The sequence below is a fragment of the Ornithodoros turicata genome, unplaced genomic scaffold (assembly GCF_037126465.1).
Source record: "Ornithodoros turicata isolate Travis unplaced genomic scaffold, ASM3712646v1 Chromosome23, whole genome shotgun sequence".
In the NCBI taxonomy this organism is placed as follows: Eukaryota; Metazoa; Arthropoda; class Arachnida; order Ixodida; family Argasidae; genus Ornithodoros; species Ornithodoros turicata.
In genome coordinates this window covers 2385716-2526922 of record NW_026999342.1, presented here as the reverse complement: position 1 = coordinate 2526922, position 141207 = coordinate 2385716, and the positions used below count along the sequence as shown (strand labels likewise).

Sequence of the window (141207 nt, the reverse complement as noted above, 5' to 3'; positions counted from 1 at the left end):
CTGACAACTCTGTTGGTGAACCATAAGCCTGTTCAGTTCAAGATAGACTCAGGTGCTGCGTGCTCCTTGATCAGTGAAGAAACGTACAACAAAACATGGCCAAGAGGATCCACCTCCTCTAGAGCCTGGTACGGTACTGCCTGAGAACGTGGTCTGGAGAAGGATTAGATATATTCTTGGGTCAGCAACTGTTACGGTCCAAACCAAGGCAAAGAAGTGCATACTGACGCTATAGGGAGCTTTCACCTACGTCACATTGTGACGTGGCAGTGACGTGGCATGCTCGTAAGCTCCTCCCACTGATGGTCACTTTTCGTGCTAGCGGCATTGAAAGATGACAAACTGCGCTATTTTTCGATGCGACAACCATAGTTTTCATAACAGAAAATGCAAGAACGACAATTACAAAGAGTCTTTGGGATAAAAGAAGGTTACGGACGCGTCCGGATTTCAAAACACCATTCAAGGCTTCGTTTTCGAGCAAATGCTAGATAAGCCCGGCAGCTGCGCCGAAAAAGTGACCACCACCATGGAGGCCACACGGGTTCGCTTCCCAAGTAAGCAATGGCCCATGGCCGAAGGTTGGCAAAAGGTCGGATGACAGTTGGCCAACGACTCTTTCGGCCGTCCAACGTTGGCGCAACGTTGCATAATGATAGGCAGAGTGAGGATTGGAAAGCCGTCGGCCAGGGTACAGATCCGTATTAAGAAACGAGCTCGTTGGCCAAGCACTTGCGAAAGCTTTGATCAATCTCGCCTGGGGGAGAGGGAAACGTAGAATGGTCTAGCGCTGCATAAGTTCGACTTTCGATGGACCAAGGGAATTTCTCAAAACTAAAGCAGTAAGAAACAGAAGCATTACCCCTTCATGGCGAGTTAATACGACAAGCAATTCATCATTTTCGTGTTTCCTTACCGTCTTCTCGCTATGTTACAGCTGCTGTTCTATTCACACGTGCATGGAAGCGTCCTGAATGTTTCTTCTGGCCCCGATTCACCGCCGTCGGTTCAACAATGCCTCGAGTGCAAGGGCCCTGTCTCTGGAAATGGAGATAGCCAAGGCACCTTGCCACACGATCCGGTTGTCTGCATCGACTCGTCCTCCAACCAGCTACCGAAGAACATCAAAACAACGACGACGTCAACGCAACCGTTTTCTACTAAAGACTGTCTCCACACCTTCTTCGCCAGTGGGAACGGTGTCAGCAGCCATACCATGTTTCCTTACCGTCTTCTCGCTATGTTACAGGTGAGCACATGCGTTACCTGCTACCGCAGTAATGATGTATGTCTTGTGCTGCTGCCCTTCCCACACCGTGTATATTTTTCAAAGTGCTTAGAATGTATAGCCTACCTAGCACGTTTACTCATGCAGTGTGGTGACGTGGAACTAAACCCAGGCCCTATGACCAAATCGCAGGAAGAACAACTGTCACGTACACTTGACATGTTAACAAATCTTAGCAAAAACGTAGATACACTTATGACCGACATAAGTCCTTGCAGTCCAATCAAAGAAACACCGATAAAGCTATCTCCGTACTTTCCAGTAAACTGACAACCGTTGAAAGCGAGATCGCAGCCATGACAACCACCCAGTCAACTCTTGTTGACACCATCCAAGCCGATCTTTCTGACATTCGTTCCTCCTGCTCGAATACTGTTGCCCGTGTTGAGTGACTCACTGCCCGCATTAACGACCTGGAAGATAGATCTCGCCGGTCGAATGCTGTATTTTATGGCATACCCGACACCCCCAACGAGTCATGGGCAGAAAGTGAGTCAAAGGTGATCGAAACCTGTCGTGATAAACTCGGCATCACGTGCAACCCTGCAGACTTCGAGCGTGTTCATCGCCTAGGAAAATTCAACAACACTAGCCCCCGCCCTATTATTGCAAAGTTCTGCACTTTAAAACTAAAAGATCAAGTCGTCACTTCTGCCTCCAAGCTCAAAGGCTCGTCAATAAAAATCGCAAATGACTTTTCGGCAGCCACTCGCTTAGCTCGCCGCCGCCTTGTTGAATATGGAAAGTCGCAATCATGCCCATTTAAACTGCGTCATGATAGGTTACTGATTGGGAGCAGGACATTTGTGTTCGAGCCTCTGTCTAACACTGTAAAAGAACTCCTATAACTAGCCTCGCAAAGTTCACCTGCAACCGCTCTCTCACCGCCCCATCCAATTTTACCGTCCCCACCAGGTCCACCTCGTCCTTCCATATCAGTGCTCTACACTAACATAAGAAGTATTGTGCCAAAGCTTGACCACCTACAAGCCCTTGTTCACACCACGTCTTGTGACGTATTATCATTAACCGAAACCTGGTTGTCCTTTGCTATCTCCGACAATGAGCTATCCAGACCACTCCAGGGGTACCGCTTATTTCGCAGAGATAGGGCGTATCAGCGAGGGGGAGGTGTCATGGTATGTGCCAAAGAGAACCTTTTCCCATCACTCGTTGACATTTCTTCCTCGTTGGAAGCCATATCCCAAGCAGCACAATGTACTGAAAGTCGAGTGCAATAGGGGTGGACGGTATGTGTCTTATCAATGTTATTTAGTTTCATGAGTCTCTTCAAGGCCTTCCACCTACCCGCCCACCCCTATTGCACTCGACTTGACTTTCAGTACATTTTGCAGCTTGGGTATGGATCACGCTAGATAACGTTTTCCCGCCAGTTCTTATCGGTACTTGCTATAGGCCTCCAGATTCTGAACCGAAAAGCTTTCCTGTCGCCTTACAGTCAATGTTGACTGAAGTCAGGGCTAGGCTTCGGTCACACCGCATTTTCTTAAATGGAGACTTCAACTACCCTTCCATTGACTGGACCCGCCTTACTTGTAACGGTCATTACCTCATCAGCGACTCACGAGACTTCGTTGAAGTATGTCAAACCTTTAATCTGTCACAAATGGTCGAGGACCCCACCTGAGTTGCATCAAACACTGAATCCCTCTTGGACCTTGTGCTCACAACACACCCTGATGATACATCTCAGTTATCAGTATTCGATGGCCTTAGCGACCACAAAGCAATTTTATTTAATATATCTTCTTATCGCCCTTTGTCACGTAAACACAGCACTAAACTAATTAGTGCCTATAACAGAGCCAACTTTTCCGCTATAAACAGCGGCCTGACTTCTCTGTACAACACATATTTTCTTAATCAGTACACATCTCGCTCAGTTGAGGAAAACTGGGCTTTGTTCAGGGATACGCTTCGTCACCTCGAGGAGTTATACGTGCCTAAAGTCCGCATTAAGTGTTTCTCTCATGCGCCTTGGTTCACAAAACGTCTCGGCAAACTGCTAAACAAGAAAAAACGCCTGTTTAGAACGGCTAGACAAAGTAAAACTACTCAAGCTTGGTCTAAGTACTCGGAAGCCAACCGTGAATATACATCAGAATTAAAGTTTGCAAAGCATAAATACTTCAACATTGATTTGCCTTCCTTACTAGTAAACAACCCCAGGAAATTTTGGAATTGTTTGAAACCTCCCAAAGAAAGTTCAATTAGCCTTAAAAACGAATCAGGTGCTTTCATTCCACCCGAGCATTGTGCCTCCGCTTTTGCTAACTTCTTCTCGTCAGTTTTCTCCACATGTTGCTCAGCTATCCATCCCAGCATGTCGCCAAAGAACTATGCTCCTATGACCAGCATAACCATCACGCCCAACGGAATTACTAAGGTCATTGACTCTTTAAAACTCTCCACGAGCGGTGGGGCAGACTCCATTAATGCTAAAATCCTCTCTGGTACAAAGAACATCTCGAGCATCATTTTGTCCTGCATATTTACTCAATCATTAAACGAAGGGACCCTGCCTGCGGACTGGAAGCTAGCAAAGGTCATTCCTATCCACAAGTCCGGTGACCGGTCATCCCCAAGTAACTATCGTCCTATATCCTTAACTAGCATTCCATGTAAGATCCTCGAGCACATACTTTACTCACACATATGGCGAATTCGGGTGGTCATTTCGGAGCAACCTTTTTTGCCAGATCTCGAGCAGTCATGTTCGCTTGGTCAAAATGAAGCAAATCTCGCATGTTCGCGTGGCGCTTTCCGAGCGCTCGGAATTTGCTAGCTAGCACTTTTTTTGCCCGGTCTCAAAACGATCGAGCAGCAGATTGCTCAACTGTATCCGCTGTCGTCACATCCGCACTGCAACGGTGGCGAGTGCCCTCATTGGCCCGCATGTTGAAATCACGTGGTTTAGCAGACGACAGAACTCGAAGACTTGCGACCGCGACGTCCCTAGCGTGATCCAAGTACCTAAAACCGCTAGATTCCTAGCAATTATGTTCGGGTGGCAACGGTCACGTGATCCAGCTCGGTCGCCGACCTAGCAATTTCCGAGCGCTCGGCCGTTTTGCTACGAAATGACCACCCGAATTCGCTAATAGTTAACTTCCTTGAGAGCAACAACTTCTTCTTCCCCTATCAGCACGGCTTTCGCAAGCATTTGTCTTGTGAAACCCAACTAGCAGGCTTCATACATGACATAACATTTAACTCAGACAGTGGATATCGTACTGACGCGCTTTTTCTTGATTTTTACAAAGCCTTCGATAGGGTACCACACGACACACTCCTTCTTAAGCTTTCTGCTCCATAGCTGGGCGTCCTCACTCATGAGGACTCTCATGAAGACGCCTCACCCTTACCTCACGAGGTGAGGGTGAGTGAGGCTAGACCACGCTGAATGTTCCTCACGAGGACAGTCGTGAGGCATTGCCCTCATGAGGCCCAAGGTGAGGGCCCACATGAGGCCAGTCGTCGTGAGGCCATCAATACGTGAGGGTACAACGTATTCCGTGAGGAGCCTCACGGATGAGGCTTTGAGGCCTCTCGTGAGGAACCACACGGATGATGCTGTGAGGCCTTTCGTCAGGGACCTCGCGGATGAGGCCATGAAGCCTTTCGTGAGGGACCTCACGAATGAGGCAATGAGACCTTTCGTGAGGGTCCTCACGGATGAGGTGATGGGTTCGGTCTCCTCTTTGCTGATGCCAAACACTAACGTTAAACCTCACAGTGACAGTAACAACTGTTACCAAATTTATCCAAGCACAGCACGAAACCCTATAAACAGTTTAATGCCGCGCAGTATCATTAGTACCAACTACCGACACAGTAGTTCAACGCCGACGTGTCATGTGAACATGACAGAAAGTTCTTTTGAGGCTCATGTGCCTCCTAGTGACTTGAAGACACGTCAGGCCATGAGGGTATTCACGGGGCGAGGGCTCATGAGGATGAGGGGTCGTGAGGCCATGAGGGCCCTCATGAGTTGAGGACACGTGAGGATGAGGACCCTCATGAGGTGAAGGCATGTGAGGATGAGGATGGTGAGGCCTCTCGGGATCCCGATGCCCTGAGGTGAGGTTTGTGAGGGCAAAATTTAAAATGGAATGTGAGGGTGAGGGCGACTGAGGTTTAGTTACTGGTGAGGAAACTTTGGTGAGGGTGAGTGAGGCCAATAAAATCTGTGCTTCGCGATGTGAGGATGAGTGAGGCCGCAGGAAAATGCCCACCTATGCCCTCCGCAGGGTGCTGAAAAACTGTTCCACGGTACATGTTGTAGCAGGCAAACACCATGAAAGAAAGGTGTGCTGTCCCAATACGAGCTGCCCCCAGATGGACATTGTTCATCGTCGTTAAATGTGTTGGGGAATAAGGGATAAAATGCTTTGTTAGCAAGGTGCTGACCCGTGTTTACGCTGTCTGGCGAATTAGATATCGACGTTCCCACGACAGAATTTATCTGGTGTATCTTTGGAGGCCAGAATCGTCATAACAATCCGAGCCGGACATAGCGTCTGAAGAGACAACAGACAAGGAGGCTAAACCTTGTACTAATTGGATAGGAATACTGGATAATAGTTACTCAGGAAAATAAATATCCTCAGTCAGCATAATGTACAGCAGGCCATGCCAGTCACCTGTAACTGCTTACATGAAAAGAGTGTCATATTAAAGAGGAACAGAAAGTTCGTTACGCACTGCACCAAGCTAACCACGTAAAAAAGATAAGAAAGGAAACGTGATTGTGTTCAAACGACCATGTTAGATGGGCCAGGAAGCCTAGGGCCGGGGGGGGGGGGCAACTGCCCCCTTGCTTCCCCCCTGACGCCCTCCCAACCAGAGTTGTACCTAACTCGTTACCCAATAACCATTTACTTTTTTCAGTAACGAAGTGACGACCTGGTTACTTTTCTAAAAATTCTAACTAATAACGTGTTTAGTTATAAAAATCGGTAACTCGTTATTCACGTTACTCGTTCCTTTCCTTCGTTCGCGCTCGGGTTTAACATGGACGACATGGTCAGTTAGTATGTGGAAATTCCCGAGATCTCGTACGCTTCTAACACGAGGTGACCTGACCTGGATGTTCAGCTTACTGGGAGCCTCTGGTCGGCAGCCATTCTTTTGTTGAGTCCTAAGGTGACCGGCATAACGAATGCCGCAACACTTCCCGGTCGTGTCATTGACCATGAAAGCATTCTTGGAAAAATATCCTGGATTTGTTTGTGGATGTGGGTGTTATCTCCCAGCAGTTGCCAATGAAAGCTCGGATTCTGGGATGGCATTGTCATGCTCTGCTGATTCGCCGTGTTGTTGTAAAGTGGATCCACCCGACGTGAACCACGAAATCCCTCGTTTATTATATGCAGCTCGCCCGTGTCATTGGCCTAGCCGCGTATCCCGGGAAGAAACCTTAGTCCCTGTATTTTCGCTCCCACCTCCAGACTTGTGGGCTCCAGTGAGGATCACTCCTTGGATTATACGATGGCACAGATGATAATCACGTGAGTGTGGCTTGGGTTGGACGAGACGTTCAGGGTGAAGGCGGCAAAAGGTGACGGGAATGTAGTATTTTAGAGTCTTCTTTGCCTTCCCAAACTAAAATGACCGAGTGCATCCCACTCGTCGCATTCGAATTTGAAGAAGCGTGCTCAGGTAAGCGTCTTCAATATTCTAGTTAGCTGTAGCAGTTACCGTATCGAGGATTATACGTTAAAGGCACTGCTTTTCATGAATGAATCGAATACCTCGTGGAGCCAATGTCGTGTTGTGAGGAGGTAGCCTAAGAACCTTGGCTGCTTTGATGGTTTACAACGGGGGGTTGGGGGTGGGCGGTTATGTTTAGTAAAAGGAAGGAAAGGTTAGCCATGCAAAGAGCCAGTTTATACAACGGCTTGTAGACGTTGGTGTAGCATTTATCATTTTACGTAAACGCACAATATCGCGCTGACGTCGTGTAGCCTCCTAACAGTGGTGCCAAAATAAGGGAATAAAACCAGCTGTTGACCTTGAATTCACAGAACAAAAAGAAAAAGAACGAAGGAAAGTCGGCCTTGCTACTAATTAGGCGCATCCAACACGTGCATCAAACAAAGGTGGCTGTATTTGATGCAACCCTGCCTTTCCACAGCAATTTTTCAGTCTTGCCACAGGGGCTCTCCCGAGCAAACGCACCAAAAATGACCGATGCCCATTTCGAGCACCAACTATTCTTCAAAGCGAATTCCATGGAATTGTCGGACCAAATGAAGCACGTGCCAATTTAGACATGGTCGCGGCTCTGTAATAGCGTGGTAGCGTAAAAGTAACTCGTTACTATCGAGTAGCGGGTACGCGTTCCTTTTGTTACTTTGGTAACGGGTAACGTATTTAGTTCCTTTTTTCATGGTAACGAGTAACGGTATTTAGTTCCTTTTTTTCGGTAACGTGTACAGGTCTGCTCCCAACCTCCCTCAAAGGTCGATTACTGGGAAAACTACTACGGCGCGCGTAATGCACAGCGTATGAGATGCAAACGTTATGCCCGCTAGGTTGTGCTTTTGCTCTTGCACGGCTCCGAAGGTCCTGTGGGAGCACATGAAAATATGCTTTGCGACTTTGGGGCTTCTGCACTCAAAGCTATGCCGAGGGTCACGCTTGCGCATACACATCCTAGCCTGTGTGATAAAATGTGGGTTTACCTAGCCGTTCAGATCCGAAGCGACCTTAACGCCCTCGCGCTGTACAAGCCTCGCATCCTCCGAAGCAAGAGTTCGTCAAGCTCATGCTCACCATTACCGAACCGTTTCCTTTCGTACGCTTTGAGATGTACTGCATGGGACACATTTCATTACCCAATAGTTTGACATCTCGCGTTGGTTGACATCTCGCGTCATCCACCAATATGCTCTACCAAAACTGTGTTCGAAACAGGCAACAATATGCCTCATGATGACTTTTTATTTGGGATACGCACCTTTGCCTCAGCTGCAAATGCAAGACCGCCCACCACAGTACACATCGATACTAACTCACTTAATTGATTCGCCGCATAATTTTTTATGTGTAAAAAGCCGTGCAGCAGTCTAAAGTTTCTATTTGTGTGCTTCACCAGTCGTGCAAATGATGTCCGCACATTACCGTTTCTGTTTATGTTGCATGTATGTATGCACATGTCGAAGGAAACACGATTTGTCTTTGAGAGTGCATTTGTTGCAGCTGCCGAGACCGACAGCACGTGCGTATAAGACAGCTATGAGCACGCGCACGCTTCGCTTTTATTTATTTTGTATTTTCGGTAGATTTCATCTATTTTTCTCATGCGCTGCACTCCGGAGCGCGCTCAGATGCTGTTCACATACCCTATCACGTGAGGGAGAGGGCGCCCGAAACGACAGCGCAAGCAGCCCGTGGTAGCCACCTGTCAGCAGGCCCGTCGTCCCGACACGACTTCATCCTTCGCTCAGCACACCATTCATTCTAGCCCGCCATATTTCGCCCTCCTGTGTTTCCCTCTAGGCCAGAAATATAAGAGTTTCGTTTTTGCACGTGGTTTTTGGAAGACGCTTTAGGACAAACGTTTCCATTCAGGATTGTCGCTTTTCAGATGACGTAAAAAATAACGTAGCTGATGCTGTCACATTTTACTTTCTTCATTCCCTACACGACTGCGGGGGCGCCACAAGAGACTCACTTTTCGACACATTTCGCCCTCCTGTGTTTCCCTCTAGGCCAGAAATATAAGAGTTTCGTTTTTGCACGTGGTGTTTGGAAGACGCTTTAGGACAAACGTTTCCATTCAGGATTGTCGCTTTTCAGATGACGTAAAAAATAACGTAGCTGATGCTGTCACATTTTACTTTCTTCATTCCGTACGCGACTGCGGGGGCGCCACAAGAGACCCACTTTTCGACACATTTCGCCCTCCTGTGTTTCCCTCTAGGCCAGAAATATAAGAGTTTCGTTTTTGCACGTGGTTTTTGGAAGACGTTTTAGGACAAACGTTTCCATGCAGGATTGTCGCTTTTCGGCTGACGTAAAAAATAACGTAGCTGATGCTGTCACATTTTACTTTCTTCATTCCGTACACGACTGCGGGGGCGCCACAAGAGACCCACTTTTCGACACATTTCGCCCTCCTGTGTTTCCCTCTAGGCCAGAAATATAAGAGTTTCGTTTTTGCACGTGGTTTTTGGAAGACGCTTTAGGACAAACGTTTCCATTCAGGATTGTCGCTTTTCGGCTGACGTAAAAAATAACGTAGCTGATGCTGTCACATTTTACTTTCTTCATTCCGTACACGACTGCGGGGGCGCCACAAGAGACCCACTTTTCGACACATTTCGCCCTCCTGTGTTTCCCTCTAGGCCAGGAGTATAAGAGTTTGGTTTTTGCACGTGGTTTTTGGACGACGCTTTAGGACAAACGTTTCCATTCAGGATTGTCGCTTTTCAGATGACGTAAAAAATAACGTAGCTGATGCTGTCACATTTTACTTCCTTCATTCCGTACACGACTGCGGGGGCGCCACAAGAGACCCACTTTTCGACACATTTCGCCCTCCTGTGTTTCCCTCTAGGCCAGAAATATAAGAGTTTCGTTTTTGCACGTGGTTTTTGGAAGACGCTTTAGGACAAACGTTTCCATTCAGGATTGTCGCTTTTCAGATGACGTAAAAAATAACGTAGCTGATGCTGTCACATTTTACTTTCTTCATTCCGTACACGACTGCGGGGGCGCCACAAGAGACCCACTTTTCGACACATTTCGCCCTCCTGTGTTTCCCTCTAGGCCAGAAATATAAGAGTTTCGTTTTTGCACGTGGTTTTTGGAAGACGCTTTAGGACAAACGTTTCCATTCAGGATTGTCGCTTTTCAGATGATGTAAAAAATAGCGTAGCTGATGCTGTCACATTTTAGTTTCTTCATTCCGTACGCGACTGCGGGGGCGCCGCAAGCGACCCACTTTTCGACACATTTCGCCCTCCTGTGTTTCCCTCTAGGCCAGAAGTATAAGAGTTTCGTTTTTGCACGTGGTTTTTGGAAGACGCTTTAGGACAAACGTTTCCATTCAGGATTGTCGCTTTTCAGATGACGTAAGAAATAGCGTAGCTGATGCTGTCACATTTTAGTTTCTTCATTCCGTACGCGACTGCGGGGGCGCCACAAGCGACCCACTTTTCGACACATTTCGCCCTCCTGTGTTTCCCTCTAGGCCAGAAATATAAGAGTTTCGTTTTTGCACGCGGTTTTTGCAAGACGTTTTAGCACAAACGTTTCCATTCAGGATTGTCGCTTTTCAGATGACGTAAAAAATAGCGTAGCTGATGTTGTCACATTTTACTTTCTTCATTCCGTACGCGACTGCGGGGGCGCCACAAGAGACCCACTTTTCGACACATTTCGCCCTGCTGTGTTTCCCTCTAGGCCAGAAATATAAGAGTTTCGTTTTTGCACGTGGTTTTTGGAAGACGTTTTAGGACAAACGTTTCCATTCAGAATTGTCGCTTTTCAGATGACGTAAAAAATAACGTAGCTGATGCTGTCACATTTTACTTTCTTCATTCCGTACACGACTGCGGGGGCGCCACAAGAGACCCACTTTTCGACACATTTCGCCCTCCTGTGTTTCCCTCTAGGCCAGAAATATAAGAGTTTCGTTTTTGCACGTGGTTTTTGGAAGGCGTTTTAGGACAAACGTTTCCATGCAGGATTGTCGCTTTTCGGCTGGCGTAAAAAATAACGTAGCTGATGCTGTCACATTTTACTTTCTTCATTCCGTACACGACTGCGGGGGCGCCACAAGAGACCCACTTTTCGACACATTTCGCCCTCCTGTGTTTCCCTCTAGGCCAGAAATATAAGAGTTTCGTTTTTGCACGTGGTTTTTGGAAGACGTTTTAGGACAAACGTTTCCATGCAGGATTGTCGCTTTTCGGCTGACGTAAAAAATAACGTAGCTGATGCTGTCACATTTTACTCTCTTCATTCCGTACACGACTGCGGGGGCGCCACAAGAGACCCACTTTTCGACACATTTCGCCCTCCTGTGTTTCCCTCTAGGCCAGAAATATAAGAGTTTCGTTTTTGCACGTGGTTTTTGGAAGGCGTTTTAGGACAAACGTTTCCATGCAGGATTGTCGCTTTTCGGCTGGCGTAAAAAATAACGTAGCTGATGCTGTCACATTTTACTTTCTTCATTCCGTACACGACTGCGGGGGCGCCACAAGAGACCCACTTTTCGACACATTTCGCCCTCCTGTGTTTCCCTCTAGGCCAGAAATATAAGAGTTTCGTTTTTGCACGTGGTTTTTGGAAGACGTTTTAGGACAAACGTTTCCATGCAGGATTGTCGCTTTTCGGCTGACGTAAAAAATAACGTAGCTGATGCTGTCACATTTTACTCTCTTCATTCCGTACACGACTGCGGGGGCGCCACAAGAGACCCACTTTTCGACACATTTCGCCCTCCTGTGTTTCCCTCTAGGCCAGAAATATAAGAGTTTCGTTTTTGCACGTGGTTTTTGGAAGACGCTTTAGGACAAACGTTTCCATTCAGGATTGTCGCTTTTCAGATGACGTAAAAAATAGCATAGCTGATGCTGTCACATTTTACTTTCTTCATTCCGTACGCGACTGCGGGGGCGCCACAAGAGACCCACTTTTCGACACATTTCGCCCTCCTGTGTTTCCCTCTAGGCCAGAAATATAAGAGTTTCGTTTTTGCACGTGGTTTTTGGAAGGCGTTTTAGGACAAACGTTTCCATGCAGGATTGTCGCTTTTCGGCTGGCGTAAAAAATAACGTAGCTGATGCTGTCACATTTTACTTTCTTCATTCCGTACACGACTGCGGGGGCGCCACAAGAGACCCACTTTTCGACACATTTCGCCCTCCTGTGTTTCCCTCTAGGCCAGAAATATAAGAGTTTCGTTTTTGCACGTGGTTTTTGGAAGACGTTTTAGGACAAACGTTTCCATGCAGGATTGTCGCTTTTCGGCTGACGTAAAAAATAACGTAGCTGATGCTGTCACATTTTACTCTCTTCATTCCGTACACGACTGCGGGGGCGCCACAAGAGACCCACTTTTCGACACATTTCGCCCTCCTGTGTTTCCCTCTAGGCCAGAAATATAAGAGTTTCGTTTTTGCACGTGGTTTTTGGAAGGCGTTTTAGGACAAACGTTTCCATGCAGGATTGTCGCTTTTCGGCTGGCGTAAAAAATAACGTAGCTGATGCTGTCACATTTTACTTTCTTCATTCCGTACACGACTGCGGGGGCGCCACAAGAGACCCACTTTTCGACACATTTCGCCCTCCTGTGTTTCCCTCTAGGCCAGAAATATAAGAGTTTCGTTTTTGCACGTGGTTTTTGGAAGACGTTTTAGGACAAACGTTTCCATGCAGGATTGTCGCTTTTCGGCTGACGTAAAAAATAACGTAGCTGATGCTGTCACATTTTACTCTCTTCATTCCGTACACGACTGCGGGGGCGCCACAAGAGACCCACTTTTCGACACATTTCGCCCTCCTGTGTTTCCCTCTAGGCCAGAAATATAAGAGTTTCGTTTTTGCACGTGGTTTTTGGAAGACGCTTTAGGACAAACGTTTCCATTCAGGATTGTCGCTTTTCAGATGACGTAAAAAATAGCATAGCTGATGCTGTCACATTTTACTTTCTTCATTCCGTACGCGACTGCGGGGGCGCCACAAGAGACCCACTTTTCGACACATTTCGCCCTCCTGTGTTTTCCTCTAGGCCAGAAATATAAGAGTTTCGTTTTTGCACGTGGTTTTTGGAAGACGTTTTAGGACAAACGTTTCCATGCAGGATTGCCGCTTTTCGGCTGACGTAAAGAATAACGTAGCTGATGCTGTCACATGTTACTTTCTTCTTTCCGTACACGACTGCCGCGGCGCCACAAGGGAACCACTTTTCGACACATTTCGCCCTCCTGTGTTTCCCTCTAGGCCAGAAATATAAGAGTTTCGTTTTTGCACTTGGTTTTTGGAAGACGCTTTAGGACAAACGTTTCCATTCAGGATTGTCGCTTTTCAGATTACGTAAAAAATAGCATAGCTGATGCTGTCACATTTTACTTTCTTCATTCCGTACGCGACTGCGGGGGCGCCACAAGAGACCCACTTTTCGACACATTTCGCCCTCCTGTGTTTCCCTCTAGGCCAGAAATATAAGAGTTTCGTTTTTGCACGTGGTTTTTGGAAGACGTTTTAGGACAAACGTTTCCATGCAGGATTGCCGCTTTTCGGCTGACGTAAAAAATAACGTAGCTGATGCTGTCACATTTTACTTTCTTCATTCCGTACACGACTGCCGCGGCGCCACAGGGACCCACTTTTCGACACATTTCGCCCTCCTGTGTTTCCCTCTAGGCCAGAAATATAAGAGTTTCGTTTTTGCACGTGGTTTTTGGAAGACGCTTTAGGACAAACGTTTCCATTCAGGATTGTCGCTTTTCAGATGACGTAAAAAATAGCGTAGCTGATGCTGTCACATTTTACTTTCTTCATTCCGTACGCGACTGCGGGGGCGCCACAAGAGACCCACTTTTCGACACATTTCGCCCTCCTGTGTTTCCCTCTAGGCCAGAAATATAAGAGTTTCGTTTTTGCACGTGGTTTTTGGAAGACGTTTTAGGACAAACGTTTCCATTCAGGATTGTCGCTTTTCAGATGACGTAAAAAATAGCGTAGCTGATGCTGTCACATTTTACTTTCTTCATTCCGTACGCGACTGCGGGGGCGCCACAAGAGACCCACTTTTCGACACATTTCGCCCTCCTGTGTTTCCCTCTAGGCCAGAAATATAAGAGTTTCGTTTTTGCACGTGGTTTTTGGAAGACGTTTTAGGACAAACGTTTCCATTCAGGATTGTCGCTTTTCAGATGACGTAAAAAATAGCGTAGCTGATGCTGTCACATTTTACTTTCTTCATTCCGTACGCGACTGCGGGGGCGCCACAAGAGACCCACTTTTCGACACATTTCGCCCTCCTGTGTTTCCCTCTAGGCCAGAAATATAAGAGTTTCGTTTTTGCACGTGGTTTTTGGAAGACGCTTTAGGACAAACGTTTCCATGCTGGATTGTCGCTTTTCGGCTGACGTAAAAAATAATGTAGCTGATGCTGTCACATTTTACTTTCTTCATTCCGTACACGACTGCGGGGGCGCCACAAGAGACCCACTTTTCGACACATTTCGCCCTCCTGTGTTTCCCTCTAGGCCAGAAATATAAGAGTTTCGTTTTTGCACGTGGTTTTTGGAAGACGCTTTAGGACAAACGTTTCCATTCAGGATTGTCGCTTTTCAGATGACGTAAAAAATAGCGTAGCTGATGCTGTCACATTTTACTTTCTTCATTCCGTACACGACTGCGGGGGCGCCACAAGAGACCCACTTTTCGACACATTTCGCCCTCCTGTGTTTCCCTCTAGGCCAGAAATATAAGAGTTTCGTTTTTGCACGTGGTTTTTGGAAGACGTTTTAGGACAAACGTTTCCATTCAGGATTGTCGCTTTTCAGATGACGTAAAAAATAGCGTAGCTGATGCTGTCACATTTTACTTTCTTCATTCCGTACGCGACTGCGGGGGCGCCACAAGAGACCCACTTTTCGACACATTTCGCCCTCCTGTGTTTCCCTCTAGGCCAGAAATATAAGAGTTTCGTTTTTGCACGTGGTTTTTGGAAGACGCTTTAGGACAAACGTTTCCATGCTGGATTGTCGCTTTTCGGCTGACGTAAAAAATAATGTAGCTGATGCTGTCACATTTTACTTTCTTCATTCCGTACACGACTGCGGGGGCGCCACAAGAGACCCACTTTTCGACACATTTCGCCCTCCTGTGTTTCCCTCTAGGCCAGAAATATAAGAGTTTCGTTTTTGCACGTGGTTTTTGGAAGACGCTTTAGGACAAACGTTTCCATTCAGGATTGTCGCTTTTCAGATGACGTAAAAAATAGCGTAGCTGATGCTGTCACATTTTACTTTCTTCATTCCGTACACGACTGCGGGGGCGCCACAAGAGACCCACTTTTCGACACATTTCGCCCTCCTGTGTTTCCCTCTAGGCCAGAAATATAAGAGTTTCGTTTTTGCACGTGGTTTTTGGAAGACGCTTTAGGACAAACGTTTCCATTCAGGATTGTCGCTTTTTGGCTGACGTAAAAAATAACGTAGCTGATGCTGTCATATTTTACTTTCTTCATTCCGTACACGACTGCGGGGGCGCCACAAGAGACCCACTTTTCGACACATTTCGCCCTCCTGTGTTTCCCTCTAGGCCAGAAATATAAGAGTTTCGTTTTTGCACGTGGTTTTTCGAACACGTTTTAGGACAAACGTTTCCATGCATGATTGCCGCTTTTCGGCTGACGTAAAAAATAGCGTAGCTGATGCTGTCACATTTTACTTTCTACATTCCGTACACGACTGCGGGGGCGCCACAAGAGACCCACTTTTCGACACATTTCGCCCTCCTGTGTTTCCCGCTAGGCCAGAAATATAAGAGTTTCGTTTTTGCACGTGGTTTTTGGAAGACGCTTTAGGACAAACGTTTGCATTCAGGATTGTCGCTTTTCAGATGACGTAAAAAATAGCGTAGCTGATGCTGTCACATTTTACTTTCTTCATTCCGTACGCGACTGCGGGGGCGCCACAAGAGACCCACTTTTCGACACATTTCGCCCTCCTGTGTTTCCCTCTAGGCCAGAAATATAAGAGTTTCGTTTTTGCACGTGGTTTTTGGAAGACGTTTTAGGACAAACGTTTCCATGCAGGATTGTCGCTTTTCGGCTGACGTAAAAAATAACGTAGCTGATGCTGTCACATTTTACTTTCTTCATTCCGTACACGACTGTGGGGGCGCCACAAGAGACCCACTTTTCGACACATTTCGCCCTCCTGTGTTTCCCTCTAGGCCAGAAATATAAGAGTTTCGTTTTTGCACTTGGTTTTTGGAAGACGCTTTAGGACAAACGTTTCCATTCAGGATTGTCGCTTTTCAGATGACGTAAAAAATAGCGTAGCTGATGCTGTCACATTTTACTTTCTTCATTCCGTACGCGACTGCGGGGGCGCCACAAGAGACCCACTTTTCGACACATTTCGCCCTCCTGTGTTTCCCTCTAGGCCAGAAATATAAGAGTTTCGTTTTTGCACGTGGTTTTTGGAAGACGCTTTAGGACAAACGTTTCCATTCAGGATTGTCGCTTTTCGCATGACGTAAAAAATAGCGTAGCTGATGCTGTCACATTTTACTTTCTTCATTCCGTACGCGACTACGGGGGCGCCACAAGAGACCCACTTTTCGACACATTTCGCCCTCCTGTGTTTCCCTCTAGGCCAGAAATATAAGAGTTTCGTTTTTGCACGTGGTTTTTGGAAGACGCTTTAGGACAAACGTTTCCATGCAGGATTGTCGCTTTTCGGCTGACGTAAAAAATAACGTAGCTGATGCTGTCACATTTTACTTTCTTCATTCCGTACACGACTGCGGGGGCGCCACAAGAGACCCACTTTTCGACACATTTCGCCCTCCTGTGTTTCCCTCTAGGCCAGAAATATAAGAGTTTCGTTTTTGCACGTGGTTTTTGGAAGACGCTTTAGGACAAACGTTTCCATTCAGGATTGTCGCTATTCCAATGACGTAAAAAATAGCGTAGCTGATGCTGTCACATTTTACTTTCTTCATTCCGTACGCGACTGCGGGGGCGCCACAAGAGACCCACTTTTCGACACATTTCGCCCTCCTGTGTTTCCCTCTAGGCCAGAAATATAAGAGTTTCGTTTTTGCACGTGGTTTTTGGAAGACGTTTTAGGACAAACGTTTCCATGCAGGATTGTCGCTTTTCAGATGACGTAAAAAATAGCGTAGCTGATGCTGTCACATTTTACTTTCTTCATTCCGTACACGACTGCGGGGGCGCCACAAGAGACCCACTTTTCGACACATTTCGCCCTCCTGTGTTTCCCTCTAGGCCAGAAATATAAGAGTTTCGTTTTTGCACGTGGTTTTTGGAAGACGCTTTAGGACAAACGTTTCCATTCAGGATTGTCGCTTTTCAGATGACGTAAAAAATAGCATAGCTGATGCTGTCACAGTTTACTTTCTTCATTCCGTACGCGACTGCGGGGGCGCCACAAGAGACCCACTTTTCGACACATTTCGCCCTCCTGTGTTTCCCTCTAGGCCAGAAATATAAGAGTTTCGTTTTTGCACGTGGTTTTTGGAAGACGTTTTAGGACAAACGTTTCCATGCAGGATTGCCGCTTTTCGGCTGACGTAAAAAATAACGTAGCTGATGCTGTCACATTTTACTTTCTTCATTCCGTACACGACTGCCGCGGCGCCACAAGGGACCCACTTTTCGACACATTTCGCCCTCCTGTGTTTCCCTCTAGGCCAGAAATATAAGAGTTTCGTTTTTGCACGTGGTTTTTGGAAGACGCTTTAGGACAAACGTTTCCATTCAGGATTGTCGCTTTTCAGATGACGTAAAAAATAGCGTAGCTGATGCTGTCACATTTTACTTTCTTCATTTCGTACGCGACTGCGGGGGCGCCACAAGAGACCCACTTTTCGACACATTTCGCCCTCCTGTGTTTCCCTCTAGGCCAGAAATATAAGAGTTTCGTTTTTGCACGTGGTTTTTGGAAGACGTTTTAGGACAAACGTTTCCATTCAGGATTGTCGCTTTTCAGATGACGTAAAAAATAGCGTAGCTGATGCTGTCACATTTTACTTTCTTCATTCCGTACGCGACTGCGGGGGCGCCACAAGAGACCCACTTTTCGACACATTTCGCCCTCCTGTGTTTCCCCCTAGGCCAGAAATATCAGAGTTTCGTTTTTGCACGTGGTTTTTGGAAGACGCTTTAGGACAAACGTTTCCATGCTGGATTGTCGCTTTTCGGCTGACGTAAAAAATAACGTAGCTGATGCTGTCACATTTTACTTTCTTCATTCCGTACGCGACTGCGGGGGCGCCACAAGAGACCCACTTTTCGACACATTTCGCCCTCCTGTGTTTCCCTCTAGGCCAGAAATATAAGAGTTTCGTTTTTGCACGTGGTTTTTGGAAGACGTTTTAGGACAAACGTTTCCATTCAGGATTGTCGCTTTTCAGATGACGTAAAAAATAGCGTAGCTGATGCTGTCACATTTTACTTTCTTCATTCCGTACGCGACTGCGGGGGCGCCACAAGAGACCCACTTTTCGACACATTTCGCCCTCCTGTGTTTCCCTCTAGGCCAGAAATATAAGAGTTTCGTTTTTGCACGTGGTTTTTGGAAGACGCTTTAGGACAAACGTTTCCATGCTGGATTGTCGCTTTTCGGCTGACGTAAAAAATAATGTAGCTGATGCTGTCACATTTTACTTTCTTCATTCCGTACACGACTGCGGGGGCGCCACAAGAGACCCACTTTTCGACACATTTCGCCCTCCTGTGTTTCCCTCTAGGCCAGAAATATAAGAGTTTCGTTTTTGCACGTGGTTTTTGGAAGACGCTTTAGGACAAACGTTTCCATTCAGGATTGTCGCTTTTCAGATGACGTAAAAAATAGCGTAGCTGATGCTGTCACATTTTACTTTCTTCATTCCGTACACGACTGCGGGGGCGCCACAAGAGACCCACTTTTCGACACATTTCGCCCTCCTGTGTTTCCCTCTAGGCCAGAAATATAAGAGTTTCGTTTTTGCACGTGGTTTTTGGAAGACGTTTTAGGACAAACGTTTCCATTCAGGATTGTCGCTTTTCAGATGACGTAAAAAATAGCGTAGCTGATGCTGTCACATTTTACTTTCTTCATTCCGTACGCGACTGCGGGGGCGCCACAAGAGACCCACTTTTCGACACATTTCGCCCTCCTGTGTTTCCCTCTAGGCCAGAAATATAAGAGTTTCGTTTTTGCACGTGGTTTTTGGAAGACGCTTTAGGACAAACGTTTCCATTCAGGATTGTCGCTTTTCGCATGACGTAAAAAATAGCGTAGCTGATGCTGTCACATTTTACTTTCTTCATTCCGTACGCGACTACGGGGGCGCCACAAGAGACCCACTTTTCGACACATTTCGCCCTCCTGTGTTTCCCTCTAGGCCAGAAATATAAGAGTTTCGTTTTTGCACGTGGTTTTTGGAAGACGCTTTAGGACAAACGTTTCCATGCAGGATTGTCGCTTTTCGGCTGACGTAAAAAATAACGTAGCTGATGCTGTCACATTTTACTTTCTTCATTCCGTACACGACTGCGGGGGCGCCACAAGAGACCCACTTTTCGACACATTTCGCCCTCCTGTGTTTCCCTCTAGGCCAGAAATATAAGAGTTTCGTTTTTGCACGTGGTTTTTGGAAGACGCTTTAGGACAAACGTTTCCATTCAGGATTGTCGCTATTCCAATGACGTAAAAAATAGCGTAGCTGATGCTGTCACATTTTACTTTCTTCATTCCGTACGCGACTGCGGGGGCGCCACAAGAGACCCACTTTTCGACACATTTCGCCCTCCTGTGTTTCCCTCTAGGCCAGAAATATAAGAGTTTCGTTTTTGCACGTGGTTTTTGGAAGACGTTTTAGGACAAACGTTTCCATGCAGGATTGTCGCTTTTCAGATGACGTAAAAAATAGCGTAGCTGATGCTGTCACATTTTACTTTCTTCATTCCGTACACGACTGCGGGGGCGCCACAAGAGACCCACTTTTCGACACATTTCGCCCTCCTGTGTTTCCCTCTAGGCCAGAAATATAAGAGTTTCGTTTTTGCACGTGGTTTTTGGAAGACGCTTTAGGACAAACGTTTCCATTCAGGATTGTCGCTTTTCAGATGACGTAAAAAATAGCATAGCTGATGCTGTCACATTTTACTTTCTTCATTCCGTACGCGACTGCGGGGGCGCCACAAGAGACCCACTTTTCGACACATTTCGCCCTCCTGTGTTTCCCTCTAGGCCAGAAATATAAGAGTTTCGTTTTTGCACGTGGTTTTTGGAAGACGTTTTAGGACAAACGTTTCCATGCAGGATTGCCGCTTTTCGGCTGACGTAAAAAATAACGTAGCTGATGCTGTCACATTTTACTTTCTTCATTCCGTACACGACTGCCGCGGCGCCACAAGGGACCCACTTTTCGACACATTTCGCCCTCCTGTGTTTCCCTCTAGGCCAGAAATATAAGAGTTTCGTTTTTGCACGTGGTTTTTGGAAGACGCTTTAGGACAAACGTTTCCATTCAGGATTGTCGCTTTTCAGATGACGTAAAAAATAGCGTAGCTGATGCTGTCACATTTTACTTTCTTCATTTCGTACGCGACTGCGGGGGCGCCACAAGAGACCCACTTTTCGACACATTTCGCCCTCCTGTGTTTCCCTCTAGGCCAGAAATATAAGAGTTTCGTTTTTGCACGTGGTTTTTGGAAGACGTTTTAGGACAAACGTTTCCATTCAGGATTGTCGCTTTTCAGATGACGTAAAAAATAGCGTAGCTGATGCTGTCACATTTTACTTTCTTCATTCCGTACGCGACTGCGGGGGCGCCACAAGAGACCCACTTTTCGACACATTTCGCCCTCCTGTGTTTCCCCCTAGGCCAGAAATATCAGAGTTTCGTTTTTGCACGTGGTTTTTGGAAGACGCTTTAGGACAAACGTTTCCATGCTGGATTGTCGCTTTTCGGCTGACGTAAAAAATAACGTAGCTGATGCTGTCACATTTTACTTTCTTCATTCCGTACGCGACTGCGGGGGCGCCACAAGAGACCCACTTTTCGACACATTTCGCCCTCCTGTGTTTCCCTCTAGGCCAGAAATATAAGAGTTTCGTTTTTGCACGTGGTTTTTGGAAGACGTTTTAGGACAAACGTTTCCATTCAGGATTGTCGCTTTTCAGATGACGTAAAAAATAGCGTAGCTGATGCTGTCACATTTTACTTTCTTCATTCCGTACGCGACTGCGGGGGCGCCACAAGAGACCCACTTTTCGACACATTTCGCCCTCCTGTGTTTCCCTCTAGGCCAGAAATATAAGAGTTTCGTTTTTGCACGTGGTTTTTGGAAGACGCTTTAGGACAAACGTTTCCATGCTGGATTGTCGCTTTTCGGCTGACGTAAAAAATAATGTAGCTGATGCTGTCACATTTTACTTTCTTCATTCCGTACACGACTGCGGGGGCGCCACAAGAGACCCACTTTTCGACACATTTCGCCCTCCTGTGTTTCCCTCTAGGCCAGAAATATAAGAGTTTCGTTTTTGCACGTGGTTTTTGGAAGACGCTTTAGGACAAACGTTTCCATTCAGGATTGTCGCTTTTCAGATGACGTAAAAAATAGCGTAGCTGATGCTGTCACATTTTACTTTCTTCATTCCGTACACGACTGCGGGGGCGCCACAAGAGACCCACTTTTCGACACATTTCGCCCTCCTGTGTTTCCCTCTAGGCCAGAAATATAAGAGTTTCGTTTTTGCACGTGGTTTTTGGAAGACGTTTTAGGACAAACGTTTCCATTCAGGATTGTCGCTTTTCAGATGACGTAAAAAATAGCGTAGCTGATGCTGTCACATTTTACTTTCTTCATTCCGTACGCGACTGCGGGGGCGCCACAAGAGACCCACTTTTCGACACATTTCGCCCTCCTGTGTTTCCCTCTAGGCCAGAAATATAAGAGTTTCGTTTTTGCACGTGGTTTTTGGAAGACGCTTTAGGACAAACGTTTCCATGCTGGATTGTCGCTTTTCGGCTGACGTAAAAAATAATGTAGCTGATGCTGTCACATTTTACTTTCTTCATTCCGTACACGACTGCGGGGGCGCCACAAGAGACCCACTTTTCGACACATTTCGCCCTCCTGTGTTTCCCTCTAGGCCAGAAATATAAGAGTTTCGTTTTTGCACGTGGTTTTTGGAAGACGCTTTAGGACAAACGTTTCCATTCAGGATTGTCGCTTTTCAGATGACGTAAAAAATAGCGTAGCTGATGCTGTCACATTTTACTTTCTTCATTCCGTACACGACTGCGGGGGCGCCACAAGAGACCCACTTTTCGACACATTTCGCCCTCCTGTGTTTCCCTCTAGGCCAGAAATATAAGAGTTTTGTTTTTGCACGTGGTTTTTGGAAGACGCTTTAGGACAAACGTTTCCATTCAGGATTGTCGCTTTTCGGCTGACGTAAAAAATAACGTAGCTGATGCTGTCATATTTTACTTTCTTCATTCCGTACACGACTGCGGGGGCGCCACAAGAGACCCACTTTTCGACACATTTCGCCCTCCTGTGTTTCCCTCTAGGCCAGAAATATAAGAGTTTCGTTTTTGCACGTGGTTTTTCGAAGACGTTTTAGGACAAACGTTTCCATGCATGATTGCCGCTTTTCGGCTGACGTAAAAAATAGCGTAGCTGATGCTGTCACATTTTACTTTCTACATTCCGTACACGACTGCGGGGGCGCCACAAGAGACCCACTTTTCGACACATTTCGCCCTCCTGTGTTTCCCGCTAGGCCAGAAATATAAGAGTTTCGTTTTTGCACGTGGTTTTTGGAAGACGCTTTAGGACAAACGTTTGCATTCAGGATTGTCGCTTTTCAGATGACGTAAAAAATAGCGTAGCTGATGCTGTCACATTTTACTTTCTTCATTCCGTACGCGACTGCGGGGGCGCCACAAGAGACCCACTTTTCGACACATTTCGCCCTCCTGTGTTTCCCTCTAGGCCAGAAATATAAGAGTTTCGTTTTTGCACGTGGTTTTTGGAAGACGTTTTAGGACAAACGTTTCCATGCAGGATTGTCGCTTTTCGGCTGACGTAAAAAATAACGTAGCTGATGCTGTCACATTTTACTTTCTTCATTCCGTACACGACTGTGGGGGCGTCACAAGAGACCCACTTTTCGACACATTTCGCCCTCCTGTGTTTCCCTCTAGGCCAGAAATATAAGAGTTTCGTTTTTGCACTTGGTTTTTGGAAGACGCTTTAGGACAAACGTTTCCATTCAGGATTGTCGCTTTTCAGATGACGTAAAAAATAGCGTAGCTGATGCTGTCACATTTTACTTTCTTCATTCCGTACGCGACTGCGGGGGCGCCACAAGAGACCCACTTTTCGACACATTTCGCCCTCCTGTGTTTCCCTCTAGGCCAGAAATATAAGAGTTTCGTTTTTGCACGTGGTTTTTGGAAGACGCTTTAGGACAAACGTTTCCATTCAGGATTGTCGCTTTTCGCATGACGTAAAAAATAGCGTAGCTGATGCTGTCACATTTTACTTTCTTCATTCCGTACGCGACTACGGGGGCGCCACAAGAGACCCACTTTTCGACACATTTCGCCCTCCTGTGTTTCCCTCTAGGCCAGAAATATAAGAGTTTCGTTTTTGCACGTGGTTTTTGGAAGACGCTTTAGGACAAACGTTTCCATGCAGGATTGTCGCTTTTCGGCTGACGTAAAAAATAACGTAGCTGATGCTGTCACATTTTACTTTCTTCATTCCGTACACGACTGCGGGGGCGCCACAAGAGACCCACTTTTCGACACATTTCGCCCTCCTGTGTTTCCCTCTAGGCCAGAAATATAAGAGTTTCGTTTTTGCACGTGGTTTTTGGAAGACGCTTTAGGACAAACGTTTCCATTCAGGATTGTCGCTTTTCAGATGACGTAAAAAATAGCATAGCTGATGCTGTCACATTTTACTTTCTTCATTCCGTACGCGACTGCGGGGGCGCCACAAGAGACCCACTTTTCGACACATTTCGCCCTCCTGTGTTTCCCTCTAGGCCAGAAATATAAGAGTTTCGTTTTTGCACGTGGTTTTTGGAAGACGTTTTAGGACAAACGTTTCCATGCAGGATTGCCGCTTTTCGGCTGACGTAAAAAATAACGTAGCTGATGCTGTCACATTTTACTTTCTTCATTCCGTACACGACTGCCGCGGCGCCACAAGGGACCCACTTTTCGACACATTTCGCCCTCCTGTGTTTCCCTCTAGGCCAGAAATATAAGAGTTTCGTTTTTGCACGTGGTTTTTGGAAGACGCTTTAGGACAAACGTTTCCATTCAGGATTGTCGCTTTTCAGATGACGTAAAAAATAGCGTAGCTGATGCTGTCACATTTTACTTTCTTCATTTCGTACGCGACTGCGGGGGCGCCACAAGAGACCCACTTTTCGACACATTTCGCCCTCCTGTGTTTCCCTCTAGGCCAGAAATATAAGAGTTTCGTTTTTGCACGTGGTTTTTGGAAGACGTTTTAGGACAAACGTTTCCATTCAGGATTGTCGCTTTTCAGATGACGTAAAAAATAGCGTAGCTGATGCTGTCACATTTTACTTTCTTCATTCCGTACGCGACTGCGGGGGCGCCACAAGAGACCCACTTTTCGACACATTTCGCCCTCCTGTGTTTCCCCCTAGGCCAGAAATATCAGAGTTTCGTTTTTGCACGTGGTTTTTGGAAGACGCTTTAGGACAAACGTTTCCATGCTGGATTGTCGCTTTTCGGCTGACGTAAAAAATAACGTAGCTGATGCTGTCACATTTTACTTTCTTCATTCCGTACACGACTGCGGGGGCGCCACAAGAGACCCACTTTTCGACACATTTCGCCCTCCTGTGTTTCCCTCTAGGCCAGAAATATAAGAGTTTCGTTTTTGCACGTGGTTTTTGGAAGACGCTTTAGGACAAACGTTTCCATTCAGGATTGTCGCTTTTCAGATGACGTAAAAAATAGCGTAGCTGATGCTGTCACATTTTACTTTCTTCATTCCGTACACGACTGCGGGGGCGCCACAAGAGACCCACTTTTCGACACATTTCGCCCTCCTGTGTTTCCCTCTAGGCCAGAAATATAAGAGTTTCGTTTTTGCACGTGGTTTTTGGAAGACGCTTTAGGACAAACGTTTCCATTCAGGATTGTCGCTTTTCGGCTGACGTAAAAAATAACGTAGCTGATGCTGTCATATTTTACTTTCTTCATTCCGTACACGACTGCGGGGGACCCACTTTTCGACACATTTCGCCCTCCTGTGTTTCCCTCTAGGCCAGAAATATAAGAGTTTCGTTTTTGCACGTGGTTTTTGGAAGACGTTTTAGGACAAACGTTTCCATGCAGGACTGCCGCTTTTCGGCTGACGTAAAAAATAGCGTAGCTGATGCTGTCACATTTTACTTTCTACATTCCGTACACGACTGCGGGGGCGCCACAAGAGACCCACTTTACGACACATTTCGCCCTCCTGTGTTTCCCGCTAGGCCAGAAATATGAGAGTTTCGTTTTTGCACGTGGTTTTTGGAAGACGCTTTAGGACAAACGTTTCCATTCACGATTGTCGCTTTTCGGCTGACGTAAAAAATAACGTAGCTGATGCTGTCATATTTTACTTTCTTCATTCCGTACACGACTGCGGGGGCGCCACAAGAGACCCACTTTTCGACACATTTCGCCCTCCTGTGTTTCCCTCTAGGCCAGAAATATAAGAGTTTCGTTTTTGCACGTGGTTTTTGGAAGACGCTTTAGGACAAACGTTTCCATTCAGGATTGTCGCTTTTCAGATGACGTAAAAAATAGCGTAGCTGATGCTGTCACATTTTACTTTCTTCATTCCGTACGCGACTGCGGGGGCGCCACAAGAGACCCACTTTTCGACACATTTCGCCCTCCTGTGTTTCCCTCTAGGCCAGAAATATAAGAGTTTCGTTTTTGCACATGGTTTTTGGAAGACGTTTTAGGACAAACGTTTCCATGCAGGATTGCCGCTTTTCGGCTGACGTAAAAAATAACGTAGCTGATGCTGTCACATTTTACTTTCTTCATTCCGTACACGACTGCGGGGGCGCCACAAGAGACCCACTTTTCGACACATTTCGCCCTCCTGTGTTTCCCTCTAGGCCAGAAATATAAGAGTTTCGTTTTTGCACGTGGTTTTTGGAAGACGCTTTAGGACAAACGTTTCCATTCAGGATTGTCGCTTTTCAGATGACGTAAAAAATAGCGTAGCTGATGCTGTCACATTTTACTTTCTTCATTCCGTACGCGACTGCGGGGGCGCCACAAGAGACCCACTTTTCGACACATTTCGCCCTCCTGTGTTTCCCTCTAGGCCAGAAATATAAGAGTTTCGTTTTTGCACGTGGTTTTTGGAAGACGTTTTAGGACAAACGTTTCCATTCAGGATTGTCGCTTTTCAGATGACGTAAAAAATAGCGTAGCTGATGCTGTCACATTTTACTTTCTTCATTCCGTACGCGACAGCGGGGGCGCCACAAGAGACCCACTTTTCGACACATTCCGCCCTCCTGTGTTTCCCTCTAGGCCAGAAATATAAGAGTTTCGTTTTTGCACGTGGTTTTTGGAAGACGTTTTAGGACAAACGTTTCCATGCAGGATTGTCGCTTTTCGGCTGACGTAAAAAATAACGTAGCTGATGCTGTCACATTTTACTTTCTTCATTCCGTACACGACTGCCGCGGCGCCACAAGGGACCCACTTTTCGACACATTTCGCCTATGGCGGTGCCAAGCGCCTAATCTAATGCATGGGGAGCGCGTGGTCACGGCCGTGGACAAGATGGCGGCGAATTGCACGAGCTTTTGCGCTGTCGCTTGCAGCGCGCCACGCGGAAAGGCACATTTTTGTGGGGCTCACATACGCTCTTCTGTTGCGAGCCGACCACGTGCTGTTTGTGCAGCACAGATTCGCGCCGGCTGAAAAGTTGTACAGCCTATCTGCGCCAAAAGTCGCGAGCGCTCGCGCAAGGTCGTCTCTCTGGTTGTTTATTTAGTTTGCATGTGCAAATAAAGTTCGTCCGGTTCGTTGAACGATTGCTGCGTAAGGCATTCTGTGAGTTGACAATACAAAAAGGCATTCTGTGAGATGAGACAATACCAGCGGCATGGCCGAGTGGGCTAAGACGACCGCTCGTTGGTGGTAACCAAGGTCGTGCTGTAGACTGGGAGGTGGTGGGTTCGAATCCTACCACCGGCTGTGCTGTCTGTGGTTTTCCCTGGGTTTTCGAAGACTTTCCAGACTAATGTCGGCACAGTTCCCCTTGAAGTCGGCAGAGGATGCATACTAATCCCCCTGTCCCCCACTCCTTCCTACTGTCCTCTCTCCGTCTGTCCACGTCTGTACGCCGCTCATAGGCACAGTTGCTTCGCGGCGCTGACACGGAATAAAAAAAAAGATGGGACACACTAAAGCAAATATTCCCTTGCCGCAGTAACAACACTGTGAAACGTAAAATTTTTGGGAATGCATAATATGGGTCGGCTAGCTACCAATGCATACACCCATAGACATTGATTAATAAACATCCCCTGGCATGGGCGCCGCTAGGTTTTCTCCAGGGGGGGGGGGGGGGGCAAACCAATGCCGACCGAGGTGGGGTGTGGTCGTAATGGGTGCCGCGAGTGCAGGGCGGGTGTGAAGGCGTTCGGGCTGGTGCTCAAGGTACGTGATATTCCTCTAGTTATGGGTGTCGAATGCGCCCGCAACTATATTGTTTTGGCTCAGTAACCCTATGCTACGGAATTTTTACATGACGGAAAGTTCTTTTGAGGCTCATGTGCCTCCTAGTGACTTGAAGACACGTCAGGCCATGAGGGTATTCACGAGGCGGAGGCGAGGGCTCGTGAGGATGAGGGGTCGTGAGGCCATGAGGGCCCTCATGAGATGAGTGCACGTGAGGATGAGGACTCGTGAGGCCATGAGGGCCCTCATGAGATGAGGACTCGTGAGGCCATGTGGGTCCTTATTAAACGAAAGTACGTGAAGCGCCGTGAGGACATGAGGACCCTCATGAGGTGAGGACACGTGCGGATGAGGACCCTCACGAGGTGAAGGCATGTGAGGATGAGGATGGTGAGGCCTATCGGGATCCCGATGCCCTGAGGTGAGGTTTGTGAGGGCAAAATTTAAAATGGAATGTGAGGGTGAGGGCGACTGAGGTTTAGTTACTGGTGAGGAAACTTTTGTGAGGGTGAGTGAGGCCAATAAAGTCTGTGCTTCGTGAGGTGAGGATGAGTGAGGCCGCAGGAAAATGCCCACCTATGTTCTGCTCTGAATCTCGACAGCAATGTAATTCACTGGCTACGTGATTTTCTCTCTCAACATCTTCTCTTCGTCAGTTGCAATGGTCACGATTCATCATCCACACCCGTTAGCTCTGGCATACCCCAAGGATCTGTACTAGGCCCCATTCTGTTTTCCGTATACATCAATGATCTTCCCGATAACATATGTTCGCAAATCCGCCTCTTCGCCGATGACTGTGTGCTATACCGTAAAATTTGTTCCTCCGATGATGAAATAACATTACAGAACGACTTATCCTCAATCCAATCCTGGTGCGACACTTGGCAGATGCCACTGAACCTAAGCAAATGCTCACTTATAAGTTTCCAACGCCGTAAAACCTCGTATCACTTCCAGTATACCCTTAACAACACCCCCATAACGCCCTCTAGTACTTACAAGTACCTCGGCGTAAATCTTTCAGCGGATTTAACATGGAATAACCACATTGATAAAATAATCTCAAATGCTAATCACACCCTAGCCTTCATCCGACGTAATCTTAAATCGGCCCCACCTAACTTAAAACGACTCACGTACCTAACATTAGTTCGTCTTAAACTAGAATATGCATCGTCAATATGGTATCCTCACCAGAGGTACTGAATATGTATCATAGAATCCATTCAAAACAGAGCAGCACGATTCATCTGTAACGATTTTTCTCCTAATACATCAGTCACTGCTTTGAAACACGAACTTAACCTGTCGTCGTTAGAACAGCGCCGTCTTATCTCACGTCTATCTCTCTTTCATAAATTCTTGCATAACATTCCCTCACAACAGTGTCCGATTCGCCGATCCACTGCCATATTTCCCCGCCTTGATCACCCAAATAAAGTCGACCGCTTTTTATGTCATTCTAATGCTTTTTCAAAATCATTCTTTTGTCACACCGTCCTAGAATGGAATGACCTTCCGAGCAACATCGCTACAATAACACAAACTCAGGAATTTCGTAATGCCATCTCTGTTCTGTTCTCATAGTTATTATTCGGTTACCTTTCTACGTGTTTTGCTTGCGTACAGTACCTCTTAACATACTATTAACGTATATCACATGATCCATTTTTTGCAGCTTATGATGTTGTTGTTTCTTCATGCATAAACTTCGTTGTATATCATATTATTATCTCACATTACCGCGGCGTTGTATTTTTACTATTTTTCTGTACTAAATGTGATTTACATATACTCGTGATGCTGTTTATTATTGTAACCCACTCCCCCATGTAATGTCCCCAAGGGACCTTTGAGGTATTCTGAAATAAATAAATAAATAAATAAATAAATTTCAGTGTCGTTTGTGTACGCGCCAAATTAAACTTAGACACGCCTCACCCTTCATTTTGACACACACGCGAACATGTCTCTCGAATTTGCGGAAGCTCGCGAGACAAGTTATGTATAGTATATGTTTTTTCTCAGGAAACGTTGTGGGAATTACGAGCAACAAACAAATAATGGTATATCGTTACCTTACGCCGCGAGACAATTGAGTCTGAAAATGAGGGACGCCGCAGGAATGCTTTGGAATCTTGGCACAACGTAGGCTAGCCAATGCTTGGCAAATGCTTGGCAAATCGTTGGCCAAGGTACAGATCCGAATCAAGAAACAAGCTTGTTTGCCGATGATGTACCAAGCAAGGCCAGGTAGGCCAGCCTAACTATAGCCTAGCTTGGCCCAACCTTTGTTTGTTGCTTGGGAATTGATGTCATGTGAAAACACCCTATTGGTGATGAAAGGATCAGGGGCAAGTCTGTTAGGCGGGAACTGGTTTCAGCCACTGCAGATCGAACTGAGTGGAATTAACCACATACACACAGGACCCCTGCAGCAGATCCAAGAAGACCACAAGTCCGTCTTTGGCAATGACATCCAAGGACATAAAGGAGAACTGGTTGATATCGCTACGGCTTGTGATATATATCGGCTACTAGCGCCACCCTCTACGCAAAAGAAACTGTCTTTATGTTCAGAGAGTGCGATATGGCGCCCGTTTTGTATGCACGATGGGGGAATAAAGATTCCTAGTAATCTCAAGACATCCGCGTTGCGATCGATTCCGGCCAACACCAACCCACACTTATGGTCAAGATCTAACAGATATGTTATCCTTGTTTGCGTTACGACACTTGTCCCAACGTACTCGTCACTGTGACAAATGGACAATACCCAGGTTTAGGACTAACTACGGCCATCAGTCCCTGTCTTATACCCTTCCGTACGGTTTGAACAGTTTTCATACCCAGAAGGTATATATCAATGACCTCTCCTTTTCTTCCTTAATATCGTTGTTTATTTACCTGGATATTTCGGGATAGCAGCTCAATTTCTTGTTATTTTATACAAAATGCCACTGTAGTATTCTGTCATGGTTGTGTTACTTTTAAAGGTATATTCTTATGTCAAATAGTGTTCCATATTTCGCACTACATTGATGATTTCGTTCATTTACTGCATGCCATCGCGACGATCATGTTAAAGGGGTAATGCCTTGTCAAGCAGCCTCGTGCTGCTTTTTGGCTTCCCCCTGATTGTGTTTTTTCTGTGGAAGTTGCAATAAAGCATCGTTTATCGTTATCGTAATGCGGCGCCCATAAAGCAGCATCCCCATCGTTGCTCTCCCTACGAACGGGAAGTAATCAGGGCTCAGGTGGATGAAATGCTGGCGGACGGTGTCATCCGGGAATCGAACAGCCCGTGGGCTTCTCCGGTGGTCCTAGTGCGAAAACCAAACGGGACGTGGCGTTTCTGCGTCGACTTTCGGAAAGTCAATGCAGTTACGAAGAGGGACGTACACCCGTGCCGCGTATAGATGACATCGTCGACGTTCTACAAGGCGCCAAGTACTTTACAACCCGAGACTTGATGTCCGGCTATTGGCAGGTCGGTATCCGAGAAGAAGACAAGGAAAAGACAGCTTTCGCTTGTAATACATGACTCTTCGAATTTAATGTGGTCTCATTCGGTCTGTGCAACGCGCCGGCCACTTTTCAGAGGATGATTAACAAGGCACTTGGTGGTCTCCTTTGGGGAGAGTGCTTGTGTACCTGGACGACACTGTCATCTTCTCCAAGACGATGGAAGCCCATTTGACGGATCTCGGAACAGGTGTTCCGGGCCCTGGATACTGCGCCTAAAATTGGACAAGTGCAAATTCGCGGAGGAGGAGATCAGATACCTCGGACACGTGCTCGACGGGGAACATATTAGACCGGATCCGACCAAGATTGCAGCTATCCAGGAGATACCACCGCCAAAAAACAAGAAACAGGTCCAAAGCTTCCTAGGGATCGGCAACAACTATCGGCGATTCATCACAGACTTTGCACGTATTGCCCGACCCTTGACCAACCTCACGAAGAAGGGTGTGCCATTTGCGTGGACAGCCGAGTGCGAAACAGCTATGGCGACGCTTAAGCAACGCCTTGTCTCTCAACCGGTGCTGTGCCACTTCAACCCAGCAAAGACGACAGAAATTCGCACGGACGCCTGCGACTATGGTATTGGCGCTGTCCTAGTGCAGAGGGACGGTACCGAACGTGTGATAGCCTACGCCAGCAGTCACCTTAATCGCCCTGAGAGCAACTACAGCACTACGCAAAAGCAGTGCCTTGATGTTGTGTATGCCTGCCGCCAATTTCGACCATACATATTCGGCAGTTCGTTTACAGTTGTGACCAACCAGTGCCTCACCTGGCTGATGAACGTGAGGAATTCCAACGGACGACTCATCCGTTGGTCCATGCTCCTTCAAGAATTCAATATCACGCTACGCCACCGAGCAGGTCGAAAGAATAACAACGCCGATACCTTATCACACCTTCCTTATGATCCAGCACCGGAAAGTGATGAATCTGTCCTACCGCTTCAGATCATGGATCAAGGGAACATCACGGAGCAGTAGAGAGGAGATCCATTCTTGGCCAGAATAATTCGACATTTGGAAAACCCGGATAACCCGGTTGAACGGAAGGTAAAAAGAACAACCAGGGCATTCCGGATGGTGTACTCTACAGCAGAGCCAAGAATGAAGAAGAAACGAGGTTCGTGCTCGCTGTTCCCCAGGGTGCCTACGTCCCGAAATACTTCGAGCTTGCCATGATGATATAACGGCAGTGCATTTGGGTATCAAGCGCACCTGAGAAAATGTACAAAGCAGATTTTTCTGGCCGAAGATGTTTTCCGACGTTACGAAGTACGTCATGGCCGGGATGCAAGGACTGCAAGACACGCAAGGCTCCTCCTCTCAACTTCTCAAGCCAGCGTGGTTCTTACAACCCATTTATCCTGTTTAACGCCCCTTTCAGCAGGTTGGAATGGATTTCCTGGGCCCCTATGAAGTCTAGGAACGGTAACCGTTACATCCTTGTGATGACGGATTACCACTCTAAGTTTGCGGAAGCCGTTGCTACGCCGGCAGCCACTGCATCTGAGGCAGCAAAAGGGTTCATCGAGAACATCCTGCTGAGACATGGTGCCCCGGATAAATTAATCACGGACCGTGGGCAGCACTTCGTGGCTACGATTATGAAAGGAATACTCGCGCTACTGAAGACAAATCACGCGACCACGATGGCCTACCATCCGCAAACAAAACGGACTCTGTGAAAGATTCAACAAGACGCTTGTCGATATGATAAGCACGTATTTGTCGTCCAACCATCAGGACTGGGATGAGTTTCTTCTCTATGTGTTGTTCGCCTATAACTCGTCGAAGCATGAGACGACAGGGCACACGCCATTCTTCCTCCTGCACGGATACGAGACTGCATTACTATATAACTGTTTGCCAATATTATTGCCTAACTCTTTGCTCAACTTTCGCCTTTCCCGCAAATGACTTTCTCCTCCTTTCCTAACTGTAACTCTAACACCCTCCGGCACGCACTCACTCCCCAAGTGTTTGTTTTGTATATATTTAAATATAAAGTGTAGCCTCCGCAGTGGTACTGGAGCATGCTCTGGACCTATATAAGCAGCGTCCTGGGCCACTGCCGGGGGTCGTTGGTTGGATCTCTGGAAACTGTCTCGGCCTCTTGTCACTCCGCCTCTCCAGCACCGCTTCCCGCCTTGTGTGAGGACCTGTATCTTCCCTCGGCTGCGGAAGTCGCGAAAGAGGTAGACTCCCCTTCCGGCTGTGGAGGCTAAGTTATTCCCGCCTGTGTTGTGTGGAGCTTCGCCTCCCCTTCCGGCTGTGGATGCTTAGGATTTCCCGCCTGTGTCATGTGGAGCCAGTAGGGTTCGGGGCAGACCAGTTCCCGATAGAGCATTCTTAACCACGACACTGGTCTCCTGTTACAGTGTCAGATCTCTCCTAAAGGTGTCTTACATGCAGTTCAGCACCTGGCCAGCTTTTACGCATCACAGTAGGGGACACAGCATGCACACCTTTTCATGGCACTATCAGATACCTACATGGTTCTATTTGGTGATGTGTGGCATCACTTGTCATTTACACGAGTTCATAAGAGTAGAGGAGCAGTCTCCCTTGTCTTCTTTTGTATGCATGTTAACATGCATACAAAAGAAGACAAGGGAGACTGTTCCTCTGCTCTGCAGTTACTCAAATTCTCATTGCAAATTCAAGGTTTCTTTTTAATTCATTTTATTAATTGAAAGTACAGTATGATTAACAAATGCTAAAGTAAGTGCTATGGCACCTTTTGGATGGGACTTTGAAAATGCAAGAAATATATGAAGGGATGGACCTCTCCAAGTCTTCAGGTTCATGCTGGAATGGAAAATGACCAGATTAAAAGTGAAGTCCTGATAGAGGACTATTAAGACTTTGCTTTTTCCCATTCCAGCACTGAACAAGCCAGCCTTAGAGAGGTCCATCCCTTCATATCCTTCTTGCATTTTCAAAGTCCCATCCAAAAGGTGCCATAGCACTTACTTTAGCATTTGTTAATCATACCATACTTTCAACGAATAAAATGAACTAAAAAGAAACCTTGAATTTGCAATGAGAATTTGAGTAACTGTAGCAAGAAAACAGAGAACGGTAGAGATTCCTCCAGCGACACAGTAAGGCAGATGACTGGAAGTGCCACAGGACGAGAGCCGCCGATATTTAGAGCAGAGACAGTTCTTCTTCTCGACACCATCCTCGTCACAGGCATGTTATTTAAAGGGTTAGGGATGACTAGTTAAAGGTTCATGCGAATTGTGGGTGGATGGCCCGGGGGAAGAAAAGGTACATTCAGTGTCTTTTACGTTTACATTGCGTCCTATTGTTCGTGCACTTCATTGCGAACATCGCATTTTTGCAACCGGTCTGGTGCAGTGATGCCTTCATTCACATAATCCTCTCCACACTCTAACAAAACAGCCCGACCTCGGTTGTAATGGACCTGTTCTGCCCGGGGCTGTTGACCCACAATTTGCATGAACCTTTAACACATCATCCCTAACCTTCTAAAAACCAAGCCAATGATGACGACGGTGCCCAGAAGAGGAACAGCCCTCGTTCGAAATATTGGAGGCTCTCGTCCTGAGGCACTTCCCTTTATGTAGCTAAACAAAGTCTTCCTGCAATATTCCTGAAAATCAGCTGAGCTCTAATCAGAAACTAGCCATAAAGTGATACTGAATCACAAGTAGCAGTGTTGAAAGAAGGTGCTCAAAACAAAAAGTTTACTATCAGTATGAATGTGATACCACTTCAGAGTTACCAATAAAATTGTTGTCATGCAGCAGTAGATAAAACAGTTGCAATAGTTTATTAATAAAAAGCAAAAATAACATTAGCATGCAAGTACAGTATTTACAGTGTTACACTAAGCCATGCCTATGACAACTCGGGCACATAGTTGGGGTGCACAACAAGTATTGGATCTTCTTCCTCTGTGCTGCTTGCACCCTTGAGTCCAGACTGTGTAAGTGCAATGATGACGTGGTCCTGCACAAGTAATGTGAAATCAGAAAAAAAGTTACTGAAAGCAACATTGTAAACATTGACAAAATAAGAACAACTGCACTTGTTGCTTTTCAACAATGTGTCTGTGCTCTTGTGTTCAAGCAAAACCTCACCCTTTAACATGCCTTATAATTAGGATTAGATTTTTCCGTGTTTTATTTTTCAGCAAAATCTAGGTCTAAATATTGGGTTATGTTTTGCTTCAATAATTCAGGTGTAATCGGGTCAAACTGATCCTGATTCAACCCATTTCTTGTTGAATTGGATAGAATCAGGCATAAGTCTTCGGTTTATTCGGCAAAATACACGCAACAATTCAGTAGACACGCATGTCCAGTAGACATGCGTGTCCATGCATGTAAGAGGCAGCAGGGCCTCTGCTTTAAGAGGCCATACCAGTCGGGGAGCAACTCCGATTCACGATTTTCCCGATTCTAGATGGCGCCATGCTCGCTGTCCTTATCACGTTGCGTTGTTTGTCGAGTGGTAAAGTGTCGGACTTTGCCACGAAAGGTCCGCAGTGGGATTCGAGACATTCACGTCTTTTTGCTTGTCTCCTATTGTTACATGAGTACTTTATTTTTATTTTTTTTTGTTCTTATATATTTATGCTACAATTATTGTTTTCACAAGTCACTACCGCCTGTACTGACTGCTTATGGAATGTTTAGTTGCTCTTCGTATTGTTTTACTAGTGCATACTTACTGTATGACGAGTTGCCGACGTACAAGTGTGATCGGATAGTACGGATACCGGTATCTCGGAGGCTCAGTTGGATCTACCAGCGGCTAAATTAGGCTATAAACATTGCCTACACACAGCGCTTACAATGCCAGTCTGGAGAATCCAGTGCTCGAAACGACATTTTTTTTTTTTTTTTTTTGCACTCGCTTACATAATAATAATAATTTTACTCAAGAAAGCAAACTACAAATATAATAAAACAGGCCCGACTAAGCCAAAAGGCTTGTGGCACTCGCTCTGAAGCAGCCAGCGGCATACAGTTTGACAGTATGAACATATAAAGGCACTACATCCTATGATAAAGTTGCCGTAGCACTTTTTTTAGTTTGTACTTCGATTCCAAAGAAAAACTGTCGAAGGGGAGCTCATTAAAGTTACGAGGTAGATAACGTTGCCTGCGACAAAGTCCATATTTTGTGTGTGAGAAATGCACAGCAAAGTTAATCCGCCTGCGTCTAGAAGAGCAGCATTCACTAACCGGGGTCCTATATGAGGGGTCCCAAAAATGTTTTTACAACATGCAATTTACCTTGATAATAACTCTATTATTCATGCAAAAATGACATTTTGATATGTATATTTCTGGTAACTAGGCATTATCAAATATCTGAATTCATTTAAAAGGCATTGGTGCAAAAGACTTTTCAAAATTTCCGTCGTAGAACAGACTTCTTATTATTACCCGAAAACTTCAGTAACATATTTGAAAGGCTCCTTTCCTCCATGTTCTCCCTTCTTTTTCTTTTACCTTACACCCGCTCAGAAAAATGATGTCAGTCGACAACTCCAGTGACAGGGGACCCCTTTTCTTCTGGTGTACCAGGTTGCAAAACCGTACAAAGGAGGTGAAGGGCGATAAAGGCTTCGGGTCGACACACGGAAACCAACCAAAAAAGATATGGGAAGGTCGAGCGGCAAGGCCTCGCAGCGGGAGTCGCGATATTCCCTACACGGTCTTTTTTTTTTCTGAACGCCAAGAGGAACGATTCGACAAAAATAAAAGGACACATTGCAGAAAAATAATAACTATGGTCACCTGACAACATAACAGGTTCTTGTTTGAGTGTGGCAAAAAAGTACAGTTCGGCTTCCTTATTATGTGGGACAGGATAATATATGCATTCCTTTCTTTTTTTTAGAAGAATTTCTGAAGCGTAAATTTTTACTCCAGATTTCGTTGTGTTGAATGCTGAGGTCTCAGTTAATTCAATCTAAACTTGAAAACGTGAAATTCGGTTGTGGAAAAGCTGAAAAACTGGACACCATATGAGCCAAATTTATGCGTATTTTAGGAAAATCACTATTCTTGAAGGGCAACACAGATGCAATTACAAAATTGGGGTTTCCAGAGATGAATATGAGCGCTAGTTGCCAAATGAAGGAATGATCACGGAGAAGTCGTTTCATATAATCAAAGCTCGCCCGAGATGCCAGATTTTCTTCCCCGGAAAAAAATGTCCCCAGGCAGAACCGTCTCCAGGGGAAAATGTCCCCCGGAGAAATCGTCTCCGCAAGAACGAAAGCCGTTTGATCGAACACCGTTTGATCGAAACGGCAGCGGTCGTTTGATTTATTTTTTTGTTGCTTCATTTGGAGCAGATGCATACTCTAAACAAGATTGAACTAAAGTTTTATAGGGCTGTTAATACAATATCTGTATTTTATACTATGGCGAAATTTCCTTCTTAGCATTCAGACTTCGAGTGCCTTTTGTGCACATATCACTCTCCCATTTCGGATCCTAGCAATGAAAAGGGTGCCCAGAAGAAGCACAGACTATTGGCTGCTCCCAACTTGAAGACATTTTCTTCGGTATGTGTCATATAGCTATGCGGGATGCTTCCGCATTGTTCTATTCAATTCAGTTTTATTCAATTTTATTTCCTTTTGGATGGGAGAGAGTAAAAAGCCAGAAGGCTGTGCTGTTCGTGAATGACCAAGAAAACCTTTCTGCAAATGACCAGTGGTCTCCCCTCTTTAGCTGAAAAAAAAAGCAAGAAACAAACAAAAAAGGAGAGGACACTGATTGCCTCATGATCCATTTGTTCGAATTTAAAGTTACAGAAAAAGAGGTGCTAAGGAAACGCTGCGAGCTTCGAACTCCCTTCGAAAAAACGTCTTTCGAACAAACGGAGTCGATCAACCGGCTTTCGATCGAACGGCTTGCGACCAAGCGGTCTTCGATCAAACGCCTTCTCCAACCAGCTTAAGATTTCTGAATAACTCCTTGAACTCCATCTTTATGTATAAATGGACAAGATAAAATGAAAGGAACTTGACGCGCGACGAGGTCTCGGAGCACGATTTCCGTCTCATAACGCTCTGATTATTACCCGGAAACTTCAGAACTATATTTTTAGACACTCCTTGGTTTTCACAGGGTACTTCACATTACACCAGACCTTTCGTTCAGCGTAGACACTAGTTCAGCGGAGAATCCCCAGTGACCCGGAGCTTTCCCTTATCTTCCTCAGAAGGCCTCCCTTTGTTCGCCGTCCAAAGACAGACGGGTACAGGTTTTGGGTCATCCAACGTGCAACTAGCAAGGATTGTCGAAAGATGGAAAATCCAGGGAACCGGTCTCGAAAAATTGGCCGTATCTCAAAATAACGTGATCGAAGTCCCCGTTGAAAAATAAACTACTGTAAATAAATGTTATCTCACTGTTTCTGCGCGGAAAATGCCAAAGCCCACTTAGACTAACCTGAACATGAAAATGCAAACACCGAACTTTTACTAGCCTTATAATCAACAAACTAACGTGCTGTTCCGTCGCGTTCGTTTCATTTATCTCCTAGTTCTTAATTTTATTTATTTATTTTTGCATTTCCGGAATAGCAAGCCGACGTCCCGTTTGGCTGACCTTTAGCCTGTTTTTTTTTTGTTTTTTCCTTTCAGTCTAATAAATATATCCCCCCTCCCCTGTCGCTGTCGTTGGTTGCCGTTGGTTTTCCTTGCTTCGCGAACGTGAATTTGGGTTCCGGAAAAGACTGTTGCTCATTGCGTGGGCAGAAATAATTGTGCAGCGGCCGCTTGATCGATTTTTCTTATTGGTTCACGTGGAGCGTTCATGAAAAAAAAATAAAAAAATAATAAAGATAAAAATAAAAATAAATCGATCAATAAAAGAAAGAAAGAGAAACAACAAATAAAGCTGCAGTTCTAAGTACCGTTATCCTAAGAAACATTTATCTGTGTCTAATCCGCTTGTTGGCTGTTTCAACATTACGAACATTACAGGGCAGTCCTGTTGAACATTACTGGAATGTTTGTGAAGTCGGCCTTCCACTAACCGTAAATACGAGAGATTCTCGTCAGCCTTATGAGACAGTTGACTGAGTAAGCACAAACCCGAAACGGCAAAATCCAGCAAATTGACGTTTCATGTCAAGCTAATAAACTCATCTCATTTCTCTATAAGCGCACCAAAAAAAGAAGAGGTTTATTGGTCTCAGTGGTCTCTTACACAGGCCGCGATAATGCTGGCTGACGATAATCCCTTTACGAGCAGCTAAGTAAGCTTTTCTTCTGGTCTCCAAAGCCATGCCATAAGTCCGCTGTCCATGAAAGTAAAGAGGAGAGAGGGAGCACTACAGTGCGCGTGTGTGCCGCATGGTCGGCGGATGGATACGGTCAAAATGTTCTGCGCGGTTTTTCCTGTGCTACGGCTAGAGGGCGACACAGAATGATGCGGTTTACGGGGCTTTGAGATGGTATTTATCCGTACTCACGTTTCATGCTTTTTTTTATGAAAACGGAAAGTGGTAGACATATAAATTTGATGTCTATGGATTCCTGAAATATTTCCAGAGAAAGTAAATGGAAATTTTTTTTCGAAATGTCTATAGAAGTTTAATAAAACCTGTTCAAAGAGGGAGGAGAAAAATTGTGTATTTTTTGCGCATTCGTGACGTCGCCGTAAAATACATACGACATGTATGAGAAATCTGGTAGCGTAATGCTCTTTATCTCGTCTTCCTCTTTATCATGAAACCACCCGCGTCAAAATCTGTGCGGCGGTTACCGAGAAAAAGCACAAAAACTGTTCCATAGGAAATACATTGGGACGGAGAGCTGGTATGCCCTCTTAACAGTTTGTATAAGCATATTTATGCATTTACAACACGTTGTCAAAATTCTGTACTAGCTGTGATGACTTCGGATCTCCCTGGTCCAGCTGTTTTCGGGGAAGTATCGGGGGGACGCGGCTTTCAACTCGCGAAAAATGACCAAAAAATCGATTTTTGGAAAATGCTTTTTCTGGCCTCCATAATCTATATTCTTTGCGATCGCAAAGTATTTTTGCTCAAAACGAACTCTAAATGCCCCCAAAAAGATGTTTCTGAGCCAAGGCAGCGCAATGCGCGTCAAGATTATCGAAAAAAATGACGATTTTTGAAAAAGCGTATCTCCCGAACGGAGCTGCAGAGCGCAACCATCTTGGTATCGTTCGAACGAGCATTCTTCCGTGTTCAAAGTTGGCGCATCAGCTGTCTCCACCAATGAGAGGGGGAGCGGCAATTTGCAAAAGTTTGAAGCAGAAAGGGTAGTGGCTCTCCGCGACACGTGGTCCCTACGCGTTCGGGGATTGGCTTGCTCCAACGTTGCCCCTGGCAACGAGCTCCTTTGCCGCTGAGACTTCTCTGTTCGCGTCCCGCGCAGTTTGGAAGTTTCAACTGCACCTTTTGTCTGAGATTTGCAAGTTACTTCATCAAGTATGGACAAGCAGCAATCCTTCAAGAAGAAGCGCAAAACAAGGACTGCCTTCGGAGCACGCAAGCGGAAATCGCCGATGACTATGAAGGAGTGTCGTTCGGCCAGAAACCGAAAGTACTTCCCTTGTTACTGCGCAGCTTGAGACGGACGCTGCGGTAGCTTCACCTGAGAGTCCTGCTAGTGATGACAGCTCTGATGAAAGTGAGCCAGTGCCTTCTACCAGCACGGGTCATACAATTCAAGCGCATCTTGAGCCAACTTTTGTGTCTGAAGGTGCCGTACGCGATATGTCGTCATTGGTGCAAGCCTCGCTCGGTGCCATGTCGGCAACGGAGCGTAAGCTAAACCTGGCGCGCGGAAGTGAACAACCTGAAACCATGCTAGGCACTGAGGAATTTGTGATGCGCCAACTAGCAGCACTGAATGAGCTGCTGAAGGAAACACCGTGCCACAAGTGTTCACGAACTGGCTTGACAGTTGCCCCTGGAACAGGGCATGGGCTGGCCGTGAAGCATGCTTTGACCTGCGGTACCGTCGGAAACCAGTTGTCGTCCGCAAGAACAGAAAGCAGCAGGACTTTTGAGGTGAACCTCAGGGCCATACAGGCTATCAAAAGTGTTTGGAAAGGATCGACGGCGCTGACGGACTTCTGGTCCATCATTAACGTATCACATCGCGGGCTGCATCACAAGACATTCCAAAAGCACCTCAAAAGTACTTTTCGAGAGGCTGCTTCTGAAGCAGCAAAGAGTGTCTTCACAGATGCCGTAGCTGCGGTGCGCGACGTCTACAAGGAGATGGACCCGTCGTTCAACAAAAATGTGACTGTGGTGTACGGCGGGACTTGGATGACCCGCGGACATACATCCCACATTGGAGTAGGCACAATCATCGAGTTTTACACTGGGCTAGTCATTGATTCTGTTGTGCTGTCAAATTACTGCCACGGATGTACTCTTAGGCCCAAGGAGGGGTACGATGAGTACAATGAGTGGATGGTGGGACATGTTTGCCAAAAGAATACTGATGCCAACTCTACAAGAATGGAAGTGGAAGCGGCCTTGTTGATGGTGACATGCGCTACACGATCATCGTCTGTGATGACGACAGCCATACCTACCTCGCCCTTTGCGAAGATCAGACCTATGCGTTTATCCCGCTTACCAAAGAGGATTGTATAAACCACGTGCAAAAGAGTATGGGGTCTGCCCTGAGATCCCTTGTTGCCAAAAGCAAAAAGGATCAGCCGCTAGGAGGAAGAGGGGGGTTGACACAAGACCTGATAAAGAAGCTCACATACTACTATGGTATGGCGCTGAGAAATCATGTTGAAGTGGAAGACATGCAAAGAGCTGTAATGGCAACGTTTTATCACATAACGTCCACCGATGAGGAGCCGCATCACGAGCTCTGTCCGCCGGGCCCTTCAAGTTGGTGCCGGCATAGAGCTGAGGGGAATACTCAACCACCTCATAAGTACCAGCTCTCCAAGCACGTTGCCACAGCCCTGCTGCCTGTTTATCAGCGCCTCTCAGATGCAAAGCTGCTGGACAGATGCAGAGGAAAGAAGACACAGAATGCAGCAGAAAGCCCGCATTCGGTGATCTGGACAGTGCTTTCCAAGGACGAGCATGTGTCACTCATCACTGTGGAGACAGCAGTGAGCGAGGCAGTATGCCGTTTTAACTCCGGAAACCTCCGTGCGTACAGGGAATTCTGTCGTGCAATTGGTATACAAGCTGGTGCACACGCACTACAGCGAGCAGCAGAGAAGGACAAACTTCGGAAAAGGAAGGCGGGAAAAGCTCACGAGGCGAAGGGGCAAAGAGCAAAGAAGGCCCACCAACCACAGGACACGAAAGATTATAACCCTGGGGCGTTCTAGTGTATGAAATGCTACATAAAACTTCGTTTGGTGTTTTCTCAAAACATGTTTTTTGCCTACTTGTTCTGCTCGTGGAGCAGATACCGCAACAACCGCTGCACCGATTTTTGTTCTGTTTTTTTTTTAGTAGAGTCACAAAATATAAACGCAGGGCATGACATTGCTATTTTGCCAGGTTTGCGAGCGTAGAATTTGGAATTTTGTAAGTCATGCACATGTAAGTTGTGCAACTTACGCATAGGTTGCGAAAAGCGAGAACAAAGGACAGCAAAACTGGAAATAAAAACATAGAAAAATGTCATGCCCTCCAGCATACATGTGGGCATACCCGAGAAGTTGAAGCACTCTCTAGCATAATTTTTAGCTGCTCCAGGCGCTCCACGAGATTCGACAAATATAGAAGATGAAAAAATTCATTAAAAAAACTACACAAAATATCAGCTTGAAATTTGAATATAGTGCTCAGGGATGCACCTTGTGCATCTCCACCAATTTTCATGAAGATCCTCCCAAAAATAAAAAAGTTGTTCTTTAAGGCCACGTCCCCCCTTAAACTCTATTTTTGTTGATTTGAATGGGGGGGGGGGATATCGGGCATATTCGGGTATAGCCCTAAAAAGTTAGGCCCTTCTGATAATACAACTGTTCATATTGGTTAGAGAGAGCCCATAAATAGTACAGCACTCGGTGCAGTGCAGTTCACTGCAGCCTTGCAAATATTGGCTTGCATGTTCATGCTACCAGCTCAGTGGCTGCATGCGTGATGCAATTGTAACAATGGTTGCCCCCCTGGACACCTTGTCGTTACACATTACCAGCTGTTTTTTCACTGCTGTTCCTGACTTCATGAAATCACCTTGAGGATGAAGAATGAAGATTAGATCACTGCGCCCACTTCAAGTATGCTGAAAGACTGCCAAACAGTCTCCAATATTTTTCCCAAAGCATTGGTTTCCTCACCAGATATCACAGCCAACCCAAACATGGCTTACTTTCTCAGCTACCAATGATTAGCAGCAATTGGATTGCACTTCGCTACCTTTCGATAACTACCAATCTATTTTGAGCCACCAAAAAATATCAGTATTAAGCGTGAACCACATGGCCTGAAAAGCGTCCGAATTCTTTCTGAACCGAATTCGGGACCGAACTTTTTTCGGAGAACAGAATTCCGTGCCGAATTCGGCCCGATCTGGCCAAGCCAGATTTCTCCTCCGAAATGGGATGTGACGCCAACCGAAAAAGTAGAAGCAACCAATGGCTATCCAGCCGGAAGCAGAACCATAGCAACGATGACGTAGCAATGGGGTTGACTGTTGCCGTGTGTGTGACTTCTACCCCTATGAATACAGGGATTATCTCATTGACCTGGATGGTTGAAAGGCGATGTTCCCCAAGGCCAGACGTCTTCGGCCGAAATTTGGGGGTGCATTTCGGTAGCATCCGGTGATGCACAGAAAAATGTTCGGTCCCGATTTCGGTTCGGCCAGTTTTTCGTGCCATGCGGTTCGCCCTTTAGGGATCTCGCTTTGGTCCCCAAATTCCAATACGGATGAACAAGTTGCACAGAAGAGAAGCTGCAGTTGGCAGTCAAACGAAATTACAACAGAAGGAAGTATCAAATGCATGACTGAATACTTGAAATTACTTGCTATGGCTCATGGATATTAGATATGCAGTCCAAATATTGTGGTCATGTATCTAAGATGCGATCCAAGTAGTATGCTGTCAAATACTTCCAGTACATATATTAGAACTATCAATCATCTGTTATGATGCATGCATACTGTGCAGATCTAGATTCCACACCTTGATATATCATACCATAAAAATTTACACAAGAACAGGAGCAACATAGTTATTACAGACCAGGATGGTGTGTCCAGAAATCATAACTAACTGAAAGACTCCAATTGACACACCAAGAAAAATAAGCCACCATTCAACTTGGGTACTGAAAATATGAAAAATGATTCAAGAAAAATACGTAGTCCCTCACAAAGGATTATGAGAATGTTCAGGAGGGCTCAAAACAATTTCCTATTTGCACACTGTATTGTTGCCTTTGCTCGCAGTTTCAAGTTGGAAAAATATAAATGAAAAAAAAAAAAATCAGATAGGAACAGTTACCTGACATCATTGACAATTGATTATTGACTCGGGTTTACTACTTTAATACGACTCCCGAAAAATTAAGATACGATGGCCTTTGTACAAAACTGTTCACTTGTTTCTAATGTGTCGCTATTTGACCTAGTGTGGGAGTTAGGTGAACCCCCTTAATCCTGGCATTACCTATAGCTATGGTGCTAGTTCACCAAACAGCACGCGAATACCAGGTTGCCATGTCCATAACTTTGTGAGGTTCATGAACTACGAGGAGTGCTCACATGCTTCGTATTCTGCCCAACATGGACAGGGGGCAGCAGTACGCTAGAGCTTTCACACAGAAAAAGATATTTATTCCTCGGTCGTGCTGCCGCACTCTTCGTCACTGCTGTAGGAGACATCATCATCCAAACAGAGTCCACACTTCTTGAACGCGCGCATCACAAGGTCTAGGGGTAAGGCTGTCCACGCCGATGCCACCCACTTGCACACTTCCTCTTGACGCCCTCGTGACGCCCTCTTGCTCCTCCCGGCTGGAGTAAGCACGTGATCGTCGCGCGCCAACCATTCATTGTACATCCGCCGCACGTGGTTCTTAAACGGCTTATTGACGCTCACGTCGAGCGGCTGCAGTTGACTAGTGAGTCCCCCGGAAATCACAAGCATGTCCGTACCTGCGTCATGGAGCACCTTCTTCACCTTTTCGGTGATGTGTCCGCGAAAGGAGTCAAGAACGAGCAGGTTCTTCGGTCGCAAGAGTGCTCCAGGTCGCAGGCACCAGACAAGACGAATCCATTCCACAACCATGTCTTCCTTCATGAAACCTTTTCGTTCGCCCGAACGATGACTTCTTTCGGAAATTGTTCACCTTTTGACAGCATCTTCCGTTTGAATACGATGTACGGCCTGAGCTTTGTGCCGTCGGCAAGGCACGACAGCATAACCGTAAGACGCAACTTCTCGTTTCCCGATGAGAGGAGGCTCACTTCTCGGCTGCCTTTCGTTGCCACCGTAGTGTTGCTCGTCATGTCAAAAAACACTATCATCTGGTCAGCATTGCCGATTTGCCCGATCATGTAGTTTTATTGGTCCCGGAGCTTCAGGAAATAGCGGTGGAACGCCAACACCTTCTCCTCATACGCCTCAGGGAGCTTTTGGGCGATCGTGGTCCGTCGACGAAGGGCCAGCCCGTTCCGTCGCATGAAGTCCGTGACCCAGTGTCGACTTGCCTTGAACTGTGAGCCCGGAATGTTTTCTTCGTTGGCAAGGCGTCTTGCTTCAATCTGGATCATCTCGCAGCTCACCAAAAGTTTCCTGTCTCGCGTTTCTTCAACGAATGTTTTCAACTTTGCTTCAAGTGCCCGGTAACGTCCTGTCCTTGGCCCTCTGAACCCACGGCGTGTTGCGCTGCAGTCGAAGATTGCACCCCGTTGTTTTCGCCACTGACGCACAACTCGTTCGGAGACACCGAACTCCCGTTCGGCAGCACAGCTGTTCGTCTCTTCGGCATAGAGGACTACACGCTGCTTGAAAGATGCAGGAAATGAACGCCGAACCTGTCCCATGATGTGCACGGTAGCGTCGCTTAGCGTCTTGTGTTCAGTTTCGCTTCGCAGTTCTCCTTCTCCGCTCAAATGACGCATGCCACGTAATTAGGGCCCTCAGTTTTCAGGTTTTATTTTTTGTGAAAATCGGGGGGTAAATACTATCGGGTTGAAAATCAGGACCTGCCAGACAGGGTAAAATCGGGTGATATACTGAGAAATGATGTATTTTCGGGTGAAAAAAAACTTTTATGTGTTGAAATTAATTAATTAATAATTGGGGGTATACGTCGCGAGACAACTGAGATCATGAGCGATGCCACAGCGGTCGGTCTGTGGAGTGTTGAAATTAAGTGAAAGAATATTTATTAAGAGACTGGTAGATAATTCACTGTATAACCACTGCATCCATCACTGTATCCATCGATAAGCATTGAGAGCATGCTCGCGCTCGCGTTGGTATGCCTCGTATATCGTTGGCTGTTGCTGCATCCTCTTTACTACTCCGCGTACTTTGCTGATACAAGATACTCCCTACAAGATTTGAAAGTTGGCTTCACCTAACACTTCCGTGTACCGCGGGCAAACCCACTTCAAGGAACGCCGAGCTTTGCTTAACTCCGTTTCTTCGCTGTGTAGCGTGATTTTTCCTGATTCCTTTACTATTTTTGGTAACAGCACAATCGTATACGAAGAGGGGAGTCAAGTCCTGTAGATCACATAAACAAAATACAGAAACCGACACCGAAGATCTTCAGTGTCGGTTTCTGTATTTTGTTTATGGTAACAGCACAAGAAAGTGTGTCGTCGACGTCCACGGAAAGCACTAACAGTACAAAAATCCAACACTGAAGTTTTCAACTTACTTATTGACACAAGCTTTCATGTAGCAGACTGCATTTTTTCGGGTGTGAAAAACACAGGGCATTTTTGGTACGAAACCAGGGCATTACTTTGGTTGGCGTTGCCAATCTGCAAGGCGGCTTCGCCTCATTATTGAAACGGATTTTGAGGGACAAGGGACGCTGTCATGGCCCCATTAATCTAACTTATCACTAAACTAACCAAGTTGATGATGTCTTAGGTTAGTTTAGTGAAGTTAGATTAGATTAATAGGACCATGGCCGCTTCGTTAATGAAGTTTCGGAGTGCGAGGCAAGCTGCCACAGCCGCACTAATCTAACCTAATATATCACTAAACAAAGTGTATGATGTCATGGGTTAAAGATGGCTTTCCCGTAACACAAATAAATGAATCAAAAAGTTCCGCTAAATCTACAAACGTACACTTAAAGCAACACTAAGCATTTGCTGAACTGGGCTTGACCGCAATACACGGAAGTGTTAGGTGAAGCCAACTTTCAAATAGTGACACCTACCAAAGGAACATTTTTCACGCTAGAAATCGGACCTGCATGCAAGCGTCTACAAACCCGACCTGTTTTGTATACTTGACCAGCAAGACATGGCGCGGTCGGGAGCAAGTCGGGAGCCGTCGCGCGATTGCCGTAGTTCGCGCGTATGCGGATCAAGTCCTTGATTTGCACTTTCGGAAGCCCGGTTTAGGGGTTTTATCGGGTTAAACCCGAACTATTTTGATGTAAATCGGGGGGTAAAAACGGGCTTTATCGGGTTTTACCCGAAAACCGAGGGCCCTACACGTAATCCGGAACATGGACCCTGCATTCTCCCGGGTTTTCCCTCAAGTGCTCCGGAATTAGGGCACCGCGGGAGCGTTGACCGGATTGTAAGTCGACCCCCTACTTTTTAGTAGCTGATTTGGGAAAAAGGGGTCGACCTACATTCGGGCAAATACGGTAGTTTGCATAATACGTCAGAACCATCAGTCACAGTTGTACATCGCTGTGGTCAGTTCAGTGCGTTCGGCATGTGTATCATGAGCACTTCTGCGCGGTTTCCTATTTCATCGACAATAGCAGTCGACTTAGTTCAAAGCACAATCCTCCTTCGAGTTTCCAACTCCCAACGCTGCAAGGAGGTACACTTTGCATCGTTGGTGGTTGGGAACACGGAAGACGAGGGCCAGCGCGGATAACATCGTAGACCTTGTCTTGCTTTCAGAAAGGCTGACCTAGCTAGCACTGTTTGTCTTGGCATTTAAGGTGGTTCTTGTGCTTCCTCGATGTAACATGGGTAACAATGTCGGTCCACCCCTCAACCGGACTGCTGATGTCGCAACCGTAAACTGTGCAGAACACATGGTGCCCTTCCTGGACGCGATCACGCGTCCCAATTCTTCTGCGTATTGCTTCAGGAGCACGTGTAGATAGTACTTGTTTCGCTTACACTGAGCCATGAAGTGCAATATGAGAGGCAGAAACAGTGCAAAAGCACCTTTGTCGCCCGAAAACATGAAGGAAATGCCCGGAATCTAGAAGTGCTAGAGCTCGAACCATGACCAGAACCCTTGAACTCCGTAACGTACAGGCTTTGGAAAGAGGCAGCGATGGCGATGGCAATCGGGCTGGTATTGGATTGACGTTTATGTCAATCCAATCCAATCACGTGTATCCAATCCAATCACGTGTAGCCAGAGAAAAAGCAGGCGTTTGAGATATAGAGGGAGATACTGCATTTTCCGGGAGATTTGCTTCTTGGTTGTACAATCCTACAATCTGGTTGAATCCGGGAGTCTCCCGGATGAACTGGGAGAGTTGGCAGGTGTGTTAATGACACTCTGATATAACAATCAGATTTCACGTTCCCATCAATATTGATATAAATGGGCTCGACTGTAGTCGGAAATAACTCTAGCAACTTTTAGTTAACACTTTTTTGCTTCGTACGAGTTGAAGGGATCATATTTTATCACCTTTTCCCCCCTCCCACGCCAGGAGTTCAATATCTGCTCATGGAAAAGGTGGCAACCAGGAAGGATGGGTTCAAACTCACGTGTTGGACAAGCCTCTCAATGACCTTCTCTACGATGGTCTTCTTTAGAATGAGATCTTCCTCGGTTTCTATCTCACTCTCCACTTCCTTAAGATACCAGTTAATGAGATCCATTCTTCGGGTGCCGTCGCTTCTTTCTTCTGCAAGGACGCACATTGCCATTGTTACACAATAATAATTGGGTGTTTACGTCGCGAGACAACCCAGATCATGAGCGACGCCACAGCAGTCGGTCTGTGGATTGCTTTTGCCCACCTGAGGGTTCTTTAACGTGCGATGAAAGCTCATCACACGGCACCATTGTTACACAAAATCATAAATTTTACGATCCGATACCAGTAGACAACAGAAACAATAAGTGCTGCAAAGTTTTAAAATGGACACAGCGAGACCCGATAAGCTTTGAGGAATGACATAATCAAAATGCAAAATTAATAGCAATGCTGCATTCCACTCTGTAAGATTAAGAAAGTAAGCTAGTAGGTAATTAAGAGACCACGGGCACGTTGTCTGCAAAGTGCTGCTTCTTGTCTTACTCAGCCATCGTCACCGGCCCTCCCGTGAGTGCTCCCTAAAGAGTGCTTCAATTCGCAGTGTGAATTCGGGGAAGAATCGGGTTCAACCCTAAAACTTGAGGCACTGAATATATGTTGATCAGCATGAGCACACATGCTTGACATGATGGAATGCACAGAAGGCAGACATGCAAAGTTTTAACCAACCTGCTCTACACCTTGTAGAGCACACATGCTGTATGTTGAGGGATCACACATGCTTTGTTTCTTGCTCTTTTTACATCTGAGTTCTCAGGTAAGCTAGAAATATTTTTCGCTTGCTGTGCCATGTCCTGCTTGAACTCTTTCACCACAAAAACGACTATTTTTGGTTAGTTGGACAAATAAGAGTTTTATGTTTTGAACCATGCGTTATGCGATGGAGAGAAACAGATCAACATATTATATACAGCCTGAAGTTTTCGGGAAATATTTTTTTCTAACTTCGGGGGTAAAAATCGGGTAAATAAACATGTGCACTAAATTCATGCCAATTCGGATGAAAAAAAAAACTTGCAGTATGCTAAATTCGGGGTGAAATCTGGCCCAGTTACTCAAACTAACTGTAGTAGTTTGGTACAAACAGTGATATAACTGCATTTGCTGCCAAACAACTAAGTTAAAACTTCATGCTCTAATGCTCTAATTATGAGTAGCACACTAGCTCCTGCTTACCTTCTGCTTTGCTCTCCTCCTGGAGCAGATGAAGAACAAGAAGATTGGAGATCTTCTTGTATTCTTCAAAGGGTAAAACAAGCTCCTTCTGTACTCCTTTGTGCTTTGGTTTCCTTGGCACACTTTTGTCGCCATCAGTGATGTCCCCTTCCTGAATTCCATCCAGAAATATTACAGCAAACATTGTGCCAATGCTTTCTACATTAGTTTGTCTATTACATTACAGTAGAACCTCTTTATAATGAAACTGGTCAGACTCCCAAAAACTTGATTATATCAGCAGTTCATAGTTGGGGTTTCAAAACATAGGACCACAGGTTTACTTCGCTACACTCATATATTTAATAGAATAATATACAGAATCGCTCTATAGAGGTTCCACTGTACATCCAGAAAGAGCCTCTAATAAAAAACTCATATGGTATGACATGTGCACGCACAAATTGTGGAAGTAATGCACCAACATCCATGGCAAACCCATTAAACTGAATGAGGCCCCTCAGTAAGTCGTCGGAGCATAGATGGCATATCACAATTGGTTAGCACACTCGACCGGCAATCGAGAGATGCGTGGTTCGGTACCCACCACTCTCAGACTTTTTCAATGACTGCCATACTTCAACTATTAATTTATTTCTGAATTTGCATTATGAAACAGGTGAGACAAGCTACTTCTACGTATTCAATTGTAGAAATGTGGCACAGTGCACTTTTAGATACGCAAAAGTTTACCACTGACATGATTTTCTAAGCAGTCTGTGCTATGATTGGAAACAGAACAACCGTAACAAAGACTCTGTGTGCCCTCACCACTTTTGTAGACCTAACTTCTCCAGAATATACCAGTGTAACCGTACGCAGGTGTTTTCCTCTGCAGATTTCATAGCACAGAAATTTTCATTTATACCCTCAAGCTGGTCATTGTTTTGATTCTGCAGTTTCCTCTGACACTCTGTCGATAATGACGAATGGCTCGAGGGACCTTGGTGCCCTTGACAACCAACTGAGTGACAGGCGGACGGGCGAGGGATACGAGGGGACAGTGCCTGCTGGTAGCGGAGTGTGTGTGATCGGCTTGTGGAATGTTGCTTCGGGTCAGCGTTGGACATGTTCGTACAGCCAGAAGCATAACACTGCATTCCACGCAAAATGGTCCCATCAGAACTCAGACTGGTAAGTGAAAGTTGGCATATTTACAGAGGACTTTTCACTTAGTATATTGCGATGCGAATGCCAAGCGGACACCCTCGGAGACAAACGCCTAGCTACACTCCCATTCATGCGTCTGGCTTACGTCATCATAGTGTTAGCTGCAGAGTGAGTAGGAATATTTAAAATTTTTTCATTTAATACGTAAGCAGTTTTCAGAAGAGAAAATTGGCCAAGTTGACTATGAAGAGGTGATTAGCATTACCGTATCAGTGTCATAGATATGTTCCCGGATGCGATAGCCCTTTAAATGATCAAGCATTGGTTGACGACGTGTGACGTTACATTCCTATCATTCACGCCTTCTTTTTATGGCAACCAATGACAGCCTGCACCAGACAGTAATGCAGTGCATCACTTTGACGAGAGTAGGACATACTCAACGACGTGTGATACCTTAACGGAAAGGAGTCCCACTGGATGAACATGTAGTGCAGCTTTAAAGGCCATCCATCGTAGAATAATTTCAGCCGTGCCGCATTCGAACTACCATATTTTCCAGTGGATAATGTGTGCATTATAGATTGGAAAAAGTGTCGCAAAAGGGCACTGTATGTTATCTACCGATGCACGTTACACATAAGGCCCCCGGTTTTCTGAGATTCCGAGAAGTCTCGCAGAATCCTTCATTCGGCACAGATTTCCGCGGAATCCCATATTTTGCTCGAAGTTTCACGAAATTATTGGTTTTTGAACGAAAGTTCGCAAAAATCTGATCGGGTTGAAAGACGCGACTGGTGCGATGTGGACGGTTACTACGACATGCGCTGTCTCGGGAGAAGTATTGCACGCTCATGTAAAAGACCATCAGGTAAACGCGTGTACTGCGCACGCTCCCAACTGCTCCAAGGCACATGTGACCCCGGAGAACTGACAGAACTTATGTTGACAACAGTGCTGCGCACATAACCCAGTCTCGCACGGACAGCCCGTGTATCTTGTGCCGCATGTTCACAATACATATTGCCACACTTCTTGTTCGATAATGACGGTAACACGGGGCCGACATCAAGGTAAAGGACAATTAGTGCTTCATGAACTTTTGTGAGCAATCTGCCTATGGTGTGAGCCATCTACGTTGCGCACGCTAGGACTGACATCCAAACCTTGACAATGCGCGCAGTCCATTCTCGATTATTTCCTGCCAGGCAGGGGTGGATCCAGATCCTCGGTTTGTCGGGTATAAAATGGTTGTAAGCCCCAAGCCAAAGAGTCAAGTGTGCTCCTGCGCTCATCGCAGCAAGAGTTCAAGTATTCTACACGTTGCATAGCGGTATTCGGCAAGAAGGGTGCGAGTCTACTGATGGCAGCTGAGGGTCAGCAAGTTGCTTCCCAAAAGGTGTTCAATGCAATGTTTGCATTATGGGGCTATCTGAAAGCTGCATCGTTGGAGAATAATGTTGCTCTAATGAGGCAGGAAGGGGTAGAAAAGGAAGAAGCTATCCACGTGGGAGAAAAGCTAAAAACAGGCACACAGCCCAGAAAGCACAAGAGATCCTTGAAAACAGTGAGAGCTGGCAGTTCTTCCAAAGCACGAGAGCCTTCAGTCTCTGTCACATGAACTCACCAAGTTCAAGAACTTTCCAGTCATAGAAACGGAAGGATCAAACCTCCTGGCAGAATGGCCACTTTATCTGCAGATAGCCAAGGACCTGAAGTCTGTCGACTGTGACTTGGCTCCATCAGTGTCTAAGGAGATCAGCACACCTCCTCGAGCCTTTGATATAACTGGGTTTTGGAATGGAATGAAGGTGCTTGCTCCGAATTTAAGGTCTATTGCAATCAAGTATTTGTCAATTCTGATAACCTCTGTAAATGCTGAAAGATCTTTCAGTAGGTATAAAATGATTGTAGGCAACAGACGGCATTCTCTGTCACAGGAGAACACGAAATATCATGTAATATCAAGCCACAACGATGCTTTGGATCTGTAATTTGATAAAATATTTTTTGTTCCACATTATCCAAGAAAACCATGTGTTTCCCATTTCAAGCAGCCGTTGACTCCTTGCTGTAGAAAATCACAACATTTACAAGTTGGTGCTGCGGAATTTTGAATTCGCCGTAGCAGAAAACTAGGGGCCTTAGTTACACATAAGGAATTTTTTCTGGAAGATGCAGAGCAACCCGTGAACTCAATAAGCGTGCCTCATGATTGAGGGCGACATGGCACACATGAGCAGGCTATAGGGTGTTTTCACATGACGTCAAACGAGTGTGTTTGACCGCCATTGTGGTGGTCACTTTTTCGGCGCAGCTGCTGAGATTATTGAGCCTTTGCTCGAAAACGAAGCCTTGAATAGCGCAGTTTGTAATCTTTCAATGCCGCTAGCACGAAAAGTGACCACCAGAGGGAGGAGCTTACGAGCATGCCACGTCATTGCCACATCACAATGTGACCTAGGTCAAAAATACCTATTGTGAGAGACAGGTCCCATTACACTTAAGACACAATAAACGACCCATACTCGACACACACATTTTGGATAGTGTGTTCATTCAATCTAAAACTGAGTTCCTGCTCAACAGTGCAGCATTGGATGTAGTGCACATTATACCGGAAGATACAGTACAAAGACCACGACATACCATTCCATCTCCATGTAGTTGCTGTGGAGTAGGCAAATCATCCATGCCATCTGTGTCCATGGGTTCCTCTGCTTCTTCCTCTTCTTCTTCGCAGAGATTGATGTCTGGCTGCTCAACACGGAGGATGGATTTGTTGAGCAGTCGATAAGCTTCCTTCACATGTTTTGGTAGAACCTGAACACAAAGAAGAATCGTTGTGCTATTAAATACATATACTTTTAGGCTTTTTAATTGTGTAACACAACATGTGTTACAGAAAAATGAATGGTCTTCTGTAGAATTTATACTGAGGCATACACTGATACCAAACAACATTGTGACTCGCTCAAATAACCTTGCATGTAAAACATTCACTGGTTTAGCATACTGAGGAACTTCACATTACTTCACAAAGCACATGAGGATTATATGTAGGGCCTGACTTTTTAGGGTTAAACCCGTATCCGCCCGATATTTACCCCCCGAATGAAATCTGTAAAATTCGGGTTTAACCCGAATCTACCCGAAAACATCCGGGTCGCGTGGCACACTCATAAGCGTGCATTAAAATAAAGTTTGATAACATTGCTAAACATTAGTTCCATGACAAGACAAATTTTTATTAAACAAAAAAAATCACCCGAATGCACCCGAATTCCTGACGACAGAATATGCCGTAACGGGATTTAACCCGAATACACCCGAATTTTCAAATGAAAAATATCACCCGATATTTACCCCCCGAATTTGGCCAAAAATAAAACCCGAAAAAGTCAGGCCCTAATTATATGAAGAGCAGTAAAACTCGGCAGAAACAGGTGATATCCGGGGGGTGGGGGGAGATGATTTTCCAGTGAAGGCACTTCTTGAATTTCAGAAGGACACAAGTGCCTCTGCTGAATCCACGCGGATTAGTCTGCTCCAGAGGCTGGATTAGTGGCTGGATTTGCACTCTGTCAATTTTGTATTCAAGCTTTTTCAGACTTCACTGCAAGTGACGATGACGCAGGTCGGAGGTAAAAACAGGTCTTATATGGTTTAAACCTGAGCCACACTATACTGTGAGACTGTGAGACCTGTGAGACCACTCTATAATGGAAACCTTCTTATCACTTGTGGGGTCTGCTTCATGTGGTCCAGCCTAGGTACATATTGTGAACGCAACTACAACCTGTCATGCAGAAAAGCTAGTTTTAGTAGCAGGCATATTACCGTATTTTCACGCGTATTAGCCGCACCGCAGATAAGCTGCAGGACTCGTTTTTAGATACATTTTGAAAATGTTTTTGCAGATAAGCCGCAGGTAATACGATGCGACTGCTTTGTGCGGTAAACCAGTGATGCACAAACAAAATCAATAGAGACTCTCAACGCTCGTCGACGCCGTACTCCCTGCCAGCTGCCCTGTTCCCGTACTGGTCCGCGACGTCGACGACTTTTAGTTTGAAGCCGCTGTCGTAGCTGTGCCTCCGCGTTGGAGCCATGCCTTACCTCTAACTGCCGTGTCCGTGTCCACGAATGCTGCTGCTCAGGTGAAATGAGAACTGACGCTTAGCTGGCTACGTTTTATCCCGATGTCAGGTGTATTGAACCCTTCCTGTGGGTCTGCCGACAAAGGACCGTAGGGAAGGCCATAAACCTTGTGGTCCACATTCCGGTGTCAGCATGATGTATAACAAAGGAGGTCAGTTCTAGTGTTCTACTAAGATCGGATTGTGCCCTTGTTGCATGTTTTTTGTGGATTGACGAGTTAGTGGTGTTCCAGGAGAGATTAATCACTGTCACCCCTTTTGTTAAAGCTGCGTGGGGGAATGTATTCGGAAGGTCGGTTCACTGGAATGTGGACCCGCCCCTGTTCGGTATTGTTCGTGCACTGGCAGGGCAGTCCTGATACGAAAAACATGAGGCACTGTCGGCCCTTTCGTTTAATCCGGGGTATAGAGAAAATATCAGGGAAAAATAGCCATCAGATAAGCCGCACCCGTGGATAAGCCGCAGAGGGTCCGTGAAAAAAAAATTGCGCATCAGCCGCGGCTAATACACGTGAAAATACGGTAATCTGAAAAAAGGCAGTTCTTGAAGGTAGAGTGCAATTTGGGGACAGTTTCAGACATAACTTCACGAAATCTGTGATCTTTCGTGACAGTGACCAATTGGGGGTAGATAGAGATAATCACTCTTGCAGTCCCCAGAGGTTTATTTTGCGAGAGAATCAATCTTTGCATTTTACAGTTCCAGTTATTTCCGGTGGAATTCTTCGCATTGGACGTAGCCCATTCAATGCTTGTACACCCTTTATCAACATCATAATAGAAGGAGTGGAGGAAATGACTTCCCAGTGTCACACAGTCAGTACAATTCAGTTTGTACTGACTACCCACTTCACACTGGTCCCAATGTCTGAATCATGATGATGATGATGACGTATAGTGAGTAGAATACATTTTGGGTCATCATAAAATGCAATGTGTATTTAAGAGTGTATGTGTATTCAACAGTAAAGTTGTCGTGAGTTGCAGTTCGTCCTGTTTTGTGTATGTCTTATACCGTAGAATCTCGATGATACGAATCTCTCAGGGCGACGGAAGATATTCATGTCCCCTGAATTCGTATCAAAAGAAATAAACAAAATATAAAAATTGAGGCAAGAACATAGACTGTGACTGTTCATTTTCCATTAGTACTCTCAGTGAAAGTAGTCGGTCGCTTTTGAGTCTTCATTGTTGCCAATGTTTGGCAAATTGGCCAGATGATTCAAACGGCTGAGCACATGCTTTATTGTATTTTTTAATTTCGTGTTACCGCCGCGAAGCAACTATAGGTATGAGCAGTGCACAGATGTGGACAGGAGGAGAGAGGACAGCAGGAAGGAGTGAGGGCCAGGGGGTGGGGTTTAGTAGGCAACCTGGACCAACTTCAGGGGGAACTGCGTTGACAATCGTCTGGAAAGTATTCGGGAAAACCCAGGGAAAACCTCAGACAGCACAGCCAGTGGTAGGATACAAATCTATCACCTCCCTATGCATGTGCTTTCCACTCTGAAGTTGCAACAGAGGTTTGCAATTCGACTGATCGCCACCACAACTTAGCAACAAGCCTCTTATGTTGCCAGAAGTTGTCCTGATATGTTCCCTCAACGCGTTCTGGATTCTCCTTGAGCAACAGAGCTTTGTGTCTGTGAGACATTTTCACAGACCAGTGTGACCAGTCACCTTTGATCAGTAATTGCATTGGAATTAGGCAGTGCACGTGTGCATGTTTACGTATGATGCATCAGGCTCCTCCCTCAAAACCAATTAGATAAGTTTCTGGTAAGGGTCTCCCTCACTTCTCATAAGTAGCAGGAGGAGAATGACTGGCATGTGTCACAGGGGAAGGACGTGCAGTAGAGTTGCTCTAAAGTTTCTCCAAACTACATCCGACTTTTCAACTGATTGTAATGCTTTTGAAATACAAGAGAAAATAAGAAGCGTGTTGCGGAGAAACTGTCGGGATGAGTTGTGGGATGAGCCAATCGATGAAAACCACAGCTGCTGGCTCTAGTGTTTGTAAGGTCTGTCTGCTGCGGCAACCTGGTCCAGTGATCCTGATGTCAATTAAAATGCCAACGATAAAATGTCGAGCACGGTCTGATAACGTGGCTGCCCGAGAGCAACCTTTGGTACGCGGTCAAATAACGCTTGCGGGTGCTGAACAGAATTCTGTTCGCGGAACCTCAGGACAACACTCGCGAAACCGCAGGGTTCCACGGAACCCTGCTTGAGAAACACTGGCTTAATCGAATGTGAAGCAACACTTACAGAATAATGCATTAGGAATAAATACGCTCCCTCGTTACGGGTACAAATATGGGACCGGTAGGTACGGCACCAGTGATGGTAGAGGTGCTCACCATTTCGGGTAAAAGATTAGCTTCCAATAACGGACAACAGTTCTACTAGCCATGCTTAATGCCCGTGTATTGATATTACATTATCAAAGTAATGGCATTTGCAATGCATTACTAATCGCAAAAACGTACGTAATGTACTGCACCACTTCTAATGAGTAATGGTAATGCATTACAAAATGAAATTAATTTCCCCACTGTGACAGTTACTCACCTCATCACAGCAGTGCATTCGTGAAATGCCCTCAGCCAAGCGAACGAGACTCTCCAGTTGACGGACAGTAATTCTCCAGGAAGACTTGGAGATGCCACCTGTGTCCCTTTGCCTCAGATGTTTGTACTGTTCCACTAAGTACTCCTTGGCATCTGCACTGATCTGGAGGGAGGGGAAAAAAACTCAATTATCTTATGCAACCTAGCAATTCATTCTAACTATGAAACTTGCCGAGATCTATAACGGATTAATGCTAGGTAAGTCAAATATACAGGGCTTTTTTTTTTTCTACAACTCTTTAATCAAGGGAATTTCAGAGGGCCACGTGCTTTGGAGTGATGAAGATGACTGGAGTAGGTGCTGCCAGATCAACCGTTTTTTAGTCCTAATAAGCCTCCGTCAGCAAAGGTCGTGTGCTCTTGAGTGGGGTGGTTTTACTTGCGGCTCATTTGCACAGAGAAATTTGGTGATGAATATGTAACGGTGCACGCTCATTTTAGGAATTGATAAAAGATAGAATAGCTAAGAATGAGGATTGTCTCTCATTCTGCTATCTCGTTTTTGCTCAAATGTTAGTTAATTAGTCGTCTTGTAGTTACATACTCTCTTCAAGAGGATGCCCGCTTTACTGTGTAGCTCAACTGCAGAAACAGCATCTATGCTGCTGTAATAGTCCTTCTTTACTAAAGAAATGTGAAAAGGATAAACAGTATCTGTATGTGAACTGTGTGAAGGGATTGAGCACAACAGTCATCTGTAGAAAGTTATATCGTACACGACAATAACTCTGTTGTGACATCACAACACATCTTATTGCACAACCTGTCTGTTTCTTCCAGAAAAGAAGAACAAATAGGAATGACTAATGGATGCTCAAGCTTCAGGTCAGAGTCATTATTTTGAATGCAATACAGTGTGTTCAGAGTCACTAGCAAAATTATGGCGAATTCGGGTGGTCATTTCGTGGCAACTTTTTCTGCCAGATCCTGAGCAGTCATGTTCGCTTGGTCAAAGCAATCTTGCATGTTCGCGTGGCTCTTTCAGAGTGCCAGAAATTTGCCAGATAGCACTTTTTTCGCCCGGTCTCGAAACGCTCGAGTAGTGGGTTGCCCAACTATACCTGGTGTCACCACATCTGCACTGCAACAGTGGTGTGTGCTCTGATTGGCCTGCACGTCAATGTTCACGTGATTTAGCAGACGACAGAACCCGATGACGGGCGTCCGTGGTGCTCCTAGTGTGATCCAAGCGACTAAAACCACTAGATTCCTGGCACTCATGTTCGGGTGGCAACGGCCACGTGATCCAGCTCGGTCACCGACCTAGCAATTTCTGAGCAGTAGCAGAGCTGCCATGAAATGACCACCCAAATTCGCCATAAATGTTGTCGGGGTGAAAGAACAACTACTTTTATAGCGATGAGAACAAGAAAAACCTGTTTCATCCAATAGTACTACGTTGGCGATAATTTGAGCCTTGTACACATTCGCAATTAAAGTATGCTAGTATTAGGGATGACACACCCCAGCTTTCGAAGTACCACTAGCGCCACGGCTCAGCACTAGCGGGCGTAGCCGTCCTGTAAGAGCGGCACTTTGCCTTCGCTTGACTCCATGTCGGAGGGATAGAGAACATCAGCCGAAGGTCATGCTAGACTACCAAAGGAATATATTCCTGCATGTTCGGGTGCGCAAATAACGAATGAGGTACCTGCAACACTGTTCTACGTATGCATTTCGCCTGAGGTCGCGCGAAACAGATAAAAAGCAAGGCTAGATAGTCGACGAAATACAATAGGAACTACCATGTAGCTCAGGGCTCAGGGCTCAGGTATGAATCCATGTGGAAGGCCCAATACCGTGCACCAAGATACTTAACACGCAGGGTACTCGAATACACGTGGCATTCCTAGTATCTCCGGTTGATATCTTTCATGTGTGCTGCGTACTCACGAATCTTCATAGACCAATACCTCACCAAGAGGAAGGAGCAAAACATGCCTATCATTCTTGCCAATCAATGATGAAAACAGGCCCAATATGAAATGAAATCATTAACCCTGGTAAATTTTGACAATTGTGTGCGAAGCCATAGATGCTTAAACATCCGGGTTCTACGTATCACGAATATAGTGCAGACCATGATGGTAGATGATTCCAAGCTTTTATTCTATTCAGGTACTGGATTAAGCTGTGTTGTTAATGTTAACCCCAAGGTGATGTGGCACCGTAGCATCCAATCGGCAACATATTGCAAGAAACATTGGAAGATCATAATGCAGACTGATTAGGTAACTTGAAATCAGTACAATGTTGCAATTATCCAATGCAGAGATCTGGCTACGAAATTGACTCACTATTTAAGAATCTAGAACATATATACAATTTGCAACGTATAATATCGATCTTGTAGAATGACACTGGGATTTAACGCGTTAAAGGCTCGTCAAGGAATGGATCCGCGAGGAACGCGGGTGAAGATGAAGGTGACGATACACATGAGGGCTATTTCCTCCGCACAACATGATAATGTCATTATGGAGCTAAATGGAACGAGACCATCTAAGATTTGTGTCATCCATATTTGTTGGCCTGCCTCGACTATTTCTCGTTACTTATATCAATACGTGTTGTTCAATTTAGATTAGCCTATCCAAATGAACTTTCATAGCTTGTGCACAAGTTCAGGGAGGATGTGTTCATCCGTTTATAGCACAATGTCCACCTGCTGCTTAGCTGAGTAGGCATAAAAACGGTAATATAATAGCTACGTCAGATCCCAAGATTTGATCTTTTACATTATAAACGTGCCTGGATACCAGTAATTCCTTCGCTTTTCGACATCGCTGCTTGAAAAATTGCAACAATTTAACTAGGAATACTACAGTGGGCCTGGCAATGCTCAATCATATGCGAACGATACCAACCAAACAGCATGCTACAGGAAATGTTTGCACATATTCCCCATAAGAGGTGTTGAATGTAAAGGAGCGGTAGCGCCAACTGTGAACTGCGTTGTCCCTACAGGGATGGTGCAACTAACTATGAGCATTTGAATAGACAGTTGTGACCATTTATAACCATTTGATGGAAATGAAGTCTAATCGCTGTATAAGAGTGCTATTATGGATATAGTATTAACTTCTGTGAAATTGCCGGCCGTGATCATGTCAACAAAGCAAAACAGTACAAGTAGAATGCCACTGAACATGTCTGTTTGGTGCAAACACAAAAACATTTTATCGATCTCTAGACTGAACCAGATTCATAACACATTCTATGAAACCTTTTCTAATACCACTTGAGGATCTGCATCTCATGAGACTTCATTACTGCAACGTTACAATGTTGTTGTCACGTATGCAGGGGTGGAAGTGGTGTCAGGACTTTTGGAGCTACAATTGGAGCAGCAAAAATCTGCTTCTGGAGCAGATATGGAGCAGGAAAAATGACATTTTGGAGCACATATTCCGGAATTTGGAGCAGAAACGTCTGGTACGCAGATTGGTTCCTTGAAGATTGAAGATCCGCACATTGTCATATACTGCCAGATACACCATGAACCATGAGAAGCTAACCATTTCCTTAATGTAAACATAAAAATATCAGTGTACAAAATGTTATAGACTAGCTAGCATGACTAGTTAAAACGTACACAGTCGTGAAAACTAACACATATTTCGTTGACTAGTCTGCATGACTATTTAAAACGTACACACACACTGGTGAAAACTAGTACATATTTTTTTGACCAGCTGGCTTGATTAGTTGACACCTGGTGGAAACTAGTACAGAATGAAACTTTCAGCACTGCCTGAATGCAGTCACAATACACAATCAGACGAACGTTGTACTTTCAGTGTTGCCTGAGGAGTGCCATGTGCAGTGCTTACGTTGGTACAGTTATCCATAGTTTGATGTTCCTCGTGCAGCCCTGAGAGTATAACGTTCGTCTGATCCCCTCCTTTTCTTGTTCCGCGGGTTACTCTCAATCTCTTGAATGCGCTGGAGAAACTCTGGAAATTTTGCGTTTGTGTCCTTCAGAAGAACGCTTGTGCTCTCTACCTTCACCATGTCCTTTGACTTGCCACCTTGGCTGACCAGTGACTGGACATTGAATGGACATTTTGGGCAGCCTCAGCAGTCCGCGTCCTCCGTTCTGTTTCTTCTCGTTACAGGCGCTCTTTCTATGATTTGTAGTAGTTTGGGAAACAACGTACGAAAGTTTCTTCCTTCCGCACTGAATGGGGGAAACATGGTCGGGAAAATCTCCGTTGCGACGTCTCCCCATGTGTAAGGGGCGGAGTTCGCAATCACCTAAAGTACGAAAATAGTGACTTTCCTGTACGTTAGCTCTGGCCTCAAAAGTGTTTAAATCCTTGCTTCGGCACTTGAAGAACGCCACTCTCTGTGTCTGTGATTCTTTGCTTTGTCCGCGTGTTTCTCTGGTGCTGCATGACGCGTGACAGGCGAACCACCAGCGTGCACGATATGCCCACGCTGCATAAAGTGCAGTAAGCATCGGTTTATTTTACACTAGGCTAGCAGCACAACGAAGTGAGGTCACCATTTTAGTCTATCATTTTGAAGATATCATCGTTGAATTTCGTGTTTTTTTTCTGAAATGTACATGGGCCCTCGTAACGTGATTCTGACAAAAAACAAGAAGAAAAAACAAGTCAGGAGTGACTTTTGCCTATCGTTACTTTTGCTCAGCGTTGCACAGTGTGCCGGCACCACATAAAAGACGACAAAGGCAACAAGAACCGCAAAAGGGGAAGTGCCGCTGCCGCGCACCCCATCAGAGATAAGCCTAACGAGCCTGACCGGCGGCCTAACCGACATGAAAATAAACTAAATTGTCTCGGATTGGCTGACTTTGGATTTTGTTGGATATGAAGAGAGCTTTGTGGACGGGTTGATCGTGGGGCGGATTTGGATATGGATGCTCGTGGCTCCCTTTTGGCAGTGTTACTAGAGTGGTACGGACCTCGGGGGTAGTTTGGCGCAGCTTTGATGTTGCGGCTCAAGTTTGCGCATGAAAAGCAGCGGGGCGCAGAATGGCGCAAATGGCGCAGCACTTCCACCCCTGCGTATGCCATTAGAACACGCCTGATTCACAGGAAATTCATTCACACGTGTCTGAGCGGAGACATGCAATTGCCTGCCAACTTCTGTTTTGCCAAAATTTTTTCCTTTGTGTCATCTTTTCGTGTGCTCCTCATCCTCAAGGAAACGTTAGCGAAATTTTCTAATACTGAATCGAATAGTTTTATATTTGAATTGATTATTCAGAAATATTGAATATTTTTTTTAATATCGCGTTCAAATAAGGTACCGTATGTGCTCGTATCTTGGACGCACTCACGTAATGAATGCAGCCCTGTGTTGACCACCAAAATGCTGGTGCGAACAGTCTTGCATGTGTGCAGCTCGTATAGCGTACTCCAGAGCCGTTTATCAATGAGAAGGATCGCGTGGCGCCAGAGTGATGAACGACAAATGGGATGGACACCGACGAGCATTTAGACCATAAAAAATATGTGTTTTATACGCAAGTAAGTACAGTATCAGTCTTTCTTCTGTCGGACCGCCCTGCCGTCTTCTAATGCACAGCTGAATGTGACTTGGAATAACCACTGCAACCCCAACTAAACAGCCCTCTCACATAATGTTAAACCCCGAGACTAGGGAATCCACTCCGCTTCTGTCGTCTCCATACTATGCCATTTAGTGAAGACGTAGATAATCCTGTTCTGTGTCTCAAGGTCATGCGCATAGGCCATTGTAAAAAAGGTCCATTCCTTTCAGTGTGCATTGTGAGCCACAAGAAAGTGAGTCAGACTCTGCAGATGATCGCACTGACTGTCCACAACTGTCCACAACCATCGACCACACACACTGTGAACATGTTGTCGCCATTGTCAAATATGTGTGACAAACCTGTGACAGCAGCGCAAATGAAAACAGATATCATGACACGCGGGCACTAGATGCGGCAGGGCACAATTATAAACTTCTTTGGTGCAGTTGTGGTGAAATAATGAATTCAGTAGTCATCGGGTTTTTCGGACTGGTGTATTATTTGGACGTTTTTCTGGTCACCGTCAAGTCCTGAAAATCAGCCGGCTACTGTCTATGTATCCCAGGAACCTTACAAAACCGCTATTAAAAATATAGTACCTCAAAGTACAAGGTGTGCACTTCTCACCTTAGGCTTGAACATGCGTGCAAACTGAATGTAGCGCTGAATGTCTTCTAGGCTGTACACTTTCTCCATACTGTCCTCGTTGTGGCAATGAAGGTCAATAATCCTTCTAGCAATAGCATAATCAGTCACCTGAAACATAAAATATCACGTTGCTCACTATTCGCGGACCTGGGGGTGTAGCAGGGGTCACTGCAACTAAACAAATGCTACATGCTGTGTATTTATGCAGACAATATTACTACAGAGGATTAATATTGCTTCTGCTTATGCAGTGCTCTGATGATGCAAGATGCTCCAGTGATACAATCTGCTGCGGACCAGAGCAGTCACATAGTTTGTGGTTGGCTTATAACTGGATGTTTCTGATCAAGTGAAGTACATTACTCTGGCTGTCATACAACTGAGCTGAAAGCATTTTCAAGATTGCACACATGTTTATGTGCTTATACATAGAGCCCGAAGTTTTTGGGAAATATTTTCTTCTAAATTAAAAAAATCGGGTAATTGAATATCTGCTCTAAATTCGTGCGAATTCGGGTGAAAAACTTCCAGCATGCTACATTCGAAGAGAAATCGGGCTCAGTTACTCGAACTAATTGTACTGGTTTGGTACAAATGGTGATGTAACTGCATTTGCTGCCAAACAAGTTATTGTGCATTCCTACAGATGTCTCAGCGAGGGCAATTTGCCGGGTAAAAATCGGGTTTCACCCTAAAGAGGCAACCTCCAATTCGGGGTGCAAATTCGGGGAAGAATTGGGTTAAACCCTAAAACTTCAGGCTCTACTTATACAGTAAATAGACATGTTTAGTGGAGGGCAAGCCATAATCTATAGAATACACAGAAGGTACATGAGCTTTAGTGAAGTGCAGCTACCACTGTGACACCACATTTTGGGCATATGATGTGAGCAAGCACATGATAGCACCTTGCTTTTAAGGGATTATTTTCTGTATGTTGAGAACCTTGCATTACATGTGGGTGAATATGGCACAGTCGAGCCTCTACATAGTGAGCGCAGATTTAGTGATGTCCTCTCTTTAATGTATCACGTGGGGTGTATATCGAAACTACTCATTCGCGCTTGAAAACCATCGCGTTTCTACCCACTCACAAAACTCCCCTTGCCTTGCACTCGGTGCAAAACTACCCAGAACAACCCTTTTGCGAACTTTTTTGCCGCGATCGTGTCTTCACCATTTTAGCATTACTAACCTCGAAAAACTAATGAGTAATTTAATGCATTAGTTTTTCATAAAAGCAATGAGTAATGGTAATGCATTACAAACCAAAAGTAATTTCCCCACCTCTGAAGAGGGTGTAATGATACCTGGTTAACAGGATCTCCTCGAATCCTATCCTTTCTCTTCCTGACTTAACCTAGTCTTTTAAATTGAAGACAGATGCCTCCCACTTTGGCACGGGGGCGGTGCTCTATCAGCGCAGATCGGAAAACCCAAGAGGTCATCAACTTGTATCGTCATAGGGTATCATTCCCACACATTCTCTCAACCGAAAACAAACTACGTACATGACCACTGAAATGGAAGCTCTGGCGGCTGCTTTGGCACTCAAGTATTTCCGCCCCTATTTGGAGGGCCGGACATTTGAGCTTTTGATGGACAATCAAGCATTATCGTACCTCCTCAAGTAAGCTGTGCCTGAAGGAAGAACTGTCCGTTGAATCTTTGAAATACAACACTTTCCACTGTATTCTCGCTCAGCCCTGAGGGATCCCTGCGCTTCGAGAGGCCCTTCCATTAGCTTTGGCGATGTATTGGGCGCACGCTTGCTGCGCGTGCTAATGCATTGCCAAAGCTACGGGAAGGATCCCTCAGGGCTGAGCGACAATACAGCAGTTAGACTTCAAAGCCTCCCATAGTAGCACTTCCATCATCACAGATGCTGATGCGCTGTCACGCCTAGTCATTCACCTACGATGCGACTAACGCAGATAAGAAGTTACTAGAGATGGGACGAATCCATAATTTTCCGAATCCGAATCTAAGGAAGGTTCTGTAAATCCACGAATCTTACGAATCTCGAATCTTTCGAATCCCTCCTTAAAGAGTTTGAAGAGCCATTGAAAAAAACACTTATACTGAAAAGCGTTTTGAAGCAGAATATGATATATCTGTTTAATGAAAAAAAAATCAATAATAGTTCATTTTCATGACAAAATATACCAGGCCGGTTTCACATCAGTTCAGGCAGGGAGGTCCCATCGACCTCGTGCATTTTCATTATTTTTTTATATTTAGAAGCTCATCGTACATGATGACCAACAGCGGTAAAATGAATAATTTCTACGGAATAGTTTTCGCGCAAAAAAATCCAGGAAATCCGGCCCTGAATTCGAGTGTTTCAGTTTTGCCGTGTTTGCATGCGTATATCTCCCGTGTCTTAAAAGATACTGGAGTGAAATTTTTTTATGCTTTAGTATGCCTACAGGCCAGCAGCCCGAGCGCAAATATCGGCGCGCAGGAGCAACACTCTGTGATATAAAAAATTGCGAACGTGCTCTCTCGTGCGGTTTTGTTCCAACTTCGACGCGTGATTTCTCTGACTGTAGATATTCCTCATTACCCTATTTGGTATCACTTCACTCAGCTTTTAATGCTCTTTCATCTGGTATATATATCATGCGTATACCCCCTACAGGTATCTGCTGAAACAGGCAAATGTTAAGGTATATTTCGAAAAAACAAGGATTTTGAGCGTCCGTTTCTCGAAAAGGCCCCTTTTTATTTCATTTATATTTTGCCAGGACACGGCCCGATGTTAGACCTTTCATCTTACGTAAAAAAATTCTGCTTCAAAATATGTACACTGGCGGTTAGACCGTTAAAACGCGGCCCTAGTCTGCGTGCGTACTTGTCGGAGCCCGGCTGCCGGTACCGCGGGATGGCGGGCCTCCTGTGGATGTCGTACAAGAAAGGGACACCTTTGTGTAATCCAAAGTGGTAGTTTATGTCGATATATTTACAAGACTGTGAAAAGCAGTATTTTGCAATAACAGCGACGAATGATTTCACTCACTTTCTATGAAAATGTCACTCTTCTGCACTCACTGTCCACGGTACTAGCTATAAATGTTTCTCGGCCTAGACCTTCCGGTGTCTTGCTGTGCCACGCATGCGAACCCTGTATGCCACTTTGATGCGGTATACGTTTATCCATTGCTTTTTCTTTTGCATTCTAAAAGAAGCCACGTCCTCAGCCCGTACATGGAGTAAATGGACGCGCGTTAGGTGTTTTGGCAAGCATATCTTGTGACTCTAAGATGACGTCTTGCTCGAGTGAACGCAAGTTAAGTGTCGTGGCATGGTGCTTGATTCCTGTCACACCGATCCTGTCGCACGCACTTTTGTCATGGCCTGTTCCTGAACAGCCATGTCGCGCTCTCAAAAGTACATTTGGAGAGCTCATAGAGCCTATGCCGACTTTTAAAATGGCTCACCGCTCCATCGACACGTAAATCATTAGCTGCAAGAGGAACATTCTCGTCAAGACGTTCTTCAATAGCTATGAAAGCTAACAGTGACTGTGCTGAATCGTGGCAGGACAGAAGTCTTCGCTCACCACACCAAAACTGTGCGTTTCCGTGCCAGCTGTTACCACACATGTGAATATGGAAATCTGTTTTCCGCACTGGCACGCTTGTATTTCGTTAGGCATGGCTACTGTCCAGTTTTGAGCGTAATCGAAGTGCATTACGTGCGTCTCCCGTATGGCTCTGCTCTGAACGTATCAAATGTAACTATGACAAATACGAGAACCCGCCCACTTCCCTAGCTCTGAGAAGAAATGTACTGCTGCCAGTTCAGCACAAAACATGCATTTTGTGCTAAAAGCCCTCTGCATAACTTAAAAATATCGTAAAATAAAGTTAAGCAAGCTTCGCAGGAAGTTGCGGGAACCCTGGAAAAAGCAATTCCTAACTTGATATTTATTTGTACAGTATTGGTATCACCGTGTACGGAGCTTGCAAGAGTGAGGTTTTACCTTCGCTGACCATTACGTTTGACCTAGCCTTTGAAATACATTTACACGGCTTTACGGCAACGTAGGATTTCATTCTGATGCTTTGTTGGAAATCACTAACTCCCAGAAGTGAATTATCTCTTCAGCAGGACGTCAAAAGGTTGCCGATGAATAGCTCAGGTAAGGCTAAGGCCAGAAAACCTTGCTCAAACAAAGGGATCATCGATACGAGGCCCGCCATCCCGCGGTACAGGAAGCCGGGCTCCAACACTTATGCACGCAGACTAGGGCCACGTTTTAACGCGCTAATCGCCAGTGTACGCCTTTTGAAGCTGAATTTTTTTATGTAAGGTGAAAGATCTAAGATCGGGCCATGTCCTGGCAAAATATAAAAAAAAAATAAAAAGGGGCCTTTTTGAGAAACGGACGCTCAAAATCCTTGTTTTTTTTAAATATACCTTAACATTTGCCTGATTCAGCAGATACCTGCAGGGGCATACGCACGATATATATACCAGATGAAAGAGCATTAAAAGGTGAGTGAAGTGATACAAAATAAAGTAGTGAGGAATATCTACAGTCAGAAATCACGCGTCGAAGTTGGAACAAAACCGCACGAGAGAGCATGTTCGCCATTTTTTATGTCACAGAGAGTGGCTCCTGTGCGCCAAAATTTGCGCTCGGACTGCTGGCCTGTAGGCATACTAAAGCTTAAAAAAATTTCACTGCGGTAGCTTTTAAGACTCGGGAGATATACGCGTGCAAACACGGCAAAACTGAAACAGTCGAATTCAGGGCCGGATTTTGTGGATTTTTTTGCGCGAAAACTATTCCGTAGAAATTATTCATTTCACCACTGTTGGTCATCATGTACGATGAGCTTCTAAATATAAAAAAATAATGAAAATCCACGAGGTCGATGGGACCTCCCTGCCTGAACTGACGTGAAACCGGCCACCATATACTTCTGCCGGATTAAAAGCGCTAAAAACAGACGAGGACGACACACACGGAAGGCGCCTTCCGTGTGTGTCGTCCTCGTCTGTTTTTAGCGCTTTTAATCCGGCATGTAGTACCAACAGGCCCAATTCCACATTTTGAGCATATACTTCTGGTTAAGTGTAATTTATTTAACGTCCTGTTCACCGACTGCAGGAAATACATAATTCTCGAGTCTGAATTGTTTTCACATAGAAACCACAAATGAAAAGCAAAACATGTTACTTTTAAAAATTTGAACGTAACAGTTCCTGCCTGAACTCTTTCAGTCCAGAACAACAACAACAACAGATAAATTAATGATGATGAATGGGGAACTTCGCCACATGTGAACGATGTAAACAATCAAACAAGAAAAACACGCCGAACAACCAGGCTTTCGGCGGACTCCGGAGGCGCCAATTTTAAAAAGAAACAAACAAACGTGGCTGGTGGATTCGAAAGATTTGATTCTCCATTTTGGACACTGGGATTTGGATTCCCAAATCTCGAATCGCCGCCTAGGATTCGAGGATTCGGTTGGCACATCCCTAGAAGTTACCCAATGCCCTGAGGCTATGGGAGGGCTATCAGCAACTCCAGTTCAAGGAAGAAAATGGGAAGTTTTTTTGTTCTAGACAGGTTGTTTCACAAGATCCGCAAATTGTATCATGACAGTCTATCAGTCAGGCTCTATTCTCGTCAAAAGTAGTCAAGCTCGATTACTTCACGTCACGAACTGTTGGGCAGAGTTATCAGAACACACTCCGCACATAGGGTACGTCCTCATTTATGCCTAGCCAGTATCCATAACAGCCATTGTCCACCGCTGTCTCTAGCGCATGAACAGTAGGAAGGTCGCGCTTTCCTATGACATGAGGGCACTATGCGCTATACCGAAATAAACGACAGGGGGAAAAACGTGGCGTATAGGTGTAAACGTGTCTTACAATCAATGTGATGTGATGATATTCCGTTTACTGTGGAATAACCTTCATGTGCATGAACTGCGAAACATTGCGCATTTCGCCATGTTGGGAGTTGGCACCCTGTGGCACCTGTTTTGGTTCTGCTGTTCGCCGCTGCCGATGCGCCGATTGTTGGCGAGGACGCCAATACTGCTACATGCTACGTTCATGTGCCGATGCACCTGGAGGATGTTGCTTTTCTTACCGAAAAGAAAATGCAGTGTCGTGACGGTTTTATTATGTCATTTTTGTCATTCCATGTTTGCGATGATATCAGACATCCTCTGCTGTGATCACAAGACATAAATATAGTTCTCTAACTTATTTGCCCACCGATTTAATCCCAGCAGCCACTCGAGAAGTTACTTGTATCGTGGTTGTGTATTGCGGCTGCCCATCTCTGTTAATGTGTTGAACATACTGTGGAATATGGCTTCTCCCACGACTTATTTCCTGAGGATGTTGCATTTCCACGTGTGGAGGTGCGAAGTGACAAAGCAGAGATATTTGCGAAGTAAATCTTTCATATTTGCATAAACAGATGAAAAGACGGCTCACTCGCAGTTGCAATTCTGCTCAGCCAAGAACGCCCCCGAACAAGAAATATATTATTCCAATACTAACAACCTTCTGTCTATGGAATGTTGTGGGGTAAAATGCTGCCACTTACTCGTGGTTGGCAGAGCAAGTAAGCCTCACCCTTTTGAGGGAATCATGCTCATCAATTACACTATTTAGCTAAGTAAAGTGTGATCATTTATAATCATGTTACATACAGGTTCAGCAGTATCCTCTTATTCAATTCAAGCTGATTTCAAATGGAGTTCAAACTACTCATGAGTGTGAATGTTTGATAGCTTGGAGGTCATGTTCAGCATTTTTGTACTTCTCAACAACAGATTACACAGATTTTCAAAAAAAAAAAAAAAGATATGTTGTATGTGTAGGGATTGCACCTCTATCTGGTGCCAAGAAAGATAAAAAAAACGAGAGATGTACAATAACACATGAAAATACTGACCTCATTGCATTCATCAACCAAGATGAAGAAAAGGTCAAAGCGTGACATGATTGGAGGGGAAAGGGAGATGTTCTGCTTCAGCGACTTTGCTCGGTCATAGCGCCCACCAATAGGATTCGCAGCTGCCAAGATGGACGTCCTAGCATTGAGAGTTGCCTAGAAGTCAGAGAAGGAAAAAAACAAAGATCATGTTCACATGTCAAGTTTGCAAGTTAAGCAGGGTGCAAATCCTCTCTAGGTCATAAATGAAGCTGCAGTCAGCTAGTACTGGATACAGTTGCCGACAGATTTTCCGAAGTTGGCGGTGACAGCAGTCTGAAAAATTTGACTATCACTAAATTTATTTCACTTGAACTGCACTAAAGAAGTCTCCAACTGTGCCCTGCCACATGTGGTGTCTGCGTGTGATAATATCCGCTTGCATTTGTGCGAGGGTCATATGTTTGTTGTACACATTTGACAATAGCGACATTTGACATTTCAAAAGCTGGTGAACAGCGACAGCGTGCCCAAACAGAAACTCGACTGGAGTCTTGACTCCCAAAAGTGCCGGAGCCGAGGGCTGTGGCTTCACCTTATAGCGTAGGGAGGCAAGGGACTGCTGAGAGGCACGAAAGCCAGATTAAGAATGATTTATTGCTCACGAACAGTGAGCGAGCTCAGCTCGGTTCACGATGATGTCGATGCTGCTACAACCTAATGACACCGTTCGGAGGTTTTGGAGCAGTCTCGCCTAGAATTCCAATTACCAATCCAATCAAGCGCACAATACAAAATGGTGGTTTCGAAGTTGCCGTGGTTGGCGCCAGAGTGCCAAAAATCGTCGTATTGGTGCTTGTCCAAAACTGTTTTAGTCCTGCAAATGGACTTGGATCCTACTGGAGAAATTGTAGTAAAAATGTAATACAGTCAAACCCCGTTACAACGAAACGCGATATAACGAAATTCGCGATAGAGCGAAATAATTTGGATTCCCCGGCAGAGGGCCATAGAGATCAATGTATTTTAACTCCCGCTACAACGAAACACTTTTTACCCACCGCCTCGATACACCGAAAGAACAAGATAAGGTTTATGACCCCAAAGCCGACTTTAGGGTCATGAAAACAAAGAGCGCAAGCAGCGTCCTGTCCCCACGGCGAAAGATGGCACGCGCGATTAGGGTCGGGAGGAATCTGGTGCCTACAAAAGGAAGTCTGAGTCATTGGAAGGTTAGGGATTTTCTTCCGAGGCTTCTCCTCTTCGCGCTTGTTTTGAACTGTCCGGTTGCAGCCAAGTAAAAAGAGCACGAGACGCAAGGCGCCATCGCGCGCGTGGGAAACGCTTCGTTCGCGTGGCGGCGTAAGTGACGAAATCAGCCTAGATGATTTTCTTGACGGGGACAAACATGCCGTAGCAACGGAGAGCCTTACGGAAAATGCACTGTCATAGATTTAGAAGGTTTGCGGGAGATCGCAACACGACATGGAGAAAGCTGCGGAGGCTTCGGCGGCGTACGAACAATGCGTGACACCGCGTCTTCTAGGCACGACGCAGACGCGTATAACCGGCTATTTCACGCAAGAATAAAATACCGTAGGTGCACTTTGGCGCTGTATTTGTAGTTGTTGTCATTTTTCACGAAAAACTTTTCCGCGTCGTAGGGGAGTTAGCGACGCTTATGTACAGCGCGCGCCCTCGCAAAGGTCGCGATCCGTGACCTTCAATTCGGTACAACGAAATGTTCGATACAACGAAAGAAATTGCAGTCCCCGTGGGTTTCGTTATATCGAGGTTCGACTAACCCTATGGCGAAGGTAACGGTTCCCCGTAGAAGTCTGAAGTATCGAACAAGTCGAAATAATTGGCGTCCGAAAAATCAGTCTGCTACTGTATATGCCACAAGGCAAGCATGATCATGAGTAATGCCACAGCAGTCAGTCTAGGATTACTTCTTTCATATGCACACATATCTCAGCACACAACACACCATACTGAATGTCTATTTTTTTTGTGTGGTTCTAATAGTGCCTTTTCAATGCACGAGCACGAATTGGGTGCTGGGGAACCTCCTGTATCTATTTGATAGTGCCAATAAATTCTTATTCCTCTTTCATGGTTCTCATGGTTTAATGGTTTTCAGTTTGCCTCACGAGAACAGCACATTGTTCCACTGTAAAAATAATTTTACTGTACATGTGCATATAAGCATCTATACCCCATGCTAAGCCAATACATTAATACATATTCCGTATTAGCACTTGGGACATTTTTCTAAGCATAACACGACTGTGACGATGCTTGTTTTCTGGGCTTAATTAACTTAATTAACTCTTAACTTAAATAACCCTTAACTTAATTAACTCACAGAAGCCTTTATCCTATGATATTCGATTCGATGTTCGAAGGACAATTTTGCAGACATTCGTATTTGATTCATATTAGAAAATTTCAATATTCGCACACCTCTAAAAACAGGTCATTTGTTGAGTACTGGTGAGGATGTCTTACTTTTCTGCCCCTGAGTTGTCGTATTGGCTAATTGCTGCTCACAGCAACGTTGTAGTGGCTTGGCCACTCAACCACTGATCGGCACTCGCGATTTGCTACACATCATCGTAGCACATGTCCGCAATTTTGCCCGACGTCATCCGCTTTTTGACAAATTCGCCGACAATGCCTGAATTTTTTTTTAGTCTCATCAAAATTCCCCGATAATTCCCAGTTTCCAGGTTAGCAGACATCCTGAATATCTTTCGTAGAGAGCCTCTTTTTCACATACACTCGGGTGAACACCAACACCTTTTGCAGCCATTAATACTATCAAGTAAATCTTGCGAAGCACTCACTTTGACACCGGCTTTGGTAATGGAAATAGTCTGCTGCTCCATGGCCTCATGAATGGCCACCTGGTCCTTGGGGTCCATCTTATCAAACTCATCAATGCAGCAAACACCCTGCAGATGTGAAATACGTTATTAGTCTTTGCCAGTAGATCACACTGCAGAAGAAATGCTTCCTCTTTTTAAAGTAGCACAGAAGTTATTTTTAACACCCAGTTTTCTTCCTATAAAACTGTTAAGTACGCCAGTAAGATGCACCATGCGAAGTAATTTACACCACAGAGTCATAATTATCATAGAAATTGAATTTAAAATACGCCGCAAAAAGCGACCGTGTGCAATGGTGGTGAAGAGCAGTACCAGCCTGTGATCTGCCTGGAACCTCGCGCTGACGCTATAAGGAGAACGCTCGCTGCATGGCCTAGAGAAATGTTGTCTGCTACTCCGCTGTCGTCCGCTACTCGGCTGTTCGGGGTTCTGATAAAGCCTTTCTCCTTGCTCGGTAATGCTTCGGCCCTTCCCCCATCCCCAATTCTCCGGGAGAACTGGCAAAACAGGTTTACGGCGGCAAAGGGACAAGGCGCTGACCCCCACTGACCGGCGAACCAGAACAAGTCTCCTTATACTGCCATCAGTGACGTGGCATCATTCCTCCTCACCCTCGTTATAGCTGGAGTGGCGAGGTAAGGGTGAATGCGCGGAGCTATGTTTATGTTAGTTTTTTTCTGGGAAACAAATTGCACACATCAAAACCTTTGGTGCTATTCGGTATAATGACACACACACTTTCATCAGATGTCTTAATCTGAAATTTTTTTGGATGGCCCTCTGTACTCCTTTAAGCGCAGTCTACTTGCCGTGATGCTCATATCAGGAGCTATCAGTCATGTCTATGTTACACAACTGATATTACACAACATGAGAGATCTCACCACACCACGTTACTAAGAAAAACAGACAATTCTAAGTATGTTTTAAGTGCTCAAATGTCACCTTACTTACATATGCACAAACACACTTACAAACATGTTATACATGCAGCCAAAGAGCTCTGGCAAATTTTTTTTCTTATACAATTCTAAGGGTTTTCCAAGCCATTTGGGTCCCTGCTAACAGGAACAAGGTATCTCTTCATAACAAAGGACACAAGTGACCACCAACAAAAATGAAAGTAAAGCAGCATTTGGAACTCATTCGATACAATTAATAAGAGGGAAGATAATCATAATGCAGTAGACTTCCGTTAATATGACTTCCGATAACTTTTTTTTCTTTTAGTTCAATCAAGTTCGAAGGTCCCATCAAATACCCACATGTTTCTACTGATAAAAAAAGTCTGTCATTTTGAACGTGAAAGCAGTCCATCTCGCATAATTCGACCACACCAAGCACCAACATTGCACCGCAAATACCAACAGAAAAGTTACCCCAAAGATCTGGCAGCTCTGGTGACAGGTGGCGACTGAACAGTACTGATAGTATCCATTTGGTGGAGGTAACAGAGTTTTTAGATTGACAACCACATGCTGGCATTGCATGAGTACAGCCAATGGCAAGCACACGACATCATATCGGACGAGGAGAGAACTTCTTTCTCGTTTTTCTCTGTTTTTTGTTTCACATTTGACCGGGTTTTCGTGCGGAATCCGTTGGTGCTTTCGGTTTTGTGGACAGTGGAAGCAACTCTAGCTAGCTAAGGCAACACGTGGCAGATACAAGAGACTGTTGACCAGCATCGAGTGAGCCATTCTCGAAGGTGTTGTGAAAGGACATCTCAGGTTCTATGACATTCATAGAAGTGAACAGCAACACTGAAGTGTGTGCGCCATTTAGGGACGCTCCTTTTTGTGAAGAACATGTCCTGCCGCACGGAAGATGGCACATAAGCGAAACTGAAGACGACTTTGCCGAGGGTGTGCAGTGTGAGCGACCAAGTGTGGCTGACATTGAAGGCGGACTCAACACCCTGGAACTCTATTTGACGTATGAAGATAACGCAAAAAGCGTATTCCATCACATCAACGCTCTAAGTGGCATGTTTTCAGATGTACGTTTCAAGTGCAAGCAACAGCAGGCGATCAGACTATTTTTGCTAATAAGTGATTTTTACCTTATTCATTTTTTCGCCAATTCTTTAATTCGACCTTCGGATAATTCTATCAAGTTTTTCACGTTCCTGTCAGAATCGAATGAATGGAAGTTCACTGCACAGGCACACAATGTCTACGCAGATTTGGTATACTTTGCAGCAACATGGTCTTCGTATTGACCTTAAGTTTTTCACTGGATTTAATTTGTACGTAGGGTTTTCCAAGGATGATATAAGATTTTGTTTAGCTTTCCACCAGAATGTACATGTCCAGTCCTTCAACTTGCACAAATTGCACGGGGCAACCTAATTCAGCTACCTCTGAAACAATAAAAGCAAATAAATCTTTACTAACATTGTCCGCCAGCATTAGGGCTCCAGCCTCAATGACAAACTCATGGGACTCTTCATCTCTAACAACAGCAGCCGTCAGACCAGCAGCACTGGATGCCTTCCCACTTGTGTACACAGCACGAGGTGAAAACTCTGACACCTGCCTGAAACCACATTTGGAATATTAATGTTGTTTCCATGGCACATCAAAAAGTGTGTAGCCTCTACTTGACATCCTTGTTCACATACAATGTCATAGACATCAGCAATGTGGAATCAGTTGTACTGAAGCTACCACATAAGTAACTATCAACACAAGCAACACAGGAGCAACTAAAAGTACAACTGCAACAAGGCATGGTACAGTGGATCTCAAAATCTTGCCCACTGTTCTACCAAACACAATGCATGCACTGTGTAGACATGGCGCTGCACTAACTACAGGTTTTCCCTCTCATTTTAACGCATTGGTCACTCAATCTAATCTAGTGGTCAACCAAATTAATACAAACACAAACCAATTTAATCCAAATGCTACCCAATTTAATCGAAGCAACACATGTAAAGGTATTCGGTGTTATTCAGTCATGGAAATTGTCATGAGGCTTTAATGATTATGCCAATGTATCATGGTTTTCGCAGTGCCATGCAGTCTATGACTGCTTTTTGTCATTATCACATTTCATGACTATTTTCATGATATGTGCCATGAATTGCTTTTATGGAACTACTCTGCTTCAAACAGTATCATACAGCATTTTGTGACTACAGGTAGTCCTTATTACATTCCATGACGATTTCATGATATGTCCCACCGCAGCGCCATCCTTCCCGCATCTCGACTGGTCGCTCTCGCTAGCAAATGATTCTCGGTGGTCAATAAAAAAAGGTTCTGCCTCCTCACGTCACGAGATGCGAGGAGCTGCTGGGTGAAGCCGTTGCCGCTGCGTGGTTTCTTGCAAAGCAATTTTCTTAGTAAATTTGCACTTCTCAAATAAAATATTTTGCGTGACTGTTCCTGAAGGTAGAATGCTTATGACGCAGTAAAAAGTTAAGTGTTCTAAGTGCCTTCCATGCTCCTTTAACCCGCTCGGCCATGTCACTGGTCAAATGTGTTACCGCTAGCATCATTACGGACAAACAATGAAGTATTTTCTCTACAGTATTCAGACAGGAAGATGTAGAGAGTTCTGGCACAGTCCTTACGAAAATCAGCTCTTTTTTATTCAGACACCACAATCAAAGGGCATTCTTGTGCATTGAATGGACCTGGAATGCATTCTCATATGCATCCTGTCCTAGCTGCTCTACAGCGAACCACCCCGTGTGCGCGCCAAAGCAAACACCCGTGGGTGGCACAAGGACCAAACCTAGGGTCGGATTCACCAACGCGATCGTAAGTTACGCTAAGGTGCGCTAAGACGTCGTAGCCTGTGACGCGCGTACGACGGCGTCATAAGCGCGATTCACAAAGCTATCGTAGTGGAGAGGGTATTCCCTTTGACAAGGAAGAGGAAGTTGCTCACTTCCTGTCACGTGCAGCTCGAAGAGAAACAGCCAAAGGGTGCGAGACTATGTTTTCGCTATGGTAACGATGACGAAAATTTGTAATCCACCAAGTCGGTGTTAAGAGTCGTCCCGTTAGAAGAAGACGAAGTTGTTCGTCCCCAAATGTTTTGTTACTGCACGTGCTCTCAGTATTTCGGTACCCATAATGGATGCCATGCAATCACAGGCGAAACACATTCTATGACACAGCAAATATATTCCCAGTATGTTCGTCTCGGGGAGGGGGTGGGTGAGGGTGTTTTGTAAAAATGGGTGTTGTGTTCGTTTGAAAAATCCCTGCGACCCGATTTTACGGAGCACAAAGTTGAAGCATTTGTTGAAATACCAGAAGCTACTAAGCACCTGATTTTGAAGTTACCAAGCAAAAAAGTGCCTCAATGTCACTTCGGGGATGGTCTCGAAGGTTCCGTGGCAAAGTGCAATGCGCTGGCGCGTATTACGGAGTCTTTGTTTGCCGTCTCCAATCCACCGCTGCCAAATAACGTCGCCATCTTTCCTCGTAAGACTGCTCGGGAACTCTCGCAGGATTCCACCTTAAGCTTTTGAAGATTTTGCGACGCGCACCCTTCGTGAATCTACACTTCGTCGTAACTTTCCCGTACGACGGAGTTACGACAGATTCCGTCGCACGAGCTCTTTGTGAATCCGACCTCTGGTCCAGAGTGGGACCGACGAGCTTACGCCGTTGGTCCGGTTTCCCCACTGGTTTCACACTTCTAAACAGTTGTCTGTCTTGGGCTAGTTGGAAATCCATAGATCAAAATAATTCCAAGTGCTGTAATAACTTGGACTGGACAGAGAGGAGACGCAAGACATACAGACACAAACAAACAGAAACACGCTTGTCCTGTGCGTTTGTCTTGCATCTCCTCTTTTTCCCGTCCAAGTAACAGTTATTACAGTGCTTCAAATTATTTTGATCCCCCTTCTGTCGCCCCCATCCAGCGCCATCTATAGAACATGGGGATAACCTTGTCCGGCGCACTCAAGGCCATACGCATAAGCATTGTGAAAAAGGTCCACTGTAAATGTGCTGCAGTACGCAGATGTTTTTTTTTTAACCAATCAATCTTTTTTGCAGAGCTATATGGGCAAGCGGACGTCCTCTCAAAGAATGTATGCAACTATAAGACGACTAATTAGTAATTACTAAATATTCATTAATTAGCCCTTTCAGTAGGGGATTTGGAGCACAAGCGAGACAGCAGAAAAGGAGGCAATCCTTGTTGAAAGTCATTCCATGTTTGAAAAATCCTGAAATGGACAAGTTTTAAAATATCCAAAGCCGAATTTTGAAAACGCAGTGACTGGGAGTGCTGGGAGCACTGCGCTCATTCTACATGTGGTCACATGCTTTGGCATGATGGAGATGATTTGAGTAGCTGCTGATCTGCTAGCCAGATTAACTTCTTTAGGGTCCAGATAAGCCTTCATCGACGATGGTGAGGCACGCTGTTTTGGTTGTGGCTCATTTGCATATGAAATTCAGCTATGGATATTTCACGACATGCGCTCATTTCAACAATAAATTGTAATTTGGTTGCAGCCCAGTGCGTTCTTTCCTCTCGTGTTCCCCGGCACTATGATGCAAATACCTGTTTAAATGCAGTTTTTGAGGTCTGGAGCACCACTAAAAAACTGAAAGAGCTCTGGGTGGCTCCTTAAGCGCAATTTTGTTGCATGTGTGTTCCACGGTGCAAGAGCTCCACTCGAAAGAAAAAGCACTCAGAGGGAAGAACTGCTTCGGATGCCAAAAGCATCAATGTGCGTCACGGAGCACCCATGTGTGATATGTCCGAACATTGCTTTTTGTGAAACACCATAACTGATGAAGATTACGTCTGGTGAACCATGAAACAACAATGTTTAGACAAAGTAGGGCGAGGTAAACTAGCTGGTGTACATGTAAAAAAGACATCATTTCGGAGGTAGGGATAGCTTTGAAGGGCGGCCCTATTATACTGACAGTTCGAACTCGATACAACAACTCGAACAGAATAATACAACAAGAAATGCAATCTGCGTCAGCCTAATTCACATAAAATTATTTCCATGTGTCATTTAAGAAAAAGCAGAAAATACTTAGACCCTGATGTTTTAGGGTTAAACCCGATTTTTCCCCGAATTTGCACCCCGAATTGGGGATCACCTATCTAGGGTTAAACCCGATTTCTACCTGCAAAACTGCAGTTAGGCTAGGCACCTCAAGGCATCGACATACTAGTTTCTCACAAAATATGCGACTGGCCCCTTACTTCTGGCATCCTGGATAAAAGGTACAGTGAACGTTTATTCTACAATAATGCCTGATTTCTCCCCGAACTCAGTCTGATGGTAAGTTTTCTGCCCGAATTTGCATGAATTTTCGACATCAATTTATTGACCCGATTTCTACCCCCCGAATTTGGAAAAATATAAACCCCGAAAACTTCAGGGTCTAAAAATACTTACTTGAGGAACTGACTCTTGGCTGTACTGGGATCTCCCACAATGCAGATGTTGATGTCGCCACGTAATGTGGTACCTTCTATGGTTGTTTTAGGAACACCACCAAAAAGCATGATCATAATCCCTCTCTTGATTTCATCATTCCCTGAAACATAGATGTAAGTAACATTCGATATTAATATACACAAAAAATTTTCCACTCAAAGCCTGCAGGCTGTAATACTCGGGCCCTAGTTCTATTGAACAGACATAAGCACAATATCTGCATCGACATGAAGTTGAAACAAAGTTTTCCAGAATGACATTCAGTAGATAATCGGCACTCAGGAATTGATGCAGATGTGACATCTTACTACATGTGTACCTGTGTCGTCCATGGGTAGCAGCCATGGGAAGGGTCACATGCTTCTGATAAGTCATAGAATAATCGGTGCTCTTACTCTTGCAATATCAGCAGGAGCAGTGTGCTCATGTACCTGGGTGATTTCACGTCGTGGCGGACAGGTTGGTCCGGGTCACACCTTCGATTTGTCCAGAAAAAATATATATTGTAGCCGAATGTCTATGTAGCAAAATGACACAAAAATTAAGCCCGTATCTTTTTTGGTCATGATTTTAAAAATCGCTAAAGCCGACAATGTGCGCTTCCCGTTTTTGCGTCACAGCGTTTTTTGCCATCTTCAAAGTGTCGTGGTTCCGGAATTTTTCAAGATACCAGACTGAATCTCCGTTGTGGAATGCACTGGACTCTGTACTCTATGGCTACGAACTTTGAGGGGTCCTAACATGAGCAAGAGGCTATGAGATTACCTTCCTGGGTGTCTTTGGTGGTGTTTGCCTTATAATTGCTTTGTTGCGCCATTAGTGTCCAAGGTGACAATAAATTTGTGATGTGCCCACGAGTGGACATGCATTATATACACTTGGAGCTTCGGTACGAGTAGCTTCTCCCTGGTAGACCTGTCTCCACCTTCGCAATGTATCGTGCATATAGCTCTGACCGGATGCGTTCTGAGTGGACTACGGAGCTAGACACAAGAAGAAGATTCGTCTGGACCAGAGACGATGGAAAGCTGTGGCAGACTTAGATTTGGCATCACTAAAGCTGATTTTGACAGTCAATCAAGCGTCACAGGTAAGCCATGAGGACTACCTCTATCATCATTGCTTCAGGCATTACCAAGAAAAGATAGCGGCCGCAAAAGAAAGCAAGAGTGACTCTTCGCCAACTGACTTTGAATTTGTTTCAAAGGATGACATCATCGACAGTGTAAATGAGCGCCTGTCTGTGGCAAACGTTGACGTTACGCCGTTAAAACCGTCTGGTGCAATTAAAAGGCGCTTGCACGCAGCACACACCAGACGGAAGAAGCGTGAACTCCAACTATGAAAGTGAGGCTGAAAGTGAGGTGATGAGGCTGATGCCTGTCAAGTTTGCACTGAATGGGCAAACAACTTTCGCGCGGTGCTTTCAGCTTGCTATACCTATCGAGAGCGATGGTGCCTTTTCACTTTACTCCCAAGCTCAGTGTCTACTCAAGATAATAGGAGGGTCATACCAGAAGCTACTAAGCACCTGATTTTGAAAGCCCGCAAGAAAGAAGGCAGAAGAGGTGTGTGGGCTGAACCAGACAGATACGAAGGAAGAAAACTGAAGCATGAAGATGTGGCCGCTGCAAGCAAGTACTACACGGATGATGACCTGCAATGCACACTACAGAGCCCCAGTCGGAAGGATGTGGTTACTGCAAGTGTTGACGACGAGGAAGTCAAAGTGGCTAAGCGATACATGACCCACTCCATTAGGGAAACTTATCGCATATTCAAAGAGCAGCACCAAACCTCTAAAATTGGACTCACAAAATTTTATTCCTTGCACCCAAAATGGGTAAAAATACAGCCCCAGCATGAAGTGTGTGTGTGTGTGTGTATATACTGCACAAATTTTAACTCGTGCATTTCTGCAATACAGAGCAGCGGTCAGGGAATTGTGGACGGTGACATGGTGAAGTGCTTTTACCTCTGCAACGATCCCACAGAACAATGCTACTTGCAGCAGTGCCAAAATTGCCCACGTGAGGAAGGAATAACTCTAGAAAAGCTTAGAATTGATGAAGACGGGGATATACCCGAGTGGCGATGTGGGATGGTGGACAGCTGGTAAAAAAGGAATTGGAAAGGAATTTCCCAACGAAGTGCGAAGGTGGGCCGCGGTCAATATCGCTCACGGTTACATAGAACACGGAAGGGGTGGCGCCCCTCCCACATGCAGTTTAGCGGTGCCGACGAGGGACTTTGATTTGATGTCTGTGAGGTTGCCTTTAAAAAGTTAGAACTCTTGAATAATGACTACAGCCCACGAACAGGAATGGTGTCTTAAAGATGTCATTTATGTCTAAAATTTCAGTAGTGCAACTTCCTAGGGCGAGTGCAAAGAAACTAAAGGGTGTTCATGGCAAAGCTGAGGCAGGATGCCAATTCGTTTCTTTCACTAATGGCCTGTGGTTGTCTGAAGCAATTACGGCCTCATCCGTGTAACATGCTACTGCATGACATCTGACAGTAAGTGAGGGCTTACCTGGAAAGCAGGAAACACTCTCATGTAAAATTAAAGAGTAGGGGCTTTAAACAGAAGAATCGCATGTCTCTCTTGTGACAGTTAATGCCAGAAATATTGCACTAAAGGCATGGGCTACAAAATGTAAACTTTTAGTGCGAAAGTCACATATTGTAAATTTTGCACGAATATTCGATTCGGTATTCGGAATTTTTTCCCCCCATCCGATTCGATATTCGATTCGACTTACAATATTTGGATTCGCACACCCCTACTATTTTCACATGCATTGTCAAAACACTGCATCAGACAGAAAGCTTTGCTGCAGTAAGCCAAGACCTCTCTCACGACTCTGGCACGCTTTGTTTGCAAGGAAAGTTGTAGAGGACTGGCTGGACGAAAACCTGCCAATTGCTAAAAATTTTGTATACATTTCGGATGGTGCAGCAAGTCATTTTATGAACCGCTTTATGTTGTCTGAGCTAGGGGAGATGGATTTTCATGAAGCAAGATGGATGTTTACAGCCACCGGTCACGGAAATAATATAGTATAGTTAGTAAAGTATAGTTAGTAATAGTATAGTAAAGTATAGTTACAGTATAGTAAAGTATAGTTATAGTATAGTAAAGTATAGTTATAGTATAGTAAAGTACAGTTAAATAAAAAAAAAGTGCACGTGATGGTGTAGGCTGGGTTGTCAAGCAGTACGCAACACTTCACAATTTGAGGTGTCCTGCACAGGAAGCGATCTTGACGCGACGTGACCTTATTTACTCTCTCTCATCCCAGCTAAAGGGGATGCACTTACTGCATCTGCCCTCTGAACTCCTTTCAAAATTTCGCACAGCCAAGAAGGAAGAATGGGCGCCGGTGAAAAAATGGGCGCCTGGGATACAATCATCGCACATATGGCTGAGCAAGACCAACGGGTCACGTGAACTGTACATTGGCAGGACAGGAAAGAGCAAGCTTAAGAACGTGTCTCTGTAACCCCGTCCAATATATTGGCTGCAAGTAATGTTACTCGAACCTGATAAAGGATGGACTCAGTCCGAAAGCTTGTTTTTCAGTAAAATAAATGTTCTTTTTTCTTTTTCTTTAAATACTTATTTTATTCACTTGAGACTGCTAGACTTCTCCCATTTTTGCCTGGTTGATATCACTACAGGTTATTTTTATTCGCAAGTCTCCAGAATTACAGCTAGCACTAGCGACAGTTATCAATCGACTTTGCGAGATTAAAACAAGCTTTCTTTTTTTGTTCTTTTTTGTTCTTTCGATTTAAGATTAGCGGAATTCGTGAGAATTGCGTAAGGCTCACTGTAACTCCATGAATATTGTTTAACTTTAAGACATTTTGAATAGGTGGTACAGAACGTAAACAAGGCATAATAATTCAAGTGAAAAAATTTGGTCATTTCCTTGAATTTCCCCTCCTGGGAGAATTGTACTCCAGCCATCCACAAAGCTAATACAGTGTTCTCATATTCATGTTAGGACCCCTCCTTTATCTCAGCCATCGTGGAAGCAACAAAATGAGGTATCCAAACAGGAAGCGTACTTCTAATCCTTTCATTCAGCTTGAAGGGCTAGGCTGCAAGGCGCTGCGAGGGGGCATCAGTGTAAATGGGCGCGCTTCTTCGGCCAGTCATTTGAGATAAAATTTGATTAGTGGCTGTTAATGACGGCACATTTGTCTTGCACTGCAAGAAATTTCGTCGAAATTAAAGCTGATGTTTTTGGGAACCAAGGGTATAAACTTGTTGAATTTTCAGTGAGTGTCTTCCACAACAGCGCCTATACGACAAGAACTATTCAATACCGAATATTTTAAGTCGAATCGAATATCGAATCGAATGGGGGAAAAAATTCCGAATACCGAATCGAATATCGAATATTCGTGCAAAATTTACAATATGTGACTTTCGCGCTAAAAGTTTCCATTTTGTAGCCCATGGCTTTAGTGTAGTTTTTCTGGCATTAACTGTCACAAGGGAGACACACAATTCTTCTGCTAAAAGCCCCTACTCTTTAATTTTACGTGAGAGTGCTTCCTGCTTTCCAGGTGAACTTACACTTATTGGAGTACTGGAGTGGTTACCTTCATTTCAAAATTTTATGTCGGGCAGTAGCACGTTACACGGATGAGGCTGTAATTACTTCAGACAACCACAGGCCATTTGTGCAGCAAACGAATTGGCATCCTGCCCCAGCTTTGCCATGAACACCCTTTAGTTTCTTTGCACTCGCCCTAGGAAGTTGCACTACTGAAATTTTAGACGTAAAGGACAGCTTTAAGACACCCTTCTTGTTCGTGGGCTGTAGTCGTTATTCGAGAGTCCTAACTTTTTAATGGCAACCTCACAGACATCAAATCAATGTCCCTCGTCGGCACCACTAAACTGCATGTGGGAGGGGCGCCACCCCTTCCACAGTCGACCCAACAAACCCATTTCAAACAACACTGTGGGTAAACTAACTTTGGATAACGTTATCTCAAACTAAACACCGTCCCGCCTGTGTTGGTCCTGCAGCAAGGGCAATTTCGTAAAGCAGGCTTCACCTCGTGCACGGAAGCATTAGGTGAAGCCCACTTTCGGGTTGTGTCGTTCATATTCGTGGAATAGTCGAATATTCGAAAATTCGAGTACTGGATATTCGATTCGCGGATCGAATAGTTCGAGCGTTTGATATTTGATTCGAATTCGAGAACTCGAATATTCGCACACCCCTACTATTCAACCCAGAAGAGCGAGACTTGCACCAATCGAAGGAGCTTGCCTTTCCGAGTACGATGATGTAAATTTCATTGCTCAGTTCATAAAACTGCCTAAGAAATTGGGCAACAAATTCGAGCAAATGTTGCACTTTTTGCAAAGTTAGCGATTTTTTTAAAAATTAACAGTGGCCTCCACAGCCGCCAAAGTTCGTAGCCATAGAGTACCAGGTGCTGTGCATTCCACGACGGAGATTCAGTCCGGTACCTTCAAAAATTCTGGAACTACGACACTTTGAGCATGGCAAAAAACACCGTGATGCAAAAACGGGGAGCGCCCATTGTCAGCTTTAGCAATTTTTAAAATTGTAAACAAAGAAGATACATCCTTCATTTCTGCATCATTTTGCTACATAGACATTCGGCTACAATATATATTTTTTCTGGACAAATTGTAGCGGTGACCCTGACCAACTGGTCTGCCCCGACGTGAAATCGCTCACCTACAGCTATGTCATGTAAGAGAACACAGTCGAATCTCGTTAAATGGAAATTGCTTAAGCGGAATAATTGTTTAAATGGAACAGCTGGTACAAAGTTTTTTGTTTTTTTTCGTATTCGTGCAATGCAAAAATAGTCACATTAATCGTAAGCAAAATTCTAGCACCTTCAGGTAAACGTGGCTTCTATGTGCTTTTCAACACTTCCAACAGTCATCACTATGTGCATCGTAGTTCGAGCCATTCCACTTATCGTACTGAGAAGGAAAGTGGTGACGCAGGCACCACAAGGCCAGTTTCAAATGGAGTCACAAAAACGTGAGCACCGTGCGGTCATGCTTCCAACAAAAATCGACCTTATCAATGATATTGAAAGTGGTTTCATTAGTAGAGGGGCACTCGCAAAAGGGCATGAGACCCCAAAAAACATGTTCACAAGGATTCTTCATGACAAAGAGAAGATGCATTGCACAATCGTTCTCGGTTTGCACTACAGTGAAAGGGACTACGACTGGCAAACCACAAGGAGCTCAAGAAGAGCTTGGTGATAAAGACATTAGATACTTTTTTGTGCAACGACAGGGCTCTCAACAGTTCCTGCAGAACCTTTTAGTTGTGGATGATAGCATCATACAAAAAATGTTCGAGAAATGCCTGAGAGAAAGGTGTTCTTTGGTTCCAAATGAGTGAAGCACCGTAATAAGCTTGTCATATATAAGTGTGACATGTTCTAAAAGTCGTGACAAGTGTGTGAGCAGTGTTTGTGAACCACTAGAAACGATCAAAGACAACATTTAGGATTATGGCAACACATTTTCTCAGTAAACTGGACAAATTATTTTTGTTCCTTCAGGTTCTGTTTAAGGGGATTCCACTGTAATTAATTAATCCCTAATGTTGTAGAAGCCACAGATGATGCAACTAATCATCACTATCTGTGTGTCACAACACGTTTTCTGCATTTCAGCTGCTTATTCCCGTGTGCACAATCAGCAGTAGCTTGATGGAATGTCATGGATCCAGCATACTTTACGCAGTAAGCTACCAGTCTTTGCCAGTTGCCGCAAGATTATTAGGCGTGTATTCCAAAGGCAATTTTTAGAGGAAGTGTCACCCTTGGTCTTTTGTTTCGCCATCTTGAGTGTTCTACTGTTTGAGATTCTTCAAGCTGGGTAGGTAAACCATGCTAAGTCCAACTTCTCACAAGTCACATTAATTCAGAGACAATAGAATGGTATGCAGTTGTAAGCAACACCCTAAAACAATATACCGTGGATTGTAGGGAACAGACTGGAGATGAGGTTGTGGTAGAGATTCTTGTCTTGGCTCATTGCATAAATCTTCTCCCATTGGTCAGGGGTCATCTGCTTCTTAATGATCTCTGGAGTTATCTCCTCTGCCAAGACGTCTTTGCCACCGAGCTACAATCGAGACGAAAGAGATGTAGCTACACTACAGAGCTACAGATGTTTACACACAAGCTTATGAGACATTTCCTTAAGTGGCCTTCTGCATGAAGACACACACATATCAATGAGGGGTCAATACATACTATAGTTAGGGCCTGACTTTTTAGGGTTAAACCCGTATCTGCCCGATATTTACCCCCCGAACGAAATCTGTAAAATTCGGGTTTAACCCGAATCTACCCGAAAACATCCGGGTCTCGTGGCACACTCATAAGCGTGCATTAAAATAAAGCTTGATAACATTGCTAAACATTACTTCCATGTTAAGACAAATTTTTATCAAACAAAAAAAAATCACCCGAATTCCTGACGACAGAATATGCCGTAACGGGATTTAACCCGAATACACCCGAATTTTCGAATAAAAAATATCACCCGATATTTACCCCCCGAATTTGGCCAAAAATAAAACCCGAAAAAGTCAGGCCCTAACTATAGTATCAAATAATCAAATCAAATAATGATTTGCCAGCATTCATTATGCACTGGGGCACATTTGCATATCCTGGCTGCATACTGCATCCATGTGCTGTACCAAGATGCACATCTTGGCAGCGCATGAGACTCCACAGTGATAAGACCCCACCCACAGACCCCCTCCATATAATCGAGGAATTTGGAAAAGGCAAGCAGTATTTCAAGAAGGCTTCAAGAATGAAAATATAGGGACATCGATAACATATATGCATGCTGAGTGCCAAGTCACGTGGCTTCAAAAGGGGCACACAACAAGTAGAGGAGATTGTTCCCTCGTCACATCGTTCTCTCGCACTAGAGTTTTTTTCTGGTTTGCTGCGTGCTACAATTGCTACGGTGGCGTCTGCAGTTTCAAGACACGTTTTGACAAGGAAAAGCTGGCTTGACCAGAAGTTGCACGTGCTCCATGGATTTTGTACTGGCGTAAAACCTCATTGCAAAGTACGGTAGCTTCCAAAGCGTGAGTTGGCAGACAGTTGCGTGTCGCCACTCAAACATGCGTTGATGAACTGATTGATTGACGAACTGAACTGGCAATTGATGTTCTAAGGCTGGAACACTGGAGGCTGGATGGGGTTAGCATAGCTCAACTGTACCTGGACCGGTAATCTAGAAGATGTGGGTTAGAGTCCTACAGCTGGCTAACCTTTTCGGTGTTCGTATCGTTCGTATTTTGGTGTAATTCTTTTGATACGATGCTTTCTGCTACACTGTGAGATTCGTATCATCAAGATTCTACTCTATTATTCACCCCAAGGCCCATCTTTTAACAGAAACTTAACATCTTTTTACAGATTTTGCACACGTTTTTCAAGTAGTCTTGTTAATGCTTCACGTAATTTGTGCACCCCCAACCCTTGCGTCGTTTTATGGTAAAAAAAAGTGCACAAATTATGCGAGTAAATACATACTGTATGTGCTTTCATACACAGTTTCTTTTCCAGGCCACTCAAATATGAAACAATTTACTGTAATAAACTCTTTCTCTAACCTGTTTAAAAGAAACCAAATGAGTTGTTTCATCAGATCTTTAGGTAGTAATACAGCTCTGGAGTAGTGGAGATATGATATGTAAATTCAGTGGAGATTGTGTAGTGTGTGCTACTTATCACTCTCCTTTAACAGTCCTGCATTACGACACAGCAGCAGCAAACAGCCACGCTTAGCTGTCAACTGTGTCTCTTCCTTTTACTCCCTAATAACCAGGAAGACAGCTTGCACTATTAGAAAACAAAGACATACTCTCGGGTTGGTAGGCTCTACAGTGCATGCGAGGAATGCCATCCTGTAAGACATCTCTCGCACTCCGAGGTTCTTGAGCCCACGGATGCCTTCTGTCTCAAAGCCCTCCATTCCTTTATGGTGGGCGCTGCTCTCGGTTCGAAGCCCTAAAGACATGAGACATACTTAGAGCCTGAAGTTTTCAGGAAATATTTTTTTCTAAATTCGGGGGGTAAAAATCAGGTAAATAAATATGTGCACTAAATTCATGCGAATTCGGGTGAAAAAACTTCCAGTATGCTAAATTCCAGGAGAAATCGGGCTCAGTTACTCAAACTAAGTGTTGTGGTTTGGTACAAACGATGATGGAACTGCATTGGGTGCCAAATAAATAAGCTTGTGCATTCCTACAGAGATCCCAGTGAGGGCAATTTGCCGGGTAAATATCGGGTTTCACCCTAAAGAGGCAACCTTCAATTCAGGGTGCAAATTCGGGGAAGAATCGGGTAAAACCCTAAAACTTCAGGCTCTAGACATACTCCATGAAACAAGGTTAAAATCCAGGAGGAGGGCATGTTAAAATCGTTAAAACTCCAGCGCGGGGGAAGGCGATAAAGGACAACACTTACACTGACTGCCAACAAAAGATTTGTTCGGGGAAACAATGCACACTTATATACGCTCAACCCTCTCAACCCCCTCTTCCTGTCGAACAATCTGGAACTCCCACAATTTCTCTTGCCAGGTTATCTGCGATTAAGCTATCAGAAACTTCCTTACCTTCTCCGGAAAATACACAGGTGCATTGCTGCGATACATCTTAACCCCACTTGTTTTATCTCTAAAGCCTCTCTATACAACAAACAACTCAGTTTTGAACAGGCATAATTGAAATTATCGTATTTTCGCAGAGTGACTCAGGTAGGAACTACCCTGGTCTTGGAACTGTTGAGCACCACAAAAGTCATATGAATAAAATTGCCTTGTCATGTAGACAGCAAGTAGGATGTCTAAATCCCACCATGATCCAAGAAATTTGTTAGCGAATTTAAAGGAAAAATGCGTACTATCCGATGTTTAGAAATTTATATAAAATGATCTGCAAGGTCTGCATCGATAAAATTGTATGTGGACACGGAGCAAGTTGGTATCTTCCAAACAGACAAGTTTCATTCTGCTATCTTTCGTAGTTTCAGAGATACGAGACTCCAAAGGTAAGAAGAATGCAAAACTTGGAAGATGGGCAACGCACCCTTTTAACTGACGATTTTTTAAAAATGAACTCCTCAGAACTTCGAGTTAATGTTATGGCCAATACACAACATAGGCACTGGGGCAAGACAAACATTGTTCTCAGGAAAATCAGAGCCATGGTCTGGACCATGACACTGCTCAACGACATGTGTTATGTAGAAATATGTAAGGTGAGCGTGACATCATCGTGTTCACGAACCACGAGACAAGGTCCACAAAACCTCTGGATTCTGAACCTCAGTTGAGAACGATTCATCTACTTTGCCCTGCATCTACTGTATTTGCACGATTCTAACGCACACTTTTTTCCAGGGAAATTGGTGCTCATATTCCATGCGCGTTACAATCAGAGGTGTGCTGTGAGAAAAACACGAAAACTCGGTATGAGGTGGCCAATCACGTTGGCGTTGATATCGTGAGTCATGTGGCCCACTTCATGTGTCTTTTATGGACGCGCAGTCGTGTGTGACGGATTTCCACACGTGGTATTGCCGGTTTATGACTTGTTTGCGCAATGCAGTGAAGATGGGATTATGATGAAGCGTCGTTCAAGCGGAAGGTGATTCTATTAGCAGAGCAAGATGGAAACTGAGTGACATCGCACATCTTCGGCGTCCCGGAAACATGTGTGCGACTGGAGGAGTGACCTCGCAACTGCAGCCGCTCGATGAGTGCTTGAACAAGCCAATGAAGGACCATGTGCGCGCTACCTACAACGACTGGCATGTTTCCAATGAACATTCAATGACACCGGCGGGATATTTTAATAGGACAACACTTGGTTAACTTATCAACTGGGGCCTGGAAAGCTCTCCCACAATCGATGGTGGTCTGTTAATTCAAGATGTGTGGAACTTCGAACTCCCAGGACGGCATCGAGGACGATCACCTGTGGTCAGTTGAAGAGTGTGTTGTATATTTCTAGTCTTAAAGTGCTTTGTTCTAGCCATAAAAACACATTTGGCTTCCTGTTTCATACCTGCGCGGTAGAACTGGCATCTAACTTTTTTTGGTGATTTTACTTGCTCAATTCACCTGAACATTGCAATTGGAGGCACGTTACAATCGTCCCAATACAGTACATCTACCCTGCATCTGCCCTGCATCTACCATTCAGTCCTGTATTGCTCTAGCATCTGTCCATTATACCCTGCACCATTGAGACTCTAGTTTGCCATAGTTCTCAACAACCTCAGCAAAAACAGGTCGCAGTGCTATGCTTTGGAATGAGTATGTGCAATAATAGTGTTCTTACCAGGTGTGGTCATTTGGCTGACATCTGGTACCACAATGAGTGTGCCCGTGAAATCACAGCGATCACCTGCCTGAGCCACCTCGACTGCTTCAGCACGAACTATTACTTCCACACTGAGGGAAAAATAACAGTTATCACAAAAAAGAAAACAAGACTATGCTCAAAGTTTTCATGCATTCACTTTATTAATAAACACGAATCTTAATTAATAAATATCACGAATAAACACCGAAAGAAATTGTGTGAATTAAATTGACAGATGAGATGTTTGTCATTTAAATTAGAGCTGCGCGAATATCCCAAATTTCGAATATGAAATGAATATCTGATGCCATTCAAAAGCTATTCGCTACCTATTTTCAGCTGTCAAAATTTTAAAATATTTTTCGAAAAGTACTGAAGTGAAGTAACTTTCTCGCCAATTTTCAAGTCGGCTTAACCTCATTACTCTTTGGCTTTGATTAGGCTTAGAATGCCTACATGAACGCAGTCTATGGAAAGAGAAAAATGATGCAGAGTATCATACATAGCCTGAAGGTGCAAAGATGGCATGCTTTCATACGCATTAGTTCTAATACCCGTAACACAGCATGCCATTCTACCGAATGACATTTGTTCAGTGCCACAGAGTGACAACAAATGGTGTTGCGAACAAGATTGCTTTTCCCTCTGCATACCAACTGTGTACCCTCGATGGCAGAGAGGAAGAATAGAAATGCAAATTTATTATTATTTATTGTCTGATAAGTTTTTGTGTGTTTCTTTATTTCTGAAATTAAAGAAGGGACTCTTTACATAATTTTCAAAAACTACTCTCGTTCTTATTCAACTCATTCAGTGCTAACCTGATTCGTGCCATGCCAGCCATACTAACTGTGCGCCAAAGATGTGACTATCATTCGTTGCGAATGACATTCACTTTGCCATGTGACAGGGGTATAAGTCTCTCAGTCCTATATTACCTTGCTTAGAAGGTTTAATTGACACTACTGCCATTTCTGTATTACTTCGAGTGTTCCTTTATGTTCCGTCGCATGTTTTTTTCAAATGGGCACGGACACATCACAGCTGGAGCACCTACTATGCACCACTATGCCACACATACCGTATTTACTCGCTTGTAGTATCCATATCCAACTTAGGCACCCATACTCAGGTGTGCTTTGTTTTCTCCTTTGCATATAAAATGCAATACAATATTGCTAGTTTGCTACTGATTGCAGTCTCCTCAGCACTGACGCGGAGGAAGAGTATGGCACACATGGCAAACGGGATTGTGTGATGTCACAGTGTGGGGAGGGAGACATGGAGAGGCCTCCTCTTGTCTGCATGGTATTGGTATACGGTACAGAGCACTGCACAGGCACAGGCTTACCTAAAGTCCGAGCCCGGCCCGCAGGCTGGGCTTTGCATTTTTTATGTGGGCCTGCCGGGCTCCGGTTTCAGCCACCAGGCCCGGGCCTGGTACGGGCTTGACAATGCTGGCCATGGTCAGGCATGTATGCCAACATATTTCACGAGACTGGACAGCTGAACTTTCATGTCACTTTTTTTGTTCCATTGGGAATGGGATATCATGGTATTCTGATCTGAGAACTATCATTCTTTTATATGTGATCATGCTTATTTCGTGTAATGGATCTGGATTTCACAAATGCACTGACACACATTTGGGGACAATTGGACTCCGGCACGAGGGTCAGTTAGGTTAGGAGTTGGGACATATTCCGTTCGTGCGAGAGCTCGAGAAAGGGGAACTAACACCAGTGCATGTGCAATAGAGCGGAGGTGAGTCTCTCTTGAACTGCAAGGTACATACATATCGCCCATGCGCCTCTACGTGCTGCCTTCCCAAGCAAGCAAGCACCAAGCACAAAGCAGCTTGCAGGCAGAGAAACATAGCTGATCCATTCGAGTGTACCTCCTCACTCTCTACCAATTAGCTGCATCCTTTTCCTCGGTGCACTGTGCTCTTTAGTAAATCTAAATATGCCTCCGGGCCTCGAGAACACATAGAGCAGATGCGGGCTGGGACCAGGCATGAGCATGGAAACAGTTAGGTACAGGCCGGACCAGGGCTGGAAATCTGTAGATGACATCGGGCCTGGGCCGGGTACAGGCCGTAGCAGCCGGGCCTGGACTGATTACGGGCCTAAAAATTGGACCCGTGCACTGCTCTAGTATACGGCATGTGCAGAGAGAAATAGGAGGAGGAAGGTCTCTCTGGCCAACCAATGTGGTGAAAGCTTTGGAAGGATGAGGAGAGTGGTGCACAGTTGGTCATAGTGGTCCTAGTTTTGTTTCTGTTAGCGCTTGTGGTTCATGTGGCATAGTGGTCTCAAAAACTTCTGGTTTCCATGAACAGTGGCTTTTTCATGGAGATACGTGCAAGCTACACATCCAAGCACATGCTGATGTTAATTCTGCATGCAAAGGAGCATGACAATCGTGATGCTGCTCGACGGTTTTCCGAAAACAAAACCCAAGTACGCTGCTGGTGGAAGCAGATGGCCACTGGTGGCAAAGAAGCTATGAATGGCATTCTGGGGACTGAAGGACAGCAAGTTTGTGGAAGTGGAAAATGCTGTTCTCACACATGTACAGGAACTTTGAGAAAAACAACTTGCAAGATAATTCAAATGTATGTTTGAGAAATGTCTTAAGAGGTGGGAATCACAGATTTCAAGGCCAGCAACAGGTGGACACTCCACTCTACACATCAATATGGGCTAATGCTGCAAATGATAACTCTGTGCCAGCAACTTCCTGAGGATATCGAAGACGAAGTTACAGACTACAACATTTTGTCTCAGATAGGGAACACCAATCAGATCCCTTCGAACTATGACATGCTGGCCAATAGGACTGTACATTCCAAGAGAGGCACAAGAGTTGCAGTGAGAACTTCAGAGGCCAAAAACAACGATGTACCATTATGTTTAGTTACTGAGGCTTGCAGGTTTTACCTGATTCTTCCCCGAATTTACCACCGAACGCAAGTTTAGTGCTTCAGGTAAAACCTGACTTCCCCCCAAACTGGGGAGAGGGACATTTGGTCACATGACCCGGAACCCCGATGCCCGATTGCAGCAGTGGGAGAGAGTGAAAGAAGGAGGCGACACCAAAGCTGAGAAGGTAAAGCATCTCATCGCATCCGGCCGTTACACATCTGTCCCACCTGTTCACGTTCCCTGAATGCGTTCACCAGTGAGCTTGTCATGTGGTGCAATGAAAGGTTGCAGCAAGAAAACTGTTGGAGACTGGATACTCAAGTTTCCAGACGTACTGCCCCACGGCCGAAACAATGCCCAGTCCCAAGCAACTTTGCGATAAGCACCTCAAGGAGGCGTACGAGAAGAAAACAGTAGTTCAGGAAAGAAAGGTATCTGCGCTGAAGTATGTACAACTGTTGATGAATCACCACACGTAACGTAACTACAATGCAGAAACAAAAGTGAAACCCGCGCATATTGCGGACGTTTCTCAAGGGAAGACAGCAACACATTAAGCTATGTAGTACAGTCGAACCTAGAAACGAAACTCACGGGGAACACAATTTCTTTCGTTGTAGCGAATAATTCATTGTATCGAGTCTTACGAAATCTGGCGGCCAATTGCGTCACTGAGTGCTAACTATTTCGCTGTACTGCAAATTTCATTGTATGGCGTTTCGTTGTATTGAGGTTTGACTGTAGCTTAATCCGTAAAGGAAATATATGAACAGTCGTTAGAAGATCTACCAGATATGTAGGTTGCAGCTGTGATGTACAAAGGTCATAGCAAACTACGGCTAGGTTATGTTCAGAGGCCTGAAAGGTGACAAATGAGCTCCGACACTCTTATGATGAGTGCAGTGCTTTTTGGAAACAAATGTTTAGGTTGAACTGGTGTTTGCAGGTCTGAAGTACTATGGACATTCTAGCGCATGCTACAGTTTGTAGCCATTTTCTTTTTATACATTTGTGATATGTATAATAAGTCTAATAAATCCAATTTTTACCTCTATAATGTCATTTCAGAAATTTTACAACTGAATTGTGTGCTCCTGTTTTCCAGATGGTTTTTACTCCCCAAATTCTACAAACAAATATTTCCCCAAACCTTCAGACCTGCAGATAAGGGTGGACAGGGGAAGAATTGTGTGGGAAAAGTGCCCAGGAGCCCCTTTGCAGGTGCAGACAGTTTTGGTACATGACATTTATCATGGGGACCTAGTTGCACAGGTGCCAAGACGCTTGCTGAGCACTGTACAGACGTACGGATCCTGCAAGCATGGGAACAGATACCTCACAATGTTATAATAAAAAGTTTCAAGGCGACTGGCATATCATCAGTGCTAGCCAGTACGGAGGACGATTTTCTGTGAGAAGATTCTGATGACAAGGAAAATGTGCCTTACGGTACTAAGGTAGAGAGACAAGACACGGACATACTGCAACTGTGATGTGCAATTTTCCCCTGCACAGACCGCACCCCCTCAGTGGTGCCATGCTTTTGAGTTTTAAAAATGTGTGTTCTATATGCGCATAAATGTGGTAACGTGCAGTACACACCTGTTTTCTTTTCCACCAGTGCACTTCACAACGAAATAAGGTTTGAGTCATTATGGTTGGGAATGTACTCCCCAACTGTTTCTTTCAGCAAAGCTATAGCATGATTAAGGTCCTCAGTTTTCTGCAGCAGCAAATTCAAATTTCCCGGCACAGACTTGAAAATTTAACGGGTTTCCACGGAGAGCACTCTGCGGCTGCTTGAAACGGGAAACACTTTATTATCTTGGATAATGAGGGAATAAAAAATATTTAATAAAATTACAGATTCAAAGCGCTGTTGTGGCTCAGCATGACATACATGATATCTTGCGTTCTCCTCTGATGCGATCTGTCGCCTGCAATCATTTTATACCTCATGTAAGACCTCTCAGCATCTACAGAGTTTTCAGGGAACTTTAAAGGAAGGAGTTTACAGTACATGCCTTGGGGAAGAACCTTTTGGACGCCCTTTTTTTGTTCCTGGGCTGCGGGCATTATTTAAGAGTTAACTTTGTGAAGATGACCTCCCAGACATGAAATCAAAATCCCCCACTGCCACCGCTAAACCGCACACGAGGGGGATGCCGTCCCTTACTAAGGCGAAGTATGCACAATAAACTTGGGCTAACGTTTACTACTAAGCTATACTACAATCTGTCTGTGTTTGTCCTGCAGCATGGGCAATTTTGTAAAGCAAGCTTCACCTCATGCAGGTGAATCCCACTTTCGGGAGGTGTCATTTGTATTCCGCGAATTGTCAAATATCCGGAAACCCGAATAATGGGTACAGTAGAATCTCGATGATACGAATGTCACGGGGTTGCGGAAAAAATTTGTATCATCAGAAATTCGTATCAAAGGAATTAAACCAAAATAAAAATTGAGGCAAGAAAATAGACAGTGACTGTTCATTTTTCGTTACTGTCAATGAAAGAGGTCGGTTGTAACGCTTTTGTGTCTCCGTTTTTGGCCAATGCTGCCCAAATACGCGAGATTATTCAAAAGACGTAGCACGTGCTTTTCACCCGCGAGTCGCGCGACAGTGGTCTAAAGCGAGCTTCTCCTAAAGCAAGCAGGCGTTAGGTGAAGCAGACTTGCGGAATGGTGACGCGTAATGTTGCCACAAGTTGTCCTGATATGTTCCCTCCACGTGTTCTGGGGCTCTGGTCGCTGTTTTCCACCAGAGCGATGTCACACCCCAAGCAGCACAATGTACTGAAAGTCGAGTGCAATAGGGGTGGACGGGTAGGTGGAAGGCCTTGAACAGACTCCTGAAACTAAAGAACATTGACAAGACACGTACCGTCCACCCCTATTGCACTCGAGTTTCAGTACATTGTGCTGCTTGGGACAGCTTCGCGGTTTATTGTTGCGGGGGGGGGGTAAAAAGGTCAAAACAGAGATAAGGAGATAAGGTTATAAGGTTCGGGGCCGTTCAATCCCTTTGATCTTATCTCCACCACCACCACCAAAAGGAAAGTCACTGCTTGCATTGCACGACATGATGTAAGGGGGTTCGTGGTCAGGATCACCCTCCCTTTTCGAAAGACGCAGCAGCATGACTCGCGCGCTCTCACGTCACGGGGGAACGACCTCTGTCGCATCCTCGGCTCATTCGTATCATCTGTAAAGGCAAGATAACGCGTTCGTATCATCCGAACTCTAATACATGGGAAGAATAAGCATCCCGGCTGGGACCAAAAAAGAATTCGTATCATCCCGAAATTCGTATCATCCGTGATCGTATCATCGAGATTTACTGTATTTGTTTTGCCAAACGAAGGATTCTGAATTCCACGAAATTTTGCAGAATCACAGAAAACAGAGGCCCTTAAACATGATGGCATCTAACTCAAAGGCAAACATTCAGGACTCGCAGAATATATTTTTACTGCCTTTGCTAATTGTTGCATGCTATGTTGACCAAGTAACACAGGGAAGCAGCCAGGAGGGTATAAATTTTACATCAGTGACCCGCTGAATTGGCTTGACTTGGTTAACATTATGTATTGTAGTGACATCCTTAGCTATGAAGCTAGTGAGAGCTTGGAGTGTCCCCTGCGCTACACGATGGCGATCACCTTCGTACATCTTCCGAACCTCCAGGAATGAAGAGATCAGGTTCCCCCTCAAGTCCGTCGAGCCCATTTTTATGCTCTGGTAGACGCGAAGCTTTCTACCTTTCCAGCAGCATACACTGATGGCGCACCTTGAAATGGCAAGTCCGCCCCAGCATTCGTCATTCCATCCGAAATCATAGTGGAAGGACGTCGCCTTTCGCATCAAGCCTCACCCACAGCTGTGGAACTTTATGCCATACTTTTCTTTCTGCAGCACATTGTTGATTTTACCCCGCGGGAATGTGTCGTGTTCACTGACTCTATACCTGTGCTGCAAGCAACTGAAAATTCTGGCATCCGAGGCTCATCCACACTGTTGGTGATAGATGTGTTAATGGCTTACAACCTTGTCTACGAAGCAGGGCACAGGCTCGTTCTCCGATTAGTTCCAGCCCATTGTGGTATTGAAGGGAACGAACAGGCCGGCAGTGCTGAAAGGAGATAGTCGCTCCGTACTTCGACGCCTCGTGACTCCTCTGGCTACCTGCCAATGGACCGCTGACATTCTTCCCCCAGCCATGACGAGCAGAGTTGATCCAACACCCGCTTTCCACATGCCTCGACATACCTCTCGTCCAGATGCCGCATTAGTTCATCGAATGCGAATCGATGTGGCTTCTATGGCACAGTGGCGTTACCGCTTGAGACAGGTTGACCCTCCACAATGCAGTCACTGTGGTGCTGTAGGAGATCTAGTGCACATTCTTCTCCATTGCCCACACTACCAACCTTCCTGAACCATACTCTCCGGATCCCTTAAAGGAGTACAGAGGGCCATCCAAAAAAAAAAATTCAGATTAAGACATCTGATGAAAAAGTGTGTGTGTCATTATACCGAATAGCGCGAAAGGTTTTGATGTGTGCAACTTATTTCCCAGAAAAAAAAACTCACATAAACATAGCTCCGCGCGTTCACCCTTAACTCGCCACTCCAGCTATAACGAGGATGAGGAGGTATGATGCCACGTCACCGATGACGGTATAAGGAGAACTCGTTCTGGTTCGCCGATCAGTGGGGTTAGCGCCTTGTCCCTTTGCCGCCGTAAACCTGTTTTGCCAATTCTCCCGGAGAATTGGGGATAAAAGGAGCGACCGAAGCATTACCGAGCAAGGAGAAAGGCTTTATCAGAACCCCGAAAAGCGGAGTAGCAGACAACATTTCTCTAGGCCAATCAGCGAGCGTTCTGCTTATAGCGTCAGCGCGAGGTCCCAGGCAGATCACAGGCTGGTACTGCTCTTCACCACCGTTGCGCACGGTCGCTTTTTGCGGCGTATTTTGAATTCAATTTCTGTGATAATTTCTCGATAACTTTTTTCTTTCGAACTAATTTCTCGATAACTCTGTGGTGTAAATTACTTCGCATGGTGCACTTACTGGCCTACTTAACAGTTTTATAGGAAGAAAACTGGGTGTTAAAAATGATTTCTGTGCCACTTTAACGAGCTGGACTCTCATCCCCTTTCTCTCACAAAACTGCTTGGTCCCTGGCCACATCCAGCCCACCAATGCTCTGCCCTCGAAGCTCTCTTCACCTTTCTGGACTTTACGGACTTCAATCCTTATTGTGAAGGGGCTCATTATTTCATTCTCTGCAGATACTCTAGCGCCACACTAGTGCCACTGTAGCAATAGGCTAGAGTGTCGCCCCTGGCGATGAAACTCCCCTATCATGATCTCGCAATTAAGTTGCTGTTGTTGTATGTATTGTAGTGGATGTGCTTCTAGATTGAGATAGCCGGCAACATACTAAAACTTGTATGAACAGTGATGCATTTACTAAAATCATGGCTGCTCGATATCTGAAGCGATTGTGCTGTGGATATATTGCCCAGACGGAAGTAAAGTGCAGGACCGTGCATTTGGCACAGCCCCTCTTCCCCTTGAAGCAAATACAGTACAATGAATAACAGTGAGCAATTCATAAATCCAGGCAAGGTAGTTGAAAAAAAAACTTGATTATATGTAGGCTGTACAGTGAAACCCGCATATAACGATATTGACGGTAATCGCGAATGCCATCGTTATACGGGGTACATCGCCAAACGAGGGCTGACCTAAACAGCGCGTCCCCCGCGTGTAGCAAAAAAAACAACAAAAAAACGCGAAGCTGTGTAACATCGCAGTGGCTTGGGAAAACAGTGATCAGAACTCGTGGAGGGAACCAGACAACATAGCAGGACAACTTCTGGCAACACTACACGTCACCATTCCGCAAGTCGGCTTCACCTAACGCCTGCGTGCTCTAGGAGAAGTTCGCTTTAGAACACTGTCGCGCGACTCGCGGGGGGAAGCACGTGCTAGGCCTTTTGAATCATCTCGCGAATTTGAGCAGCATTTGCCAAATACGGAGACACAAAAGCATTACCACCTACCTCTTTCACTGACAGTATCGGAAAATGAACAGTCGCTGTCTATTTTCTTGCCTCAATTTTTATTTTGGTTTAATTCTTTTGATGTGAATTTCGGATTATACGATTTTTTTCCGCTACCCCGTGAGATTCGTAGCATCAAGACTCTACTGTATCTTATCGCGGTGAAAATCGCCGCGTGGTTACGCGCACGGGACAGCGTCCAACATCGTTATACGAATACTCGGAACCGCGGTCTCCATCGCTATACGCGGGTCGTTTCCCCATAGAAGCAATGTATATTTTGACGGTAAAATCATGAACCATCGCTTTACGAGGGATATCGTTATACGCGATATTGCTATCCGCGGGTTTTACTGTATAATATATTATATATACTGCTGTCGGCTCTTCGTAGTTTCGCTTAATGAACATGTGCATTTATGCATTTCATGCATTAATGCCGTGACATTCGTCTTTTGACATGATAGCGGGCCGTAAAAGGAAAAAGACGAAGACTGGGTCAACGAGTACAACGATTTGGAAATAGTGAAGAAGGGAGACAACGAAAACGTGCTCGCGTGCAGTTTCTGTAACTTGGTGATGCCGTTGGATCGGTAACAAGACATGATAGTCTAAAGAAGAAAGCGAAAGGTGCGCATACAATGTTAGAAGTTTGCTATCGTCAGCGTGAAAGAGAAAAGAATGCCGAAGGTGTCGTTCATAAGTTCATGAGTGCACAAGCCGAGAGTGGAATAAACCTCGAGCAGGATGATTGTCTCCTTGGAGAATTTGTACGCAAACACTGCCCAGCGGCCAAAACAATGCCTGGAGTGCACCAGCTTCGTCGTAAGCAACTCATCGAAGTTTTCGGCAAGCCCGTGGGATCCGCGATAACGTGAAAGACGCGAAACTGAGCTTCATTGTCGACGAGTCTCCCAACATCCTGGGGTATCCTACCGTAAATACCCGAGATTTATTTTAGATTCTTCATCTGCGGCGTTGAATATTTTGTATAGCAATAGCAACATTTTCTCTTACGATGTGAAAATTTCTAAGCCAGAGGTAAAAAAATCTAAAACCATTATTCCCTAGAAATTGGTACACACTTTCATTTAAAACAAACTTCATGCAAACCAAAGAATTCTTCGCGGCGCAAAACACTTTGAAAAATGTATGGGGATTCCCATAGAGGCCTCGAGGGGTGACGCACTTGCCTTAAAGGTCTAGCCATGTAAATTTTGCAAAGTTCCTGTGTCATTCTGAGAAAGGACGACCAGTCGTATTTCACCCAAAAAATATGCAAATAAAGAAATTTCATCCGCTTCCACCATGTTTTCCTGCTCACCAGATAACACCCGATTTTTACCCCCCCCCCCCCCCAAATTCTGAAAACAATAAAACCTGAAAACATCCAGCTCTAATTATATGCAAAAAAGGAGCGAAAAGTGTGTCACAGTCAACCAATTGAGTCTACTCACCTTCGAGGAATGTTTCCTCTTGGAAGCTCTGCTTGAGTCTCCTGAATTCGCACTTTCTGGAAGTCCACAAACTTTGACTTGCTGGTGTCCAGAAGAAAACGTGTTCTGTTGTTACACACAGGGTTCCTGCAGATGGTGGGCTATAGAAATAGCCATACTTAGCGTTAATACACAGGGAGCAGATATCATAGCCAAACACTTTATATGGGTCTATTCACACAGTACAATTCTAGTGGCACACAACTGAGTTGTGCGAACCAGGTTGTGACTGATAACAGTGAAATTATGGTGGTGCAACTCTGTTGCAGATGTTGCAGGAGGAATTGCCTCTCGAGCACTTCCTCTTGGAACAGGTCATTTTACTACGATTAATTATCACCATGTAGCTTCCTATGAGAAGCTTCATCTGGCACTGCCTTTGCAAGTGTGAGTGGGATGCATGGCATTTCCTAAGTAATTTATGTAAAATGCTTCAAGACAATGTACTTTTGTTTAACCTCACTGCAAACTGCTTATCTTATTTTCAACCTGGACAAATGAAAGGATATAGCACATTATCACATTTAAGGAAAACGAGTCTGCACAAGGCTAACAGCATACAGAAAATGCTGTGGCAAGGAAGTATCAATATTTGATAAAAATGGTCAATATTTGGGAACATATTGAGTGCATGCATTTTAGGGAGCTTTTAGATAGGAAAGTCCTATTGAAAGAACAGTTCTTCAGCAAACACAATAGTGTAATAGCATGCACACCTGCAGTTGCAATGCGGCCAGTTGCACGCTGCACAAAATCAAATGTTTGATGCAACTAATTGTGCACAACTGTTTTTGGGTAAAAAAATGCAGCTAAGGTTGTCCCAATATAGGTACTCATGGAAGTTACAGACTCAAACTTGCATATTTCAAGAAATATTTCAACACTTCCTACCTAAAAGTGAAGAGGTTTCCACGGCAACGTTCACCTTTGTCTGCCCAAATCCATCTAAGAGCTCGTTCACGATTCCACTGTACATTGTACATGACTGCAGCTATGGCTAAGATCCAGATTTCGCATGCCACCCACAGCAGAAGTGGCTATATAGTTCTGGATTGTAAGGAGTCAAGTGGCTACTCCTGTTGAAAGCTAACACCTGGCTAACAAAGCTGGCTATGACCGGCATCAACTGGGAGGAGTGCAATAATGCATTAGAAGAGATTCATACAACTGGAATTTCTACCATACTGGAGCCCAGAAGCGTATACGAAGAGGGGAGTCAAGTCCTGTAGATCACTAAAGCTTGTACAAATTAAACTTAAACAAAAATCTTCAGTGTCGGTTTCTGTACACTGGAGTCCATTAAACTGGAAAATACTTGCATTGAATATAATGCCATTTCAGCTGAGGGCTCTACAAATGTTTGTTCAAGTGACACTTATTCAGTGGTGTTTTGCTGTACTGCTGACTTCAAAAGCTTTTGCATTTCATGTATTCTGTACTGCTTCCCTATTAAAGGGACGGTCATACTCCTCACAGCCTAACCCAAAACTATAGTTCCCTTTTACTCTGCGTTCATCATCGATAATAACTCAGAAAATCCCACGCGAATTCGCGGCGTTGTTCCTGTGCAGTTTGATGTAACACATGGCAAAAGCAGACGACGCATATTGAGAATATTCCGGGATTCCCTCTCTAGAAACGTAACCCAGACAAGACCAATCCGTGAGCGTCCTTTGGCGCGGACAATACCAATTAGGGAGCGGCTAAAGGGACCTGGTAGCCATGGCAAGCCGGAATAGCAGGGGACAGAGTCTGTTCCATAATCTCCTTGCGGAACATTGTTTCTGGTTAGCATCACACATGTTCATACAGCCAGGGGCACCATATTCCACGGAATATAGTCACTTTCGAACACACACTGGTAAGCAAAAGTCGTCGTATTTAATGCGGACTTCAGGTCTACTATCGTGATGTGAACGCCAAGCAGACAACCTCTGAGACAATCGCTTGTGCTGCTCTCCCATTCGTGCGTGTAGCTTATGTCATTCTGGCTGAGCTGCAGAGGGAACGCGAATCTTTAAATCTCATTTAGTTAATATGTAATGTGTTTTCAAAAGAGAAACTTGTCCAAGTTGACTATGAAGAGGCGACAAAACATTACTGTATCAGTCTCATACATACGTTCCCAGACCCAATAGTCCCTTTAGGGAACGAGGAATGTAAGAAAACTCGATATGATCAATGGCACACAAACTTTCAAAGCTAGTGTATGAGAGACATCCTTAACAAAGCTTTTTATCTGATAGGCAAGACAGACTGAAAAGTGGAGCAGCGATCTGTAGCAAGGGAAACAAATTATGAAATAGACAACAAACAGTGCCCAAAACAATAATATGCAACAGAATCTATAACTTTTTTCTCTCTCCTTTCAAGGTACCAATGCTTTAGATGTCAATTTAGATATCAATGTTGCCCTTGTTCTCTTGTCTGTGTTTATCCATAATGCATATCTGCAAACAACATGTTCATATCTGCAAAGAACATCTTGTGAATGACAACTTTTGCAGTAAACCTTTTCAACAATTCTAGGGACAGTGGTTTTGGCACGGAGCAATGACTTGTATTGTAGCAACCAAAGTGACAATACTGTTCGAAATGTGCATGTACCCTCCCTACCTGTGTATACTTGAACTGTTGTTCCACATCTTTGACGAGCGTCTGGCAGTCGAGGCATACAAAGGATCCGCTAACCAGCTCCGGGTGGACAGGGTGGGTGCGCACCACCTGGCCGCTTATTTTCAACAGGCTGCCCACCTTGGCTGTGGTAAGCTCACGAACCCTAAAGAACAGAAGGGGCATGAAGACCTTTAATCTGAAAGGTTAGTGCAAGACTACAAAGCAAAACCCGTTTTTGATTGTGGTCAAATACTTTTCAACTTGTACATAATGTTTTATAGAATATAAGTATGAACACAACTGAAGGGGACATGAAGAACATCTGACCACCCCAGATACACGCAGCCTGCGTCACGATCGTGTATGTCACAATGTGACCAAATACGATGCATATTTCAGCAGGCCGTCATTGCTCCACCTCCTTGACCATCCTTCGCCGCACAAAATCTGCTTGCTCTGATAAGGTGACGCATTCATTTTCACCCGACGCTTCTGTCGTTCCATATCTCGGAAGGAGAATCTCGGGCAAAGGAATGTCAAGGGGGTGGAACAACGATGGCCCGCATGCGGGCCCGGCAACTTGCGAGTCCCAAAATGGAAGTTTTTGCATTTTTTTCTTGTGATTTCGCTGTGGTGCTGGATGGCCTCAGTGATGTTTCGGGGTAAATCGAACGTGCGCTTTCCATTTCCATTCGAAAACTGTGGGGTTGACTTGGTAAATTAGAGAGATCAATCTTCAAAATAAAATTTATTGCAGTTGAAAACTGACAAAATCCCTCTTTCCTGGTGGCAAAAGTGCTGCGAAGACCAATCCAGCAAGCAGCATTCTTGTACAACTTCTAGATTTTTTAATATAATTCAGGGACACATTACACTGCCTTCTGAACAATGCCATAGCTGGTACAGATTGGCGTCGCGTCTTTTGAGCAGTCAACATAACATTTAGAAGCATCGAGAGTGCCCTCAAGATAACCTTCCTGTTCTCCAACTAGGTCAGGGGTCGGGAACCTTTACAGTTCCAAGGGCCATATTTCACACTCACAAGTTTCCCCCAGTAACTCCCGATAACATAAAGCACGTGACAGAAAATGCCTGATACTTCCCTAAATTTCGTTTTGAAGAAACCACCAGATTTTTACCCCCTGCATTTCAAAAACAATAAAACCTGAAAATGCATATGCAGTCATATATGGCAGGTTGTTTGCCTCATAACAACCTACTCTAATTCACAAACTGTACCCCATGAACGTGCAACAAAAATATGGCTTCAGTCCTTTTCTGACACGCAAATAGCTGCTTTGCAGAACTAATGCTTACATCATACTGGAGAAGTGGCTACACTGAGGGAAGGGAACATTCTCTGTGTCATGGATTTCGACAATACACTGTAACCTGATGTGCCGCATTTAGCTTCGTCAACCTGAAGCTTCTAAGAATGCTTCTAGTAGCATCGTAGCACAATATTAAGTGCAAAAATATTGGGACAGTGCATTGGGACAATTGTAGCCCACTCCTCTACATAACTGAATGGAATGGCACCACATTAACTAATGCCTACAGCTAGTATCCAAACATTGACATATTTGGAAATCTGCCATGACATACTTCAAAGTGATAAACGTGCACATGCCGGGTACATAAAAAAAGGCAATGCAGGCACACTCAAAGGCACCTCGTGCCCGTGTTGGCTTTCTGGAATTACTCAGCACTGTGGTTGTATTGTCTCTAACTGTATGACACAAACCAGTCCAGAGTTTAATGCTCTTTAACGTCACGGCATACATTTTTGTGTTTCTTCTTTCATTGGTCAAAGCACAGGACAGTGAAATGGAACGAACTCACTTGTGACGCGTTGCAACATCCACGAAGCTGATGTAGTATTCCTTGTCGACGTCCACCTCTGCTCTGTCTCTTACAAAATTCCGCAAAGCTCGACACAGGTAAGGGTACACCCTACAAACGAAAAATGTCTCGCGTCATGCAAGCTACATATACCAAATAATTCAAGCATGAAGTTTTCAGGAAATATATTTTCTAAAGTCGTGGGGGAGGGGGTAAAAATCGGGTAAATAATGTGCTCTAAATTAATGACAATTTGGGTGGAAAGACTTCCAGTATGCTAAATTCAGGCAGAAATTGGGCTCAGTTACTCAAATGAACTGTACTGGTTTGGTAGAAACAGTGATGGAACTGCACTTGCTGCCAAACAGGTTAGTGTGCATTCCTACAGAGATCTCAGTGATGGCAGTTGCCAGGTAAAAATTGGGTTTCACCCTGAAGAGGCAACCTTCAATTTGGGGTGCAAATTTGGGAATTGGGTTAAACCCTAAAACTTCAGGCTCTACAAAAAATGAACCACATAAAAAACTAATGCACTTAATTTATATGTCACTGTTTCTGATAGCACATACATTCAGACAACACTGAGGACAGGCGCAGATCTAGGGGGGGAGGCAGACACTCCCTAATTCCAGACTTGAACATAGGGTTCAGCGGACCAATCCCAGCATGCACATGGCACTTGTCCACAGCGAACACCCCTCAGGAAAATCCTAGATTCACCCCTGATTGAGGATGTTGTGTCAGTGTTTCCATGTGCTGCCCTTGGATAACGCCACTGACCAGACAGTATTCAAAGACACTTTAGGACAAGCAGACTGCATAGTGCGAAGTTCTTTCCCTGTGGTGTCAAACAACTTGGACTTTACAACACTGCCGATTGAATTCAAACCCGTATGTCATCATTTCCATTTCGTTTCCTGACCTGTTCTCTCACTAGACAGAGTTCAAAAAAAGCCTCATAGTACCTAGAAATTGATCTCACAGCAGTAGAGTATCATCTGAAACTGTGCAGTTAAAAACAGCAGCACTTGCTTTCCTGGTTTTCTTTTCATGTCAACTTCTTTCCTGCTTGTGTGATGTTACTGCCCGAATTCAAGAACTTTGTGAAATGGCAATCAAAACCGTGTACACAAGGACTTGCACCAGAAAGCCTCACTTCAATGTTGTGGTGTTTTTTCTTTCAAACATGATACTGGTAGTGGTTCCAAAATATCTTGCATCTAAGGAATGTATGTGCCCCGCTGTGTGATCATTTATGCGGTGAACATACATGTCCGTCACAACAATATGTTGGTGGCATTTCATCCAATTTTCAGCATTCTGGCTTAGTTAAGATGCCAAAACAAAGGCTTTAGAGCACAAAGTGAGCTCACCTGTAATATTCCTCCTGGATAACTGTTGCCAAATTCTGGTTGAACCGTTCCACATCTGCAAAGCTAACCTCCAGGGTATTGCGTTCAGGCTTGATGAGATTCTTGGCATCCTCCAAGTGCTTTACCTCGTTCTTCACGTTCTTCGTCCTGACACACAGCATTCGGGTATTCCATATGAGTATCAGTGTGGAAGTATCTGGTCAGTGAATTCTAGCTTTCATAGCATCAGTCACTTGTAGATGTATGAATTGTGAGAAGGAAGTGCCTCTGTGTTTTTGAAACTCTCGTTCTGGGCCACAAACACACACACAAATGATAGCATATCAATTACCTTATCCTCTTGCTATGTGAACACGACCATAAAAATTTTGCATGCACAGAGTATACCACTCATCAAGGACGTAGCCAGGGGTGTAGGGGGTTCAACCCTCCTCCCCAAATTATCCCCTTGGTCATCCGCTTTGGTAGTGCATTTGGGAGATTGCAACAAGCGGAAAATCCTCATTCCCCATGCAAAGTCCCCCCAAGCCCTCCCCAAACTCAAAAACACAAACCGCGAAATATTTTGCCGGCTATACCATACTGCCGCTCCAGTTATGCTATGGGACATACGCGTAACTGCACTCAGTGATACGCTCAGGGTGGACAAAGGAAGTGGTCCAAAGAAAAGCAGCACGGACGATGATTTCCATTATTCTGTGAGTCAAATCAGCGCTCCGCGAAAAGATTGTGCACGCTCTCGATGCAAAGTGCGTGAGCAACATATCCAAGGATCCAGTTTTATTTTCGCTTTCCAGACGAGTATATCCAAGTAGGTTGTATTTCGCACAGACCGGGAAGAGATAATGACGAAACACAAGAGCCATAGCTACTTGCGTCCCAGCTAAAACATTCAATGTAGAAAATAATTCGATATTGTCATTATAAGAGCTGCAGTAATCACAAATGCCACGTAGAAATATGAAACGGAACGAAAAGTATTAAAAAACTCAATTCCTTTATACAGAGAGAGCGCTTTGTTCTGGTCATTTTTAAAGGTCGGTCAAAACTTACTCTTCGAGGAAATCTCGAAAAAGTTTCTGGCAGCGTTCTCCTATATCGTCCTTCACGAGCACTGGACCAGTTCGAAGATCGGCAACATCCATAATTATATTCAGAACTGTCAACAGTGAGACAAATTTCAGGAAACGTGCAGAGCGATTCCCACAATGCTCGATGGAACGTTTCCCGCCAAAAAGACCGCGCTGCACGCTTGCTTTCTTTACTAGTTTCACTTCCGCCGTAAATGACCAATAGCAGTGTGCGCCGCGCAACGCAACTGCGTTTCGAGATAGACCAGCTGCGCTTAATGCGCATGCGTGGGACTCGGTGGCTCCACCTAGAGGTGTGCGCCGAAGCGCCAGCGCCGGAGGAGCCGGAGGTCTGGCTTGGCATAGCTTGGCCTGACTTGAGTGTCTGTACTGGACTGGATCTCGCCAACGCCGCCGTCCCAAAACTATGGTGGCTAGATGAATATTGTCTAGCCACCATACCAAAACTGTCGGCGTGCCGCCGCCTCCGCATACGCGCTTGTTGAATGTGCCCATTTGATCCGTTTTCCATAAAAAAAGCTCTCATACACCTAATATTTTCGTTCGTATTTCTTGCATCGTAGGTCCCAGGCTTCATTTGTGGTGTTTTTAGCAGTAAGAATTTCATCACTGATGTTTATGTTTCACAGTTTCGTTTCACAGTCTACCGGTCATCCACCAACACCATAGCACTGGTCATTACTCATATACAGGGTGTTTTTTTTTATTCGTTACAGAATTTTCGTTAAAAAGAATAAGAAAAGAAAACCAGCGGAACAAAATGGATGCAGTTTTGAGTTGGTCAGAAAGTATCTCGAAGAAAGTATGTATACCTATATTATGGTGTACTTGCAGTATCATCAATTACCTAAAATCCATTAATTCTTTAATTAGGGAATTTCACGCAAAAGCGAAATAGCAGGACGGAAGATATTCCTCGTTGAAAGCAATTCCATGTTTAAGAAATCCTTAGACGCGCACGTGTGTTGAAATATCCGACGCTGAATGTCGCAATGTAAATGCGCCGAAACAAGAAGTACGCAATTTCCGAGCGCAGAAATGACGAGACGTTCGCCTTTTGTGGGTTGGAAAGCGATCTATCTGGCCAACAGATTAGCGCCTACACCAATCAGCTCGATCGCTCCAAAGCACGTGGTCCTCTCACGTGGATTGCCTGTCGATGTTTCTGCGCTCGAAAAGCGCGTAGCAAATAGTGCGTTTTGTGTGTGCCGGCGACAAGCACCCCGTCAGATGGTGCTTTCAATCGCGATGTCAATGTCAATGGTAATAAGTATCTGTGCCTACTCAAGATGTCTATCGCTTTGCATATCTTTCGCTTTAGATAGCTTACATGGGCATCCCAGGAGAGGTGTTCAGAGAAGAACACTCCCAGTATCTTTACAGTTTTGACTATTTCAATAGCCTCATCTCCCAGGGAAATGTTAAGCGAGTGGTGTTCTGGCTTATTTCTCGGCCTGTAAAGTATCGCCTGTGTTTTAGCCGCGTTTATGATTAAACGATTTTTTGCGCACCAAGTGCCGATATCTGCCAGAGCTCTGTTCGCCTTCCGAATAAGGTCGTCAATTACATTCCCCGAGAAAAACAAAGTAGTGTCATCGGCGTAGATAAAAAATTGCCCGAGTTCAGTGACTGTGGTAATGTCATTTACATACGTGTTAAATAAAAGCGGCCCTAAGCTACTACCCTGGGGTACACCCGCGATTATCTGTAACATGTCAGAATGACAGTTATTATTATACACATATTGGTATCTGTTTTCCAGGTAGGACCTCAGAAGAGACAATGCCGCCCCACGTACGCCGCAATGTTCGAGTTTTTCTAACAGTATGCCATGGTCTAAAAGGTCAAAGGCCCTTGTAAAATCAATGTAGATAGAGTTCTTCAATCTTCAATCAAGAGTTCTTTTTTATATAAAAGAATTTATTTTTATTTCGCCAGCCCAATTTTCGCGAATTTCGCGAGTTGGGAAAATCCGCGAACTTTAAGAGCACGCCAGAAATTTCAAAACAGAGAAGGAGGAACTCGAGGAGCGCGCGAAATTTAATGGTTGCGAATATATCCCTGTTGATTCGTGAAAAGTTAGGGCTGCGAAAATGAAGGGTTTTACAGTGTTTATTCATGATAACCACAGCCTCTGCAAAACACTATTCAATGACGTTATCGGTGCGCCTTATGCCATATCGTTTTCTTACGTTTGCATATTTACATATGTCTAACTACTACGCCAAGAACATTACAATACTGACTGAAGATGCCTCTCCAGGTGAATTGGGCCTGAGCTTCACTCTCGCCGAGTTTAATGCAGTGACACAATCACGAAGCAGCAAATCATCACCGGGTCCCGACGGTGTGACGTACAAACATATCCGCTGGCTGGATGTCGCAGCACAGAAGACTTTACTAGATATCTTTAAGAAAAGCTGGTACGATGCTGAACTTCTCACATCGTTGAAAGTAGCCAGGATCATCCCGGTCTTAAAACCGGGGAAATCACCCCGGGACTTATCATCCTTCAGGCCAATAAGTATATCGAGCCGTGTATGTAAAGTGCTAGAAAAGATGGTTTTAAGTCGATTGGAGTGGTTTTTAGAGACGGAGAAGCAATTCCCAGACTGCATGTCCGGCTTTCGCAAAGGCAGGTGCACCATGGACGGGATCCTGGACCTAATTACCTTTGTAGAACACGAGCACGCCGAGGGTCGGATTACGGTCGCAGTGTTCCTCGATATCTGAAGAGCGTACGACACGGTAAGCCACAGCCATGTTGTCCATGAACTGTATGCTCGCGGGATCAAGGGTCGGACCCTACGTTGGGTTGCGGATTTTCTTCGAGGGCGGTTCGTATACATGAAGACAGAAGATGGAGACAGCGACAGATACGACCTCCCGAGTGGAGTGCCACAAGGCAGCGTTCTCAGTCCGTTGCTTTTCAATGTGGTTATGGCGGACCTTCCACAGCACCTGCACAAAAATATACACATCGGTATGTACGCCGATGACATCTGTCTATGGACATCGGGCGTACAGTTACCAGCGCTGCAACGGCGGCTTCAAGATGCCCTCGACTGTACGCTAGCATTCTTGACACAGAGGGGAATGGACATATCTCCCGAAAAGACGGTCTTCCTACCCTTCACACGGAAAAAGATGAACAACTTCCAATTGCAGCTCTCGACACAGCCAGTCCAACGGGTTTCACATCATCGCTTTCTGGGAGTTATAATCGACGCACAACTAACATGCAGGTGTTCATGCATGATAGTGTTCAACATTCCCACAGAAAGGTCCGTCTTTCGAGCCAGTTCGAGACATGTTATCCGTCGGCCATTGAGGATCAGGCGCTCCACAAGTTGGATGTTCTCAGGAACTCTGACACTGGGCTCTGAGCCGCCCCGGCCGGGATCGTGCTGCACTGATGTACGGCCGTCTCGGAACCGTTTGCACCACTCAAACGCTTTGCTGCGGCTAAGTGTATCGTGGCCATACTGAGCCTGAAGTCTTCTGTGAATTTCAGATGACTTTACGCCTTCATTCAGTAGAAACTTCATGACAATTCGCTGTTCGATGTGCGCGCTCACCTCGTTGTTGTTGTTGCTCCTCAGACAGAAAGCCCCGGTTTGACGCCCCTCGCTGGCAGCAGGTGCAGAGGGCGCTGTTAGGGGCAGCACTTGCTGGTTTAGTAGACGTGTTTCGGTCTCCGTTGAGATGTACGGCTGCGCTGCAGTCGATGCGTACACGTAGTTCTCGAGGAAGATGAAGAGCTTTGCCTGGATGGTGTGGTTTCCACAGTCAATATAAAACAGACGATTGAGCAAGAAACTGATGACCTCTATGCAAATGTGTATCCAAATGAATTCTTGCAAATATGTCTCGTATGAAAATAAAGAAGCCATTGTGCTGCACCTCAAATGCCATTTCTTCCGCCGCGATTCCAGTACGTTCCTGCCAGAGGCTTAGCCAAAAATTCCAAGATGGGGGGGGGGGCTCGTTACACCCGCCCCCCACGCAGCTGATATCCTGGGCACGCTCACAAAACTAATACTTGTGCAGACAGCGAGATGGGGTATCATAGGCGGTGTCATGAGCGGTGATCCCGCATGACGCGATTTAAAGTCTCACAGTATCCATGCATGCTGGCTGCTGAGATAGACGCCGGTAAATGCAAGAACTGTTGCGATCGTCACGCGGGACCCCCACCCTTCCCCATATAAATTTCTTTTCCCTGATTTGCACGATTTACGTGTGTCGGCTTGTGGCTCTTAGGGAGGCTCGAGTCCTCCCCCCCCCCCCTGCGAAACATCAGTGTAACATTACACTTTTGGGGCACCGCGCTATTATCTAAGGTGGGACGCTGGACTTAACACGCTAGCAGAAAAGCACAAATCAAGGCTGCGTCTACTACGGCAGCGCCGCTGCCAGCGCTGTCAGCGGATGGCAAGTTTCCGTCTACTAGGGCAGCGCGCTCGTTTCGTAGACAACCTGCTGCCGCAGCGCCGCTGCTCCCGCTGGCCAGCGCAGGCAGCAGGTCGGGAGTCGCTGAGCGCGCTGCTGCTGGCTGTGTGACATCACGATAGCAGACGACATCGCCCGCTGCGTAGTTTGAACATGGCGTCCACATCGACTGCTGGGCTCATCACTGTCACAGTGGCTACCCGACGCCAACATGCAGCCTATACGGGTCGTGGATACATGAACTAACCTTAAACGATGTTGGTGACATTCTAAAATCGGTCTGGAAGCGGTAGGGTTTGAACCGAGATACGCTTTCGGCGAGACTAACCTGAAGGCGGCTCTCGTGCATGGCCTCGGATTCTTTGTCTGTTTGCTTTTTTGTAGTAAGGACGGAAAGCGCGCCAGTTATACACAGCTCTTCATCTGTCTCGGAGGCTTCGGAAATAACATCCAGTAATCGACTGCGCGGTACCATCGGGGATCTCGTCGTCTGCTCGTTGGCCGCCATTTTCAGCAAAACCAGCGAGCTTGTCTACTAAACCAGCGCCTGCTGTCGCTAGCGCTGCCCCCTACCGGTGCTGTCGGCGCTTTTTTAGTAGACGCAGCCCAAGAGACAAGACCAACAAACCAACAGAAAAACAAATCAGTTTATACATTCCAGGTTTGAGTCATTTTACTTCCTGTGACGATACCAGTGCATTGATCAGCAATTCCTCTGGCGCACGTATGCAAACTGTAACCAGCCCGGCGGTCGAAATGGACGCGTTTTCAAACGACGCCAGTAAAGCTTCTCCATCGTCTGCTAGTGTGACGTCACGCAGCACAGCAGAAGCGCGCATCACCTCCCAACCTGCTGCCCGCGCTGCTCAGCGGGAGCAGCGGCGCTGTCGCAGCAGGTTGTCCACCAAACAAGCGTGCTGCTCTAGTAGACGGAAATTGGACATCCGCTGGCAGCGCTGGCAACGGCGCTGCTTTAGTAGACGCAACCTGACAGCCCACGGAGCCCACGCCTATGGTGGGCTAGAAAGACTGGTGTGCCGTTCGCCGGTTGTCATATGTACCCGCCGATGTTCCTGCCGAGAGATGGCGCCAAGCATATTCCGGCGCTATGCGATCTAATCGCCTCTTGCGGCTGATTTCAGTGTTACCCGTCACGTGATTATACTCACCCCTTGAGTGTCACCTGCAGCAGCAAACGAATAGTACACCTAGATATCAGTGCTGACATTCGTCGGCACGTCCCGATGAATCCTCGGGCCTGGGACATGTATTCTGTGATAACGATAAAGACGTGTCCGAGCAGCCGGTTTTGCCTTTGTGTAGTGATATTCGTGATATGTGCTCATCCTTACTGAAGTGTATCCGAGTGGGTTATAGCAACATAACACATTCAATACTAATCAATAGGACTACATGTCGAGTACGAGCAAGTGGCTCCGATGCTCGAAGGAAACCGACTGCCTAGCGAGGTGAGAGCCCATCCCGACAGCGGAGGAGTACTCTGACCCGATCTTATGGGCGCCCTGAATGTGGGCCTCTCCATGTGGAATGCACCATTGGCGTGGGTGCCGAGACTGTCGTCCTTTAATCCGCATGTCTGGCACACAGCACTCCTCCCCCTTTAGTATGTCAGCGGTTGTCTGAAGCGTAGTGGTGACATCCTGCATCGTCCTGATCTTCTTGTTGGAGGAACCGGAGCCAGGAGTCTTGGGTTGTGAACTCCACATCAGACATCCAGGTGTCATCCTCAGTGACGATCCGCGACGCAGGTCGTCGGCGTGCCGCGTCATGTCTCCGACCGCCATTTTCACAACAGCCATCCGGGATCCTTTTTGGTTCCGTACCACTCCAGGAATCCATTTTTGTCCTCACCCATAATTTCGAGCGAACACGTGCGCCCCTGGCTGGAGCACACCTTCCGAACTTGAACCTTTATCTGGGCTTGGTCGTGCCTGGTCAGGTTTTGAGATAGCTTCCTTGTGCAGTTCTTGGACGCTGATGGGGTCCAATCGTGACCTGATGTTGTACCAAAGTAGCATTTCCGAGGGCGATTTACCGGACACGGTGTTTGGTGATCGACGGTATGAATGCAACCAGCGGTCCACATTTGTGAGCAAATCCCCAGTCTTCATTGTTTTCAACGCATCCTTCTCCGTGCGTACTGCCCTTTCTGCTAGTCCGTTTGACTGCGGGTGATATGGGGCTGTACGAATATGTCGTATCCCATTAGCTTTCAGAAAATCCTGGAATGGTTTTCCCGTAAATGGCGTGCCGTTGTCTGACACTATCAGTGATTTTCCCAGGATTTTCTTCTAGAGGGGGTGTTGGAAATCTGTGTGTGTGTGGGGGGGGGGGGGGTGCGACATAATACGTGACGGTGTCACATGGCGTCAAAACCACGCGACCATATCCTATGACGTCACGTATGATGTTACCCAGTGGCTTTTCCCAGGATTTCCGGTTTGGGGGAATCGGGATTTGAAGTATTGGAATGGGAGGCACAAATGCGCTTTAGAGGACTTGCCCATTAACAACTGTATTTCTGGCTAAATAAAGCGACATTCAATTTTCAAACAGTAACGCTTTATTACGGTGAACATTGTTTTGCTGCTCCCAAAATACCTCCTAGGTTGTTCAGAGTTGCGAGCATCTTCATTTCTGGTAAAATGTTGTGTGACATTAAAAACAGATAACGAGGACAGGTCACGAGAAACAAACAAACAAAAAAGCACACTCACACGACGCAGAGCAGTTCTCTACATGTGAAGCGGTAAGTTTCCCCTTCATATAGCCTCCTTGGTTTCCTTTTTTCAAAAGCTTTAGCTATTAACTCGTGTACTTGTCAGCGCTGCCATCAGGCGTCACCTGCTGTCGCGGAATCTGTGGTCCTTCGATAGCATGTTCGATAGATATCTTCATCAGAGCGTCAACATGCATGCGGCAACATGCATGTTTTCACACAGCTCTCGCGCGAGAGCTGCACAGAGGCGAGCTGGTTCTACTGGCAGCCGAAGCGATGAAACTAATATTTTAGTGCAAGAGCACAACACTCGGTATCCGTATTATTTTTAATCCGTCCAGCTCCAATTCGGTCTCGTCCCTCTATATCTCGTTCACAAGTACAGTTACCACACATTTAGCAACGTGATCCAACGAGTGCACCGTGCTCTCGCACGATGATCCGGTGGAACCACGTTAAACCGCTGTTACTTTTTTATGCTTTACTCACAGCGTTCAAAACCAGTAGGCATCGTAAATATCAAGGTTTGATTTGAATACTCGACAGTGCCAGGTGACACTCCCCTGGGTGTGTGTGTCGTGAGCAATTCCTGAGGGGGTGTTCGACAAATTTTGGTGGGGTGTTAGGGGTGTGTGGAGGGGTGCTGGCAAAATCACTGGACACTATGCAGTGTGGAACTCCAAAGCGTGCGAATACACTGCGAAGTTCCTTCACCGTTTGCTCAGACGAAGCATTCTTAACCGGAACTGCTTCAATCCAACATCAGAAGGTGTCCACTACGATGAGTAGCATCATTCCCTCGATTGGCCCGGCATAATCAATATGCACGCGTGACGTATAGTTGTCGATGGCCAGGACAGAGGTTCCTTTGCTGGTGGCATTGGCTGTGCCTGTTGACATTTCAAACAGTACCGTGCCGTGCTTTCGATGTCGCCATCTATTCCGGGCCAAGAGAATAGTGATCTTGCTACTGCTTTCATTGTTGCCATTCCAGAGTGTGTAGAGTGGAGTTCCAGTAGCAATGCATGGCGTGCTTTTGGTGGGATGATTATCCTCCTTCCCCACATGATCAGTCCTTGGTCCATCGAGAGCTCATCTCTTCGAGACCAATACGGTTGCAATGCCTTGCCTTGCAGTTTATGTGGCCATCCCCGCTGTATGGCACCCCTGAGTGCTGACAAGGTAGCATCTTGGTTTGTCAAGTCGGCTAGCTGCTTTGCTGACAGTGGCCCCTCCTCCAGGATTTGGATGGAACATACTGCTTCTGAATTTGCTTGTTCTTCCTCAGTTGCTTTTCCTTTTATGGGAAGGCGGCTTAGTGCATCTGCATTGCCGTTTTGACGTCCAGTTTTATATTCAATTTGGTAATTGTAGGCGTCCAGTGTCAACGCCCATCGCTGAATTCAGCTGGCTGCCGTGGATGATATAGCCTTGCTTACTTTGAAGCGGCCTACCAACGGTTTGTGATCCGTCCGGAGAATGAACTGTCATCCCCACAGGTAGTATCTGAATCGCGCGACTCCGAAAACAAGTGCCAGTGCTTCCTTCTTCAGGTGGGAGTAGTTCTGTTCTGCCGCCGTGAGAGTTCTCGACCTGAACGCAATTGGTCTGTCTTGTCCATCGACGCGGTGTGATAGAACTGCTGCTATTCCGTACGGTGATGCGTCACACTCAAGCTGAAGTTTTCGGGACGGATCAAAATGGGTTAGAAATCCAGAATTTGCCAACACATCTTTCGCCTTTTTGAATGCTTCATCCTTGGGCAGTATCCCATTTCCGGACGGAATCATTTTTCAGTAGGTCGTACAAGGATGTGAGCAAGGAGGACATGTACGAATGAAGCTGCGGTACTAAGTAAGCAGTCCCAAGAAGGTGTCAATTCTTGCACGTCTTTCGGCGCTGGAGCTTCCACTATTTGCTCTTAGCTTCTTTCCTTCGGGGTGAAGTCCTCTTTTGTCAATGCGATGTCCTAAGTACGAAATTTCTGACTTGTGAAACTCACATTTGTCCTCCCTCAACCGTTGTCCTGTAGACACTACCTTGCGCAGGGTTTCTCCGAAGCTCGCTTCCCCGTTCTCCTATGAGAATGTCATCGAGGAAGACTTGCGTTCCAGGAATTTCTCTCAGCAAGGATTACATCCGACGCTGGCAGATCGCGGGTGCAGAAGCGATGCCATAGGGTAGACGCTTGTAGCTGTACAGGCCTCGATGGGTGTTTATTACCGCGACTTTCTGTGAGTCTTCGTCAAGTTGAACCTGCTGGTATGCGTCGCGTAAGTCCAATTTCGAAAAGCACTCCGCTCCATTAAGCGACGCAAACATGTCTACAACGAAAAAAATGACTAGGAAGCAAGCGAGCTGGTGAAGATGATGCACCATGTAAAACCCCGAGACTAGGGAACTCGAAGGTGTTGTGTCTGTCCCTTCGTGTTCCCTAGTCTCGGGGTTTTACATTATGCATGTCTTCAATCTTCGGAAGAGGATATTGTTCAACGTCACAGACTTGGTTCAGCGTAACCTTGAAATCGCCGCATATTCTTACTGTGCCATCTTTCTTCATGACGGGCAAAATAGGTGTTTCTCGTTCGGAATGGTTCACCGGCGTGAGCACTCCCGCTTCACACAGCTGATCAAGTTCCGCAGACACTTTGTCGCGCATTACATACGGAAGAGAGCTTGCTTTGCAGAACTTGGGCGTTATGCCTTGCTTCAAATGTACAGGGTGTGTGCAGAAAAACATGACCCGCATTTAGGCACATAGCTTGTTGCCTACCTAACTAACGAACTTCCGGTGGCGCACGATGGCGCATTTATGCGTGCGAGATCTGCAGAAAAATTGTGGAAGCCATACTCAGCTTAAAAAATAAACGGAACAACGAAAACGTCGGCTTCCGTGCATCAGAACAGGGCAACATTGTGGACAACAGGGTGTATGTGAAAGGGCAACACGGTGGACGTAGGAGAGTTGTGTTCAAGTACCGCTAGGGGAGCTATCGGTGCATAAATCGAAACGATGTCCCACATGGATGCTCATCGGCAGTACCCCTAGCGGTGCCTGCACGTAACTCTCCTGAGACCGAAATGCACTACCATGCACTGTCATGACCGCCCTATTCTAATGCATGGAAGCCCATGTTTTCGCGCGCTGTTTATTTTTTTACACTGAGTATGCCTTCCAGGATTTTTTTTTGTAGCTTTCGCACGCATAAATACGCCGTCGTGCGCCACCGGAAGTTCCTCGGCTAAGTAGACAACGAGTTACATGTAAAAATGCGGGTCATGTTTTTCTGCACACACCCTGTAGATGAGCAGGTGGACCTACCATGAGACCGGTGCCTGGCCCATACAAGGATTTGAATTCCTACTTCAGGTTGGTCACCTTGCCTTCGCTGTTGCGAAGCAGATCCAGCGCTGCAATTACGTCACGACCACATGGGTTTGGGCCCTCACAGTAAACGACGTAAAGCGAAGCTGTTGCCGTCCGGTGTCCATAAGTGACTTCCATTTTCAGAATGCCTAGCACTGGTAGCTGACCCATGTAGCATGATAACTTGCGTTGGCATGGCAATATAACGTTGGCCAGGAGGCTTGATGTTTCCTGTACGTGGTAGCAGAGGTATCAACGTAACGGACGAATCTAGCTGTGTCAACTTCCATGTAGACCGGAATGTCCATACAACGAGGTGTGATAATCTACGGATGCGGCGTTGTCTGGGTGTCGACACTGTGTATTCCACGCAGGTTAAGTCTTGCCTCTGAGGTCGCCCCTTCTGTTGAAATAGCATACGTCCGACCACGTGCTCGTGGTCTTGGTTGTCGTGAGTCTGACAAGCACATTTTTGCAAGATGTCCCTTCTTTTTGCATCGGTGGCACTGAGTAGTCTTAAATGGGCATGCTGATGCTCCGCGATCACTTCCTCCGCAACGTATGCACTTAAATTTCTGACGTGACTCTCCTGGTGGAGTTCCTTTAGGCTCTTGACCAACCGGACGCTGTCGACCCTTCTGGTTGATGATCCGGTTCACTGAGTTGTCCGGAGGCTGACTCAGTTCCATGGCATTCTTGGTTGCCATCTCTACGGCGCACGCAAGTGTAGTAGCTTTTTCCAGGGTCAGTTAACGCTCAGCAAGCAATCGCTTTTGTATGACAATGTCTCTGACATCACATACCAGCCTGTCCCGTATCATCGTATCCAAAGTTGTTCCGAATTTGCAGAACTCAGATAGTTTTCTCAGTTCAGCGATAAATGTAGATACAGTTTCGTTTTCCTGCTGGACACGAGAGTTGAAGCGAAGACGTTCCACAATTTCAGGCGGCTTCGGGGCGAAGTGACTGCTGAGTGTTGCTACTAGTTCCACGAATGTCTTTGTGCTCGGCTTGGCCGGGGTCAGGAGACTGCGAAGTAGCCCGTAGGTTTTCGGTCCCACAACCGAGAAAAAAATACCGGTGCGCTACTTCCCGTCTGTAATCTTGTTTCCGACGCAGTACTGTTCCAAGCTTTCAAAGTAGTGACTCCATGGTTCCACGTCTGCGTCGAAGGCTGGGGCGGTTTCGAAAGTAGCCATCGTGCTTCCTCGCTCCGGAGAAAAGAGGGAAAGCAATGTCTAGACGGATCAGATGTTTTCAGACGGGAGGTGACTGACGTGTGGTCGCGTACTGCCGCTGCGTCACCAGTATCCGATCCTCGTCACCAGTTGAAGTGTATCCGAGTGGGTTATAGTAACATAACACATTTAATACTAATCAATAGGACCACATGTCGAGTATGAGCGAGTGGCTCCGATGCTCGAAGGAAACCGACTGCCTAGCTAGGTGAGAGTCCATCCCGACAGCGGAGGTGCACTCTGACCCGATGTTATGGGCGCCCCGAATGTGGGCCTCTCCATGTGGAATGCACCATTGTCGTGGGTGCCGAGACTGTCGTTTTTTAATCCGCATGTCTGGCACACAGCACTTACTTTCATTTGAGCCACCTTTACCTTCCAGGTTGCGAGGTCCGGTAACGAGGAATTGTGATAGAAATGTTTAAGTCGGTGTTGGGCTATAAGCGTGAGATATACGTTAATTGCAGTAACCAATGGAAGCGATAGAATTGCTGATTACAGTCTGCATATGAGCAGTATGAGGGAAGGAATTCGGAAGACAAGAGGGACGACACGAAAATTACGATTTATTTATTTATTTCAGAATACTGCTGGTCCCAGAAGGGATTCTGGAAGGAGGAGGGAAGGTACATTAATTATAATATGTACACAAAATACACTCATATAGTCGCGACAATTCGACAAACTCGCAAAAAAGTCGCAGTAAAGGGGTCCCAAGTTACCTTTGCGTACGTGAGGATTGGTAACACGAGTGTTCTATATACCGGTAGTCTGACCTAAGCAGTAGCATAGTGCAGTGTTCTTCTACGATAGAAGAGGCTTTCTCTTGACTGTAATGCCGTGAAAATTCCATCTAAAATCGGACGGGATGGTGACCCCAAGATATTTGTAGTCAGCTCCCTTGCAAGTACTATGACTTGTTGATGTGTCCTAAATTGCTTTGCAAAGATGCACAATATGAGGCGAGCAAGGTGAGCCGTAAGCAAGGCACACAGAAAAGAAAAGGAAAAAGAAGAGAGAACGATCGGCATATTGAGGACGCACGTTCAGATATCCTTATGTTTTTCGGAATATATCGCGCGATATATTATGCAGTCATCGGCAAATAAACATGCTCTGCAATTAAATTAATGTTACTTAACACATCGTTAGTATAAACAAGAAACATCAAAAGTCTCACGACTGACACCTGTGGTATATCCCAGATGTGTGGATCACACAGGCAGTCAGTCCCGGAGCCAAGCCATGATCTTGGTGTTAGGTGACAGCTTTCTATAGAGTACGTACACGGTCAAATTCCTTGGAGAGATGCAAAAGCAAAATGTCAATTTGTAGGTTATTATCTAAAGCTAACGCCAGGGTCGTGGATGAAATCAGACAAGGTCATGACAGCGGAGTAGTCCCCACGAAACCCACGCTGCAAGGAATGATGTTACTTGATCATGATGTTACTTGTTTGGAAAAGATGTGCTCTAACAATTCACAACAGCTGGAAAAAGAGATGATTCAAAACCAAAGACCGGACTCCTACCTTACGTACCGGTTTTACACGAGCGCATTTCCATTCGTTTGGGACAGCCCAGTTCCTTCGCCAAGCGATATCTGGAAAATATATTGAGGAATTGTGCAGCCCACTCTGCGTACCGTTTAAGAAAATCATTCGGAATATTGTCTTGCCCAGAAGACCACAATAACGCGTCCTGGAGTAACCAGTCCTGATACTTTTTGGATTAGCATTTTGACTTATTTCCTTTGCCAATCAATCCGCAGAAGAGTTCTTGATATTAAGCTCCCTCAATGGCATAATACGAAATACAGATACAAGTACTGATTTAAAGTAATGTGATACTAATAATAATTCGGGGCTTTAAGCCGTGAGACAACGGTGATAGATCTATGATTAAAGGAGTTTGCCACATCTTCTATATAATCTGTTCTCTGCTGTGCGTCATTTTGTTTCTCTTTTGCTCCGTACTTTGATTAATCATACGCCAAATTTTCTGGGAGTACGCAACAAAGACGTAGCTATAATATTTCTTTTTAGTCTCACTTAATTTTCTCCTTTATAGAACCTTCGCCAAACCTGAAACCAGGGTTAGTTTCCATCGCCGTCTAATTTTGTTTATGCGATGTTTAAGACGCTAAACGTCGCGTGTCAGCCATGGGCTTGGAGTGTAAACCTTATAAGACTTCTTGGGCACGAGATTTGTTATGGACATGTGTACAGTGGCCTTGAAAAATCAGGTCATATTAACATTTCTTGTGATGCTGCAGATCTGGTTGAAATTGTACAAGGATCTGACCAAGAAAAATCATAGAATGTCTGGATTTTAGGTCTATCATGCTTACATTTTGTATGGTGCATCTCAAAAGAACCATCTTGTAATCGGAATGTCCACCAAGTACTTCGCAGTCCCATTTCCAGTTAAACGTGTTAGGCACCAGGAACAGATCACGTACTGAAGCTGAATATTCTTGAATTCTAGTGTAGCTCGTGACGACCTGGGATAGATCATAACAAAAGGCAATATCAAGTAAAGCATTTCCATTTATGAAGTCTCAAACTCCGGTTAGGGTTCCTTAATTTACACTCGCAATTACCTGCAAGGAAACTGTTACCATAGTCGACCAGGCTTAGGCGGGCAACGTCACGACTATCGCAAGTTGGGACTACATACTCAACAGTCATGACATAATATCCTTAACCGCGCGTATTTAATGTCCGGACTCAATAGGTTCCATTGGTAACTATGTTATTCCCTTTTTAATATAACCTAATGATGGTGGTGATGAAGTAAGAGAAAAAGATGGGGATATAAGTCGCGGCAGAGTCGGACTGGCCACGCCAGGACGGAAACAAGCGGTGAGAATGCAAACAGACGCACATACGGTGCAAAATGAAGGACAAAGGTCAAAGAACGAGTGAGGGTAGTATGACAGAAGTAATATCACGGGGGGGGGGGGGGGCACACCAAGCACACACTTAGCAGGTCATAGGGCGCAACTATATTACGCTTTTCAACTTGAATTTTTATAATCTATAATGTTGGCATTGTGGTTGTCGGTAGTGGGCCACAACCCAGGTGGCGACCCCATTTATCACTTTCTGGCATTGCACTGGGCTTTCAGAGGTGTCTTAGGACACCCTGACGGGAAGCATCACGTGCCACGTGACCTTCTGACGCCATCCGCTCAAACGTTGCCTGCCTGCGTACTGCTGATGAGGCCCAAGAAGGCCGAAACAGCTGTCCAGTATTTGCATGGCGACGTTTGACTTACAAACATATAAATAATTAAATAAATAAATAAATAAATAAATAAATAAATAAATATATATATATATATATATATATATATATATATATATATATATAAATATGTTTACAATTTGATCGTGCACTCCCAGCCAAGTACAGCTGTTCCGTCCTACTTGGGACTCGTCAGCCTAGCGTAGGGAAGTGACACGATCTTGGGTCGGCGCTAACAGTGCGTCTCAGCGAGACGTCAATGTTCCACGGTGACGGCGCCACCTGTGGAGGCCGCAGTGCAAGCCAGCAAGTACATATACAAAGTGAAAATAGCCGAAGCTCTGTAGCTGCACGTTCAACTTATGCTCAACGTGAAGCTACAGAGCTTCGGCTATTTTCACTTTGTATGTATATACGTATATATATATGACTCCGTTGTTCTATTGATCAACAATAAAAGCGTGCGTGCAAAGAGAATACTACTGGTGCTACAATTCCGTGTTTTATCGCCGATACCATGTTCCTTTAGAGTTACATAAGGAGCAAAAGAATTACGTAACAAATAAGACGTGCGGCGAGGTACACTGTACAGAATGCGCCATAGTTTAGCTAAATACGTGGCTTTCTAGCTCAATCTACGACTCTGAGGTTGTACCGGCGGGCTATAATGTAGAACGCTGTGATCGTGAAACTAGAGGGGGTGGCACTGCTATAATACTCAAAACTAATATTGACTATATAAGGTTGCCTGATATAAACGGTTTTGAATGTGTCTGGGTAAAGCTGCTTTCATTTTGTCCTCCTGTTCTCATAGGAGCAGTCTATCGACCACCGCAAAGTGAACTAAAAATCCTTGAAATGTTGCTCTAAAGGAAATATCAGTTGATTATGGCAGGGAATTTTAATCTTCCTAATATAGATTGGTGTAGTCTTATACCGGGATCCCTAACCTGCACAAACTCGGTTTTGTTGACTCAGTTTGCATTCCAATTAAACTTATGTCATGGAATTTACAAGGCTACAAGGGTTGCATGGTACGATACTTGATCTTATTTTCTCTTCCGAGGCTATGTCAAGTAAGGCCTGTGATTGTGCTGTTGTTGAAGGAATTTCGGACCACAAAATTGTTGTGTTTGATGTTGAATTGCGTGGTCAAACATCCAAATGTGAACTTAGTAGTGTGTGACTTTAATAATGCACAAGATGTGAGCATTCTTGACTTTTTGGAGTTACACTTTGGAGAGATACTGGAGAATTACGGAAAATTATAATGACCCTATGTGTTCTGCTGATGATTTATGGACTCGGTTTGTCCAAGTGGTGCATAAGTGATTGTCATTATTTGTACCATAGAAATATATAAAAAAAGTCAGGAGAAAAATCCGTGGATCACTCGCAACATCCTGCACTTGAAGAGAAGGGCGAATAAGTTATGGGAAAAGAGTAGACGTTGCCAACAATTTAAAGCCCAATTTCGATATGTAGCCAAGACACTGAATGATGAAATTCGTGCGGCGAGATTTCGTTTTTATAATGTTACTTTACATGCCTTTCTTAAGCAAAACCCTGCAAAGTTTTGGAGATTCCTATCTCCATCACGAAAAAAGATTGACAGACTCCAAGTGGAAGAATCAGTTACCTGTGATGACAGAGCAATTTGTGAGCACATTAATCACTATTTTTGTTCCCAATTTACGACGGATGATAGGCTCCGCCCTGCTTACACTCATGGCATTCAAACTCCAATTGCTGATATCTGTTCAAGTCATCCACCAACTGCTGTTCAGGGTTATTTGTAAAAAAGCTATGGGAGCGGATGATCCCTAATAAATTTCTGATAAGATACGCGGAATGGTGTAGCGAGTACCTGTACCTCGTATACAAAAAGTCTCTTAAGACGGGAGCGGTCCCAAAACAATGGAAAGTGGCAAAGGTCATACCTGTACAAAAGACGGGTAGTACGACTGATCCTTGTAATTACCGACCAGTATCCCTATACTACCAACATGTGCCAAAGTACTTGAACATATCGTGAGTAAACACGTGGTTACATTCCTTGAAGAACACAATTTCTTTACACCTTTCCAACATGGATTTCGGACGGGTCTGTCAACAATAACACAACTAATCGAGACTGCACACGATTTCTCCAACATACTTAACGATTGCGGCCAAAAAGATGTTATTTCTTAAAACGTGTTTCACTGGTCGCTTCGGATCGGATTCGTGTGTTTCGCTGGTCGTCCCGGATCAACCAGCTCCGCGACAGAGCGCTCTTTCTTGCTCCGCCGCAGTACCTCGGATTCGACCGGAACCCCAACAAAGCACTGCCGCCACTTCCGCTTTTTCGCGGGTCGCGTTTGTGATGGCGTCGTTCGATGCGGCCGTCCTACTCGCTTTAAGCGACGACAGTTCTTCGAGTAGCAGTGCTTCTTTCTCAGCTCGCCTCTTTGCCTTTTGCTCCTCAATTTCTTTAATTGTGTCAAAAAACAATTTCATGTCATGCATCCGTGCTGTACTTTGTCGGCTTCTCCTCTTCTCTGCACTCGAAATGTTTGTCGGTGCTGGGCTTACAGACCCGTGGGCAGATGTGTCAGTGGTTGTAGTCTGTGATGGCAATTCTGATGAGGATGGTCCTTTGCTTTTTTGGGACACCACACCACTGGCGTCACGCACTACATCTGGCTCAAGGCTATCATCGAGACTTCTTATTTTGTCCAGTTCATCTTGGTAGGGGACATGCTGTGGAGAATGGCCAGAAGTGTTGTTCTGCGCTGCAGCAGTCCTCTTCCTTTTGCATATGGTTTTGTACCTTGTGCAACACTGGTCGCCAGTCTTTACTGTTCCTAGCCTTGCCTTGATAACTTCTGCCACCTTGTTAAACATTGCCTTCTTGTTCTTGAATCTTTTAAGTGGCCCCACTTGAGGGAAATATAATGCGTACTGGTCAAGGAGAATTTTTGTTTCTCCTTCTGACCACTCACAGCCTCGAGCTGAAAGGTGAGAAATGGGAAAAGGTTGTTTCGGTACAGCTTCCTTCTCTCTCTTTTCTTTTTAATTCTGCATGATTGCAACTGAAAGAAATACACAGTCAGCTGCAGTCTTCTTTGGTTTTGTGTAAAAAAAGTATGTGCAGTGAGAAGGAAATATTTACCACGTGTTTGTCGGGGTTGTCTTGAGGTGTCGCCTGAAACTGCACCGGACGGCCCAGGTGAGGAAATTGCAACGTCGCCTGCGTGTAATTGAAAGCGAGGCATTTGTGAGCAGCTTTCCATAATAGATAGATACATTTCACTGAAAGTACGAATAAATTTACGCGTCTCCGACGAAGTGATTTCGTGTCGGAATCCATCCAAAAGGTCCGCTGCTAATCCATCATCTGGAAAAAAAAAAAAAAAGGATGCACACGTTTTCTATGCAGCAGCAACAGTACCCCTGATGCAATTTACTTGCCAGCATTTTGACATCAATACTGACGAATTGATACGCGTCGAGGACAACTCCAACATGAGGAGATAATTTCAAGAAAACCATAAATGAGCGGCCTCCGTATAACTATGAGAACAAGTGATTAGAGTCACGCATGAAATTTTCGACGCGGCCCAACAAAAATATAATTTTATTTCGTGCACAGTTGTAGCGTTCATCATGTACGGCGTTCCCTTTCAATTTACGCCATAACTCGTGATGCAAAGTGCAAACTTACCATGCTCGGAACTGTGCGTGCTGCTAATTAGTTCCAAGAGGCGATGCACAGCTGGGGTAACCTGCTTTTCCATGCTTTCCCAAGTACACGGGGCGATATGGTACTTTCAAAAACGCGGGCGGATCGGCGTCCGTGCGGTGAGAGCATTTTCTCGAAACCGGATGTGAGCGATGGCTTCTTTCAGCTTCCGGTATGCTCCGGGTCAATTTCCACTGGCAGATTCTGGGTTCGCCGGCTTGCGCCCACCGCATCGGATTTCGTTGCTTTCCCGCGGATTCGAGTGCTGGCTCCAGATCGACCAGTGGAATTTACCATTAGATTTGTCCAACGCTTTCGACCGAGTGTTACACGAAAAATTATTACAGAAGCTTAATTCGGTATTAGGTAATCCTAACTTAATGAAATGGTTTGCCGATTACCTTTCTGGGAGGCAACAATTTGTACAGATTAACTCATCACGCTCGCAGTGCACAGCCGTTCAGTCTATGGGGTTCCCCAGGGCTCAGTTTTGGGACCAATGCTGTTTTTAATTTCATTGATGACATTTTAATAGATATTCATGTCCAATGCCAGGCAGACGTGACGGTAGCAAATGTCACGTGGCTTCGTTACAAAGAACTGCGGATGCTAGTAAACAGTCAGTACGCAAACCAACGCAGTGCTGGTCCAAATATATTCGCTATAAAAATAGTCAAGCATACATGCACCGTCACACGCGGGACATGTTGGACTAGTTAGACGAGAACCCGCTTGGGTCGCGGCGAGCGCATAGCGCCTAAAGCGCCGGAGCTCAGGAGCTTGGCTTCAAAACAGGGGCATCGCGCATTCCATATGTGTTGAATACGGCGGTAAGCACACCAGTCCTTCTAGCTAGAGTGGACTAGAATGAGTGGTGTGCTGAGCGGAGGCTGTCGGCAGTACCCGCCGATGTTCCTGCCAATAGATGGTGCAACTGGCGTCTCGATAGCACGCGATTCAATCGCCTCTCACGGATTTCTGCCGAACTACTGGTCATGTGCCATTACCCCATGAGCATGCCTTTCATCCTTCTTGCATGCGCTGCGTTGCAGCTTGAGCAGGGACAGAGCCAGAACAATACCACACGCCGATCCCGTTTTTGAAACCTGTTATCTGTATGTTATCTCAGCCAGCATGTTGATGCCGCGACGCACGCTCTTCAATAACAAGGGAAACAAGGTTTACCAAGCCAGCTTGGATGTTTTGCAGTCTGCGTGAGGAAGGCAGCAGTCGGTCATCTTCACCTCACATATTAAAGACAGATGCATCGTCTGAATGTGGTCCCCACATGTTTTTAAACATAAGCATGATAACATTCCATGTTACACATAATATAACACAATTTACCACATTCTTTAACAAAATTTGTTTAACACCACATAATTTCGTTCAGTAATCACAATATACAGAGAAAATTGATTTATGCCATATTATTACATAGTATATATATGCCTATCCTAAAAACAAGCGCTTAACCGCTGATAACTTATGTCTATGAAGTTTAAGCACGAGTACGTTAGGTTAGTACGTGAAGGTTGCCAGAAATGGTTCATAGCGGAGACCACATCGACTCTGTTCCTAAAGAAAGATAAAATCAGTTACCAGCCACCAGATGACTTAGCCATGGGGGGACTAGCCCCCCTTCCCCCATTTGCCACGGCGACACACGCAAATCGTGAAAATCCGAGGTGAGAAAAAATATACATGGGGGCGGGGGGAGGTCCGATGCCACAATCACAAAAGCTCTTGCAGTTCCTGGCGTCAATGTAAGCAGCATTCCAGGATAGTTTGAAGTCATCCCCATCCCCCATCCCCATTTTTTTTTCTTTCTCACATCCCCATCGTGGGCTTTACATACTACATAGGCGTCACCGGTCATTACAGCCAAAATGTTATGTCATCTCGTTCCGTTCGTAACGTTCAAGTGTTCTCGATTTTCATTTGTGTTATTATGTACAATTTTTAATTATATCGGCTACGAGGCTAGTTTCCAACAATCAGTTGCAACACTAGCGTGAGCGTTTTAATGGCAGATTTCAAACTGTCTGTATTTCAACTTCGAGGCGGATAAACAAAGCGTCGTGTCTTTAGGAACAGGGATACGAAAATATATCGAAAACGCAACGAAATATCGGCATAGTCATCGCACTTCATATGTACCGCTAACTTTGCTTGAAGGTGTGTTTGCTTGTTCGTAAGAAAGACAAAGAGGAGAAATTGAACACCTCTTCCGACGTGTTCTGCTTGTCCTAACATAAATTCTAACGCAAAAAAAAAAAAAGAAGAAGAAAAGACAATACTTCACTGACTTCTCTGAGGCACTTCCTTTCATATTGCTTTACTGGTTGGATTACCTTGGATTTTCTGCCCTTCTACGTTAGCTTACATAGTTGGCCAAACACGATCTAGTTGAAAGACGAAAGTCACTGAAAAGGTTAGCCAGCTGTAGGGATCGAACCCACATCTTCTGGATTACCGGTCCAGGGCTCTACTTCTTAGGCAACTTGAGGCTTTGTTTGTATCTGTCCCTTCTATGTTGTTCCAGCCTCAGAACATCAGTTTCTCTCACGATCTAGTTGTTTTGATTCTACACGTCTACACTACTTTAAATTCTATACATGTCTACACGTTATAGGTACGTGAGTCACACCGAAATGAAGAAATAATAATATTATTCGGAACTCGGGTGTACTCCAACTTCAGTCTTTGCACGCATGCTTGGTAACGATACACGGACGATTAATTTTAAAGCAATAGATTTGTACAGCGTTTGACATGTTTAGGGACAAGTTACCTATTTCTTCTGCAAATGCTTCTTTACGGTGGCACTGGCAGAGGTGGGCGTTTGTCTTCACGAGCCTCACCCTCACCTCAATTATCTGGGAGGAAAATTTTCCTCACCTCACCTCACCTCAAAAAAATTTTTGAACATTTTTCCTCACCTCACCTCACCTCACCTCAAAAATTTTGTGAAAAATTTTCCCCACCACACCTCTAAGTTTTTGAAAATTTTTCCTCACCTCACCTCAAAAAATCTGAAAATTTTCCTCACCTCACCTCAAAGGAGTTTTTGAGACTTTTCCTCACCTCGCCTCAAAATTTTTTTCGGAATTTTCCTCACCTCATCTCAATTTTTTGAAGCTATTTGTGTATTCGATGTGACGTTCGCAGGGATTGAGGAATCTTCATCGTTAAATTCGCGTTGGCTTTGAATGACTGCCAATGAACTCGTGAAATTGCTTAGTCAATGTAACGTTTTCTTTTTTTTTTTGCTGACAGATTTGGCCTAATCAACCACAGAAAACGCTTCGTGGAACAACCCGTAAAAGTTGCGTGTATCACCGACGAGAGAGGAGGACAGTCCCCGCCCAGGTGAGAGACAGAAGCTGCAAAAAGAAGGAAAGATATCCCGTGTATGCACGGAAAAGGTTTTCATAAAGTGCGCGTTCATAAAGTTTTCCTCACCTCACCTCACCTAAAAATTTTTTTGAAAATTTTCCTCACCTCACCTAGAAAAATTGAAATTTTACCTCACCTCAAAATGTTTCTTGAAAATGTTCCTCACCTCACCTCACCTCAATTTTTTTAAGATTTCCCTCACCTCACCTCAAACATCACAAGAAAAGTTGGCCTTTACCTCACCTCACCTCACCTCACCTCAAATATCGTGAGGTGAGGGTATCAACCTCACACGCCTTCGTGAGGGTGCCCACCTCTGGGTGGCAGTCCCACACGGGTAGACTCTTCCTCAGGAACTCATGCTCCCAAAAAAGCGTATTAAGCGTAGCTTTTCGAATAGCGAAACGCTTTGTAAGAGAAGCGATGGCCATGAAACTCCCCACTCATCCTCATTCAAACAGAGTTGTTTTTGTAAGAGAAGCCGCCGTGTTGCTTGACGAATTTAAGCAGGGGCTGGCCAACAACAAACTCCTAATTCCGGTGAGACCTACACACTGGCGCAGTATGCCAACCACTCTCAGAGGGCTGTCTATTCTTCTGGGAGGCTTCTGGGGAAAGCATGAGCAAACATTATGTTATGCGTTTGATCCTTCTACCATCTGGTAACTATATTTATTTATGGCTCGATGAGTGGTCGCTTGCAATGGCACTTGCGCCACTTTACGGAAGGGAAAAACTGATCATTCCGTCAACACCAAGCAGACGGAAAAGTCTGAAGTTTGGATTCGTCCATACCTCGAACGACATGCTGTTATTGCTAAAAGAGCAGCGGCGGCGGAAGGGGGTTACAGACAGGGGGGGGGGGGGATACATTTATTAGACGAAAAGGAAAAAAAAAACGGGGAAAGGTCAGCCAAACGGGACGTCGGCTTGCTATTCCAGGGGTTACAGGGGTTAGTAAAGACCCCCTAAATTTATGAAGAGGTGCAAAATTGTCATGGAGGTGAAACGCCAAAACTGTTATCTCAGGTGCCGCATGCAAATAAAATGCCATAAACCCTTTTCCTAGATCGACCAAATTGCCAGCATAGTCAAGGCTTTGTCGACTGATGCGGTAGAACTCACCACGACATGACCTCAAAGTGTTCACGAGTTCCAGGATGTTTTCCACAACTCTTATAGTCTCAAGTGCGCCGTGAGGTAGAATCGAAAAAAATCGGCCCCACAGCCCGGCGCATACAATTTCAACCTCTCTGGTTCTCGTCCGCTGTGACCGCTTTCATTCAGACTTCCTAGAATTGGGACCCGGGCATGAACTGGTGGTATTGGTGTGGGATGGAAGGCGGCGCTGGTTGGGATCTCGGGTCAGAACGTCAACGGGAATTCAAGACGTTGTGCCGCGCCATGCAGTATGTGTAGAATGACGCCAAAACAGTGTTGCATGCTTCACAATGACTGAGTCGAAAATGTTGACTTTTTATATCACGATAATCACTGTCCCAGTGACAAAATTTGTGTATTTGTGTTCCATGTTGTTAACACAAAAAAAAATATGTTCACATACGTTGCTTAACATACGCAGACTGCGTTGCAGTTTACACTGAACTCAACCCTAAATGGACATTAAAAAGTACGCGAATGGCAGCTGTTAGTAAGGTGCATTGTAATTATTCTTGCATGAAGTATCGTTGTTGATGGTGATGATGATTGAAAGAAAAAAATGGGGATTGTAGCCCTCATCACGAAGGCCCCAGATCACCTAAGGAAAGGAATGCCAGACACATCCACCCACACCAACTGGAGATGTCGCGAAGCGGCGAGGAACGCCACAGTCACGGACATAGCCCGTCTAACAGCTTGGTGTCCCTTAAAAATTGTGCCATGGGCCCAGCACCTTCTGCACTCCGAAGGGTCGATTGTCAACCCGGCCTATAACGCGGCTACAAGTCTGTCACGACACACAGAGTATCTTGGGCACATAACTATAATATGTTCGACGTCTTCGACAGAGCCAGAGACTGGACAATTAGGGGAGTCCGCCTTCCCAAGCCTGTACAGGAGTCTTGCACTGTATGGTACATTGAGCCGGAGTCTGTGAAACAATGACGTAAGCTGCCGTGGCATGGATGTTGGGAGGACCAGGGCTAGTTCGGGGTCGACCCGGTGCAGACGGGAAGATCCAGCCTCGCCACAAAACCATTGATCTTTTGACAGCTTATGGCTCAGAAACTTTAAGGCACTCTTAACGTCCGTCTTCGTGAAGTAAACACTGCGTAATGTACTATTTCCATGGGCTTTCCCGGCGTTGTGATCGGCCGCATCGTGTCTGGTGATCCCACAGTGGCCAGGTATCCACCGGAAAATCATGTCATGGCCAGCGGTCACCGCTTTTTGGTGCGCTACTAGTATGTCATTAAGTACAGAAGCTGAGAGGTGGTGTGTACCCGGTGTCATAAGGGTCTGTAAAGCAGCTTTAGAATCACAAAAAAAAAATAAAAAATAACACATTATCCCTGGGAAGGCGCGCACGAGATATGCTCTATATGCTAGAAGAAGAGCGTGTAGCTCTGCTGCTGTCGATGAAGTACGATGCGGTAGTCGAGCACTGCGCGCAGTATTCGACGCTGGTACAACGAAGGCACAGGCGGATCCTGTAGATATTGTGGAGCCATTCGCATATACCGCCGTGCATGATTTGGCCGTGCACCGCCGTGATGATCCTCTGATGATGTCTCTCGTATACCTGTATGTATCCCTGGAGTCCTCAAAATAGACTTCCGAACGTAAAATAAGTGTCAAGCAAAATCAAGTAAAATAAGTGCACATTATATTGAATTTGAACAGCCAACAATAACGGTTCATAAACGTCCCACATTTGTCCCATTATCCCGAGGTGACATCGCAGGGATATATCTGTGACGTCCAAACGGTGCCCATATCCTGGTCTCCTGTATGTCGCGTGGATATCTATGGGATACTCAGACTGCTCCCAGGGATATCCCATTGTCCAAGATAGGATATCTTACAGACGTCATCAGGACGTCTGTTGTTTGTTGGGATATGGTGAAAGGCGAAAGCACATTTATTAACGCGCGTCTGCATTGGCCTTGGATTGGGGCCGAAAGGCTGCTGGGCGCCCCTCCCTAAGTGGTGTGTCCTGCCCAAAGTAGATGCCTTTTTGCTCAATTAGTGTGTGCATTTTCCAAATTGATTCAACACAAAAATAGCATAAATTTTAAAATATCCCTGGAACATCCAAACATCCGAAATAGATGTCTATGCTACGGTTCTGGGATGTAAAAACAGTAGGAATCTGGCAGTCGCATGGGTGTACTTTCTACGTAAATGGGCTGTTATAGGATTGTACCTGGGATGTATATGGTTTGCTGGGTATACTTGACAGCAAATGCACGCCTGCAAGGTGGCTTAACAGGGACAATAATACTCAGGACAATAATAATACAGGGACAATAAAAACTCAGACATCCAAAAGAGAAGGTGTGTATTGGCAGCAGACGCTTCAGAAAACTAAAACGGCCGTCTGCGGCCACTATGAGTCAAAATGCAAGCATCCAATGCACTTTCGTAGCCAGCGCAGTGCGCAGCGCGGCTGCTGTATGCTAGCGGAAGTGCTACGCGATCCCAGCGATGGGCGAGGGAGAGCAGGCGATAAGAATGCCGGAAAGAGGATGAGATGTCCGAAGGGGCACCCGTAGTAGGGTGGGCTAGAAGGACTGGTGTGCTTACCACCATATGGAATACATGGAATGCGCAATGCCCTTGTAATGAAGCCCAGCTCCTGAGTTCCGGCGCTATGCGCTCGCTGCGCTGCGGATCAACTTTCAGAGGTAACTCTGCCAAAGTAAGCTAAGTTCCAAATTACTTTTAATTCGCTTTTCACTCACGTGCACATATTTTCTTGCTTTCCCTCCGGTTCCTTCTTGGCATTTTTTGCTATAAAACATGATATTAAATCAATGAGTGTATTTTATTCAGGAAGTAAGAATCGCTGCCATTGAAATGAAGATGAACCATTGTGCGCCCACAGGGAGTAAGATGCGAAGCGTTCGAATAGACCTCTACCAGAGAAACGTCATCGTGACGTTGGTAGACACACTGAAATGAAAAAAATCGGAAGGAGAGGGCTGGGTTCCACGAACGGGCTCTTGTTAGCAGCCTTCATAGACCTCTCCCTGTTTGTAAGCAAATGATGTCATAGTGTTCGACAGCGCCACGAATTTGGTAGAGTTAAGCTACGCTGGAAGCTAGGGGCGAACAAGGTCGTGCCCGAAAGCCATGGTCTTGAGGGGATTACAATGGTCCCTGAAAGGGACGCGACCTTCGGTCCTACTTTTCTTTCAATAGGAGGCAGCGAACAAGTGCCCATTCGTGGAACCCAGCCCTTCCCTTCCGATTTGTTTCGGTTTCAGTCTGTCTATCAACGTCATGATGACGTTTCTCTGGTAGAGGTCTATTGAAAGAAAAATAGGAATGAAGGTCGCGTCCCTTCCAGGGACCATCGTAATCCCCTCCAGACCGTGGCTTTCGGGCGCGACCGTTCACCTCTAGATTCGAGCGTAGTTCAACTCTAACAAATTTATGGCGCTGTCGAACACTATGACGTCATTTGTTTACAAACAGGGAGAGGTCCATTGTTGGATATAAACGATGACGATCTAAGCGTGTTGCATTCCTCCGCAGGTAAGTCAAGGTCTTCTTCTTCTTCGTCTCGCGGAGAATGGCCATTAGCGCCAAGGGAGATCGGCCAGGGCTATGAGGATGTCCAACTGTACTATGACTTGACGGTGACAATTTGGGTGGAGAACGTGAAGGTTGGTGGAGAATGTAATGGTTGAAGTGGTGGAGGTGCTGAAGTTCGCTTGTTTTGGCTCCATGGCACAAGGGCAAGCATCGTGCATGTCGTGGTTATTTACATAATTGACATGTAGAGGCATTGTAGTATTCATTAGCAGTAGACATTGTAGTAGAGTCATTGTGTAGTAGTCAGTGTAGATGCGTGGCTGTGTGTTTGACCGTAGCTTTCTATTCCAGGTAAGTAAGGGCCCGCGGAGTTGGATATTCTACACTGAAAGTGTGGCACGAAGTTATACTTGGGGTAAACCAAAGCAATCAGATACCGTTGTAACCTTCGGCCACCCTTTGCAGACTTATGTCGCTTTCACTCGCCTCGTGCGGGCTAGCCACCGGAATTTCTCAGACCTAATGGGCTCCTTCGGCGTGCACGTAGCACACGGTGTGGTAACACTCAATGGGTGATTGGGGGTGGGTGGGTGAATGGGTGGATGCAAAGGTGAGATGATGCAAAGGTGGGCTAGAAGCGGCGCGAGCGAGAAAGGAAATATGCAAGCCCAACCGCTACCGACATATCCCAGCTGGAAGTGCTGGAGGCTCCAAACGAAAGGAGGGCTGCTAGGGACACGGGAACCCCCAGCAGACGGAGTGGAAGACTTATATAGGCCTCTCGAAGCCTAGCGTAAAAGCTGCATTGCAGGAGGAAGTGCTCTACCGTCTCGTCCTGGCCACAGTGGGGAAACGCGGGGGATGAAGAGTGGCCGGCTCGGTGGAGATAGAAGTTGAGGGGGAGGGCGAGGCAGCGAGCGCGCGTCAGCGAGACCTCTGACTGCCGAGAAAGACAGGAATTCGGCTTCCACGGGAAACACAGATGGGCGTACTTAGGGCGCAAAATGGGGCCAGAGGATATCCGTGCAAAATGTTTGTATCTGGCGATACACACATGTGCAAGGGGGGGCAGCAGGCCAATAACCGCCCCAGAGAGGGACATTTTTGCGAGGCAGTCAGCGGTCTCGTTTACAGCGAGCCCACGGTGACCAGGGACCCACGTTATAATGATATCGCGTATGTGCGAGGGAGCGAGCGTAAGCAGAATGGAGAGCAAGTTCTGGGAAGTGGTCGCCAAAGCGGAAACGACTGAGAGTGAATCTGAAAGCAAGAGCACCCTTTCCCAGGTGGGCGGGCCCTTTTTGAGAGCTAGAATCATGGCGAGGAACTCGCTATGAAATGGAGGGGTGAAATCTGGGAGCCGCACCGGGAACTGGAAGTCAAGCTGAGGGAAGAAAAGGCCGACCCCAGAGCGCTCCTCTGAGACAGAGGCGTCAGTTGGGACCACAAGATGTAGCGGAAATTGATGAAGATGGTTTGCTAGCACTGTCTGCAGAGTACGCAAAGGAGCATGACGAACACTCGTGGGGAAGATGTCAATGACACTCACAGAAGGAGGGTCCAGCGGGGCCCCAAGTCGGAGGACATCCAAGAGCGAAACCTTTAATGACAGAAGGAGTTGCTGGGCGAAAACTAATTGCGGAGTATTTCTACGGTGCCACTGCCGAGTTAACCACAGCCGAGCATCCATGAGAGCCGCATTATTTGACAGCGCAAGGGGGTTCTGGCGCTGAGACAGGAAGATGCTCACGGTAAGTAGCTGGAACCGAGCCTTGAGAGAAGGCAACCGGGCCTCAAGGGGAAGTGCATCATTAGCCGAATACCGGGGAAGGCCCAAGCAGAGGCGGAGGGCCCGCCGCTCTAAAATGTACAGTTTGGTTAGTCGCCAGTCAGGCAGGGAGGAAAAAAGAACTGCTCCAAACTCCAAAATGGGTCGCACGTAAGAACGGTACACGTAGAGCAGGGCATCTCTACGCATGCCGACACGGAGGCTAGAGCACCGGTGGAGGACACCGATTGCCTTCGTTGCCTTTAGACACAAGTGATCTATGTGGTGACGCCAGCTCAGCGAATCGTCGTACCACATCCCCAAGTACTTGAGCTGCTTAACTTGACGGACCGATTGCAGGCCAACTTGCAAGTCGATGGTGACTGGAGTGTTCAACGGGAACACGAGCATGGCCGATTTGTTCACATTCAGGGAAAGGTGCATAGAGCCCATCCAGGCTGCCAGGTTGTCCAGGTAGGCTTGAAGCTTAGCGTACAGGTCCCGACAAAAGTTTACGGAACACGCGAGCGGTGTATTTTCTCCTCGGTACGACACCCTAGCGGCAAGCGGAAGCTGGCGAAATCAGGCCAGTTCACTGCCTCAGAGGGGTGGACGACTGCGCTCTTAGCGACACACAGCGGTAGTTTCGGTATGATTACTGTTGTATGTGCCCGCGAACTGAGTTGGACTTAACTGTTGTGCTCGTCAACAACTCGTGACTCACGTCAGTTGTTTATCAATGTCAGCGTCAATTGTTTATCAGCTCGTCACGCGTCGTCCATAATAAAGCAACTGTTTACCAGATACCTTTCTTTCTCTTGTCTACATATCATGGCTTTCCAATAAAAGCAATAAGCCGTAAAGTGTTGGCACTATGATTCATCCTTGTTATCACGATGATAGCGGCAAGCTCCCTGTCTCAACAATCGGTGAATCACTTGTTGTTGGCGAGCACAACAGTAAAATCCAACTCACTTTGCGGGCACATACAACAGTAGTCATACCGAAACTACCGCTGTGTGTCGCTAAGAGCAAAGTCGTCCACCCCTCTACAGTGTTCTAGAAGGGTAACATAGTGGGAAGAGCGCCGGCCCACTACCCAACGGCAGCTGAGCCAAAAAAAGCGGACGTCCGCGTGTGGCGCTGCTGTTGACAACCCATGCGGCTGGAGTGGAAAATACCGAGGGTGCCTGGTCGGTGTGAATACTTGTGTGCTTCCGTTCTGTTGCCTACGTTTTTCAAGCGCATTCCTTCAACATGTGCACTTGTGAAAGAAACGACTGGTGAGCTCTGATGGAGAAGAAAAAGAAGACGGACACACATTGCTTCCTGATCCACGCTCCTTCCACGCTAATGTCCTATATCAGGGCACAACTACTCTAGTGTATATTAGCATAAATTGTGAGGTAAATTTCACACTGCACATAGTAATGTGTGTCGACGTAGTACACAGCGTCATGAGTAGAGCGTGAAGTTTTGAAGAAATAATTTCTCCTAAATTGGCAGGGTAAAAATCGGATAAGAAACGTGCTCTAAATTAATGCAAATTCAGGTGGAAAAACTTCCAGTATGCTAAATCCTGGAGTACAAAGAGCCACTGTCCAGGGGTAATGCGCTGTGACTCACTACACAGCATCACTTCGTATAAGCCAAAGGAAAAAGCGGTAGCCAAGCAGTTCCTGATCTTTTTGTTAAAAATATGTAATGTATACGAAAAACACCCTTCAACAGCACAACATTTTGCATTTGACTCATTGCATTGCTAGTCATCTATGTGAGTTGTCTGTGTTTTTGTCCATCGATTGTAATACGTACTGCAGACCACCCGATGCAGTCACCACAACATTGAGTTCCTGCATATATAGCATTGCGTATAGAATACTGCACATGCACATATGTTTGTATTAATATATAGTCGGGGTGGACCTTACATATATATGCTACCTTGGAGGATTCCTGAGTTTCTGTACGTAGGCTGTACAATAGCCCTTGTAGTACAAGGTACCAAAAAGTTAACATTGTAAGGAGGTTAAAACACAAAATAAATATTATTTGCCGGTACACAGTTACAGTGGTCTCTCATGCACGAAATTTCTAAAAGCAAAAGATGTACGATATTCGTAATCTCCCGTATATATCAAAATATCCGTGACAGACGTCACAGGGACTTCCACTGGATCTACAAACAGGGCAGAAATGCTAGTCGCTGGGATATCGCATGGATGTAAAGCGGATCTGTGGCAAACTCCAGTGGATATCCAAACGTCCCGGGCGAGATATCTTACGGACATTTGCTGGATGTGTCAGGTTTGCTAGGTACCGACTGCTATTGAGAGTAAGTCGTCTGAGCAAGATCTTGAAACCAAATACACGTGTGTGATCGTGCATCTCCGGGGGACCAGATACGACAAACAGAATAATACTAATCGAGGTCCATATAGGAGCATGTTGCTTTCTTCAAAAACATCTGCCCTTTTTGCGGAAACGTCCCGTCGTTAAGGAACCCTCAGGTGGGCAAAGACAATCCACAGACAGACCGCTCATGATCACAGTTGTCTCGCGACGAGTACTTGAAGTACCAAGTACTCAAGTAGTTTACGTACATTTTAAATCATGTACTTCGTACCGTACTTAAAGTACTTTTTCCGAGTGCTTTCCCATCAAGTACTCAAACCAAGTACCAAACCAAGTACCAAGTAACCAACTTGTACTCCAGACAAAAGATCACAAAAGGGTATCAAAAATGAACCCTAAAAAGAGCTAAAATGACAACAAAAAACGAAAACACACAGATAGCGCTATGTGTGTTTTCGTCTTCTTGCCGTCATTTTAGTGCTTTTGTGGTATGCAGTACCAACAGTCCCAGTCTGACTTTAAAAAGGATTTTTGTGCTGTTAAAGAGCATATTTGTTGAAGCAAATTTATTGTTGAGAGGCTT

The 141207-nt window shown here is 45.4% G+C and overlaps 1 protein-coding gene across 1 annotated transcript; it reads right to left on the bottom strand.

Moving 5' to 3' along the window:
- Positions 1 to 35079: 35079 nt before the first annotated feature.
- On the bottom strand, positions 35080 to 109872 carry LOC135373281 (DNA replication licensing factor MCM6-like). The gene is made up of 18 exons (XM_064606509.1): positions 109595 to 109872; positions 108542 to 108688; positions 107169 to 107279; positions 105327 to 105489; positions 102672 to 102811; positions 92190 to 92302; positions 89702 to 89847; positions 87784 to 87934; positions 80743 to 80884; positions 76745 to 76886; positions 74307 to 74414; positions 71479 to 71634; positions 64527 to 64655; positions 58317 to 58478; positions 54235 to 54408; positions 50437 to 50587; positions 49208 to 49347; positions 35080 to 35277 (listed from the first exon to the last, which is right to left on the bottom strand). The coding sequence occupies exons 1-18, from the start codon at positions 109684 to 109686 to the stop codon at positions 35167 to 35169; spliced, it is 2478 nt and encodes an 825-aa protein (XP_064462579.1). The 5' UTR covers positions 109687 to 109872; the 3' UTR covers positions 35080 to 35166.
- Positions 109873 to 141207: the final 31335 nt, after the last annotated feature.

What these genes read in the sequence shown, in the direction of transcription:
- LOC135373281 (XM_064606509.1), bottom strand. Translation starts at nt 109,686, where the DNA reads ATGGATGTTGCCGATCTTCGAACTGGTCCAGTGCTCGTGAAGGACGAT. An exon ending in TCTGTTCCCTACAATCCACG is followed by an intron (nt 80,885 to 87,783) that starts GTATATTGTTTT and finishes TCTATGTTTCAG; the next exon opens with GGAATGATGAAATCAAGAGA. An exon ending in CACGCATGTTCAAGCCTAAG is followed by an intron (nt 58,479 to 64,526) that starts GTGAGAAGTGCA and finishes CCCTCCCTCCAG; the next exon opens with ATCAGTGCAGATGCCAAGGA.